This window comes from Siphateles boraxobius, unplaced genomic scaffold (assembly GCF_051911475.1).
Source record: "Siphateles boraxobius isolate OS27281-9 unplaced genomic scaffold, OSU_SipBor_1 12, whole genome shotgun sequence".
In the NCBI taxonomy this organism is placed as follows: domain Eukaryota; kingdom Metazoa; phylum Chordata; class Actinopteri; order Cypriniformes; family Leuciscidae; genus Siphateles; species Siphateles boraxobius.
This window is the reverse complement of record NW_027508722.1, coordinates 26,320,739-26,423,904: the sequence shown is the minus strand read 5'-3', so window position 1 is coordinate 26,423,904 and position 103,166 is coordinate 26,320,739. Positions and strand designations below refer to the sequence as shown.

The 103,166-nt window shown below is 38.4% G+C and overlaps 7 protein-coding genes across 19 annotated transcripts; 5 read left to right on the top strand and 2 right to left on the bottom strand.

Moving 5' to 3' along the window:
* The first annotated feature begins 18,133 nt into the window (after positions 1–18,133).
* On the top strand, positions 18,134–38,974 carry mms22l (MMS22-like, DNA repair protein). 3 transcript variants are annotated; one of them, XM_077216747.1, is made up of 25 exons: positions 18,173–18,299; positions 18,639–18,836; positions 18,921–19,046; positions 19,139–19,191; positions 19,272–19,359; positions 20,123–20,300; positions 21,422–21,515; positions 21,621–21,751; positions 21,826–21,939; positions 22,014–22,190; positions 22,268–22,330; positions 22,500–22,619; positions 25,288–25,523; positions 27,367–27,876; positions 32,434–32,621; positions 32,902–33,052; positions 33,146–33,276; positions 34,190–34,329; positions 34,407–34,563; positions 34,718–34,887; positions 35,048–35,259; positions 35,419–35,585; positions 36,700–36,796; positions 36,878–37,045; positions 37,168–38,974. In XM_077216747.1, the coding sequence occupies exons 2-25, from the start codon at positions 18,661–18,663 to the stop codon at positions 37,241–37,243; spliced, it is 3,723 nt and encodes a 1,240-aa protein (XP_077072862.1). In that variant the 5' UTR covers positions 18,173–18,299; positions 18,639–18,660; the 3' UTR covers positions 37,244–38,974. The 3 variants fall into 3 exon arrangements, with proteins under 3 accessions (XP_077072879.1, XP_077072862.1, XP_077072871.1); XM_077216756.1 differs by lacking the exon at positions 27,367–27,876; XM_077216764.1 differs by lacking the exons at positions 18,639–18,836; positions 18,921–19,046; positions 19,139–19,191; ... (1 more) ...; positions 20,123–20,300; positions 21,422–21,515 and having other exon boundaries at positions 18,134–18,274; positions 21,698–21,751.
* A 7,828-nt stretch (positions 38,975–46,802) lies between these two features.
* klhl32 (kelch-like family member 32) lies at positions 46,803–66,296 on the bottom strand. 10 transcript variants are annotated; one of them, XM_077216668.1, is made up of 12 exons: positions 66,080–66,296; positions 65,210–65,427; positions 63,445–63,550; positions 61,963–62,143; positions 58,036–58,143; positions 56,487–56,585; positions 55,395–55,610; positions 51,756–52,482; positions 51,562–51,620; positions 50,095–50,287; positions 47,860–47,954; positions 46,803–47,776 (listed from the first exon to the last, which is right to left on the bottom strand). In XM_077216668.1, exons 3-12 carry the CDS (start codon positions 63,465–63,467, stop codon positions 47,615–47,617), a joined length of 1,863 nt encoding a protein of 620 aa, XP_077072783.1. In that variant the 5' UTR covers positions 63,468–63,550; positions 65,210–65,427; positions 66,080–66,296; the 3' UTR covers positions 46,803–47,614. The 10 variants fall into 10 exon arrangements, 7 of the variants coding, with proteins under 7 accessions (XP_077072783.1, XP_077072810.1, XP_077072793.1 ...); XM_077216695.1 differs by having other exon boundaries at positions 63,445–63,506; positions 66,089–66,283; XM_077216678.1 differs by having other exon boundaries at positions 66,089–66,269.
* A 729-nt stretch (positions 66,297–67,025) lies between these two features.
* calhm6 (calcium homeostasis modulator family member 6) lies at positions 67,026–69,121 on the top strand. Its single transcript, XM_077216657.1, has 2 exons — positions 67,026–67,630; positions 68,310–69,121. The coding sequence occupies exons 1-2, from the start codon at positions 67,091–67,093 to the stop codon at positions 68,736–68,738; spliced, it is 969 nt and encodes a 322-aa protein (XP_077072772.1). The 5' UTR covers positions 67,026–67,090; the 3' UTR covers positions 68,739–69,121.
* Positions 69,122–70,432: 1,311 nt separating this feature from the next.
* Positions 70,433–74,491, top strand: LOC143723836 (calcium homeostasis modulator protein 5-like). Its single transcript, XM_077216644.1, has 2 exons — positions 70,433–71,102; positions 72,117–74,491. Exons 1-2 carry the CDS (start codon positions 70,545–70,547, stop codon positions 72,504–72,506), a joined length of 948 nt encoding a protein of 315 aa, XP_077072759.1. The 5' UTR covers positions 70,433–70,544; the 3' UTR covers positions 72,507–74,491.
* A 1,243-nt stretch (positions 74,492–75,734) lies between these two features.
* Positions 75,735–78,814, top strand: rwdd1 (RWD domain containing 1). The gene is made up of 7 exons (XM_077216633.1): positions 75,735–75,897; positions 76,232–76,297; positions 76,431–76,561; positions 76,686–76,838; positions 78,123–78,255; positions 78,336–78,398; positions 78,506–78,814. Exons 1-7 carry the CDS (start codon positions 75,825–75,827, stop codon positions 78,616–78,618), a joined length of 732 nt encoding a protein of 243 aa, XP_077072748.1. The 5' UTR covers positions 75,735–75,824; the 3' UTR covers positions 78,619–78,814.
* Positions 78,815–81,583: 2,769 nt separating this feature from the next.
* Positions 81,584–86,929, bottom strand: zufsp (zinc finger containing ubiquitin peptidase 1). Of its 2 annotated transcripts, none has more exons than XM_077216602.1 (12): positions 86,832–86,929; positions 85,350–85,896; positions 85,171–85,272; positions 84,990–85,049; positions 84,797–84,904; positions 84,509–84,618; positions 84,205–84,373; positions 83,285–83,470; positions 83,049–83,211; positions 82,352–82,515; positions 81,997–82,217; positions 81,584–81,807 (listed from the first exon to the last, which is right to left on the bottom strand). In XM_077216602.1, exons 2-12 carry the CDS (start codon positions 85,885–85,887, stop codon positions 81,760–81,762), a joined length of 1,869 nt encoding a protein of 622 aa, XP_077072717.1. In that variant the 5' UTR covers positions 85,888–85,896; positions 86,832–86,929; the 3' UTR covers positions 81,584–81,759. The 2 variants fall into 2 exon arrangements, with proteins under 2 accessions (XP_077072717.1, XP_077072725.1); XM_077216610.1 differs by having other exon boundaries at positions 85,183–85,272; positions 86,832–86,919.
* On the top strand, positions 86,922–99,972 carry kpna5 (karyopherin alpha 5 (importin alpha 6)). The gene is made up of 14 exons (XM_077216621.1): positions 86,922–87,052; positions 89,336–89,469; positions 89,652–89,753; positions 90,503–90,602; positions 90,683–90,777; positions 90,868–90,999; positions 91,109–91,197; positions 94,364–94,463; positions 94,622–94,785; positions 94,882–94,960; positions 95,055–95,180; positions 95,268–95,395; positions 97,444–97,622; positions 98,103–99,972. The coding sequence occupies exons 1-14, from the start codon at positions 87,049–87,051 to the stop codon at positions 98,288–98,290; spliced, it is 1,620 nt and encodes a 539-aa protein (XP_077072736.1). The 5' UTR covers positions 86,922–87,048; the 3' UTR covers positions 98,291–99,972.
* Positions 99,973–103,166: the final 3,194 nt, after the last annotated feature.

Here is a 103,166-nt window from a genome sequence, read left to right as displayed (position 1 = left end):
AGTTCAGGCAAGAATTTAAAAAACTATGTAAATTCTATCTTAGTACTCGATACAAGCGTGTAGAAATTAAAGCGATATTACTAAATAGATATCACTTAACCTATTACTGGCCAAGTTAAAATTTCTTATTTTCTTTGTTAATTTTCCTCAACTTGGTTAAGTAAAGTTACCTTAATTCCACATGTGAAACATACTTAAACAATATGCGTGCAAAAACTAAAATAAAAGTAAAATAAAATTTTACTTAGTTTTTTTTTCAAGTGTACAGATTCACGTTTAATTTCTGACATTCTGACATACATACCACGCGTCTCCTGGTAACAAATGGAAGAGTAAAAGAACGTTCTCTTTGACACAGTTTGTTTAAAAAGCTAGTTTGTGTCTGTGTAGAGATCTCAGAAGGATCCCAGAATCAGGAAAAAATTGATGGTTTATTTTTAATGGCTTCCCAAATCATTTCAACGTATTATATGTTTGTTCTGAGCATTTGACTACAGATTGTTTTGTAACTGAGGCACAGTGTAATGGAGAGTTTGCAAAGAAACTTTTGTTGACTGACAAAGCAGTCAACTGTATTGAATCTGACAGCAGCTGCATCCCAAACTGTAAGAAAAACAATTTCATAATGCTCTATCTGTAAATTACAGTTTTATAGGATAATGTTTTCAAAAACCTTACTCATATGCAATAGCGAGAGACCATTAATACCGTTTTCTATGCAATGGCGTCAGTCAATCATAACAGTGGCCGAATACTGACATGCCTAAAAGGAGCCACTCCTTTTAGGCAAAAAATATAATTTTAGACAGAGGGTCTATTTTTCTGCGTATATTTGTTTTTTTGGGAATTTTTATGAAAAAAAATGATTAACATTATAACTGAACCTCATTGAACATTTTAAAATTATTATTAGGCTATTATGTCATGACCCCTTTAATATAAAGTGTATCGAAATTTTTAGCTAAACACTACTGTTATAACTGTAATAACAATGGTTTTAATTCAATTATATAAATTAGGCATCAGGGAGTTTATTAAAAAATATGTGAATTTATATTATTAAGTTGAACTGTTTTAACCTAAATGAGAACCCTACTTTTTTTAGGTGGATAAATAGGGAGAGATGATGATGGTAATGATGATGACGATGATGAACTGTTAGCCTGATGTACAGCTCTGTTGAAGGCAAAAGGTCTTTGCCTCCTACCCTCAACCTCTTTCTCTCTGTAGCTGTTTGTCTCCTCTCAATCTTTCATTGAATATTCATATGATTCTTTAGCAGGAGGTGAACTGAAAGGAGAACTTTGCAATAGGGCTTTAACCCTGACCAATTAAATTCCTGCCCACCACAAGGAAACCTCATCAGCCAACAACTTCCACAACAGCATCACAAACCATATAGTAAACATGAAATCAAAAATTACTCCATTTACTATTGAGCCATGTCTTATTGTGTATGATTTATCAAAACTATTTTTATGTCACACATGCCATGCAGGTTACTGGTTAATGTTCTACTGGTAAACTTTATTCATTTGCTCACCTTTACTTCCAACCTCTATCATTTTCTCTTCATCCATGCTTTGTGTGAGACCAAAAAGAGAAAACTTAGTTATTTTGAATCAACAATTCCAATCCAAACCTTAAAGCTGCAGTCCGTAGTTTTTCCTCATTGCCGCCATCTCTGTTCGAAATCTGCAATTTTAGTTATTCGCAGAATTATCAACTTTACGTGGGTTGTGCCTCGGCACGGCACAGCGCGGATGAATCCAATGTTTTGAGGAGAATGGCAAAAGCTTAATTTTCAGCAGCAATTACTCCAGTCTTCAGTGTCACATCATCATTCTAATATCTAAATAATATGACAATTTCATGTTTATGAAACATTTCTTATTATTATCAATGTGAAAACAGTTGTGCTGCTTAATAATATTGTGGAAACCTTGAAAATATTTTTCAGTATTCTTTGATGAATAGAAAGTTCAAAAGAACAGTATTTATTTTAAATATTTTGTAACATTAAAAATATTGTAACTGTCATGTTAAAAAATGCTGTCATGTTTGATCAATTTAATGCATCCTCACTGAATAAAAGTATTGATTTCTAAAAAAAAAAAACTTTTTAAAAAACTACCCCAACACTTTTGAACAGTAGTGTAAATTTGCTATAGGTCTCTAACCCAGACCAATACCACATGGGCAGGAATTTTTTTTTAAATTAACTCACTGTCCCAACACTTTTGAACAGTAGTGTAGTAGTATTGGAGTGGAGCATCATCAATCCAGAATATGTGGAAGTGAAAATGTAAGCACCATTTTCAAATACTGTATAATTCAGCCTTTTTATAGTTAGTACAGTAATTTAAAGATGCTTAACATGAATATAATAAAGTTTACGACAATAATAGCAAATAACATTAGATTTCTTTTAAAAATAAGCATTACCTTTAGGATATATTAAGATGCTCTCAAGTGAACTTCAGCCTCCTCCACAACCGACTGCAAATTCACATTCTGGTATAAAGAACCCACTTTTCAATATCCAATAAATTCCTGATAGTTAAAATCCAAAACTTTTTTTCATTGAACATCCTGTTTTTCTAATAAATATGCCACAATACAGAAGTCAATTGAGTTGCAGGTGCTGTTTCAAGTCGACTTGTACCACATTTTATTCTCAAATCTTTATAAACCAGTATTCTTTCCACCACTACTATATCATTCAAGTTTTTTCTTCTGGTGCTCAGGTGCATTGAATTAAATGCTAAACAAATGACTGTAAATGTATGTAGATTAACATACATTACCCGAGTCCAGATGTGTTTATCTGGACTACACACTGTGTCTGTCTGTGTGTGTGTGTGTGTGTGTGTGTGTGTGTGTGTGTGTGTGTGTGTGTGTGTGTGTGTGTGTGTGTGTGTGTGTGTGTGTGTGTGTGTGTGTGTGTGTGTGTGTGTGTGTGTGTGTGTGTGTGTGTGTGTGTGTGTGTGTGTGTGTGTGGAGTTTTATTAAAGACAGGACTTGGGGGTGGCAAGGCGCTCTCGGTAATTTTCCTACAAAGTGCTTTAATCCATCACACGGCCAACATGTGGCCTTTCCAGTCATACATCATCTCACCCTGCAGAGAGCATACAGCATCGGCTCTCTCCCTTCTCTCTCTCTCTCTCTCTCTCTCTCATTCACTCACATATTCTTTCATTCTCTCTCTGTCTATAAATCTATCCCTATCTCTCCTGCCTACAGAGATGTAGACATGTTTCTGTCTCTCCGTAGCCTCAGTCGAAGAGTTGCCCTCAGCAGTTTTTCACCTCAACCCCACAGAAGAACGCGATGGGAAGAAACAGCAAGTATATCGAGGGGAGAATTAAAACGTGTGGAAACACCAAAAATAACAGACGGTGCTAAAGAGAGAGAGGCTAAACACCACGCTGTGTGTGTGTGTGTGTGTGCGTGCGTGCGTGCGTGTGTGTGTGTGTGTGGGGGGGGGGGGGGGGGGGTGTAATGGAGTTCCCTCCCTCGTTTCTGCCCTGGCCAAAAACTTTTCTCCATCTCCACAGCACAGTAAATAGCACAGCCGTATCTCACAGATCTCTGTAATAGAACACAAGCTCCCTCACTACCATTAGAGCAATGCCGTGTGTCCACATGATTACACACACATATACGAACACTCCCCATCTTTCACTCCATATGTACTGTATACTTACAGCATCTGACATCCACCAGAGCATTCACAACATTTGCCCTGTATTTGATGGGATATTATGTGAATCTAAAAAGGCTGATGGTGGGACTTTCACATGTTGGACACAACTGATTGAAATGTTCCTGGGGAAAATAAATAAATAAAGAGGGTACAGGATTCAAATGCACATCAGCACTTAATATCAGAAAAAGAGGACAGGCGCATCCCAGATAAATGAGGAAATTGGAGAATGGAAATCACCAAAACAGATGTGAGAATCGAAATACAGATTGGCAGATCATATCTCAACTGCAGACTGAAGAAAAACTACCTCTATAAACTATGAAAACACAGAGGACGCAAATTACACTCGGACAAACAGCACATAGGGTCTGTGGACGTAATGGCACTTTCATGTCAGTACTGATGTTCTTTTAATTCAATGTCAATTTTTCTTACAAACAAAAGAGGAAACAAAAAAACTAAGAAGAGGGCTGTCATTAAAGACCCTGTGTAATGGTTTAACAAGTGCAATTCTCATCCCTATATTGATGAATTTCAAAGAACAGGAAGTTGTTCATTTAACAAGCCCTCTATAAACAAAGAAATATGTCACAGTCTGGCACAGCTCCTTCACAATCAATTGATGATTTATAAAGTACATTTTATTTAATGTAATTAATTAAAGTTAGATGGAAGCAGAGAGGGTTTGAAAATTTAGGATAACTTTTTATTGAACCAAAATTTTGTCAATACATATGTATAAATATATGTATGTGTGTGGATGGATGGATGGATGGATGGATGGATGGATGGATGGATGGATGGATGGATGGATGGATGGATGGATGGATGGATGGATGGATGGATGGATGGATGGATGGATGGATGGATGGATGGATGGATGGATGGATGGATGGATGGATGGATGGATGGATGGATGGATGGATGGATGGATGGATGGATGGATGGATGGATGGATGGATGGATGGATGGTCATTTATATAAATTATACAATATAGAATTTAAACTTTTATATAAAATATCCTCTAAGAGCTAAATTTGTCATCTTTTAGATACATAGTGAGTAAAAAAACAATACAGATATCATGGGCTCTTTAAGAACAAAAGAGAAGTAAAAGACAGGTGTGTGGAGAGGTGAACCTCTTTATTAGGTATACCTTGTCCATACACACTAACCCAAACTGTGCTGATGAAATGCCATGGTAATGATAATTGATTAATTTGTCACATTGATATATTTATTTGAGCTGTAAACCAGTCTATAATCACCCTTTTAGTGGTGGGACTATTTTTATAGAGGAGTTTTTCAGATTTAGTAACTTGTGTATTACCGAATTACAGCACAATCTATAAGTGTGATTTCCTGTTTTCATATATAAATAGTAAACGGAGGCAATGTGGGCAAATAATTATTTCACACTAGTTTTGTGTTAACATGTACTATTTAAGTCTTGTATACTTTCGCAATGGTGATAAAATACACTTATTCTGCTGCCTCATAGACTTCCATTTTAAGTGGACTTTTTTAAGTGGACACTCAAAAAACAATTGCAAAGATGCACACTAAAGAAAAACAAAAACACTGACCTCTTATAGTACCTTAAAAGCACATTGTGAGGGTTTGCGTCTCATGAATTCGAGCATTTGCGGAGGTCTCAGGAACCACTGGCTCTCACCAGAGGTCGCAGTGTGCACGAGAGAGCATGTGTACGTCTGCGCTGCAAAGGTGTCAGATATTTTCCTGGCACTTCAAATGAAACCTCAAACCCATAATAGCCACCATTATCTGCCTGACGTGCATCTGCGTGCTCAAGCCCACAATTCTCACATAACACACAGATCCCATTTCAAGCCAACAATGCACAAACAACCTCTGGAACACTTCCTGACATGTGCCTGGACACTCATTACCACACCGTAGGACGATTACTGACTCATAACACGCACAAACAACTACACACAGATTTCATTACATTACGATACAAGTCTCAGACTACATAGAAAACCTTAATATTAACAAACTCTCCTCTGTCTACACCTGTTTATTTAAGCTTTGCGTCAGCAGGTTTCAATGGGGTTTTCATTTAGCCTGCCAGCATGTAAGCGGTTACGTTCTGAGATTTTAATATCGCCCTTGCAGACGAAGAGATTCATCAGTGACCTTTTATGATGGGACTGAAGAGGCTGGAAATGGTGACATAATGTCACAGAGAACATAATAAATCACATAAAATAAAAGCAGGCACACTATGAAAGCAGCTTCAGCCCATAACTGAGAAACACAAACATGTTGTAATGACCTTCAAATGCACATGACGTCGTTGAAAGGTGTGAGGCAGACATTAAGTGTAAAGTGCTATGGTCGAATACATGGTGAGAGGATGTTAGCAAGATGGGGTGAAGATTTGCTTCGCAGAGGGGTGGCAGCTTTAAGGCAGTACAGCCTATATATGCTATGGACGCTTTCTGCCAAATCCCTCTATTACGGCAAGAAATGATCTTTCTTCCAGTGGCACAGCTGGTCAATCCCATATGAATGTGAGAAGATATTCATGGCATATGTAATGCAGCAGCATATGTCAAAGAAAGCCGCAATTTTTCCTTTTTACATGGATCTCAAGTAAGACCCTAAGGCTGACTCTAAACTATCCCACTTTTTGCACAGCTACTCTTTAAATATATAAATAAATAAGTAGACATGAAATATTCATTTGAGTTTAAGTATTTTATAATATTATCCATATATTAGGTCTATCTTCAAGCTTCTCTATTACAATGTACAAAACAATTGGTTTACCAACAAGACGAACACTGCAAAAAATATTTGAGTAATATTAATATTGAAGTCCTCTGAAGTCATTTTCATCGCAATCGATAACTTTGATGCATACAAATACAACTGCCACCATCTTGCATCTGTGACAGCCCACTTTTCCAGCAGCCTTGGTTCCGGAAGTATTTTTTTCCATAAGGTTATTTTTTTTCAAAGTCTGCATTAAAGATGTATAAGCCACGAACCAAACTAAACAGCTATGAGGTGAATTACAACATTACAAACTTTAATATGAAGCAAAAAAGTATTTTAAAATTGGACAAAAACACAAAGGTACAAGACTGTGTACTAAAGGTACACTTTGTAACTTTTTTTGGTTCAAAATAAAAACATTTAAATAATAAGACAATGCATCATCAATTCCTCTTTCAAAACGTGCTTTAGTCTTACCCTGATTCACTATGGTAAGCCTATTATAAGTGTTTTATTTATACCTAGACGGATGGTTTCCGTGGGAAATTGCATACATACGTCACTCACCCATGCGTCGTCATATCTGTAAATATAGAAAAGTTGCTCCGGCTCCTTTGACGCTTGACATGGAGCACGCCAAGTCTCAAACCTTCAGGAACTCACTAGAACAGCTTGTATTTTTCGGAGATAGCGAGAGATTTTCAAGGAAGTACCATGTCTATTAAGGAGTATAGCTACAGTAACGTCTTCAGCTGGTCAGCTTGAGATCCTTTCCATCTAAACTGGTAATATCTCTTAAAGCTCCAGTAGGTAACTTTTGTAAACAAATATTTGTTAAAACTGTCATTATGTCCTGACAGTAGAATATGAGACAGATAATCTGTGAAAATATCAAGCTCCTCTGGCTCCTCCCTGTGGTCCTATTGCCATTTGCAGAAATACACCGTTCCCGGTCAGAAACAACCAATCAGAGCCAGGACGAATGTCTTAACAGTGTCAATGATGCTCGTGTACGCGCTGATCACCCCCCTCTTGCACAGCGTTCAACGAACGAAATGACTCGAAAACAGATTTGTTCTTTTTGATAAACGAGTTCGAACAGGATCACGAACGTGCATCACAGAACAGAGCAAGGCGAGGATTTGTGCTTATAAAACTTTACGTTTTTTATTTATTTTTGAAATGACCGATAGTTTCGCTAGATAAGACCCTTATTCATCGTCTGGTATCGTTTAAAGCCCTTTGAAGCTGCACTGAAACTGTCATTTGGTCCTTGAAACATTTGGTCCTATTGAAGTCCATTATATGGAGAAAAAGCCTGGAATCTTTCTTCAGTCGAAAAGAAATTAAGGTTTTTGATTAAAACAAAGACATGGACATCTTGGATGACATGGGGGTGAGTAAATTATCAGCAAATTTTTTTTTTTAAAGTGAACTAATCCTTTAACGTTATCTTACTAGCTATTTCTAACTTATAGAAAGAGTGCAACGTTATAAAGTTACATGTATTGCAAAATACATAATGATTTGAGGACCAAGTTTGTAGTCAAAGTATGGGCAGGCCATAGTCAATGTAAAGCATATTGTTGATGTTTCGTCCCTATTAGTGAATGTTCCATAACTGTTTATAATCCGCCGTCATCGGTGGTCCTGCTTACTAGCCTGCGCGTTCACGGCAGGCTCCGCTGTGAGGGAGGAGCTGTGAAGGGAGGGCTGTAGTGTAGCAGAGAGCAAGGGGGTTGGACCTGTAAGTTGTGCTTGTTCAAATTTTCAGGCTAAGTCAACATTTTCTCAAAACTCCCTACTGCAGCTTTAAGCCTAGTAGCAAATGTTTTAGGAGCAGTTGGATAACCAACGCTATCTCACGACCAATTCGTACGAATTTGTACGAGTGATTAAAAAGTGGCTAATTCGTATGAATTCGTACGACCTCAGTTGTACGAATTTGTACGATTTGTCTAAACCCACGTGATGGGTAGGTTTAGGGGCGGGGTCAGGGGTAGGTCATTCGTACAAATTCATATGAATTGGGCAACTCGTAAAATATGTACGATTTAGCAAAAATCTTACGAGTGAGGTCGTATGAATTCGTACGAATTAGCCACCTCGTAAAATTTGTACGAATTGCCGTGAAATCGGGCTGGGATAACCAAATTTATTCACACAGTCACGCAGAGCGAAGCACAACCAAAGCAATGGTCTTCTGCAAAATGTATGCAGTTTTGTTTTTTCAACTGCTAGAGGTTAAAAAAGTTGAAAGTACTGAAAAGTTACATAGTGCCTTTAACAGCTTCAATGAAGGAAACAACTACAATCTAATGAAGCATTGCGAATGACAGTCGAATTAAAAAATGATAGAGATATATAACTATTGATTTTTAGATGTGGATTATATATAAACAACCTTTTACATTTATTGCAAAATATGCATACGTAAATAGCCAACATATACAAATATTGAAGTAGTTTGACTCTTTTACTTCATTCACAGTGCTTTATGGTCTTTTGGCACAATTTGCTTGTCATGATTCTCAAATTGCCGGAGGTAGTTTTTCCACCAGAAAAACGACTGTTAAACATGATTATTTATATAACTAAGTTAATGTGGGCTGATATCATATTCCATTGATTAACAGCTTTGTAGCTCACAGTAAGTTAGTTTTTAAAGGCTTACAAGTTATCGTTAAAGATAAACTCTTAATTCAAAAAAGAAAATTTTTGCTTCCAGAACTTGACTGTTGCACTCTATAGCGGGCAAGTCTGTGGTGTGACATGAGAGACGTGAAAATAACGTATGTTATCTAATGAACAATGGCATGGGTGACAGTGAATACTAGGAAATATCTGAGCCAATGAATTACCAAATAAGTATTCAAGGGAACTGTTGCAACATTTACAATCTATTCAAACTCAAAATCTTCTACATCTTTAAATCTTTGACTCTAACTTCTTCTTTTTTTTTGTTAAATACATGGATGGGAAATTATGGACAATATATGGAAAAAGTAAGCATTTCTTTGAGAAGGAAACAAATTATCCTTGATTGTGCCCTTGGGGATCCTTGTGGGATAAAACCATTCAGATGCAAATGTTTTCAAACAAATTATCAATATATAGAGATTATGAACGTATCCAAATGATAACCACTCAATCCCATGGTTTTAGCCATGAAGGACATGTTAATATTGCAAAACAGGATGAGCAGACATAAACCATTTGAGAACATAAGCTAAGGGAAATGAAATGAGCAGAACTTGACATATTTGGCCAGTTGAGGACTAAAATCACCAGTGACACAATTAAATCAGATTTAACAAAGGGAATTTAATGTCAATGACATTTAACACCAGCCTAAGGCGACAGGTAAAACAGTCCAGTCAGCCATTTCTTTGCGAAAGAGCTCATGGGACTGAAGGGGCGCTGGGATTGAGGATTAATTGAAAATTAATGTAGTTCTACAAACGTACAAACAATTCAGAGCAATCACTCACTGTCATTCTGCACACTGGATGCACGTTTACATACAATGTTTCACCATGTAGACATACAGCAGGTGGAAGATACCACGATACCGAGTGAGCTTACGGTGGTTCATAGGTTATGTTTAATATAGGTGGACGTAACAAACCTGACCTTCAAAACAAGTCAAAACACAAGACCGAGACACGGAAAGGAACTTTGATGGTCAAGACATCTTGTGTCCTCACACCTCATTTGGCGACAGCGAGAAAAGGCGAGGATATCGAAGGGGACATGACTGAGAGGGGAAACAGAACTCAAGCTGGGCCAGGCAGCAGGCAGGCCAGCAGGACGCCTTCACCCTCCAATAAACTTCAGCTAAAGGTCAAACAGATGAATTATTCATAATTCAAGGTACAGCCAAGGCCAATATTGGCCTTCGTCCTAGGCTGGCCATTTTAACGTGTTTTAGATGTGGGGTTAAAAGGGAAACGGCAGCATTGTGCGGTTCGATAGAAACAAGGGAGCATGAATTGGTTTGCATGCAAGCCCCCTAACTTATAGCACAATAGGCTTTCATTAAAGGCTTTAGACACCTTTGAAATAATACAAGTTAAATAGGTGCAAAGGTTTCTTAATAAATATCTGAATTAAAGTGGGCATTGTGGGTCAATGTGTGCATAATGATTGGAGTTTTAAAAATTGATCATGCCCCATGTGGGCCCATGTGTGTGTGCCGCTTGTAAAGGGCTTTTGATCACATATGAAATATACAAAAACCCAACTGTAATTTGATGAAGTCAGATATTCTCAAAATGGGAATAGCAGTCAGCACTTTTCACATTTCTGCTTATAAAAGACCCTCAGTAAACGGATTTAGAAACGGGAGGGGGGGGGGGGCTGGGGTCTGGGTTAGGGTAATAAAGGCTGTTTAAAATATGCGCTGACCCGTGAGATGAACTGTAGTCCGTGTTGCACGGCCAACAGTGATCTCGCGACCGCACATCCCTCCCTCCACTGGCAATTGGTTTCGGTCCCGCGCTGCCCTCCGGCGGCCCAACCGCGCCACTGCAACAGTGTGTGGGCAACAGCACAGCGGGCCTCTCCAAACCATGCCCTGCCATTCACAATGGTATCAATTAAGAACTGCTTGTTCTCTTTCTTAAATACATACATTTACTGAAGCCTTTCAGCAGTTCAAAAGGACTGATGACTGGTTGAAATGCATTGATTGGTTGAAGGGGGGTATCACCGCTGGGTCTGAACAAAAAGTAGCCTTACAAGTTGCCCAATTGAAATTGAGACATATTATTTCAAGAAAATATCCTGCTTAAGCTCAATGTTAATATGACACTTTAACAGGTTTAGGCTAAATGGCTGAAAAATAAATTTGTCACTAATGTGGGCCAACTGGACAGGCTCAATAAAAATTTTTGAAATAGGCTACATTTTTACACCAGGGTTTCTCAAACTGTGGACCGTCTTGAACCCGAACCTGTCCATGGAAAATTTCTGAATAGATAACAAAAATCTAACAGGAAAACTGGCAAGCATGATACGCATTCATGTTTTGCCCAATAGGTTGAAGCATATGTCCCATTAGTTTTCTCAATATTTTTAAAACCTTCTTTGAGGACTTTTAAACATTGTAGGGAATGAATTGAAAAACAACCGTTTGAATAATAAAAAAAATGATACAAAAAAGTATTCAAATATAAAATAATAAAATACTGATTTGATTGTCACTGTAAAACCTAATGCCGAGTTCAGACTGCACGATTTTAGCCCCGATTTTGTCTCGCCGACAGGTTTTGAGAAATCGCCGACAAATGCCCGAAATCACAGGCAAATTGGTGCTCGTTCACGTGAGTGACAATCACGCAGTGTGAATGAACAAAGACGCGATCTGAGAGAATCGCCGACGATTCACCGACGCCCGTGAGATATTTGGCATGCTAAATATCTGGACCTGTCGGTGGTGATTCACAATCTTGCTGTGTGTGTGAATGTGTTCTGACTGAAAACTACATCGGCGATGACCGACAGCCAATGAGAGAGCAAGATACAGGACAGCAGGCTGTTCGGGGAGGAGTTTTAGACCAGAATATTAGTATTTTAATAGATAGGCCTATATTTACAATTATATAAAACAGAAACAAAGCACAAACATTTGCATGGCCAGCAGCAACAGCAGGACATTTGCAAAATTATTTATTCATCCCCAACTCTTTTTGCAAAACACAGTCCTTGCTCCCCTCGTCTTCCCGACCATTTCCTGCATAAACTGTTTATTTTTTATCATTTTTGCTACAAATCAGTGCACAGACAATTTGGATCGCAATCTTCTTGTAGGCTATCATTTTTAATAACAAATTCAGTGTCGCGCGAGAACTCCGGTCTCACGCACGCGCGCGTGATCTTCCGTTATTTCCTTATCACTTCTCGCTTTTGTTTGGTTGTGAAACGTAGTTTGCGGACCAGGCAGAAGTTGTCGGCGATTTTGTAAAGTCATGCAGTGTGAAACCACCTGTCGCCGATCCATGGTGCAGTGTGAACACAGCAGTAACTGAATGTTACCCCAAATAGTCATGCAGTGTGAAAACAACAGTGACCAGATTATTTTGATTGTCGAACTGATTATTATCGTGCGGTCTGAACTCGGCATAACACTCAAAATAATTAATTGGTTGTAGGAGAAACAAATTGAATTTACTTTTATAAGTATTTAGAACCTTCTTTTTTAATTTAGACTAACTTAAATTTAACTGAAACTGGGCTGGGATTTCCCAGCATGCTTTGTTACTCAAAAGAGAGATTAAATGCTAAAATTAAGTGTTAGGCCTACATAATGTTCTGCTTACATAAACTTTAGTTTTGCCAAGTGTGGTGTCCTCAATTAAAAAAAAAACCTCCTTTACACTTTCAAACAAATGTACTAAAAGTTAAGAAAGGAAATGAGACAAGCTAGGGCCATATCTAAATAAATATTGCATTAAATAAACATATTGAAGATAGGAGCATTTCCGAGGGAAAACAGTAATCAAACAGGTTTGACTGACAAGCGATATAATACAAAGCGATTTAGACCCAGTGGCATGTGATAAGCTGAAACAATTCAGTCACTGAATTGTTTTAGTCTACAGGTTTCAATAATCTGCTCTTGAAAAGACTCTCAGTTAACAGGCAACAAAACCAAAACCATGGTTTGAAAAGTGAGAGTCTGTCTGTCCACGTGAATACCTGCACTGGGCAAATTTACTTATGAAAATACTTATGAACTGGAGAGTCCATTTGTGTTTCATGCATATTTCATGTAAAGCCCCTGTATAATAAACAGAGGAACAAAGGAGCAAGAGTAACATTCTGAATTGAAAGAGGATGTTTCAGCAAAGTAAAGAGATGAAAGAGCAAAATTTGTTAGTAACATGCAGGTATGAATGCAGAGGCTTATCAATGGTGGGGAACTTGATGGTGTGTTGGCAGAATTAAATAAATATTTGTAGCAATATTACTAAAAATAATAATACGGAGAAAGTAAATTACAGCAAAATATTTGAACTGATATTTAATAATAACCTAATTGATTAAGGGCAGGCTTTAAATTTACTTTCAGAATAAAGAAAGTTTACTTTTTAGAATTTTAAAATCGCAGTCTGTTTACCTAAAAAAAAATTACTTTATGTTAGCATATTAGATACAATACAATAAAACAATGAATCAGTGTTCATTGTCAAGTTCAGTGAAAACAAAAATCAAATTGTTAAATAAATTTAAAATGTTTAATTTCACTGCTATAAAATGAAAATATCAAATTTTCAAATAAAGTAAATCACCAAAAAACTATTTAGGGTTTGACCACAGTAAAAAAAAAAAATTCATGATTTATCACAACCTTTAATCTTTTGTCAAATCAACTTAGAAAATTAATGTGGTTAAGATAACACAATATTTTGAGTTTCTATTTATTAAACCAATCTTCTTCATTGTCAACTCAAATTTTTTATTTAAATTAACTCAAAATTTAGGCAACCAGGTAACTAAGTTAAACCAACAATAATTTTTTACAGTGTACAAATGTAATATTGGCTATATCCAAAAATATTTAGCTGTTACACTGATATCAACAACAACAGCACATTTTACAAATACATTCCACTTTGCAAACTGATCTGAAAGTTTTTCCTAGATGCAAAGATATGTTAAGTTTCTTCCATACAAACAATACCTGTCCGTCACAGCAGAAAAAAAATGAAGTCCATCACCTTAGGTCACTGTTCTCTGACAGAAACGAATAACAACCACCCACACTACCTTTTCCTACACACTCAATCTACAGGTTTCGATGCAAATGTCTTCAGCAATAAGACACAGTGCTAACGCTAGTTGCTCTTGGCATGCAAACGATGCATTTATCTAACTTTACCTTCACTCGCCATCTGTAGGGCTCAACTATATTCTTTGCACAGAGTTCAGGAAGCAAAGACATAACATTTTAAATGAAGCTAGAGGAATATTTAGCTCTACAATTTTCCTGTCAAATATTATGGGTGAATAGTGGTAAAGTGGGACAATGGGTAAAGTGGGATAGTTAAGCTTCTTGATTTCTATCTTTACATGTGATTCCATTTCTAAAAATCAACACTGAGCTCATCGTAAGCAAGTATGTAATAAAACAAATATAGGTTATGTCGCTATGACATCACTTTCAGGGGTGTGGCACAACATATTTAACATCCCTGCAGTGAACTGTGATGGTAAAGTAAAATGACATAGTATTCTGAGGTGAATAATGAAGAAGATTATAAAAATAAAAATAAATCATGGATCATTAGGAATTTTATATATTTTGTTATAGGATGTAATGAAATCACATTCATATGAATCTTTTTGTTTTGTTTTTATGTGATTTTGACACTGTCCCAGTTTTCCTATAGCATATTGTTAAAGTGGGACAGAGTATTACTGGCTAACTGGGACAGCCATTTAAGTCATTCTAATGGGGGAATTGAGTTCCCTTTTTATATGCCCCTCATAAATTTAGTTAGCTAACTAGATATTTCAATAAAGATTGTTAACTGCTTAAAAAAACAATACCAATGCCAAAAAACAAAACAAAAAAAACAAACAAAAAAACAAGAAAGATGAAGGCTACAAGCTTGGAAGGCCGGGACATTTGCAATATTTACAAAGCCAGAAAAGGTGATGAAAATTAGGATTTGATTATATGCATTGTTTGTGAGGACTATTTCAATGAGTTGTGTGGCGAGGAGAATGGCCTCATTGAATACGGGGATGCATTCACTTACACTGGCTGTATGACATGTAGACTAACCTACTGTACAAAAAGAAATTAAATTAAGCCTGTGTGGAATAAATTAGCCTATAAGTAGAAATGTTTATGAAGATTCCTCTTTTTTAAATTAAAATTTATATGAAATAAATTAAACCCAATACAAAATATTGTGGACAGGCAAGGAAGGGATTGAGGGAGGAAGGGAGGGAGGGGTGGAAAGAGGGTGAATCTGCTGTACCTGCACCCCTCCTAAAAGTTATTTTTGTTGTTGTTGTTGTTTATATTGTTAGTGTGCATTAAATTAATTGGGCCTACATTTAAATAACAATTTAATGTGTTTGAAGTGCCCCAGTTTGCCAATAAAGGTGTCCCAATTTGACAGTAGCGCCTGGAAAAATGTGGTTTGGGGTCAATGTGTGTTTGAGGAAAAGTCATCCATCCTGTGTTTAATGTTTCTTTCTTTTTTATTCTGTATAGTAGAGTAGAGCATATGAGGGGCTAAGACATTTGGATCATAATAAAAAATTATGCAGAAGATAAATTAGCAGAAAGTGTCCCACTTTACCAGCATCACCCTTAACAAAGAAATTAATGTTAATATGAATCATTGATTTTTTGATTACTCAAATTGTTTGGTTGACAACGGATAATCCTGTACTGTATTTCTTTTCTTATGCACTTCAGTATGGATGGACTTTCCCAGCTCCTCAAAATCACCCAGTCAATCTTTCAGTAAAGCCAGGACGTATTCACACTAAGCTGTTCGGCCTGAGGAAGTGGGAAAGGAGGGGGCAAGGGGTCTGCCATACAGATGATCCATTCCACAGAGCAAACATCCAGCACAAGGGCTCCAAGGCCTACAGGGACTCTGATAAAGCACCTCCACATTTTTATAGACAAACTACTTATTTTTCCCCTCATATCGCTTAGAACAACTGATAACTTTATATTTCTCTTAAGCGCTGTGCTGAAAAGGCTGAGGGAAAGGGCCTTTCAGCAGTTTAATTGATCAAGACGAAACCATGGGGGGCACCTTGAGATAAAAGAGACGGGAACATTTTGAAGTACAATGGTGGAATCTTTTTTTTGGAAGGAACCCAATAAGGAGTAAAATATTACTCATTACTAAAACTCATTGTGGAGCTTTAACTGTATGTTACGTTTAAGGTGCGCGCTTATTGTAGACCTATTAGAGTCAGGGATTTATTCTGTTGAGTACTTGTTTTATACTTAACCTTTAATGTTTGTCTTTTTTATGTTGGGGTGTACAAGGGATACACGAGGCAATGAGTAAGGGGGTCAAATTTCTAAGAGAAAAGGGGGTCCCTGTAACTACTCAGGTCAAGTGCTTTGTTATGACAAATCTTGTATTAACTCACTATATTTATCTAAAAGTATGGCAGCACAGCGAAAATTTTGCTGACCTTGAGGTAAATGTGTGGGGGGGGGGGGGGGGGAATAAAAGGGAACTTTTAAATAAATTGTGCTATTTTAGTCTCATTACATAAAAAAATAGCAATAAATAGATGTATTTTTTGTCCCTTGCCTTTTATTGGTTCACTAAAAAAATAATAGTTTTTGCACTTTAAGGAGGGTCAAGTGACTAGTTTAACATACATTTATTGTTTTAAATAGTCATAAGATGCCCTTCAAGCTGGCATGATTTTTTACCCTATTTTCATTAATATTTTCTACTTGCCCTTAAACTATTCTATTTTTGACAAAGGTCGTACCTGTTGATAATAAGAATAAATATAGGCTACATCTGCCTACCTATATGTTCCAACATATAAAGAGTAGCTCATCTCATCTCATCTTTACAAATGCAGTGAGTTCATGCAAGCTAATCAGCATATTGCCTGACACATCCTCGTGCTCTGATTACACAGGAACATCATTTCATTCACAAATTAAGGACGTAAATTATTCAGAGTTAATAGATTGAGACAGACGGCGGCAGCCAGTAGGATAACCTAATCACTTTACTAAAAGAAATATGAAGGTAAATTGCTACCAAATGGAAGTATCTTGAACATTTTGACTGTCTGAAAATCTGCAAGTAGGGGGCTAGCTAGGTTTTAAGACACAACTTCTCCTATATATATTTTTTTTCGTCTATTCATGCATGGTAGAGCGTTTAAAATATGAAAATAATGCAAATGACATCCATTTCAGTATCCTGTTTTTAGACACATGACAAAATCACATCCAGAGAGGGTGGAGTGCGTTATAGTGAGAGATCTACTCGATCGGTCTGCGAAAACAATGGTTAGAGTCAACATGACTTTGTTTTCTTACCTTCTGTCCGTACGCGCGCTGAGCTGCACAAATCCACGTGCGTACGGCAAGACGCAACAATTAGGATAAAACGGAGTGTTAACCGGTTAAATGTATTTTTGTCGTATTATTGTAAGTCTAATGGATAAAATGGTCTTTTACCAAACCATCTAGACATAGGCTACCGTTACATCCGTATGTAGGCTAAAACTAGCCGATAGGACCTGAGCGTCGAATAAAAATTATCAAGTCGAGATATCTGCATTCAGATGCGGGGACTGGAAGGATGCTTTTAAATGGTGGTGATGGCCAAAGCTGCAGCCGGCAGAGATAGATCTACATATGGAAATCAGGATAAACCCTGGGTCCAGTTTTACTTAACAGTGATAAACTGTTTTTAATTAGACTGGAGTAATGTGGGGCAGACCAATGCACTTAGAATACATATAGATCACGCTCAAGACGATTCAAAATTGCCTCTCCTATTTATTTACTGCCAGCGCGGAGCTGTGATTTTAACGACAATAACACATTTCCTGCATGTAATGTCAATATGTTGTCGTTGTATTTGTTGGGCGTTCCTTAATACGCTCCTCTTCCTAACAATGACAAGCGCGCGCACAAAATCCTTTCAAGATTTTCAATGCTGTAATATTATTACAGTTTCTAAACACGCCCCTGAGAACTTCTGACCAATCAAAGAGAGGCTTGGATCACTGACACGTCCGTGCACATGCGCAGTGTTGGTGTGACTGTAGCGCGGGAGAGCATTGATACACTGGGAAAGAAGGTCGTGCATAGACGTAGTTGTTGAAGTAAGTGTTATTACAGACGTTTTTATATTTCAAATGACTGATATAGTTGTGTATGTTAAAAAGGATTGGTTTCTCTTTCTATTGACATAATCTTCAGGTCGATCGCTGGAAATTTAGCGGTTCGAAAGATAAGTGTTCACTGCTGAAAATAACAACTTAAAGTAGTTATTTGCTGGTATTTTCTGGTTCAAGGATGTCTTATAGCCTGCTTTTTTGTTTTATAAGTTTTATTTAATGGTTGTTTGGTTACATTACTCGGTCTAATTTGTTGTTAAAGGTGGCTTTATTGCATGGAGTAGTTTAATTATTTTCATTGTCTCTATTCAACACTCTTCCCAGTGGTCTTTTCCACCCTGTTGACATGGAGAGTGAATTCTCACAGTCCCTCACCCCACCCGTGTCCCCTTCTGCTCTGGATCATTATGGTGAATCTGCTCCCAGTCAGCCTCCCTGCTTCACCTGTGCTTATGAACCAGGTAGAGAAGAGACAGGACGACTGTCATCAAATGGCTACATCAGCAGAGGGGCCCTAAAGAGGTAAATACTTAGTCAAGATGTTATAATGATGATACAATCTGTCAATCTGTATATTACACTCATATCCTATTTTTCCATGATTAGGTTGTTGTTAAAGCTCGATCCAGCTCCTGCGGATTTTGAAGGGGACACGGTTGATATTTTTGACTTCCCATGGGTGACGGAAACAGCGCTGGTGGAATCTACCAAACTTCTGTTTGGCTTGTTCAGGTAGGAGTGCAGGTGTGTTGGCTCTGGAGGATTGCCATGTTGTCTGCTGAAACAGGAAGTCTGCTAATTTGACAATCTGTCTTTCCTTTCAGACAAAAGGTGTTAAAACTGGAGACGCTGGTGCAGTCCAGCTCGCATGATTTCGGTAAGCATCTGGAGACAGAAAATTTGTTGCATTCTGACAATACTTTTGCCTTTGAAATAGTATATTTTGACACTTTTTAGGTCAGGCAAGCAGTCTGCATTATGAGGCAGAGGAACTCCGACAGGAATGTGTGCTGTTCCTCAGCTATATCAAGGTCTTCATTTACAGGTACACATTTTAGACCTTGTCCTCACTAATACGTAATAGTTTGAAAATGTATCTTTTTCTCTCCGTTTTGGCCTTTCGTCCACACTGAGATAAAGCTTTTTTAAAATGTTCTCCACAGTGGATTAATTTGAAAACGCAGTTTTCGCGTTGTAGTGCGGACTGTCAAAACAGAGGTATTTAAAAACGATGATGTAAGTTTATTCATGTGACGTACATTGAACCCATAGATATTCATGTTTATTCCGGTATTGTGCCTGTTATGTGCTATTCACTTTCACACAGTTGCTAAAATATGTTACTTTGCACACTCTTCACATCACAGTCCTGCAAATATGACAGAAAATGTACTCGCATTTGCTGTCCTACGGCAATACATGAGAGCAGTTGTGTTTTAGACCAAACATATGGTGACTGAGTGCGACATGGACGCATCAGTAAATGGTGAGATATTTTGCTAAAGTAAATTATCCTGTCAAAAGAATTGCGCGATAACTTTATTAATTTTTCTGTCTGTATCATCTCAATGAGCTTTTGTGAGGGTTTACGCATGCGCAGTATGGTGAAGTTTTCTTTTTGGAAACTTTTGGAAAACGTTTGGTTTTTAAGCAAAAAAAACGTCGTTTTCAAATGTATCTGGATTAATGTAGACATAGCCTGAGAGAGCTCAATGATTTTGCTCTGTCAGTGTCAAAATGTACTGTGGCTTGGTAGTACAAGCGTAATAATATCAGAAATGGGTTTCACGTTGTGTTTTGATCTCCAGGTTTTTGGAGCCCTCACAATCCCTAGATGAAGGTCCCGTTCACCCCTTTAAAGACATGGAGGCTCTACTGCCCTCAGTTTTGGTGGAGGAGCTCTTCAGTATCACGCTGCTTATTGGACGAATCAAAAATCTGCCAGCCAATGTCCAGAGTGCTTTTACAATTCAGCATCAGGGGAAGGTACTGCAGAACATGTGTGTCATGAAATAACAAGTAGAGCTGTGCAATATAGTTAATGTAAAATGATACCTTTCAGCCTTTTGATGGTATTTTTCAGAGGAAAAATGGTATTTTAAAATGGTAAATGGTATTTTTGGTATTATAAAAATGGAGGAAAAATGGTGATGGTATTTTTTCAGAGGTTTGATTGAACAGCCATTGTTGTCAAGTTGATTTAAAATGCAGTAAAATGCAAAAGCAGTTAAATGCATTTAAAGAAAAAAATAAATAAAATAATCAAAATACTGTTTGTCACTAAATAAATGTTTAATCACTACAGGAAGAGTGACATTTGATAATTTTTGCTTATATGAACAAATATAACAGTACATCATACCAGTATTAATAAGCAATATTTACCTATACATAAACCAGCATTCAAATATTTGAGGTCGGTAATATTTTTTTCATGTTTTAAAAGAAAAAGGCTCTTATGCTCAAGAAGACTACATTTATTTGATCAAAAATACAATAAAACAGCAATATTGGGAAATGTTATTACAGTTTAACTTTTCTATTTTAATATATTTTAAAATGCAATTTATTTCCTGTGATGGCAATGATTGTTTTGTTAAAAGAGAAAATTTTAAAGAATTTCATAGAAATGTTATCAGAAATTAACCAGAACTTCATCAGCATTTTTGCAATTACAATATCTCTGTCTTAATGCTTAATACTCAAGGCTGATTTATACTTCTGCGTCGGACCTACGCCGGAGCCTCTACGCCGTAGACTACGCATTGGTTTTAATTTATACTTCTGCGTCGTTGTCCGCGTTGTCGCGTTGTTACATTTTTGGAGAGGTGCACGTCAGGGTACGCCGAAGGGTACGCGCGCTACACACAGCCTACGACGTAGCTACGGCGTGAGTTCGACGCAGAAGTATAAATTGGGTTTTAATACTCTTAATACTTTGGTGGACTTTTGGAAGGTCACTGGCCAGATACAAAGTGCTTTAAAATGAATACGATACATACTATGTTGGTTTGGCTTAGATCTGCAACAACTATATTTTATCATATTACTCACCATAGTAGTAAAAGAAAGTGGCGTAAGCATAAACTGTGTCACCCCCTTTACAGCTCTTTCCTCCATCTTGGCAATTATTGCATCTGCACCTGGACATCATCTGGTCTGTTCTGGAGATCTTGCACCTGTTGGAGCAAAGGATGATGGGTATGTTGCAATAGCTGAAAATGGGGTGAGATTTTAAATCACACTTGTGACCCCGAATCTGGGACTGTCATACTAATGAGTGTTGGGTCCTGATGATTTTGAAAGGTCAGGCAGTTTACGCGCACCAGTTCGTGAATTTGACAGGCGAGACGCTCACGAACATCAGTCTGTTTGAGGACCAGGTCAACAACCTTCTCTGTGATCTCATTGGTCTGGCCATGAACAAATATAATAAGGTTTGTTTTTTTAACAATAAAAAATATTGTGGTGTAAAGTTTAGAAGGTAGAATCTTTTAGTCTCTCTCTCTAGGTGAGACCAACAGAGACTCTGAACACTCATCACTATCACTGCCTCTGCACAAAAGAATTATGGATTCTACTCATGCATTTACTGGAGCACAGGAGCAAAAGCATGCACACTCAGGTTAGCACTTTCACAATCTCTGCATAGATGGTAGTTTCGTATGATTCTTAATTTATTTTTACTTATCAATCCAGTCTTTTTGGAGTTATGTAAATGCCCTGCTGCAGACGGTTCTGAAGGGGACGCCGCCAGGAGACCGTGACCCAGGGCTCCCCATGCACTGTAAAGACCCTGAGGGCTTTTCCTGGTGGCTGCTCACACACCTGGCCCAGATTGGGATGCACAACCGGAATGGCACTGTTCAACAGGAGGTAGATCAACATTAACTAGTATCACATGGTGAGATGTTATTAATTTTAGATGAACATTGGTAAGTTTGTTGTTTCAGAAACAACTTGAGGATAATTGGAGTTTTGTGATCGGTCTGCTGAAGTCTACCTGTGATTCAAAGGTGATTACAATAATGTTGCATATTCCTGTGTATTATGTGTTTATTTGGTTAATATGCTCGTTTATCTTGTCTGATGTTTATGAGTAACATTACAGTAATACAGTAGATATTGGTTGTACTCTGCACACATGTCTTCTGAAAAGTAAATGTCAATGTGGTTACTTTTCAGAAAGCTGCACAGGAAGAGCAGATACGAATGGTGGCCCATTGCTGCCTCAGCCTCAGCTTAATGTGGGGCCCAAACGTCAGTGCTGTCACAACGCTCTGGGAATATTACAGCAAAAATCTAGTGAGTCATTGCTGCAAAATCACATTCACATTTAAGTATTATTTCATTTATTAGAAGCATGATGTAATAGTGACATCCACATTTTTTCTCTATTTAAATCTGAAAATAATAATAAGTTAAGTTAATAGTTTAGAAATCAAATATAAATGGAAATGGTAATAAAGTTTTCATAATTTCATGATTTATTATTTTATATTATATAATATTATTATGTTACTCATTACTGCAAGATCACATTCACATTTAATATTATTTCAGTAACGTGACATTCATTGAGATCCAGAAGTCAGAAGTATTATTTTTTTTTGTGTGAAAATAATAACACTAATAATGTAATTATAATAACATAAGAAATAATAACAAATATATAATTATATTAAATTAATTTATGATATTATATTGAAGAACTTTTGATATAGACTTGACTTTAATGCTTCGATTAGATCAGCATATTAGAGACCTTTCTGTACTACTTATAAAGGCCCCAATATACTTCAAGTGTAATTGAAAAACAAACTGATGTGATGTAATTTCGAACAAAATCAGGCCAATCTGGTTCATTTCAGGGGTGTGAAACAGCTTGCCAAAGCAAACTTTCCAGACAAGTTTGCTCTGGCTAGTAAACCCTTTTGAACTACTATTAGTCTATGGCGATGAAGTTATACGTAGGTGTGGCTCTGTGGCCCCGCCTCCTTTGACTTGGAAATCATTTCCGGTTCATTCCTTCGAGATAAGATGTTTGCAGGTAAAAAAAATACACTGGAGAGCTGCTTTATACTTGAAATTGAATTGTCATTGTAATTAAAAGCGACAGTGACACTGTTTTTTCATCTTTAATACTGTAAAGCTTCTTGATTTTAAGCAATCTATTGTATCCACCTTATTCTGCTCTAAACAAGGAGCGCCGCCATGACGACGTCTCCGGTTGCCTACTTCCGGTTCGTACTGTAGCAGTGAGAGAATGAGTTCAGGCTCTACATGTGCTGTTGTTGGTTGTTTTAACAATTCAAAGAAGATAAAAAACTTTTTAGAAACTGGGTGCTTTGAGCATAAGATAAAAAGGAGAGAATGCCTATGTCCGGTTCGTATCAACTACATTCAATACCAGAGAGTAGACGTTTTTGGTTAGCTGCGCTAAAACTGAAGCATCCAACGAAAAAGGTGTAATACGTTACCAGTAGGGATGGGCATTTCAAGCAAACATAATATTCGAAGATCGCTGGGTATTATGCAATTAATATTCGAGAATCGCACCTCTCCATCACATCACGCACACATGCATGTATAGGCTACACACCAGAGCATGTGAGCAAAGCGGAGCAGTGTGACGCTTAAATATAGGCTAAGTTAAACAAAAAACAAATAAACATACATTTTATATTTAAGTTTCAAAATATAATGTTTTTTTTTAAATTTATTTCATCTATGTTGATTATATGAAAAGGGAACCGCATAAGATGAGTCAGATATGAAGATGCCCAATAGCCTATATCGGAAAACATTTGGAATGGCTCAGACATGATTTTGACCACTTATCAAGTTTTGTTTTGTAGAAAGCCTTAAAGTGAATTTCGTTTAGTATAAATTGTATCTTCATTTTTATCAATGTTTTATCAACAAATTGCCTGGAATAATAAATAAGCACAAATAGTAGATATACAGGACACGGAGGCACGGGCGCGTGAACTGGAGCGCGTCTTATTAATCAACGAAACTCAGCGTATAAGTTACTTGCCTCACATACATAAGTATATCTATAGAAAGCTTGAAATGTGTACTTTTAAACAAAATAATTAAAAACAAGAAATGGGCTGCTCTCTGCTTATGTAGCTATAGGTTAATTCGTATGAAGTGTGCATTTCTCTCTATAGGCGCGTTCACTACTGCGAAGATGGCGAGTCAGTATCATCAAAGTATCTTTGCAGTCGACACTTACAGAAAACACTAGTTATTAATAAACAATTCAAATGTTTAATGCATAATCATTACTTTTGCCGGGGTTTTTTTTGTGGCAAGCTTATGCGTACGTTGAGATGCAGAATAGGCGATATATTACGAAAACGCTCATTATGGTTTAGCATTCTCTCCCATATAGTATACATAACTTTCAACCCAACTTCAGTCGTGCACGGGCAGGGGCAGCCCTACTTATTTCACATATTTTCTAACCAGCACATCACTGCGACGTTCTGAGCAAGCGGCGTTTAATCTTCATAAAGCTTCGAACCGGAAAAGGACAACCGGCTTCCGGTTCAAACCCGCAATGAATCATGGGTAAATTCGCTAACCAGGAAAAAGGTGGATAAAGTGGTATATGAAAAACATGGCGTAACTTGACTGGAGCTCCGAACTGTAGAGCATGTGCAAACATGTCCACATTGCTATGTTCAGATCCTTTCTTAACTGCTGTTTTCTCACTGCTGTCATTTTTGTTATGTTTATTTTTAACGTGTCTTTATTATTGAGGGGAAAGCACTCAACAGAAATGTACATATTCATCTAAACGCCGCTCTCAGCAGTGTGGGCTGCTTTGCGATGTTCGCTAATAGTATATTGCTGGGCACATATTTCGAACTCATTTTTATCTCTGTTAATGAAAATTAACTTCACCATGAGTATATTGGGGTCTTAATTCAGATCTCTCTCTTCTCTTTTCATGTGCACGCAGAACAGCTCTTTCACTGTGTCTTGGTTAGGTGTGTCGGGGCTGGGCACTATCAGCAGGACTCCCCTCTGTCTGTTGCAGCAGGCTAAGAGCTGCTGTAGCCCTGCTTCTGTAGGCTCCAGCTCCCACACGCAGCTCTACCGCTCAACCAACTCCTTCCATATCTTTCTGCGTATTCTGGCCCTTCACCTGAGCCAAGAACATGCTGGCGGGGCCCCCTGGAGACAGATCAAGGGCAGGTGAGAATGTGTCTTGGGACTATTTTCAAAGTTTAGATCTCGCCACCTTTGCGTGCTGATCTCAGATCTGTTGTCAGTCCATTTTGCCTGGTATGATTCTGGTGAGACACTGAAAATAACAAAATGTGGATAATGAATTTACTGTCCGGACCGTGCTCAGCCGTGCTGCAACCGCGAAGGCTAATTAGCTAACGAGCATAGCAGTTAATTCACCTTAACGCAGGCGTTCGGCTTCCAGCAATGGCATGGCGGGGGCTGACTTGGCTGGTTCAGGACCACCCCCTCCTCCCCACACACACACAAACACACGGGGAGGTGTGGGCTGTGTGCTGATGGCACTCGGGCTTGGAGTGCGCTCGGTGGGAGGCACGGCGCATGGTGCATTAATGAGATCGGCAGGGAGCGCGTTCAAGCTCGTGCTCTGGGAATGAGCAGCATCTGCTCGTGGCAGGCGCAAAAAAAAGCTGTCCGTGATAAACAAACAAACAACCAGACAGACAGGCGAAAAACGCAAACAATATCTCGACAGCCTTCCGTTCCGTTTGGCTCATTCTCTATCTCGGGTCAGTCTCTAAAACCTTGCGCCACACTTTTTTGCTCCGCGTCTATGTGTAGTCGTGATGTGGCCTGACTCCCCGCAGCCATGCGTGATGTGTTTTTGTCCAAACATTAAACGGATGCTCAAAAGCCTGCTTGTAGTGCAGTGTGTTTGTTATGGAACCTGCAGGGTTCTGTTTGGGCCAAACAGTCAACAGTAGAAAGAAGGGGGGAGTGGAGGGGTTCAATATTGATTTCTCCTCCTGTGCTGCAGCAAATTGAGCCACACACGACAGTGCAGCTACCACTGTGTGCCTGAGTGTTTCTGACATTTAACATGGTCTTTTAAAGGCATTTCACCGTGGTGCCCGGAGGATCAAACAACACTCTCTCTCTCTCTCTCTCTCTCTCTCTCTCTCTCTCTCACTCACTCACTCACTCACTCACTCACACACACACACACACACACACACACACACACACACACACACACACACACACACACACACACACACACACAAAGAAGCAAACTTGCACACGCTGCTCACAGGCACACAGCTCTCCAGGATAACTGAACGTCTGGAGGAGGTTAGCGATGAGTTGAGTGCTTAGGTTAGAGTGAAAGTGTCGTTATAATGTTTGATCCTGATAGACCCCAACACCTGTTTCATAGCTTTTTATATGTATGGCAGCATTTGTGTACTGGAAATATCATTGGAATGGATTAAATATTGATCAGTCTTGAGTCCATAAGGACAAATTTGTATTGTTGACATTGATTTACATTAGCCAACTACATGTCGCAATACATATTTCACAAAAGTGAAGTCCTGAAAGTCTAGGGCGACTTTGCAAATAGAGTATTCAAAATCAGGAAATTCTGGAAAATCTGGAATTCCCCCGGGAAATAATTTTGTTATTTTTATAATATAATTTAGGGAAAAACTATAAAGATTGCCCACGGTGTGACATACTATTTTACATTCATTGTTATTTTACACACATTTTTATGCATTGCAAACGTAAAAGTCTTATTGTAAACGATTCATCGATTCATTGACCTCATAATGCTTAATCAAATTTTCATAACTCAATCTTCTGGTGAAACAACAGACTTCTCTGGTGACATATGCCAGACTTCTCAAATCATTTTGTCTGCTTAAAACCCACCTCTTTCTTACAATCAACTGCAATCTAACATTCAGATCTGCCTCCAATGAACAATTTTTTTTATAAGATAATTATAAATATCGTATTAGCAGTTTTTATTCCACAACATGACCATGTCTGTCTCGCGTGTCCACAGACTCTACTCAAAGTTCCACCAGAGGCGGATGATGGAGCTCTCTGACACTGGCCTGCTGCACTTCCTGCTGCTCTTCCTGGTCTTGGCACAATGTGCAGAGTTGGAGGACGTGGCCAGCCGAGCGTGCGACTTACTCGCTATGCTGCCCGCCGACTCCACTCCCCCGGCCCTGCGTGCGCTGCATTGGAGAGGCCAGCTGGCTCTCGTGCTGCTGTATTTGGAGAAGGGACTGGATGCTGGCGCGTTGGCGGAGCAGTTGGCTGCCTACTTTAGCCAAGCAGCCCGCGAGTTCTACCTGAAGACCACCGAGCCTTCACGCAAGCTAGCTCTCTGGACGCCACTTAGCTCGTACCTAGAGGGGGTGAGCGAGGTGTTCGAGACGAGTTCTAATCTTACGCTGTCAGAGGAGAGGCTTCTGAACGAGGGCTTTGGACTGCTGCTGCCTGCCTGCCGCCAGTCAGAGCTCAGCTCTGCTTTGGGCTTCCTGCAGACGGTGCTGGCGCAATTACGGTGAGAGTACACACATGTAAAGATATGGCAGTTCCTCGAACACACAAACATACAGTGATCCCAGAAGCTAATACATATGGTACCCTGGCCCCAGCGCAGCTCAAATCTCTCCCCTGCATCCCTTATATGTTGACAATGGCTTGATTGTGAAGTAGTTACAAAGCAGTGTGGAGATAAGCTTATCCATTGTGCACAGAGCCCCTGTAAGCATCTCTAGGGGCCTGCGGCACCCGGGTCAGCCCGTATAGGTGCTGGAAGAGAGCTGTGTTGAGTTTCAGCCCATGGGTCCGGTCCTGGATGAAGACGGCCGAGTGTGGGCAGAGCTGAAGGGAGGGACGAGTTCGTGGCAGGGACATCGGTGTGCCTTACACGGCTAACACGGTCAGAGGTGGCTAGGGTGCGATCAAGTAAGGTGTCCGTGTTTGAGAGCATGCACACACAGTCCTCCAAGGTAAAGAATCTAACTCTGAATCACTTTAACACCGCTAATTCCCACAATTCTGAGGCAGGGTCTCAGAGTGGGGGGCAACTCATTTGCACATTAATGGGCGATAAAACTTTTTTTCCCGAACAGGCCCACGTTGGCAGTGACACTAAAATCCCACTGACCAAGTTTAAAGGGACGGACCGCTCTTCAACGTGTCCTTACAAATTACTCTTAATTTCACTGTGGTTCTGTTGTATCGCTTTTATTAATGCGTTTTCACTGACACAATTAATGTGTTATTATGTGGTCTGGTAAATTAAACCTTGTCTTCATTACGGCTGTTAAGTTGGAGGTGGCATGTGCAAGCCTTACATGAATTAGCCAGCATGCGGCTACAGGGCGATGTAAGGCAGACTGTAACTGACGGATGATTCACGCAGATAACACAGGCCAGGCTCTAGTCACGCTCTAATTCTCCTCATTGCATTCCCTGCCACGATTCTCTGTGTGTGTGGGCAGTGAGCTCACAATGGTGACCCCTGCAGCACGGTGGCGCCTTTGCCAAGTGACTAATCGAGTTCTAGCCAATCGATTAATCTGGTTCCTTCCCACTGCGCTTTCAACCGTGCGCCCCATCTCCCCTAAGGAAAACAGAGAGCGTGGTGACACTGAGGCCAAGAAGGGAGGTGGTGAGCATTATCTGTTTTTCTCTGTTTCTGTTCAACGCAGCAGGGGCTGTTTGTCAAACTCATTTAAGAACCCAAACCAGATTTTAGTTGCCTTAAAATAGAGTTAAGTTACATCACAGCCATGAACTATTATTTGCTACTTGCTAGTCAGTTGCAGTTGGTATTAGTGGGCCAGACTTTTGTGTGGATAAATATTTTTGTAGTGCAACATGACTCATCTGCATTTTTTATATTTGTTTTCTAGGAAAAGAATGACATTTTAAATTATTTTTGTCAATTTTTAGGAGTACAGATTTGCACAAGGGTTTTCGGAGGAAAAAAATGCATAAAAATATTAAGCAGCAGAACTGTTTTCAACTGATAATAATAAAATGTTTCTTGTGCACCAAATCAGCACATTAGGATGATTTAAAAAAACCTGAACTAGCATATAGATGGCATCAAAGCCAGCAGACAACTTGAATTTTGATTTCAAGAGATTTTTGAATGCTACGTTGGAAATTTAGCTATGATTAATTTTGCTGTTAATTAATATTTTACATGCTTAAATTACATTAATTGTACAGAAATGTACTCTAGACTCTAGAGCCTGACTGGTGGGAATTCCGGTTGCACTTTATTTTAAAGTATGTGTACTTACAGTTTAGTTGCCTAAGAAAGTACTGTTTGAAGTCCCCCTGTTGTGAAAATCAAGTTTTTAATGACCATGTGGTGTTTTTAAAAATGTCAAACCATGTGCAAATTAGTAAGTCACACCATTATTGAGTATTTTCTCTTTAAAACTGCAGTGATCTAAAGACAGTTACTCTAAAGATGCCAGGTTATCCTGGTATATTTTCTGTTGATTTGTAAAATTGGGTAGATTTAGCAATATAGTGTGTATGATGTATATTACGATGTTATTTTACATATATTATATATGTATATTACAACTCCACTGACATTCTGAGTTGTTCAAAGCATTTCTAAGAATACTGATAGTTAGAAGGCAGCTGTCTGACTCTGAGATGGTGAACGAACAGGAATATGGTTGATGTAACATTAGCAACACATTATTAGCTGGTTGATAAGGTATTCAAGCAAAAGGCTAATCATATTAATTACAGTTATGTCCGATGCTGTAAAGAGCGATACCATTGTGCAGCGTAAGTTGAGCGAGTGGATCACTGAGCTGGAGTGAGTGGAGGCGGGGCTAATTTGAATATTCATGAGTCCGCTTATATTAAATGATGCAAGAGTGTAAATTATATTTAAACAAGTTTTTCCCACAGGATTTTTTTTAAATGTCATTTTGGTGATCAAAGATGAGTTTAAGGGAGAAAATTATTGACTACAGGGGGAGCTTGTGTTGGCGTATTTACTATTGAAATGGAAAGCTAAATGTTTTCATCTGCATTAGGTAGCACACTATCATATAGATTAACCCTTAAAGCTTAAAGACATAGATTAAAAGACACACAACTTTGATTCTAATTTCATGGGGTCCATCCCCACCCCACTCTATTATACCTACTTACTATTTTGAAAGGCATATTAGCCGATACTATAACATATGCATGGTCAGAAATAAGTACTATTGCTTAATGTCACAGTGGAGGACGTGGTCCTCCATCAACATGGGGTGTGTGTTGAGCGATACCGAGATATCAGAGATTACACGCTGTGTCAGATGGCGTGCTCATGATGCTTATCTGAGTGTGTGATTCCGTGTGTCAGTTTACACGAGGGTGCCCGGCATGATCGTGTAAGTCTGTGTTTATGTTCCAGAGGTGTGTGTTCAAAATCTATGCTGCAGTCCAGGGAGAGATTAAACGAGTGTTCAGATGGTATGGGGTGTGTGCGTGTAAGACGCCTTGGTGAGGGGATTAAGTGGGGTCTCTGACGATGTCTTGTACAATGAGGGTTGATGGGTATGAAAGGCCCATTCCGCTGCGGTAACGAAGCTAATGAATTCACTCTCTAATCGATTGTCTCAGCTCTCCGTGGATTAGATGCAACCTTGCTGGAAGGCGCAAAGGTGTGTGCATGTGCGCGCACACGTGACGCTCATCCCGGCCCTTTCCTGGCGCTCTCACTTTCATCGCTGAGAATGACAGGACAGGAGGATCATCTCCAGTCTAAATGAGATTACAGCCCCTTCAGCTGCTTATCTGAGCTAATGCCAGCCACTGCAGAGCCAGACTCGTCCTCTCAGCCTCCCATTCAGACCCAACCTCACAGCTACCGCCAGGCCACGGAGGAACCACTTGCCCCACACCAGCGCACACCGTCTAATCCCTCTGTCCAGAGAGATGAGGAGAATTTGCAGAGAAAGAAAGGGCAGAGGGGGATGGAGATAATACAGACAGTGAGAAAGGCAGCAGTAAAATGTAAGAAGGCTGTAATAAGGATGAATCTGGAAAGATAAGATGTGGGGAATAAAACAGAAGAACTTTTGTGAGGTTGACTGAATTTAAGAAGAGAGGGGCAAATATTTTCAAGCTCTTAATGCTTCTTTTTAGTCTGCAAAAAAAGTTCATGACACTACTATAAATTTCAAACTTGATTCAAATCTGTCTGACAATTCATCAAGTGCGTGTCCTGATTATGGGGGGGAAATGGGAATGGCAATGAGACAAAACATCAAACTGCTACTCGCATCTACTCAACCATTATCTCATTTCTTTTTATTTTTAAGCACCTCTTCTTCTTTGTAACTTAAAGCTGTTGCAGACCCTTCTTCCATGTTGTTTGTTGACATGTCGTCAAGAATTTTTGAAGTTTTTGTAAGAAGAAGTTTGGTGTTTGAAACCAATGAGGTCAAGAACAGGGCAGTGTCCAGACTTACTGTTTTGGAAAGCATATTAGCTATTCAAAAGTAGCAAAGTATTCTGACTAATATATTTTTTTTCAAAAATATATATTTTTACATAATATATTTGTATAATGTGTAATAGTATTTTAAATAATTATATTATAAATAAAAAAGTGAAAGTCACATGTGAAGGCCAAGTATGACAAACCATACTTGGAATTTGTCCTCTGCATTTAACCCTTCAAAGTTAGTGCACACACATTAGGAGTTGTGAGTAATTTCAAATTCAGCTTTTCCATAAGAGGAATACATTACATTATGAAATATAAAACCGTTAATTTAAATTCAGTTAATATTTCACAATATATTTTTATCAAATAAATGCAGCCTTGGTGAGCATAAGGACCTTCTTGCAGAAACATAAAAACAGACATTTAAATGGTAGAGTATTTGGAATGTTTATAATATATATTGTCGCTTTCAATTCATTATTAATCATTATTCAATGTTTTCAATACCTCATTTTTTTTCTTCCCCATTTTGTTGTTTCCGGAGGAATTAGTTGCAAAAAGGGCTCACCAACACTACAGCCATGAAACTGCATGTCTTGAAGTGTGCGCTTGGCATTAATCTGTTTCTCTTTTTAGGAGAGTTCACCAGCACTGTGGCCAGCCGCCTCACTCCGTAGACTCTCCCGGTTGGGCTCTTCTCCCCAGCGTGGCTAAAGAGCGCCACCAAGCGGTGGCAGCTGCACTCTGGTCCCACTTCTTCCCCTTCCTGTGCAGCATGAGGCTTTCCCTAACCCCGCCGCCACAACTTGCGGACGCCGCAGCAGGTCAGGGAAACGGAGAAAATGAACTCTTGTTCTCACAGGGGCTCTCTTTGCTTGGCTGCCTTTTCTCTGTGGGCTATGCTCTAAAAGAGCTGAATAGAAGGGAATTGTGTGCATGTGCAGCTGTTCTGATGCACACATCCACAACAACTCATCAGTGTGATGTTTTTTTTTTTTGGTGGTGGGGGGGGGGGGGTCTTTCTTGTTTGAGAAGTACAGCTATTTTTAAGGGTAGAAATGTGGGAATGAATGTGTAAAAGCTAATAGTATTTTATGTTATTAGGCTTCACACTTTTGGGATTAGACATGCCTGGCGCTGCCCCTCAAAACCTACAACCCCACCCCATCCAGTCTATTATGCAGAGCTTCGGCTGGGATGAGATGCTTCACCCCCTGCTGGTAACCCACTATCTAAATCATCTGCTGCAAAATGGGTGAGTGTCTTTTCTACATTTACTCTTTCTTCCTGTATGTAGTTAGACTGGCTCTACTGTTAGAGTGAGCTCAACTGTTCTTCTCTCACACAGAGAGATGGTCAGTTGGGTCAGCTCTGGGCCAGGCTCAGGTTCGGCCCAGGCTTTATGCGTGCGTTCCTGGATCCGCTGTGTTCTACAACAGTACCTCCATAAAAGCCAAGATGCCCCAGATACAAGAACAGGTACAAAGATCTCATCAAGTCATTCCAGGCATGGTATGGCATGTGGTTAAAGAGATAACTCATGTAAAAATGAAAATTGTCATATTTACTCAACGTCATGTCATTATAAACCTTTATGATTTTCTGGTTTTGGTTTTGTTAAAAACAACCTGATGTATAATAAATTTTAACAGTTAAATTGTGGCTATCCTGCACTTAACACTTCAGTCAAAGTCCCCTTCAAAGAAAGTCAGCTGACATATTTGCAATACCTAGAGGCAGATATTTTGAGCATGCAAGACCAATTCCTATCTACCTGAAGTTTTAATTCAGCAACAAAACCTGACATGAGGTTTCCCATAAATGTTTTTTTTACACCCACATAGTGAATAAACAGCATATATTTCAGATCCAGCCAATCCGCAGTTCTGTGCATCTCGGGACACTGTTTCTATGGTAACCAGAGCATCTAACAGCAGCTGCAATGATGCGCGATTACCAATTTTTCCAATTCATAGTAATAAGAGTGAACCATCGTGGTGTGTATATAAAGTATTTTCTTCAGTCCGGTAGCGGTACTCCGGATGTAAAAGATGGATTTCTTACTGGACTGTATGGCACACGAGCAATGGTATCCGACCTTAAATACCAGGATGTTTTGCACCAACACCATCTGGAACACTTGTAAAACGATCAGTGAGTCGTAGATACTTTTTGTTGACAATCTTGGGCCTAAAGTTAGTCACAATATACTGCAATCAAATTGACCCAACACAAAAAAAACGCCAAAATTATGGTGCGAGTAATAAATATGACGTTAATAAAAATGTGTGATTTAACCCTTCAACTATAAGTCATTCACAAATGGTAGCGAACTGGTATTCTTAATAAGTTTTGGGTGTCAGAGTGAGCAGCTCTGGTATCGTGTGTACAGGCAGAAGTCTGGATGAACAGCTGGCCGAGTTAACTAGACAGATCCTGCGACTTCCAGAAGTGGAGTCTGTGCTGCAGAGAGCAGGCCTACATCCTGGTGCTATCAAAGATCCCAAACCTGCAATGGCTGTGTTCATCAAGGTACACACACTCAAACCAGATGCTCTAATATATAAGCCATACTGTATTGCCAACACTGTGCATTTGTGCTTAACTAGGCTGTAGGTCGATCATACTGTGAGCTCCAGATCCTCTCTGAGCGTTCTTCAATGGTGTCTCGAGCACTGGAGTATGTGGGAGACATCCTCAAATACATCAAGCCTTACCTGCTGAACAAGAGCCGAGAGGGTCTACAGCTGGCATACTGGACCATAGGTCTGTGCCCTTTTACACAGTGTACTCAATCTCTTCTTGTTAAATGTAATTTTTTTCGCTTTTAAATTAATCTTATTACTGAAGTAAAATGGGTTGCGAACAGCACTTCATGTTTGTTTACTGTAAGTTTATGGTGGTTTTGTGCATTTTTCAGGCTGCTTGGTTAAGCAGTGGAGTCAGCTGTTGGCCACCTCCAAAGCCCAGCAATTGCTCTTTCGCATTGTAGATGTGCTCTTACTGCCCCATGCTCTCCTCCAGCAGGACAGTGGCGCGCACACTCAAATGCTGTCGGCCCTCAAAGACAGTCTGCCTCTGTTCCTGCAGGTTAACGCACCTCCTTCACATAATGTGCAAATCCAATTTGTACTCTGTTTAGACTGCTGAAACTTTCTCTATATCCAAAGGTCATTGTTGATTTCAGGATTGTAGAAAATGTGTGAATTCCCTGACTTTGTTATAACTAATTTTTTATCTGCATCTTTAGGGTTTGTCCATGGCAGTGAGTGTGTCCCATTCTCAGGGGGCGTACCTAAAGCAGCAGCTGCACAGTGTCATTTCCCAGTACCTGAGCCGCTTCCTCCCAGCCACGCCCTCTACTGGAGCGGTGGTCAATCATCCTGTCCTGCTGGCAGCCTGCGAATCAACAGCCACCCAGCAAGGGGAAAGACTCAGAAGGAGCATTCTGCACGTGCTGAAGTAGAAGTCTTTCCTCTGTTGCTTCCATATTTATACCTAATGAAACAACATTAAATAAATCCTATGTAGCTTCTCACATAGTCTTGAGTATAAAAGGAGAAGTCCAACCTTTCAGGAATAACTGTTGCAATTAATATAATTTTCTGTCCGTCTCTGCAGAGAAAACTTCCTCCAGTTTAAAGGTGTCGCTCCTCCCCCTCGACTCGCTGCCGTTCTCTCTTTCCTGTTGGAGCTCCTGAAAAGGAACAGTGACCGAGATCCTTCCTTACTCACGATACCCCTTCCTTTGGTGCTACGCTCACTGATGCTGGTCAATGAGCCACAAGGTTGGCAGGAAAAACAATATAAAGGCCCATTGACACCAAGAACCATAGTTCATTCACATGTGCTGGAGTCCTGTTCTGTCAACATAACTGCACAATTTTGTTTTTAGTCATTGTCTGTTAATGTTTTTTTGTTCAGCTTAAAAACATTGCTCTGAAAGTTATTGAAAAATTATATAGATAAACTGTTATCGTTATCTTATACAGTTTTGGTACATGAGTGGAGCGTTCGCATGGGCCGTGAACAACTGAGACTAGTGAACGTGCATTGAGAGAAATATATTGAGCAGAGCGTCACAACACAAAGTGCTAATGGCTAGAGCGAGAGTAAAACTTAAGCGCTGAACACTGAGGGGTGGGGCAGCATATATTTTCGTCTGTTTTTCTATTTCAGTGGCCGAAATTTCGGTGCATCCCTACTCCGTGTCACATGATCCTTCAGAAATCATTCTAATATACTGATTTAGTGCTAAAAAGATCGTAAAACTAATCCGTATGAATTGAGCGGTTTAGACCAAATTTTCTGAAAAGACTCGCTTTATATGATGAACAGATTGAATTTAGGCTTTTGTTCACATAAACATTCATCAACTCACACATCAGTTATGGTGAAAAGAAGCTCAAGCATGTTAGCTTGACACGTGACAATTAGGTTCATTCTTGTGCGTTACGCAGCACGCTTGAACTTCCACAAGAACCAATGAGGTTTGTCGAGCAAGTTCGTTGAGCTTCTGTTTATGTTCTCTGATCAAATTTATATATGTGAATAAAAGCCTAAATTCAATCTGTCCATGGTATAAAGTGATCGTGTCTCTTCAGAAAATTTATATATTTGTGGAAAAGACCTTAGATCTGTGTAATGCAAAATGTCCGATATGAACTCTGGTCGCTCACACATAAGCACCAACATTTTTGGGGGGGAAAGAGCACAAAAAATGCCCGAACCTTATTTTACCACAACTTTTAATAAAACAAGCAAGCAGTGAGACATCGCTTACACATTGTAACTCATCAATTAGAGAGATCATCTTTGAAAAAGACATCCTAACTGCTGCTAAAAATGAAAATGGAATATATTTCATTGTTTTCATTCAATCAAATCTGTTGTTTCTCTCAGTAAAGCGGTTGAGCACAGAGATCACGCAGCTTATTGTTGAGAGGTGCACCGCTGCAGTAGGAGAGCAACCATGTGAACACATCACTACTATTCTACGGTAAGGTAGCCACACTACTCAATGCTGCTTTAGAGACTGTTCTCTCACTCTGACTTACCTTTTCTTTTTTTTCTTTCCCAGGGCTTTCATGGTAGAGAATGAAGGCATATACGACCAGCAAGTGTATAATGTTTTAGAAGTTTTAGCCGTCCTTCACCCCTCCACAGTGACGGCTCTTATTCCCTTTCTGACACTGAGCCTTAGAAAGACAGAGTGCAAGAGAGGTCTGGGAAAGAATACCTCACTCAGGTACGGCAAAAGTAACCTACATGTCAGCTGAGAACTAAGAAGAAACCTAATGCTAAAACCAGTGCTATCCATTCCCATTTGCTTTTTTCCTACTTAAAAAAAAGTCTCTCCTACTGTTTTAGGAATGGCTATAGGAGGTTGTTGGCCCTGCTTGGAGACAATGGGCAGGCTGAGATGATTAGCTTAGAAGAAGACTGACTTCAGTGCATGCATCTACTCTAAATCCTCTGATGTAAACTGTGTACATGATGTAGACTTGATAAAGTTTATTCACAATATCCACACATGAATCCACTGTTTGAATACCCTTGTGTTCTGTGCTTTGCTATCAGACATCTGTCTTAGTAATACAGTGCTTTGGTTTGGGTGCGGCTCCGTGAATAGCTGGTCAAATATCAATGGTCCTTTACTCGTTTGGTGCAAAATGCTGCCAAAATTTAAGATAATGGTGCAAAAAATGCCCCAGTAGGAGTTCTTGTTTTCATTTAAAAACGTAGTCGAGCAGTATCACACAAGCCTGTTTTTCCTGAATATCAGCACGATTGCAAATGTGATTGTTGAAATTTTTATGAATCAACATTGAGATAGCTTACTCAAATAAAGCATGCGATTAATCTGAAAATGTTTACCCAGCCCTGTTTCTGCCAGTCACATTTTAGGGATTACAGTGAGATGTCATATGGTCTACTATTATTAAACAGCACTTCTGGACAGTCCACTTTTCTGACAACTGAACAGACTAGTAATCAAAATCAGTCATGAAACCACAAATATGACACCTATGGCTCCCTCGATCACCTCGACACAAAACCTGTCCTTTAACTATTCATACTGTTGGCAATCTCCATGCAATTCTGGGCACAAATTGCCTAGAGCCTCTCATCACTCTCTACCCTTATTTTTCCTCCCCTCTCCTCCATCCCAATCATTCCTTCCATTTCCATCTCAGCTCCCGGTCCTCTCTTGCAGCCGGCGGGCTCGCACCTTGCAACGCAGTGTGGCAAAGGCATCACACTTCATTAGAGCAGAGCCATCAAATGAGCAGTGTTTTCTCTCTCACCTCAGTCGCTGTGCATCTCCATCACATCGCTCTTTCATTCCCTGAGCTAATCAGAGTTACTATATTATGTTTTAACAGTTATGAGATAAGATAAGCGGGTGGATTGGAATCCACTGCTGCTTCAATGTATATGTAATGAGTGATTATATTCAAGGTATTAATCAATGTTTCCTTCTAAATATCAAATGAGTTGAATGACTTCTATGGAGATTTTACTTTTTTATAGAAGTTACCAGTATGTTCTTACTGAAATGTTCTTTTCATGTATTCTTTAATGTCTGTATTTGATATCTGAATGCAGTAACAGTGCTTGCTTATTTATCCCGGCTTCTAGAAATGAAATGGGGACTTGAAAAGTGAAAAGCTCTCCTTGAGAGAAAGAACGCATTATCTTGATGTTTTGAGAATACTCTCCTGTTTATAGTTAGAGCCTGGCCAAATCCAACCTTGGAAAAGCTGTGTCAGTGTGTGTATTAGTCTTCTTGATTACAGGTTAAGGAACCACTGGCATTATTGGAGATTGACTGAGTTGTTGTTCTGGACATGCTGGCGCCCAGCAACCCAAATCTGCGACCTAGAAGGTCACGACGTGCCTAACTTCAGGGTCCGAGTGTCAGCTGCATAATCGATGGAGATATGCTTCCATCTATCTGTATATGTGTGTAAAATCACTATGTTTATCTATTTCTTAGCCAATCAGAAACTGCAACCTGAAGCAAGGACGTAGCTTAGACTTTGGTGAAGGGTATAACTGCTGTGATCTTTGTAACTGTAAGCAGGGCCTACGAACTCCTGTGTGAGTCTTGAAGCTGACCTCTGCCTGATGAAACTGCAAACTATCTTCAGTAAATCTTTTCTTTAATTTATAATTCTGACTCCGGGTCTTCATTCATCATATCTGGTTATGGGTCTTTGACTGTAAAAGACATTACAGTCCACCTTACAGTTCCACCACCTAAGATAACCAAATAGAATAATTGTTATTGTATGGTGACAAATTAGCACTGTTCCAAAATTTAGGGAGCTGCCTTGCTACGACCTATAAAATCAGCTCATTATTCATTACTTTTTGATATTGAACAAAATAAGTAGGGCCTACATTTTTTTCTCCCCGGGGTGAAGTATATCAGGCCTGTAAAGTTATGGAAAAAGAAAAGAAAAAAAAACATGTACACTCACATAAAGGATTATTAGGAACACCATACTAATACTGTGTTTGACCCCCTTTCGCCTTCAGAACTGCCTTAATTCTACGTGGCATTGATTCAACAAGGTGCTGAAAGCATTCTTTAGAAATGTTGGCCCATATTGATAGGATAGCATTTTGCAGTTGATGGAGATTTGTGGGATGCACATCCAGGGGACGAAGCTCTCGTTCCACCACATCCCAAAGATGCTCTATTGGGTTGAGAGATCTGGTGACTGTGGGGGCCATTTTAGTAGAGTGAACTCATTGTCATGTTCAAGAAACCAATTTTAAATGATTCGAGCTTTGTGACATGGTGCATTATCCTGCTGGAAGTAGCCATCAGAGGATGGGTACATGGTGGCCATAAAGGGATGGACATGGTCAGAAACAATGCTCAGGTAGGCCGTGTTATTTAAATGATGCCCAATAAGGGGTCTAAAGTGTGCTAAGAAAACATCCCCCATACCATTACACCACCAACACCAAACTGCACAGTGGTAACAAGGCATGATGGATCCATGTTCTCATTCTGTTTACGCCAAATTCTGAATCTGAATGTCTCAACAGAAATCGAGACTCATCAGACCAGGCAACATTTTTCCAGTCTTCAACTGTCCAATTTTGGTGAGCTCTTGCAAATTGTAGCCTCTTTTTCCTATTTGTAGTGGAGATGAGTGGTACCTGGTGGGGTCTTCTGTTGTAGCCCATCCACCACAAGTTTGTGCGTGTTGTGGCTTCACAAATGCTTTGCTGCATACCTCGGTTGTAACGAGTGGTTATTTCAGTCAAAGTTGCTCTTCTATCAGCTTGAATCAGTCGGCCCATTCTCCTCTGACCTCTAGTATCAACAAGGCATTTTCGCCCACAGGACTGCCGCATACTGGATGTTTTTCCCTTTTCACACCATTCTTTGTAAACCCTAGAAATGGTTGTGCGTGAAAATCCCAGTAACTGAGCAGATTGTGAAATACTCAGACCGGCCCGTCTGGGACCAACCATGCCACGCTCAAAATTGCTTAAATCACCTTTCGTTCCCATTCTGACATTCAGTTTGGAGTTCAGGAGATTGTCGTGACCAGGACCACACCCCTAAATGCATTGAAGCAACTGCCATGTGATTGGTTGATTAGATAATTGCATTAATGAGAAATTGATCAGGTGTTCCTAATAATCCTTTAGGTGAGTATATATATATATATATATATATATATATATATATATATACATATATATATACAGTATATATCAAACATCCTTACCCAGTAATCAATGTTGGGGTAACACAAATCAGATTTCTTTTTCAACTATAAAAGTAACACAATAGGCCTACTTTAAAATTTACATGGAAATATCTGAGTTACTTTTTCAAACAAGTAACACAAGTTACTGTGTTTCCCTTTATTGCCTGAAAGCTTTTCTGTCCCCATGTTGAGAGAAATTGGAAATAAGTGCAGTTGTGTGAGTCATGATGGTTGTTGTAGTTCTAGACTAAATGTGAATTTTATGCAAATCTACAATAATTAAATGTTAAATTACACAAAAATACTTTATGTATTTAATCTCACTTTATTAACCAATTCAACTATTTCCCATGAAGATCCAATTCATTCATTCTAAAAAGCTAAAATGACTTTAATAAAACTGTTGAACTTTCTTCTACTGTGTCCTTTTTTTTGTGGTCCAGAATGGCAGCACGGCTAAAAGGTTTGTTTGTGTAAGAGCCATTTCAATGTTTATGTCCAGGTTTGGCCAGTAGGTGGTACTAGGGTCATGGCATAGCTAACGGGGGATCATTTACTAAGGATATGTTTACACGAAACAATCTGAAGAGAAAACGCAAAAGTGGCGTTGCGTTATCACTTTTTATTCTGCGTTTAGACGAGCGTTATGAGCGTTACGGAGAGGGGAATCTGCGTGCATATGGTGACACAAAAGTGTGTGAAATTCGATGTAGTATGCACTCCAGGCGGCTAGGGGGCAATGTGAAGCACTGCCACACAACAACACCAAGTCCACGCGCCTGCGTACAACTTTCCTTCAACTTCTCTCCCTAGTAGCGCAAAATCAAAAGCAAACAAAGCGAACAGGAAAAAGACTCTTGTACATTTATCAGAGGTGCTAGGGCAACTTGAAGGTCCGACGTATGGAAATAATCCGACATGTTGGTTGTTATTTTCCTGTAATGGTGCATGCCTGTGACGTAAACGCGTACGCAACGAGAGCCACTGTGAGCAGATTTGCGTTTTTACCCTTTTAGACGGGAACGCGACGGTGGAGCGTTTTAAAGATTTCCACTCTGGAGGGTGGTTTCACTTTTTTGCGTTTTTAAGCCCCAAAAACGCCGTCGCCGTGTAAACGAAAGGCACATCTGATAAAATATTTTTACGTTTTCACCCGCGAGCGTTCTCATGTAAACAGGGCCTTAGGAGTGTAGGTGTAATCAGACACAGGTGTTGCCAGAGGGGCCTATGAGCAGGCCGCCACTGAGGCTGTGGTTGTATGTTTGATATTGTGACAGTGTCGATGAACATGGAATATTGTTCCGTTATGGATAATGAAGACCTTGTGTAACAATAAATCATATCTCTCACGACAGAACTCCTGTTACATTATTTCTGAACCGGACAAAGCGGCCACGGTAAGCACGTCAACTACCCTACTTCAACCCTCTGCGTAACTCTTAGGCTTAGCGGTTACACAAAGTCAAAAACTAGGCTTTATGAAGCTGGAAGATTGTTGCGTGTGGAGTTAGATGTTCACCGTTAAAGCCATGCGGAGTGGCCGCTGGAAACCGGTCATCTGAAAGCTGTTCATTGCGTATCTGCCCAGCTGTGTCACACACCGGAACCCGGCGAGAGGACAGGCTGATACAGACCGGAACCCGACGAGAGGACAGGCTGAATCGGAGTCAGCGGAGACCACCCGCTTAGCCCAGCATCGGTGAGAGGACGCGGCGGTGCTGACCCAGCTGGCCCGGAGCCAAGCCTCCAATGCCAAGTTGGAAGTGCTGGCCTCTGCCTCTGACATTGTTAACACCACATCTAATGGAATGAGTTCTTACATGAGTAAAAGCAAAAGAATGGCAACTGTTAACGAGCTCAATCCTATGGCAAAGGAATACAGGCCTGTAAACCACCACAAAGCACAGCAGGGTAAGGATTGGTCACCTCCAATAGGCAATCCACAACCTACAGCTATGCTAACTCAGCAGGCTAGTCAACAAAGCCAGGCTGGTCTAAACCAGAGGATTGGTTCTCAAATGGACGATCACCATATTGTACCATCACAACCTTTGGGACCCCACCTGTTCAATGCTCAGCCAGTAGAGGAACAGCAACGGGGGAACATCTATTCCATAATGGAAAGGCAAAACGAAATAACTACTGCATTGGTCCAACAGCAACGTTTCATGTTATTGCCTGCAAGAGAGATTCCCTTATTTGATGGGGATCCTCTTCAATATATTTCTTTTAAGCGAGCATTTGAGCAGGCAGTGGAGGATAAGGTCAGTCAAGGTGATTGTTTATATTACCTGGAACAATTCACAAGAGGACAGCCACGGGAACTGCTACGAAGCTGCCAGCATATGACAGTTGATCTAGGTTATGTTAAAGCAAAGCAGCTGCTTAAACAACACTTCGGCAACGAGTATAAAGTTGCCTCTGCATATATGGAAAAAGTTTTGGCATGGCCGCCTATAAGAGCAGAAGATGTCCATGTACTGCAGGCCTACTCACTTTTTCTGCGCTCATGCTGTAATGTCATGGGGAACATACAATATATACAGGAGTTGGACATGACGAGCAGCAGTCATGTCTAAGCTCCCATTCAAGCTGAGGGAGCAATACATCTGAACGGAGCTCTGTTCAAAGATTTGGTGGCATTCATTGAGAAACATGTCCATTATCTGTCAGACCCTTTGTTTGGCGATATTCGGGACCCAGCACCAGGAACAGTTGGTGCTAAGGTCGACAGGCTGAAGTCGCAGCCAGCCAAAAGATTTAAAGGAAACCACTTTGCCACCACCATTGCCCCGGACTCAGCTAGGAACTTTGGAGAGAGAAAGGCTGTCTTGAAAGGCTGCCTCCTGCAGATGATCAGGAGGTCAAGAAGGAAGACACAGTGAATGTTGTGTCTGTTGATGGCTCACATGTTGCCACAAACCGGTTACTGACCTACTTTGGAGTAGCTGGAGTAAGCTCAAGGTGGCAGTAGCCTGGTTACTTAAATGGAAAACCATTCTGTTGGAAAAAAGCTACAGGAGGAGGGAGGAGAAAGCTGCTGTTGCTGGTAAGCAGAGCACAGACAATAATGTGCCACGGAGGAGGCAAGGGTTCAAGGACAAACCTGGACGGCAAATTTTGTTCATAGATTACCTTTTGGGAGCTGGGCTGGATATCATTCGATATTGTCAGCAACAGAGATTTGGAGAGGAAATGGGCATGTTGTCAGCTGGGAAATCTACTATGAGCAGGCGTAGTACAATCCACAGGTTGGAACTGCGCTTGGATGATGGGCTTCTCAGAGTTGGAGGGCGCCTGACTAGAAGTTCCTTGCCAGAGTCGATGAAGCATCCGCTAATCCTCTCCAAGGATCAAAATGTGGCCACTCTCATCCTCAGGCACATTCATCAGCAGCAGGGCCATAGTGGTCGGAATCACACGCTATCAACACTGCGGAAGAAGTATTGGGTCACTAGGGCCACCTCCGCTGTAAGAAAAGTCATTACAGAATGTTTCTGTTGCAAGAAATATAATGGAAAGATGCAGGAACAAAAGATGGCAGATTTGCCAGAGGAAAGGATTCTTCCTGACAAGCCACCATTTACCAACGTTGGCATTGATTATTTCGGCCCAATTACAGTGAGGAAAGGATGTGGTACAGCCAAACGCTATGGCATGATACTAACCTGCCTGGCAAGCAGAGCAATCCATCTTGAAGTGGCTGACTCTTTGAACACTGATGCATGTACAGTATCAATGCTCTGCAACGTTTCATCTGTAGAAGAGGTCAATTTGCTTGTATTTTATCTGACAATAGAACCAACTTTATAGGAGCGGAGAGAGAACTAAGAGAGGCTCTCGCAGCTTTGGATCATGGAAGAATTCAGGGAGCTCTGCGGCAAAGGGGAGTTAAGTGGAGCTTTAATCCTCCAGCAGGTTCACATCATGGTGGGGTTTGGGAGCGGGTTATCCGCATGATTAGAAGGATTCTAAGTTCAGTTCTTCAACAGTAGACCCTGAACGATGATGGGCTTCATACAGTTATGTGTGAAGCTGAAGCCATCCTAAATGATCGGCCTATTACCAAACTCTCCGACGATCCAAATGATTTGGAGCCACGTACTGCCAACCACATTCTTCTGATAAAAGGAAATCCATCATTGCCGCCAGGATTGTTTGAGCCACATGACTTGTATTTAAAACGCAAATGGAAGCAAGTTCAGTATATTGCTGAGCTTTTTTGGAAACGTTGGGTATCGGAATTTTTACCCTTACCATTCCAATTAAGGCCGGTTGTGTAAGAGCCATTTCAATGTTTATGTCCAGGTTTGGCCAGTAGGTGGTACTAGAGTCATAGCGTAGCTAATTGGGGGCTCATTTACTTAGGAGTGTAGGTGTAATCAGACACAGGTGTTGCCAGAGGGGGAAATGCCAACAAGTTTTTGACCGCCACCAAGGCTGTGGCTGTATGCTTGATATTGTGACAGTGTCGATGAAGATGGAATATTGTTCTGTTATGGATAATGAAGACCTTGTGTAACAATAAATCATATCTCTCACGACAGAGAAGAAATCAGAACTTGAACTCCTGTTACATTATTTCTGAACCGAACAAAGCGGCCACGATAAGCGCGTCAACTAGCCTACTTCAACCCTCAGCTGCTTACAGTTTGCATTTCCTTCAGCCTAAGGCTCATTCATTTCACTTAAAGGGCCTTTCCATTTGCCAAAAATAGAACTTTTTGTCATTGTTGTTGTTGTTGTTATTATTAAAAACAAACAAACAAGCAAGCCCAGTCCAGATGAGCAAAATTCACGTTATGCATTACTTTCCATAAAAAAGTAACTAAGTATTGCAATTAGTTCATTAGTTTATTGTAATGCACTATGTTTAAAAGTAACTTTCCCCAACAATGCCAGTGATCACAAATGACTGGAAAACTTCACTGTTCAAAAAGTTGAGTGGGAACCCTGTAAATAGGTTTTGGAATAAAGCTATTGCTCGTCTCTTGTTTGTATCCAGTGTAGGACTAGGAACTGAGAGTGAATCAGAGAGCAATGACTCGTTCAAACTAACCAAGAAGCAGAATTCCACAGACAGTCCGAGTCAACACTCCTGTCATTTTGGTGTCAGCCAATCTAGAAACTCCATAGCTAAGCAGGATTAAGACAATGCACGCTTGTAAGAGATGGTCCCAAACTAAAGGAAGAGCATTGTCCACTTTAGTCAGTTTAACCAAGACAAATGGGTTCAGATAGGGTACATCTTGAATCTCACAATGAAACTCATGAGTTAACGCCAAAGGGGGGTTGATTCCCAAGACAGAGGCCTAAATCAGACATCCTTGTGAGACCTCTTTTTGAGTCTGCAGGACTGAAATCCTCTTTAAAATCCACAGAGACTGCCTTTACATATCAAAATGCATCAGATCAATCCAAAACAATGCTAGACAGACTTATAATAAAACATTGATCAACTGCATAATTCTATATCATGTCTACAACCTATATACAGTACATATGTGACTATTATGCTTAGATCACATATAATTCATGCAATTGTTACTATTGAATGGTTTATTGGAGGTATGTCTTGTTTTCTATGTGTGTGAATGATTTCTTGAATTATGGTATGGATCAAATCCATGTAAAATGTATATTACTCTCATAAAATCATACCCGGCTAGAGCTGGAAAGTTAAGAGACCATGTGACTAATCCGATAGCATGTAATTTATGTGAGAGGAGGAGAAATAGTCACACCCTGAACCAAAGACGATACCTAATTGGTCAGAATCTCTGGGGGTTGGATAAACATCTGAGTTTAAAAAATATGGACATGATCACAGCATTAGATGAGATAGGTTAAAATGGGTAAAGACTGGTTATAATGGGATGAGGTAGGGTCAGAGACTAAAGCAGCATCATACAAGTTTATGTGTATCACAATTTTTCAATAAAGAGGAGTGTCTTGTGTTATGTCCAGAGTTTTTACAGACGCAAATCCTGATAGTTTTTTAACGCCAAAAGAGGGTTTGCGCTGGAGCAAGCTGTTAGTAAATCTGCCCCTTAATGTCTTAAACTGCTGATCTTGTTACCGTGCTAATAAATAGTGTTTTCACTATAGTTTGGATATTACTATCCGCTGCAGAGTTATCTACGTATTTGTTCGGCCGTAAAATAGGTGATTCTGTCAAAATACTCTATAAAACCCTATAATTCCCTTTGAGCTAAACTGAACTGTTTCCCTTTACACCCGTGACTCAAGGGTTAAACAAATCACCAGTTTAATCATTATTGCACAACTGGATAAATTTATTAGATACATTATGTAAAAAAAGTGTGCCCTTACATGTTTTCTTATGGAATGGGCAGTTTTTGGTTGTAGGATGGAGAACAGTCAAGATGCCACTGTTGACGCAGATTGTGAAGATGCTGTGTGTGTATTTGTCGTCAGCTGTGGTCATACACATTCAGTAAACAATACGGTCTTCTTCATCCTGAGTTTTGATAGAAAGTACAGTTTGTCACAGGCTGAGAAATGACATGGAATGGTAACTGAAGTTTGGCTGATTTCAACATTATAGAGTCCCAGAACATTAAGGTCAGAGTGGAGAGTGGATTGAATTCCAAAATCTATGAAAACAGGTCCCTGACACTTCGGCCCTGCCCCAAATGCCGCCCTTGCATTTTTCCCTTGTTGTAATTCTGCATGGATTGTTGAGTAAACAAGTGTTAAAACAACAAATTGGACAACCTACAGTCTACAAGTGTACCATTTTGGACTGGGCAATAAAGTGTCTCTAAATCATTCAGCCAGATTTACACACTGCTTGTTAAACGGGATTAGCAAGGTGCAGCACCACAGCATATCCAGTTCAGAAATGCATGAACGTCAGTCAAGCTTGACAATAAAAAAAACTCTTGAACTTCTTTTTGAATGTTTCCACATCCATCAGAACACTTCATACTGGCTCAACATGATCAATGTATGATCAACGATGACTTCACTCCATCCACCCGTCACAATTTGTGGGAGTAGAATAGGCTCTTACATGATTCCACTGGTTCATAGTGTGTTTGTGGGAATGTCCTAGGTTAGAGAGCCCCTATCCTGTGATGTGGCACTTGTAGGGTCTGCAGGTTAGGGCAGGTAAAGTACGGTGCAGGCAAGAAACATGTCGCCACTCCATTCGAAGCGAATGGGAGCGTTGGCCCATAAAAAACCTCCTCTTTACCCTTGGTGCTCACATCTAGCACCTGCCAAATAGACAAATGATAGGATTTCAACATTAATTATTCAACATGTCATTCAAACATAAGCACCATTTAAGTCAACTCACCTGAATGCAAGCAAGGGGTTCATTTGTCCAGATGGAATATCCACCAACCACATAGATTCTGTCATCATGGACAGACACTCCTGCCTCATTTTGGCCTATAGGAGAATGTAGAGATTACGCTTACAAAAAAATCATTACCATGGTCTAATAACCCTTTCAGGCACAGTGGACACTGTAAAAAAGTATACAATCTTTACTAGTTTGTGAAAATGTTTTGATTGCATTTAGAGCCCGACCGATATGGATTTTTGGGGGCCGATGCCGATACCGATATTAGGGAGTAAAAAAAGCCTGATACCGATATATCGGCCGATATTATTTATGTGTATATTATAATACAGTAGCAATATTATTTATGTGTATTATAGTACAGTATACCAGTCAAAAGTTTGGACACTTTCCTATTGGTGTGTACAAACTTTTGATGGGTACTTTACACAGTAGCTATAAACAGAATAAATATATTTTATAAACACGTTTTGCAATGATCACTCAAATGTGGTAATCAAACACTTGTGTGACACAGATATGTAATGGAGGCAGGGGGAATGATAGAATTATACAGCTGAGCTGTAACCGAACTAGTTTGCATTGCATGTTATATTATATTATATTATATTCTAAATACTGTTGCATAATCTTCACTAACGACGACTTTGTCTTTTAATTTAGTCATAACTTGTATCACTAAATATATAAAAAGTGTCACTGACAAAACCTTATTATCTTCTATTTTTACTCTTAATTCCTCTAATCTCTACCAGTGGAGGAAGAACTCAGATCTTTTTACTAAAGTAAAATGAATAATATCATAATGAAAACGTTTTTAAATACATATGTACAGTACTTTTATACTATTTTAAATAATTAGTAAGCAAAATGTACTAAACGTGAAACTAGGCTACTCTTAATGCAAAATGGCCCTATATAAAGTGTTATAATTATATACATTTTTGGAATATTGCTTGATGTTGTAACGTAGCGTTATCAGGCAGAATGAGCTTTAACACTGTGTCTACACCGGACGCGGCCGTTACTGCTCGCGTCGCAACAGCTGTTTACCCTAGACAAAGCAGAATCAGTTTACTGTCGGAGATCGCTCGCGCCACGCATTTTAATCAATGTTTCATCAACCAATTGCCTTAATAAATAAGAAGAAGGCCTAAATATAGCAGACAATATAATCAGGACTTCTCAGCTGCGCGCTTGCAATAGTCACAAGCTCACACAATACGTGACAGAGGCTTGTAGCAGAGAAATCAATTCTGTGAATTACACTGCGCAAATCACAAGTAGGCTACTACCCACCGGATGAAGAAGGGTTGGCTCTCAGTCTCCACAGGCTACATAAAATATTCATTTTATTTTATTTTTCGTGTTTGCATTTATGAGGAAAAAACAATGTTACAGACGCGACAGTTGAGCACTACGGACGTGAGCGCTCTGAAAGCGGCACTAATGCTTTGAAACTTTCACATAGACATCAAACAGAAAGCACAAAACCTTTCGTTTCAAAGTGAATTTCGTTTTGTATTAATTGTATCTTAATTTTAATCAATGTTTCATCAGCCATTTGCCTGGATTTAATTTATAAGAAGTAAATTTAGCAGACGATAGATAATCTCGACACGGAGGCGCCTGCGGGTGAACTGGAGCTCGTCTCATGAACCGAAACTCAGCGTATAGACCTGAGAATTGAAATATATCTATATTGAAATGTCTACTTTTAAACAGAACAATTCAAAACGAAAGACAGACAGACTCATGTAATCGTATGAAATGTGCATTTCTCTCTGGCGCGCGCTCACTGAAGATCGCGAGTCAGCATCGTCAACTTCATCTTTGGCTGACACTGACTGAAAACACTTGTTTATTAATAAACAATTAAAATGTCTCCTTGCTATATTTGTTGTATTCATAATCATTATTTTTGCCAGTTCTTGTGACAGCTTTTAGGTGCTTTATTGGCAGCGCCACCCTTACATGAATCACCGTACCGCATTTTTTAAAATATTCATTTATCGGCCATTATAAATGCCGATACCGATAGTTAGGAAAATGCCTAAAATCGGCCGATAATATCGGCCCGCCGATATATCGGTCGGGCTCTAATTGCATTACTTCTAAAAAAAATACAGTATATACAGTAAAGCTAAGTTTTAAAGAGAAAAGGAAATGTGTAGGTAAATAGGTGAATAATCATATCTAATACATAGTTATAGTGCTTGTGGTGACCTGTGAGGAGACTGAAGGTGCAGCGTGTCCACTGGTCCATGTCCATGTCGTAAGAGTCGATGTGTCTAACCAGGATGCGGTCATTGTTGTAGTCTAGATCGTTCCCCCCAAGCACATATAGCTGCCTTTTGACTGCCGCCATCACATGGTACACTCTCCTCTGCAACATGGGACTGCGTGCTAGCCATTGATTCTATTACGGAGAGGAAATTACAAAAGAAAGAACAGCATAAAAAATGAATTATTCTCATTTTCAATTGTTCTTAAAACACATCAATTCTAACTATACAGTTGACCAGGAAAAGAGCTTAACAAATATATTGTAAAATAATTTTTGCTGGTTAATTGTAGTTTGACATTGCACATGCACTGGAATATGCACAAAAAAATATGTAAAATGTTTGCTTTGTCAAAGTATTTAATTTTTTATTTATATAGTGTATATATACATACATATATACATATATATATATATATATATATATATATATATATATATATATATACACACACACACACACACACATATATATATATATATATATATATATATACACATACATATTCCGGTGCGTGTGCATTTATTTCCGAGAGGTGTGTGTTCATGCAGAGATTGCACGAGCAGTGGTGAGTGAGAGTGTGAATATACACGTGTGTTTGGCGACCATCTGTTGAGGGTATTGTGGGTGGGGGGTTGCTGTTCCTGGCAGGTGAATGCAAAGCCACTTTGAATACCAATGAGCCTCTGCCTCCTGTTCCTTCCTCCTCTCTTCTTTCTTTATATCTCTCTCTTCGAAAAACACACAGTTCCACTGACCACAGAAGTTATACGATTCTTATTTTTAAGTCTTTTTGAATGTAACATTAATAAATTACAATGGTGTGTAGAGGAGTTATATTGGACATAAAATCCCTTGTGTGGGTTTGGGTTTTTTGTTTTGTATTGTTTTTGTTTGTTCGTTGCATTTATTTTATCAAAAATACCATAAAAACAGTAATTTTGTCAAATATTATTCCAATTTAAAATAACTGTTTTCTATTTTAATATATTTTTAAATATAATTGATTCCTGTGATAGCAAAGGATCAGTGTCACATGACCCTTTAGAAATAATTATAATATTATGATTGGGTGTTCAAGAAATATTTTCTTATTATCATCAGTTGAAAACAGCTATGCTGCTTAATAATTTTATGGAAACCGTGATACATTTTTTTGGATTCTAGATTAATAGAAAGTTCAAATAAGCAGCATTCAAGGAAAATAATAATTTTGTAACATTAAAAATGTCTTTATCATGTTGATCAATTTAATGCATCCTTACTGTGCTGAATAAAAGTATTAATTTCTAATTAATAATATTATAATTTATATAATAATTATATAATATTTTATTATTTTAAGATGAGAAAGATGCACTAACCAGCCACATTATTCTCACATAACCACATGAATGCAATATGTTACCTGTCCAGGGTCATACACCATCAGTCGATTCTGGTACTGAGCTGTGTTAGTGACACCACCTGCAGCAAAAGAAGCCATCATTTTATGTTAAACTGATGCTAGTAATGCTTTTAAGTCTTTGGGCCTAGAAATCCATTGGGAGATTCCTGATATATGCAGAGTAGTGGAGTAAATATGAAGGAATGTATTATTACCTGAGACCCAGAGCAGCCCGTCAGCCACGCATCCTGCATGACAGGACAGCGAATGGTCAAAAGGTTGCACGTAGGTCCACTTGTTCCTCTTGGGGCAGTAGCGCTCCACACTGGGCAGAACCTGCCTCAGTTCATTCCTCCCCCCGACAGCATAGAGATACTGTCCCAGAGCTCCCAGAACAAAGTGCTCCCGGCACGCCTTCATCGGTGCAATATCAGTCCAGCGGTTCTCCCTCGGATCGTACCGGCACGCCGTCCTCACCGCGCACGTCCTTCCAGTGGCGTGTTCCACCTCCCCGCCAGACACGAACAGGAAGTTGCCCATGACAGCCACACAGTGGTGACTCCGTCCAGCAGGCATGGGGGCTAATTCACTCCAGTTCGAACCCCCGGCAACACGCGTCTGCTCCTGCGCCGCGGGGTTGAAGAACCGCAGCTCCCGCACACGGCTGACCTCCCGTTTGCGCCCGCCGATGATATATAATGTTAGTGACTGAAAGCGTGGCGTGGTGCGGGACGTCTGACGTAAAGGCTGTGCAAATACAGAGCGGTGGTAGTCCAATGCCTCCTCCACCAGGGCGGCGACGGTGCTGCTGGAGTTGAGGAAGGGGTGGCTACTGGCCACACGGTGCAGGGCGGAGACCTCCATCAGGCCGTAGCGCACATTTTGCAGCAGTTCCTCCATGTACTGGTATCTGCAGTCATGCTCCAGCCAGCGCACCAATAACTACAGCAGGGCACAGTGGCTCATCAGTATTCAGCACCGATTCGGGTTCAGGAGATCACACTGCTCATATTACAGGCTGCAGCTCACACCATCCACACAATACTGTCTGTCTACGCAGGACCAACGCTTTGTATCATTGCATGCTAATGCTTAAGATATTGTGTCTCTATACAGTGATGAGAAGACAGCTGCAGATGAGATGGGGGGGGGGGGGGGGGGGGGTATGTGAACATGCACACACATACACGTAGTCATGAGGTGTGCGTGTGAAGCATACACACATACGCATTCCGGCACAGCCAAGGGAGTTAGACAAAGGGGAGTTAATTGAACTTGAGAGCAATCTAGACTGTTTAGCTGCAGAGGCATGCGAGTACGGCGGAGATGGCTGGAGATAAGCGATGCCACTCTTGTGGAAACAAAGTGGCTTTTAACACAATCAGCCCTGAGACAGAGAACTTATTATAGCATCCCGAGATCATGGGCCACCACCTCTAGACGTTCTGCAGCTGTCTCCTACACACAAATGGCAAATTTAAATGCTTGCAATATATTTTTTCATGGGAGTATTTCATCTGTGAAATGGTTAGATTTCATTGTACTTACACAGAATGATTCCCAGAGCACTAATTTTATGAAGGTACTCTGTGATATTTCTGTGCTATTAGCAGCACCGAATTGCAGAAATAATGATTGCTGTCAAACAGGTTTCCCTAACATTTCCATAACATTTCCCCCATCTTCCATTGGTGGTTCTAATAGGTAATCCAGCCCCAAAACTCATGCCATTGGTTAATTTTGCTCTGCTAGATGCTCAAATAGAGCAAAGTTCCTTTTAGAGACCATTAAACTACTTATGGTGTACTTATGCATTTAAAGGATTAAGTACTTATGCATTTAAAGGATTAAGTAGTTTTTCAAATTAAATAAAAAATGCTTACATTTTTTACTAATATTAAAATGATGTCCATTACCAATAAACCTATAATTATTTTTATGTTATTGCTGATAAAAGATAAATGGTCGGTATATAAAATTGTAAACTATATTGTCTAAAAAATATGAATAAATAAAACACAGTAGATATAAAATAAAATTGTTTAAATGCTCAAGGTGAGTATAGTAATATGGCTGATGAGCAATAAATTACTGATATATAAAATGTCATATTATATTATCTAAAAAAACACTAGAAAATAATCAGTTTAAATGCTACAAGTTAATTTAGGGATCACAAAATTATAATGTGTAGTATGAAAAATGGATATTCATGTATTATTATGGATTACTCAATTCTAAATGTTTTAAACATTGATTAACTTCAAGTGAGCATTACATGACAATTGAGCATGGACAATCTATCAGCCAATATATATCCGAAATGGATCGATTCCGATATATGAAAAGGTCTGTAATATTGAGCAATAACCTTTATGCTACCTATATAATGTGCATTCCAACATAATTTCACATTTAAGCTTTAAGTGTACATAGATTTCAGCAAAACCCTCCATTCCAGGCATCAATAATCATGTAGCGCTCTATTGAGGTTCTGTTTTGCCTTCTTCCTTTCTCTGAATTTTAGTTGTTGTTTTTTTCAACTCTCCACCTTTTCACAGCCAGCAGAAGAGAGGAAGGAGAATAAGTGAGAGAAGAAAATAGGAGAGGGAAGGAGAGAGACAGAGAGAGAGAGAGAGAGAGAGAGAGAGAGAGAGAGAGAGAGTGAGGTGTGAGCAAGGCAGCGTCTGTTGACTGTGAAGGTCACACTGGATCAGAGAACTTCCTCGGGGCAGAAAATAAATGAACTCCCCCACCCACTCCCGCACGGAGAAAGACAGACAGAGAGTGAGTACGAGAGAACAAAAAAAGAACAAAAAAAAAAAACAGAGGAAGAAAATGTGATTTCCAGAGCGTGAGACTCAGAGAACTCTGCATGACGATGATTGACAGCCAAACTATATCGAGGGTAGTATTGGCGGGCGCACGTTCGGACTGGCGGACGGCAGCACCAGCCCCTGTGCCCATCACGCTTCCGTCTGATGCCCAAATTAACCTTCTCTGCAAAGTGAAGGAGGCCCAAAGCAGCCTAATCAGGGCCTGATTATGGCAGCAGCGACTAGTTAAAGGGTCAGGGTAATTGTGCCATCAGAGGCCTGATTGTTTTCAATCAGTAGGGCGGCCGGAGTGACAGCTGGGGGATTGAGGCGCTGATGGAGCCGCGGTGGGCCTAATCAGAGAGAGCCTGGTTGGGGGAGGGGTGGTGGGGGGGCGCCTGATTGGTGCAAATGAATAGTCACACCACAGCCCCCCGACTACAGCCTCCGCCCAAGTGTACATACATACACACACACGCTCACATTGTCCGTACACCTTTTTTTCTCACTCTTACACCGTAAATTAAACAGGCAGTGTTTGTGCTAATATGACCTTAGCATTCAGATTTACTTAATGATGCTTTGTGTTTGGCAGCTGTTATAGAGATTGTCATGGGTTCCAAAAGTCTGAGATGTTCTTTATTAAAAATAAATTACATTACCAAATTAAATTAAATGCATAATTATTTGACTGTAAAGTTGAACTAAAAAAGTTACATTAATTACAAAGTGGTGGTGTGTCCTTCTTTTGCTTTTTTGACAGCAGCACTTGAGCTTCAAGTTTGTGTAAAACCTGATGATCACATACAACATAATTTGATATGTTCCAAAGAGCATCTTGAGCTTGACAAACATCTGAGCAAAGAGTTGCACATTAGTGAACTAGAAATGATATAGAAACGTCATAGCTGTTCTTTGTTGTAAAGTTTTCAGAATTTTAAACCCCATGCTGATATTTTGCATTAAAGCATGTAAGCTACCTAAGCAGTTCAGAGATGTTTTGAAGAGTTTAAGTCTGTGAATTTGCGGCCCACACACCTGCCATATCTCCTCCTCACTGAGGGAGGTGAGGCGGTCGCTTTTTAGCACTTCCCTGAGGAGCCGATAAGGTAGGAGCAGCACTTCCTCTTCCCTGTTCTTCTGCAGCTCAGAGAGGTGATCCACCAGAAAGCCCACCACTGCTTCCTCCAGGGCCGGCAAGTGGAAGAGGTCTGCCAGCCTGTACAGGTCCAGGTAGTTAAAACTGTTCAGCTCCTACAGGCACAGATATAAATACAGACAGATTCACGGTCAGAGGGGGTGTTTTATTCATGCATGAAAACTAGTTGAGCCTTACAGTCTAAAATGAAATCGTACATGCCTTGAAACATACAAGCACACAAACGCATACAATAATATATACCCCCATCAATACACACTATTGTAATTAATATTGTAATACAGTAAATAATAAAAAATAAAGTTATGATAAAAAATTTAGTTATGATAAATGATTAATGGGAGCTCAAAAGAGCTAAATCTCATGAAAGTCCACAATATCCAAAAACCGACTGGAAAACCTTAAGTAAAAGAAGGAACAACGAAGACATATCTAGTCAGGATGCTCCACATGCAGGATGGAGAAGGACACTTCACACAGAGACTGACTGCCATCTACTGGTTAAAATGAACAACAAGCAAATTGATGAGCACTGAACAGGTTCAGGTGGAATCTGCAGATCTTTTTCACATTTTCTGGGCTGAATTATGGGGGAAATCTATGGAATTCTGCAGAAAGAGGGAAATTTGTTATGGAATGAAAAATTGGTTTCTTTCACAAAGGCTTCAAGAAAACTTGGAATATAACAGAGTCATATAGAGACTACTATTATGATAATTGTATTGTGTCTTTTGAAGCTTAAAAGCTCCAGTAGTATGCGTTTATTGGAATCAAATTGAAAAGAGCATGTAAAACTGTAGAAGGGTGAAAAATTATAAAAATGAGTATTTAAAACGCATGAAATGAGTATAACTTTTACAAAATTACTACCGATTGCACAGTAACGTTATATTTAGTACTTGATGAAAACACAAAATAAGCTTTATCAAAACGTTGCAAGTTTTCAAGGCAGAAATAACCTGTAAACACACCTGAATGAGATAGTGGGAACAGAGGCTGAGCAGTTCCAGCAGCTGAAGGTGGCTTCCAGCAGACAGGACGTCTTGTATCACTCCTGGCTCCAGCATGATCTACAGACAAAGAACCTGAGTAAGACTATTATAAGAAACCGCAACCTTGCTTTCCTAATTCCATGTTAAAAGCAGGGGCCTTCAACCTTTTTCAGGTCAAGGACCCCTTAATGAAGAAAGAGAAAGAGCAGGGACCCTGTGTTTAAACTTGTATAAACATGTGTTGCATAAAGCCCAATTTATACTTCTGCGTCGAACTCACGCCGTAGCTACGTCGTAGGCTGTGTGTAGCGCTTGTACCCTTCGGCGTACCCTGACGTGCACCTCTCCATTCTACGCGGACGCAAGCGATGTGATTGGTCTGTCTGCTAGAACCCCTCCCTCGCGTTTCACATGCTCCCTCTGCATGTGCAATTGCGCGTCAACACGAAGAACGACGCAGAAGTATAAATGAAAACCAAGCCGTAGTGTATAGCATAGAGGCTCCTGCGTAGGTCTGACGCAGAAGTATAAATGGGGCGTAAGCCTGCTCTATAAAAGACGTTTATAGCAGCTACTATATTAAAGGTATTTACATATGTATAATGCTTAGATTGCAAAGCTAATATTATTACAATTTAAAATAACAATTTATTTCTGTCTTCATTGTCTCATGAGCCTTCAGAAATCATTCTAATTCGATGATTTGGTGCTCAAGAAGCATTTATTATTATCAATGTTGAAAAAAGTTCTTCTTATTATTTTTGAGGAATTCTTTGTTGAATAGAAAGTTCAAAAAAACAGCATTGATTTGAAATAGAAATATTTTGTAACATTATAAATGTCTTTACTGTCACTTTTGATTAATTTAATGAATCCTTGCTGAATAAAATAATTAATTTCTCTAATTAAATCTTACTGAACCCAAACTTTACAACAGTAATGTATATAATATTGGACCGTCTCTATCCCTTAGGATATCTCTGTTAGCAGTGCTTGAATGTAAAAGTTGTTTAGCTACAGACAACCAATCAAACTAAACTCCTGACATGACAAAAAGGTGATGGCAAATGCATTAACTGGAGTAAATCAGACGTTGCTTTATTTGTTTTTGCCTTTGTATGTTTCAGGTTACTTAAAACAGCCAGAGTTGACCTACATGGTGACATTTTCACAACTGGAAATCAAATGCTTGGTCCAATTTGTATTTGTTCAGTCAGTGTTAGTGACTTCATGAATATGCAACTAAGAACATAAACTCAGGGTTTACCAGTAGTATAGTGTGAAATCTTCAAACTAACATGAAATAAGATAACCTAGTATTATATTTAACCAGATTTAGAATTTCAATAAGCCCATTTGTGAAGCTCCAGAATAAATTATTCACAAGTATTTCACTTATCTGCTACGTATGATTCATAATGGGGTCTTTCCAGAATCTAGAGACCTGTCTTTGCTCGAGGCACTTCAAATTGTGTTTGTTTTGCATGTTCTGGGCCATATGCTACTGTGTGGGCTATGCTGAATTTACCTGGCCTGTGTAGGCGAAGTCCAGTGCGTGCTTCAGTCCGACGCTAGTCACACCCTGGAGAGTTACCTCATCTGCCTCACTCTCCACCATACACAGACTGAACATGGCCTGAAGATACACACACACAAATTCATAAGCAGGATGCACCACAGAACTACAGTAATATAGCATCCTGTAAATAGCTGTTAAAGCAAAATATCAAAAAACTGTTCATTCAAGTCTAAAGAGTTTCACACTGAGAATGAAAGTGAGTCCATGGCCATCAATCAGTGCATACTGTACTTTCTCACACACACGCGCGCAGAATAAAGAGACCAAGAGGCCAGTGCTGTCCCGCTGTGCTCTCTGGCAGGAGTACACTAATCAAAAGTATTGATTGCTGTCACAGAGCGAGTGTAGGATGGTCATTGATCAAAGCCCATGGTGAAGAGGAAGTCAAAGGACATTGGATCACCATTACACCAACTCCACAGATCAAACCTAACTGCTCCTAATGATGCACTTCCAGCGTGAAAAAAAAAAACTGTAATCTATCTATCTATCTATCTATTTTTATATATATATATCCACACATGCCTCCCAAAATCAGAGTAATAACTCTCAGGCACAGTTAAGACTGGTTCTGGATTGAAATTAGTGTCAACAATCTTTTGAAAGAATCAATAGACATTTAATGCAGGTCTTAGCTCCATCTGAAGCTGCCGTGTGCTGAAAATAGATGCAAAGTGTATATCATCTTTTATCGTTGTCACCTCACCCTCAGAAACTGTTCCCTTAGTAGTATGTCACGTTTAAAGTGCCTGGTAAAGTATATCGTGTTTTTCTATTTTCTATTTAAAGCAGTACGTTTTTAATGACTGACCTCGGCTCACATTCTGATATTTTAAAGGACTCATTAGAGCTGATGGTTGTTGGTTTGTTGACAGCTACTCAGAGAGCTCCTTACTGGGACACCACTGCCCATTAGCAAGACATAGGGGTTTTTTTGGAAGGGGATTGTGGGTAATAATCATGACCAGTCGTGTGTCACATGTCTGGCTGAATGACTTCTGACCTTGGAAAAGCAATGCAGGCTGGCCAGACAGCAGCTTTGTGAGCTAATTAGTTTACAATGCATGCTTTTTGAGCCATATGAAAATACAGAATAATTCAATGCCTCACATCAGTGTTACCGGCATTGCTGCATCATGAATCTAAGCAGCAGCTGCTGAATCTTCAGCAACATGCAAAATAAAATCATATTTCACATGAGCTGTGACTGCGATTGAAATGCAATAGAATAAAAAAGACTTCTTAAAAAAGAAGAAAATTAAAGCCAGGAAACGTCTTAACTATTGAATTACCTTCATGGACTGCAGACAAAAACAATATAGTTACAACACTGCCAGTGTAGTCTAATTCACAAACAAATGACATAAGAGTCAGCTCTTTTTAATCAATAAAAATCATACGATGCAAACAGTGTAGTCTAATTCCCGAACACATTACTTTTATGAGCTTTTATGCGCTGTTGATTTTTTAATGGCTAAAAATATGCATTAACATTTTTAATCAGTCTGTCTAATCATTATATTCAGTAAATGAAGCAAGGTTGTGTAAGTATCATTACTCCTGATTGTTGCTGATGTTATTACTCGTTAAAGATACACATTTACTACACACTTATATTTACAGTATATAAGTATATAATTTGTATTTACTAATTTGTATTTAGAAATTTGCTGTATGAACTTCTCTGGTCAAATGTGTAATGTCATTGTGGCCAGCAGGGCGGGGCCGAGAGCCGTGAGAGAGCGGCACGAGGCCGGTGGCGTGACTGATAATGAGTGTCACCTGCACGCCGCACCGGTCTCGTATCTCTCACGGAGGACCTTCGGAAGCATAAAAGGAGGAGCGATGACAGTGAAAGACGAGAGAGGACCAGCCCTGGACATGTTATGTTATGTTTTGTTTATGTGTGTGTGGCAGTCATCCGTGAGGGGCAGCCGCTGTTCCTTTCGATTTGTTGTTGGTTTATTTTATGGACTTAAAAGTGTTTGAACGTTCGCCGGTTCCTGCCTCCTTCTTCCCTGATCCTCTAAAATTGCTAAAATCATTATTAGTGTTTTGTCTTTAATGCCAGTGCCACAGGCGCAGATTACACCTGACCTTTCACATTTATTCATTAGTGCCAGTGAGGTGTTAAAGCTCAAAAGGGTGCAATATCCTTTCATTTCTCAGGGACATCCAGCCTAAAAATAGAACAAGACAGGTGACACTAAATAAACTGGTGAGATTTTTACATTTTCTAAAGAAAATGTGACTGGCGTTTGACCATACAAACCTCACTGCCACAATTATAAACTTTAAGAGTGTTTCTAAGTGGTTGCTATGGGTTCTGAGAGGTTTTCCTGAAATTCTCTTTCTGGATGTTCTGGATGGTTGTATGGTCGTTGCTGGACCAAGTCAAAATAGCCCACCTTTCTATGATACTGTATTTATGTGCATAGATATGACTTGCGTCCCTTCTTCCCTCTATCCATCTAAGGGATTTTCACCCACTTATTGTGTTTCAGATGATGCATACTACGCCTCTCTCCAACAAGCCCTAAAATTGGAGGTATAATTAATTCACAAACAAGGCAGGACCATTAATATGTCAGTTAAATACTGGCAATTGGGATTCATTTCCAAAACACAACTCATTTTGGTATACACGATAGAGCATAAAACACATGCTCATCCACAAGTATACACACCAGTCTATTTAAACCTATTCAACCGTTCCACCTAATAGAAATCAGGAATAATAAAAACCTTGCAGGCATACTATGTCAAAGGGTAGCTGTCAAACAGAGCCAACAGCTTGATTGACTTAAGCTTTGGATCAGTCCATGTTTTACATAAGCTATGACTCGCCTTAACAACAGCAAAAGGTTCCCTCATCAGAAAAACCAAGGGCTAAAATCAAAAACAAGGGATTATATCTTATCATTCCAGCCCAACAGAGGTGCAGAGCTTCCCAGGAGACATATTGAGATAAATATACCTGCCCTATTTAATTCTGTTCTTTGGACTGTGCACATAATCTTTCCCTCTGTTGCAGGGCTGGATGTATTTCTTCTTCGTAATCTTCTAAACAAACCAAAATCAAATCTCACTGATACGGTTTCCAGGCCGCTGCTGACTTTTCATTTCCTGTCTGTTGCTCTCTTGTCTCCTGTGTGAACTGTACATATTTGCATCAGGATTGCGCATCTAAAAAAAGGAAAATCCTGTTGTCGTTTACTCACTATCACATTGTTGCAAACACGTATGACTTCTGTGGAACACAAAAGGAGATGTTCAATAGTGTGTTTACGCTGCTCTTTTCCATATAAAGAAAAACAACGATGCTGCACAGCTCCCTTCATTTCACACTGATTTCAAACCTACTATAAAACATTTTGGTACACCACATTTGAATGTATTATTTTTAGAGCTTGGCAGCACTCATCCCCATTTACTTTTATTTTATGGAGAAGAGCAGCATGAACTTTGTACCTAACATCTCCCCTTCAGTTCCAAGAAAGAATGGATATGTATGGATGGAAGCTCTGTTCCACCACAAAAGGAAAAAAAATCATGCTTTGGTAAATCATTGTTATAAAATAAAAAGTAGCAGTAAAAGTCGTAAATATGAAATAAGGTCCATATTTTTTCACAATTATGTTTTTATTTAATTAAGTCTTAGTATGCCATAATTTTTACTATTTATCTCAGGATTATGACTTTTTATGTCATAATTATGATTTAACAAAGCATGATTTCTTTCCTTTGTGGCGGAAATGTGCTTCCATTGATATGGAATCCTTTAATAGATGGCAGCATAAGCTTGTGTGGCAAACACTCTTACTGATCATGTTTCTGGGGTTAGCGAGATGGAACCTGCACAGTGTACAATCTCACCCGGAAGTAATCGCTGCAGGCTGCCAGGACCGCCTTGTGAGCATGGAACTTCTGTTCCCCGGCGACCAGGGTGACATCGCAGAGCAGTCCGTCCTTGCGCTGCTGATTAAGGGCAGAGAGGACAGAGTCCTGGTGGGATTTGGATTGACACAGCCTCTGTCCTGTCAGCATGTCCTGAGAGCTGAGACACAAGAGAAACACTGCAAAACAAGCCCGTGCTTGGACTTTGTGAACATCTCATCATGGAAGCCTGTGCCCAGAAACAAAGAAGTGTGTATGTATGTATTTGAGTCTTTCTCCCTGCTGTTCACTAGATCTATCGATATGCCTATTCAGATTGTGAGATGTCATTGATTCTCACTGCTCCCATTGCCCTGAATAGCTCTTTTCAGCACAACACATTCAGATTTAGCTCTAATTCTCTTTCTGTACACTGAATTTTTTTTTTTTTACATAAAAAGACTGCAGAAATGGTATAGTAAAATCTGTTAATTGATTAACTTTAAGTTACCTTACCACATTAAAAATATCATTAATAAAACACCACATGTAATTTTACTGTCAATATTTAAAGATGTATTTATTAAAGATTTGATATTATAAATTCATTGAACATATTTGTTATTGTCAATTTATTAAAAATACATTTATTTTTCAAATATTTCAATAAAATATATTTCATGTATTATATTATATATACTTTATTTAAATAATCATTTTATTGTAAACTAAATTTTAATTTCTATATTTACAACATTTTTAACAAGGCAATATACACTTTTACAACAAAATTACATTTGCAATGAGTAAAAAGTATGAACCTCCTTTGAATTTATATGAATATGGGTATTACCAAAAGTTCCTGCATGAACCATCAGATATGTTGATATTTTATTTATATTTTTGTTCATAACTTAGTTATTCACATTGGCATGCTAATTACTACATTTTACATTATTTAATTCATGTTAGTTGCACTATTGTAGTGTGATGTATTACCCTGGTGGTCTTTATGTGGGTGACACTCTGCTCTGTCAGTGGGGGGTTTTGATGAAGTCATCATGTGACTCTCCATTATAACTGTGCTATTTTCACTATATTTTGCAGTAACAAACAGATTTGAATACTGGTTGATATTATTCTTATATGATTTGAATCTTATACGCACAGCCAGAATTGGGCAAAATAGTCACCAAAATGCCTCCCACAATGTCAGTGACATCATCATTGTATTTATTTTTTTATTTTTTGCAGTAAATTTAACAAAAATGTTTTACAGTATTAGTTTACACAGAGTAGTACAGCCTTCTGGGAGAAGAAAGCTTTGGATGACCTCAGATATCCTCCAGAGCTCTTTAAATAGCGATGACCGTGTCACAACATCTCCCATCAAATCCAACAGCGTCTACATCAAATTAAAACTCACCAAAGACGTGAGGACATGGTCATCTCTTAAGGTAACCTGAGGTGTGTAGAATGTACCTGGGAGGAGGCTCAGAGGGCATGCTCCGTGAGGAGAAAGGAGGAGGCGGAAGGAGTGTTTCCTGTTGATACAACAAAACAGGCCCGACTGAGCATGTGCAGCACTCTACAGTGAGAGAACAGAAACAGCAAAGACTGAGAGTGAATAAGGACACAGCCTACATATCTAAGAAGCCTATGATAGCCTGAATATCTGAACATCTCGATGGAGCTTCTGAGATGAAGAGCTTTTAAAGATTGAAATGATTGCCTTTACAAAACAGAGTGATATCCTTGAAACATATCCGATGTATGAAGGCAACCCATACTCAGAATTTGTCCTCTGCATTCAACCCATCCAAGTCAGTGCGCACACATTAGGAGCACTGAGTAATGAACACACACACTGCAAACTGTGGACGCACACACTCAGAGCAGTGGGCAAGCATTCACTGAGGTGCCCGGGGAGAGATTGCGGGGTATGTGCCTGCCGGTATTGACAATCGAACCCACAACCTACGGTTTACAAGTCTGACTCTCTAACCATTAGGCCACAAGTGTCCCAACTGCCCCATTATGATATACGCTATATGCTACATGTAATAAGCTTTATAGGCTGAAAGTGAAGTCTGACATTAATTTCATGAAAGGATTAATTCACCGAAAAAGAAAAATTCTGTCATTAATTAACGTTACTCACCCTTATGTCGTTCCAAACCTGTAAGACTTTCATTCATCTTCAGAACACAAATGAATATATTTTAATGAAATCTCAGAGATTTCTGTCCCTCCAATGACCATCTACACAACTACCACTTTGACACTTCAAAAAGTTCATAAAGAGAAACTAATCCATATGAATTGAGCGGTTTAGTCCAAATTTTCTGAAGAGACACAATCACTTTATATGATGAACAGATTGAATTTAGGCTTTTAGCCTATTCACATAAACATTCATCAACTCACACATCAGTTAAATGGAAGCTCACGAATGCTTGCTTGATGTGCGAGAACTAATGAGGTTATTTATCGTTTTTTACGCAGCACGTTTGAGCTTCCGCAAGAACCAATGAAGCTTGCATCAAGCAGGTTTCGGTTGAGCTTCAATTTATGTTCTCTGGTCAATATTTATGTGAATAAAAGGCCTAAATTCAATCTGTTCATCATATAGGCTAAAGCGACCGTGTCTCTTCAGAGAATTAGGAACCGCTCGATTTATATGGATTAGTTTTACAATCTCTTTGTGAACTTTTTGAAGCATGAAAGTATTAAGGTGATGATACACAGGGCAACTTTTTGAGCAATGTTGCTGTGCAATGTTGCTGGGCAATCTTGCCGAGCGATTGTTGCTTGGGCACTTTCACATTGAAAATGGGCAATATATTTCTATCTGGATAATTTAGATCGGTAGTGGGCCCTGTGTTTCATCTGGTTGCCCGTTGACGGCAACATTGCTCAAAAAGTTGCCCTGTGTATCATCACCTTTAGTTGCAGAGCTGTCAATGGAGGGACAGAAATCTCTCTGATTTCATCAAAAATATCTTCATTTGTTTTCCAAAGATGAATGAAAGTCTTACAGGTCTTACAGTAACGTTAATTAATGACAGAATTTTTCTTTTTCGATGAACATCCTTTAATGGATCTAATAACATGCATTATTTAATGTATGAAAAGGAGAATAAAAATATAAAATATAAATAAGAAATATGTTTTTCAAGAGATTCATCATGCAGTAATATTCATCCAAAGAAAACAAAATAGAAGAAATATTAAAAACACCACTCACCCTATTGATGCACAATGTGTTTGGATACAAAACAGCTATCGGCAAAGTTCATTCTGATCCAAAATCAGTGTGTACATCTCCTTTCATGAGCCTCATGTGATGGTCAAATGGTATCAAAACTGAGAGTAGCCTAGGCGACCTGATGCAGGACTTATTGGAGCCTAATGGCCATTGTGTCTGAGCCATCCCAGCACATATTGATCTGATTACAAAATGACCTTCAGTCAGCAGATTGTAGTCCACGGTCAATGGAGGAGAAAAGAGGAGGGGAAAAAAGAGAAATAAAACTAATGATACAGTAGTACAGATATTTTCTTAGCATTGGTCTGACACTCAAATGGTCCCGTCCATCATTCCAGCCTGTCACTGACCTACTTAACCAGAGTCCACCCGTAATCCATCAAACTAAAGGTGACTGAATGACAGTTTAAAGTAGCCTACCGTCGCGTTCAAATCAACGTGTAGGATATATTATTTAAAAATAATAATAACAATAATAATAATAACAACATGTAGGCGGATGATACATAGTCTATTAATTATATTATTTTGACAAGTTAATTGCGTTACGGATCCAAAGAAGAACTGTCACTAAATGCAGATTATGGTGCTTTAGTCCTTGGCTTCCACAATCACTTTAAAACCTCAACTGTCAAATGTCTCCTAGCAACAGGGCAGAACCAAGAATATTTGGGCAACAATAAATGTAATCCTCACTGAAGACCCGCCCAACTGCAACCTCATGACATTCAGCTGTGAACTGTTTCGGTACATCCCTTCAGCATCCATCTGTAAACACTGTCTAAACGTTTCTGTATGTTAGACATGTCGTAAATATACGAACATTCACCGGATAAAAAGCCCACGTACACAGTTTACCTCCGCGTCAAGTGTCTTCTTCTCTCGGTCAAACTGATTTTATCCGACGTCGGTCACTTATCAACTTTGACTGACCCAAACAAAATATCTGCATCGATCCCCAGGAGAAAACTGTCCATAGACTGGGGGTGTAACTCGCTGTCTATGCCCGATGCGTCTGTGCTACTGTAACCGCTAGACTCTTAATCAGTCCCCGCCTCTTGCGGTCACATGCCGGGATCATGCGTGTCCACGAGGCGCCGAATATGAAGTGAAAACCATAGCCAAAAACATTCTGTCATTTTCTTATTGAATCAGGCATGATGCATATTTTGATATTTGATATATTGTTTTATAACTTAATTATTGAATAAATATACCTGTACAATTATTTTAAAGGGAATTATTATATTTTAATTAAATAGTAGTATGTAGCCTAATAATCCCCCTTTATAATGATTAAGGAAAAATGTTTAATTGCGTAAAAATTGAGAGTAGAATATTTTTGAGAATAGAGGTACTACTTACTAGAATATATATATTTAGGCCAAGGCTAGGCCTATATTATGTAGCCTATAAAAATGCCCATGGTGTCGTTTAAAGATTTTATTAATTTCCATGACTTTTATAGGTCCAAAAATCAAACTTTTAAAAATAATTAAAATTGGAAGTTTGCTGAAGCCCCCTGGAGGAGAGCCACTGGTTTAGATTTAGCGCTGGTTGTGCTTGAATACAGGTCATAAAGGGCAGGTCACTGTTTTGCCGTTTACAATGCCTTTAATTGGTGTGTAGAAATAACACTATAGGCTACATTATTTTGTTGTTGTTGCTGTTGTTGTTTTTTTACTTTTTATTTAATTTAATTGACTTTATCAAAAAGTCAAAAGGTATTTTTTTCCATTTCTCATAAAGTCATTCTCCCACTACAGCTGAAAAGCAGACATTACACGTTTAAAAAGGCAGTCTCATAACGGAACTGAGAGTGTCATTTCATGAAAGAGCTAACGGCCGTCAGCTGCAGGCATGGATAAGTTAAAACCTTTGCTTAGCTTCACTCAGAAACAGCAGACCAATTTAGGATTCGGATTAATTGCTCTTATAACTGTGGGTGGCGAGCACGTCTTCTCTGTCTTTGCTTTTAAGTGTCCTTGCAATGATTGGAATTTCATTTATGGAAACGTCTGCCTCCTCGTACCCGCTGTTGCACTGCTCATCCTAAGTTACATGTTGAGCAATAAAACGTGGAAACTGTTCACAGGTCTGTGCCTTAGGAAATCGAAACTATGTCGGTTTAATTACGCATTTGGCTTTTTTTGTGTTTTTCTTCAAATCACCATGACTGCAATGGTCGCACCTCTCAGCTGGATCGCAGTTGCTCTGCTCAAAGGGGTGTATTTCGAGTGCTCAATGACTGGCGCCAACGTTACACTCTTTAGACGTCACCTTTGCAACGAAAAGTATCCCCACTGTAGGACAGAGTTAGAGAAGTTCCCGTGTGATGGAACCGCAATTCCACAAAGTGAGAGAGCGGCTGTTCTGTCCATTATACGCGCGGAGTCGCAGGTGAGCAGACGGTAGAAATATTCTTTGTCCAAACTCCGTTTAAATGATATCATCAAATAGCCTAGATCTAAAATAAGACTCAGAAAATTTAATTTTGCCTTGACTCTTGCTTGATTGCGAATTTTGACTTTCAGAGGTTTTGACTTTTGAAAGCAATTTTTTATGAGTGGTGCCTAAATTTTGTCCATTTTTGTGTTAACTACATGGGTACGGGTTAGGTATAGGTTCAGGGTTAGTAGGCTAGTGTCTACACTTAAAAATAAAAAGTTGGCTTAAAAGTTTAGGTACAATCAACTTGGATGTTTAAGTCATTTTAACTTAAATTACATTAATATGACTAAAAAATGAGTTGAATCTTGTATAACTTGGAAAATTACTTAACTTATTTTGATGAGCTAAAGCAATGTAAAAACATATGTTATCATAACTTACTAATAATATATTGTTTTTACAATGTATATAACCCAGTTATTGTAATGTAAAATAAAGTGCTATACCCATTTTTCTTGGTAGCCTAAAGGGTTATTTTAGCAATTCACTGTCATATCTTGTTATTTGCGTTCATAAGGTCCTCTACGATAATCTTAAAATGATTTTTAGTGATATCTGTGCTTTAACACTCTGATGTTACCTCTCTTTCGGTGGGCTAATAATAATTTTATTAATTCTGGAATTCTAGGTTCTTGGATGGATCCTGATAGCTTCTGTCATGATGTTCACCTTTCTGCTTACATGCATGGCCAGATGCTATTCTCCGATCAGTTACATGCAGCTGAGGTTTTGGAGGATGTACACTCAGAAGGAGAGTGAGTTTTTGGACAGCTATACAACTCAGCATGCCGAAAAGCTGGCTAGGAGAAACATAACAAGTTTCTTTGAGTTAACCAAACCCATTCCTATGAAAAGTCCTCCCAGACAGGCCTGGCAGAAGATCTCCTCCTTCTACAAGTTCCGGAGCATGGACGAATACTACAGCATCCTGCACAAGTATGTGTGCACTTGTGAGGACCTTGAGAATCCAGCAGTGAGGGCTTCAGTGAGGTCTGACAATGAATTTGCAAACCCAGCAGCACTTGCATTTGTGGACGAGGGCAAACTGGTCCTGTAGACGTGCATTGTTGTCTATTGGCAGCTGTCCATGTTATTTTGGGTAAATACAGCTATAAAGATTACTTGCCTCGCTTCATTTTCTGTGCCTTTTACAGTGTCAATTAATTGTTCCTTTAAGTCATTTGTTTCTTTTGAATACTGCTATTGTATGATTTTAACATTGCGGGTTTTTGTTATTGTTTAATTTTTTTGTCTTTCAATATCATTTTTCATATGAATATTACAAAACTGTTTATGCACTGTAAAAAATGATATAATCTTAAGAATGACTGAAACATCCAAGTTAATTGTACTTAAAAATGTAATGCAAGAATTTTTTACATTGTGGCAAATAAAAAGTATTTTTATAATTTTATAAATAAAGTTTTCAGATTTTTCAAATCTTTTTCAACAAAGATGTTTTTGTCATAAAATGAACAACATCCATATTTATTTGAACAGCTGTGCCCTGACCTTTTTTAATGGACTTGTTGTGAACTTTTTCTTCTAAAGTGTTTGAAAACTCAGAAGCGAAGACCAGGAGACTCGGGCTGTATCTTAAGAAGGTTTCTTTATTGAGAACACGAGCTGTGCGTTGCTGTAGTCTTCCAAGCTCGTCTCGAGTCTGACTAAGGGAAAAGTTCCCTTGCAATTTATACGCATTGGGGCAGGGCTTAACATTGTGATGAACAAAGCATGTAAATGATGTATACAGGTTTAGGAACCTGCCCTATACATGGAGTGTTACCAATTCCAATCCAATCAGCATAACTATTCAAACAGTAAGACTACCAAAGTTTTAGTAATCTGCTTACAATGGAGAGAAAGAGGAATAGCAGGTTCGATAGAGAGCAGTAATCTGACAGATGCAGAAAACAGGATTTGCTGGACTCTTTTGCTGGAAAACTGTTTCACAGCAAATATCATCACCATCATAACCTTAAATGCTAAATTCAGTATTCGAAACTGTCTCAGTTTATATACTATTGTATTGGAACCTCAATAAAAAAATATATAAATTTGTAACACTACAGACTACAAACAAATAGTTGCATTATGATGTTAGACTTCTGGTGTCATTTCAACTTATTTCATGCACATGATGATTAGTGATCTCATATTTCAAAAGGCAGCACTTTGAGGCTTTTTTCGTGAAGTAATCATGTACAATTTGACAATCACACTGCTAAAAGCATACTTTAAAAAAATCAATATTCATTAAGCTCTATTTGCGGTTAGCATTAAAGCGGAGACTTTATGTGAAAAGTGCAGTGCATAACAGTGGGGCACAACAAGAGCAGAACAGAAACTGTCTCCTCATACATAACCAGAACAAAATGCTTCCCTTTTTTACTAATGTAAAGCATTATGTTGCAATACACCTCTTTGTTTGATCTAACACGTACTAATCTGCTGTCTTAAAGATGTCGGGTAATTTCCAGCCTCTAGATATCCAATGATAATAAGCTCATTGTCAGTTCCACAGATCAGTTTTATCTCTCTAATACAAAATGCACGGTTGGGGTTTTGTTTGCTTGACTGATGTTGCATGATGGGTAAATGTGCCTGTGCACATCTGTAGCCGGTTTTGACTTCCTGCAGAACCTGATGAGCTTGTCACGGTCCTGTACTTGGGAGGGTGGGGGGAGGGGGGATTGGGATGGGCAGGGGAGGGATTTGATGAGCTGTGGTGAATGCCAGAGACAGAAAAGGAGAAGATAAAGGGAGGGTGTGGAAAACAAATTCAAAGAGAGCCAGAAAAGGGAGCGCCATAGCAGAATCCATCTCTCTCAGTTTACCAACTCATTTGGAGTGTTTACCAGCTATGACTGTACCAGCTATGGATTCTTTTAAGACTGTCCTAAGGTTCCTCACGATTCAGAAGAGCACTATTGGCTACAGCTTCATGGCTATTTTGACAATAGGTAGTGAAAGAATCTTCTCGGTGGTGTCTTTCCAGTGTCCGTGCAACCGAGTACAGAATTTTTCCTATGGATTAACTTTCCTGCTGGGCCCTGCAGTTGTCTTGCTGGCGATTGGTCTCTTTGTTAGTACACGTCTTTGGCGGTTATATACTGGGTGTTGTCTTAACCCTATGAAACTATGCCCCAGGGGTAACTTTGTGGGATGCTTGTCAGTGTTTGTGAAAGTGCTAACTGGAGCCTGCATTCCCCCTATTATGTGGCTTACTGTAGCACTGTTAAATGGAACTTTTTATGAGTGTGCTGTTAGTGGCCTGGATGAAAATATGGTCGTGAATATTTTCTGCCAAAACAAGACATCTATGTGCCGGGAAGAGCTGCCCCGAGTGCCCTGCAGCAAGTCCCAGTTGCCTCCAAATGAAAATATGGAACTGCTGTTGATGCTGCGAGCCCAGTCGCAGGTAAGCACAGACTATGTTACACTCTTAAAAATAAAGGTTCTTTATTAGCATTTATGGTTACATGAAGAACCTTTAAAATCCATGGAACCGTTCCATTCCACTGTATATTGCAGTGTTCGTCTTATAGCTAAGCTGATTGTTTTCTTCAGTGTAAGTGGACTATTTTTTCTTAAAGTCCCCCTATAGTCAATCATTTTATCCCTTAAAACTCATCTTTGATCACCAAAATTACATATTTTAATCTTTTTTCCTTTCCTTTTAAAATTCTTCCTGCCTTAAAATAGCTTGAATGTTACTCCACACCCTTGCCTCATTCAGTATACGCGGCTTTATGTGTATGCAAATTAGCCCCGCCTCCACTCACTCGCCCCAGTTCAGAGATCCACTCGTTGATGATCACATGTTGACGTAATTGGTTACAAGGTAGTTTGTGACGTCAGAAACATCAGCGATTTCAAACTGCGATTTTGACACTCTATTTGGTTCACTGCAGTTTTAAGGAGAAAATACTCAACAATGGTGCTGACTTGTGAATTTACACATTGTTTTCTCTAAAAGCATATTAAAAACACCACATAGATATAGACAACATTAAAAGCTTGGTTTTCATCACAGGGGGGCTTTAAGGAAAGCTTTAGAGAAATGGTCACAATCACTGTCCTTCTGCAAATTTTCGCTGGCGAAATGCTGTCATTTCTAATCCACGAATTGAGAATTTCAGGTGGGACTGATTTAGTAACAGGTTCAAGTTGGTCACGATTCACCACAGTTTGTAAGTGATCTGTATGTGACTTCTGTGTGCACCGTGCTTTATGCTTTGCTACAACATTGACAAATACAATTGACATTTTTTGCCTAAAAATTTTGGGTAGCATAATGTGGCCGCACCTTAACATTTTAGAATTATCACAATTTAGTAATATTTCATATCAAGTTTACCAGAGAGCTGTGTAATAATTTACGACATTGACTTGTATATTTTATAACATTCAGCTGATTGATTTATGTTTGCAGGTACTCGGCTGGTCCATCATTATCATATCAGCAATAGTAGCGCTGATCGGGACTTGCTTTAAGAACTGTCGCTCTCAAGTAAGCTACCTTCAGTTAACTTTCCATAGAATCTACATGGCGAAGGAAAGGGAAAAGTTTGAGACTTTTGCAGAAGACTATGCCACCAAACTAGCAGAGAGAAACCTCAAGAGTTTCTTTGACAACAAATGCCCTGAACAATTCAACTTTCCAAATCACCAGGCCTGGGAGAAGATCTCTGCTGTATACACCTTTAAAAAAAGCGAACAGTACTACAGCACACTGCAAAGATACGTGGAGCGCACAGATCCAGACTTCAGCCCTGAGAAGCGCCCTGTTCTAGAGGGGGAAGATGGCATAGAGATGGCTTAGAAGCACAAAGCTGCGTGGACTGGTAACTGAATAGCCAAGAATATGACCTTGAAGACGAAAAACAACTGTGAATCTAAGCATAATTAGATTTTTGTTTGGTAGCCACAACCTGTATTGAAAATAAAGTAAGTGGAAGTTTTGTTTTATCCACTTAGGAGATGGTCCTGGCACAATTAAGACTGCACATTTTTTGTAGCATTTTATACTTAATGAACAAACACAGGTCTCAGACACTAAAGAATCAGACAGATTTGAGTTTCTGTGGTGTTTTCAATAACAACATCCAATTTGCATATTGTTTGAATGTTGCATTTCAGGTTTTACAAAGTCATGGAAATAAAAAACACTTATTTTCAGGTTAATTGTCATTTAGGCCCTCTGTGAATCAAGAGCTTTCTTATGCTCTTATAAAGCAGTGTGTTCGATGCACTTTAATGCATGACAACCTCTTATATGTAGTACTGATATGTAATTATCCTGTTGAACAATACTGATTAAATTGTAAAATATGATCACATTGTACTTATGCAATCCAACAAAATATAAAACATCTAAACATGTAAACCACTTATTTCCTCTGCAGGTTTTAAGTTTCGACAAACAGGAAAACCACATTTAGAGTCCCCGACACACATTTCTTCACACATTTTGACCCACATATCAGCTCTGAATAGGGACCCTTTGATCAAAACAAGTTTCTGTTAGCATAGCTTTTCAAGAAGCATAAACAGAACCTATAGAATATCAAAATTATTACACATGGTAAATTGCTGGTTTCCTGCATGTTTGTGGTGTTTATTTCCTGTTGTGAAAGCGAAGCACATACTCAGGTTGTATATGGAAAAATTATATGTCAAAACATAACAATAATAATAACAACAATATAAGTTATTCATTGTAAGTTTAATTCAACTTTTAGTGTGCGAAAAGTCAAAAATACTGCTTAGAAATAACAAAACATAGTCTTGTCCTGTCTCTCTTTACTTTCATATATGGCAAAAAAGGAATTTGAAATGAACAATAAGATGTTGTTCTAACAAAACCTGATAAAGATCAATTACAGTTGTGAGTTTGGCCCAAAACATAAAAATCAATGAATCATTCAGTAAACCGAACATTAAATGACATGCAGCTCATATTCATGTGAACTACAGTGACAAACCCACAGTCTACCAGACAGAAGAAAAAAGTTGTTCTTGTGTTTAGAAGTGAATGTTACGGAATTATGTATTCTCTGTTATTGTTATTTCTGTGTTTCTTGTTGTTTGTTATTTCTGTTTGCACTAAGAAGGATCTTCCGATCAGCTGAGGGATGGCTCCACCCCTTTAATTGGCGTGGGTTTAAGACTCCAGCTTCCGCCCTTTGAAGTTGAGCTGTTGCGATTCCGGGCCGGTCGCACTTCTCCTGTCTCCTCTCCAGCCGTCAGACCATTATTGTATCGGAATTAGATTGTTTTGTTTGTTTTTTCTCAGTGATGGTGTCTTGTAGGGTTGACCTACCCTTTTCTTTGACATCACGCTCGTTCTGTTTTGTAAGTGTACTTTGGGTAATTTGCAGGACTTAGATTTGGATACTTTGAGGGAAGTTAGTTTGATATTTTGTTTATTACCTGTTTTGTTTGTTATTTTGGTCCTTGGGTCTTCCTGAAGATTACAAACCTACTGGTTTATGTTACTCAGGAAATACTCACATTCTGTTTATTTTCTTTATCTTAATAAAAACGTGTATCGTTTTTCTTGAATTTTGGGCTCATTGTTTCTTTCGGTCTGACGACTGGGCGTGGGAGTCATGTTTTTTTTGTTTGTTTTGTTACGATTTAACCTAGACGGATCGTAATAGTGAATGATGCATGTACATTCTGTTGAACTGTTGTATTGTGTTTATAATGTTTTTTGTACGTTTTTTGTTGTTGTTGCAATTTTTGTACTGATTGCATATACTTTTTGTATTTGTTTCTTGCATTAAAATTTTTTTTAAAATTGCACCATCATTTTCTCCATTCCGATGAGACACATCTTAATTAAATGGCCAATTGTATTATTTGTTAAGAAGCGTTGGAATATAGCTTAAATGGCCTATTAAAACTTAATGGTTAACAGTAGGTGTGTAATGATGGCAGTGGTCAAGCTGATCTTCCTGCACCAATATCGGACTGTGCCAGTATTACAAAAGCTGAAGAAAGACCATCTTAGAATTTAGGATGGTCTGAAATGGTCTCTGCTGTTTCAGCAGATTTGACAGTGTATAACTGATGAAAACCTATCTAGAATAGGGAAGGGCTTCCTTTTTGTACTTACTTGCCCGTACAATCAATATGAGTGTCAATAAATAAAAAAAGAATATATATATATATATATATATATATATATATATATTATATATAGTGCTGTGAATAGATTAATCGCGTTTAATCGCATCCAAAATAAAAGTTTGTGTTTACATAATTAATATATGTGTGTGCACTGTGTATAATTATTTTGTATATATATATAAATACACACATGAATCTATATATTTAAGAAATATTTGGATGTATATACTGTATAGGTTATATATATTTATAATTTATATTATATAATATAAATATTTTATAAATAACAATTTTTTCTTAAATGTATGCATGTATGTGTGGGTATTTATTTATACAAAATAATTATACACAGTCCACACACATATATTATGTAAACAAACTTTTATTTTGGATGCGATTAATCACGATTAATCTTTTCACAGCCCTATATATATATAGATATTGCCTCTTACCTACACTTCCATCAGTGTCTCTTTAATTCATAAATCCCAGTAAAAGGGATTTAAAAGGGTTTGTGAAATGGGCAGCATGCTCAGCTAAAATTAAACTTTAAATAAAGAAGTAAAATAAAACGATTATAAATTAATTCCTGATTATTATGATTTTAAAAACGGATTAAATCTAAAATAATTACAGATATAAGTTGACATTTATTATATAAATATTAATTTGCCTTGATAGTGGAGTAGAGAGGCAGTTTTAGGTAAGCGGCTGGACCGTCAGGCAATAATAATCTATCCCAGATTCGAGCCTTTTTATATTTGTTTTTCTTTTATCCATTGTTTATTGTATATACAATCTATTGCAACAGATTCAATAGTGTCCATACACGAATTACTATAATTGTACTAATGTTTAGCAGTAAGAGTAAAAGTGGGGTGTTTCTCACGCCATCCATACACAAGCTCAGACATCATTGATGATCCCAGATGACATCGATGCTGGACGGGCCTTAGCACACGTTTCTTCCATGCAAGCTCTAATCTATGGACATTTGTGACATAAAATGACAGACTACGGCGAGGAGCAGAGAAATGAACTAGAAGCAATAGAGTCAATTTACCCAGACTCATTTACAGGTAAGATAGAACGCAAAGTATACGGTTTTTATGTCCATAACTTCGTTATGCTTTCCATTAGCAGCCTAGCTTTTCATGAAACAAAGTTAGTTAATCATACGCGCGACTCAGTCATCTCTTTGATATCTTTCTTTCCAGCCGCAGATTGAGCTGTCAAAGGTTAAGAAACAATGCAAACGATAACCGATGTCCAACAATATGTCAGGCAGAAGTTGACTGGCTAACTGTTATGTTAAACATCAGATTTATGTTTACGTGCTGAACATGGAAGCGGTGATCTCTGAAGGTTTAATTCGATTGTTTGTTTTTCTTTGCAATATCTATATTCATACAGTGCTTTCCGAGAAGCCCACAAGCTTCACCATCACAGTTACTTCTGATGCGGGAGAAGATGATGAAAGTAAGTACATGTGCCTTATTATCTCATCAAAAGTGGAACAATGTAAGTGTACGTAATGTTACAGTATCTTTTTTCTTACCATCATTAGAGTTTGGCTCAAAACACCATCAGAACTCATTTCTGTCTGTTTCAGTGGTGGAGGCGACCCTGAAGTTTACATATTTGGAGAAATATCCAGACGAGCCTCCTCTCTGGGAGATCTTTTCACAGGAGAACCTGGAAGATTCAGACGCTGAAGGCATTCTAACGCTTTTGAAGCAACAGGTCTGCACACCTGACATCATACCCAGCAAAACCCATTAATAATTGATAAAGCGCACATACTGATGATGGCTTACGCTTCTTTTGCTGTCCTGTAGCCCTTTCTAATAACCTCTTTCTTTTGCAGGCTGAAGAAAACCTGGGAATGGTCATGATATTCACATTAGTTACAGCTGTGCAGGAGAAACTTAATGAAATAGTAGACCAGATTAAGAGCAGAAGAGAAGAGGAGAAAGAAAGAAACGAAAAAAAAGAAAGGGAGGCCGAAGAAGCTGAGAAGGTTTGTTGTGAGCATGTACCTACTGAGTTTATTGTCACATTGATCATGAAATCCAAAAGCATCTTTTATAGTTACCCTCAGGATATGGACTGTTTTGAGCTGTTACACGAAATTCAACAGACAGGGCAAAGTCAATTTCATACTTTTTCAGAGCCATTCGAAAACTGTCCATGGAAAGACAGTTTTATAAGACTGTTATTATATAATGAAAGATTTGTGATTTACATGTTACTTTCAATAACGTTTATTTAGCCAGAATACACAAGCACTGTGCTGTCAATGAAGCAAAATTGTGCCAGATGTAATTACAGCATCTGCCAGTAGAGGCCCATAATAACCAACAAAAGTACGACCAGTTGGGTTGAAATAATCCATCACAGTTGGCATGGACTATTTCAACCCAACTGGTCGAACTATTGTTGGTTATTTTGTTGGTTATTGTATTATACGTTTGTATAATTTAAAGAATGTTATTGTCTTGAATGGTAGATTTGTTAGTAGTTACACTGGGGGGTTAAAAGTTAAGGTGGAATAATTACGGTAAAAACTGTAATATTGTGAATTATTACAATTTAAAACAACTTTCTTTTATAATATATTTTCAAAGGTAATTAATTCCTGTGATGACAGAGCTGAATTTTCAGCATCATTACTCATCTTTAGTGTCACATGATCCTTCAGAAATCATTCTGATATGCTGTTTTGCTGCTCATGAAACATTTCTCACTATTATCAATGTTGAAAACAGTTGTGCTGCTTAATATTTTTGTGGTAACCATGATCTACTGACATTTAAAAGTTTGGGGTAAGTAATCATTTCTATTTCAAATAAATTCTCTATTAATCCAAGAATACTGAAAAAATGTATCTCAGTTTCCACAAAAATGTTAAGCACCATAAATGTTTTCAACATTGATAAAAATAAGAACCTAACATTATTACATTATTGAGCTTCAATAAAAATTGATAATAACTGATCACTAAATCAGCATGTTAGAATGACTTCTGAAAGATGTGACACTGAAGACCGTAGCAACAGCTGCTGAACATTCATCTGTGCCATCACATTAATTATTAAATTTTAAAATAATTAGTTATTTTAAAATGTACTAATATTTCACAATATTACTGTTTTTACTGCATTTATGATCAAATGAATGCAGCCTTGGTGAGAGACTAATTTCAAAAACATCAAATATCTTATTTGACGTCCAGTGTACATAGCTACACTTTATATTGAAATGGTTTTTTGAATGATCTTTGTTTCTGTTTTGTTTTTCACAGTTTGCATTCCAAGGCACTGTGGTCACAATTGAGAACTTCTTATCATGGAAAGCAAAATTTGAGCAAGAAATGACAGAACTAAAGAGTAAAAGGCAGAAAGAAGAGGAGCAGGCAGGAAAGGCAAAACTCACAGGTGAATTACTAACCTGGTATTTACTCATCTGATTTACCACCTGTTGTCACATTCTGCTCATTTACTTTTTTCTATTGCAGGAAAACAGCTCTTTGAGACAGACCATAATCTTGACACATCAGATATCCAGTTCCTGGAGGACGGTAAGACATTGTCAATTGTTATTATTCTAAATACAAGTTTTATAGGATCCCATTTGCTTTTTTGTGATTATAGTTCAAAATGGCTCTTCTCTGCTTTTTCCGTGTAGTTGGGAGCAGTGTGGAAGTGGATGAGTCGCTCTTCCAAGACATGGATGATTTGGACTTGGATGAGGACGACCCTGATTTCAACCCGCTGGACTTGGGCAGTGATGAAGACTGAATTGTGTTAACTCTCAACCTTATATGAATGGTATAGATGCCAATATTCTCCTGTGGAGCAGGACTTCAGCTCATCCGCACTAAACACAAACTTTTCAGTCACTACCATCCATGGTGCAGAATATTTTATGAAAACTTTCAATGGCTTTGTCATTTGTAAAATTATTGCCATTAAAAACCAATGATTTGTTCTCTTATTCATATGAATGGCTTCATCTACACAAGAGTTATGTTAAGTTGAGGCTTCCCAGAAATGTGGCCTGGCAGGTAGTGCAACCTGAGTCTCTCAGTAAAATAATTTACCTCTTTTTCCTCCGTCTCTTCCTACTGTATATAAGACTATTAAGCATATTATAAAACACTTTTAGGAAAAACTGAGTAAAATGAAATCTTTGTGAAATGCCTCTAATTCAGAGGTTCTTTACCATTCAATATTGTTTTGAAATGCACTTTATTTTGCATTTGGGTTAAACCGCTGTTTTGATGATCTTTCTTAAATATATTATATACATCTATGGCTTAAATAATAGAATTTACCTTTTTTACATTTCTGGGTTTCTCATAAGTTGAAGTCGACATAATTGGGTAAACTTCTATAGCGGTGAATGAGAGACTACATTAAATATATATTTATTTTTTGTGTTCCCATAGCAAAAGAAAAACTCCACAGTAGTGTTTTCACAACTTTCAAAAAGAGGAAAAAAGTAGAGCGGTTGATAACGGCAGTCAGAAGAGATAAATATATCAATTTTACTTTCACTCCCACAGCCGTTGTATTAGAAACACCCTCACAGCAGTTTCTTTTAATTTTATGCAAAAGTATTGTAATACAAGTATGGTGTTATAAATGTAGGCTACGTACATTTATTTATTTTTTATGAAGAAAAAAAAACTACAGGTTGTACTATATCGATGACCGTTAAAATGCGTCATCACAATCGGTGAAAAGGGTTGATTGCGTCTGTGACATCATTGTGGGATTATGTAAACAAACGGAAACGGCTTTAAAGTCTTTCATTTTCTGTTAGAACCACTTTGTCAAATCTCTCCTTCTGTGCAACAGTGAAATAGCCTTAGTCACCAACAGTTCCTGTTCAGTTAAACTGTGAGATTATGTAATCTATAATTAAATTCAACATTTCAGTAATTTCAGATTAATTAAAAGTGGGTGACTTGTTCCAGAAACATTGTAATGCTAAATGAAAGTCTCTTCACACCCTGACTGCAAATCACTAAGTTAAGTGGTCTAAATGTATATGTAGGCTATACGGTCTGTGGAAGGCAGCCTCTTCAAAAATTACCTACCTTACATTTATTAATGTAAGAGATTAGTGGTTGTCTTAAAACAATATACATGATTAGAACAGATTTAAATCTTATCTGTATACAATGATTTACTCGAATATAACTTAAATGCACTGTAGGAATGATAAGATAGGTGGAAACATTCAAGAGGTAGTGGTTCATAAGAGTCTTAAAAGAGATAAAGTCAACCCAAAAATTAACACACAGATAATGTGTCATATAAAGTTCACTATTAGTAAAATCTTCTCATGATTATGAAATTAAGATTCTGTCATCATTTATTCCCCCTCATGTTTTTCCACACCTGTATAACTTTCTTAATCAGGATCAAAATCTGCAGAATAAGCCTCAGCCCCCATTTACTATCTTTGGGAAAAAGGCTGTCACTAACATCTCCTTTTGTCGTACAGCTTAAGAACAACATGAAATGACAGAATCTTTATTGTGAGAATTTTTACTGATGGTGAACTTGATAATCATACTTTCACTGTTAGCACACACAATTACAGTTAGGTGAATTGAGGTTTCAGACTGTGAGAAAGTTTGTTTCTTCCCTCTCCCCTAGGATCAGTGTGTCATCTGCCATACAATAAAATAATTAAAACAACTAAGCCTTTCCAATGTACAATAGGCGGTTTTCACAATAATGCCATAGAAGAACCATTTTGGGTTCCTCAAGTACCTTTCAGTCATTATTTCTCTAAAGAAGCATGTTTTTCAGTGTGAAGAACATTACAATTATCTAAAGAACCTTTTTCCACTATAGAGACCCTTTTGTCCCATTGAAAGGTTTAAGAGTGTGCAGTGTTGCATTTGCAATCTCATTAAAATGCTTCAGACTATTGCAAATGTTTAAATGTCTCTTTACTTTTCCTAATGACCCATAGGTCATCAATATGCCCAGAAATCCAAAGGATGTTTGGTGTCCTGCTTTTCACAAATATACCGGAGACCCCAAAAAATTTGATAAATTTTTCTGAGAAATTCATGGAAGGAAATGGTAAATTAAATAATACAGCATTTTATCTAATCTACTGTAGATTCTTATTTCAATCAAAACCACTGTTTCAGCATTAACCATGCATTAAGCCATGCTAAGAATTTTCTGTATAACAGTTATAAGTGTGAAAAAGTTTAATGGAACAAATATTGTTTTTCCTTATTAAGTATAGGATAAGAATTCTGGTTCCCCCTTAGTAATCTTTTGTACAAAAACCACATTGGGTGTGTTAGAATGTCTTAAACCCTGGTTTGTTGCCTACCTGTTGAGGCTTTGCTGTGTGGTTCACTTACCTGACATCTCTCTCTCTTTCTCTCCTCTTGAGTGACTGTGAGATTTCTCTCTGTCCTGTGACTTGCAGGTCATCTGCCCTGATAAATTAGAAAGCGTATTTTGGCCTGTTACACATTTTGGTCATAAAAAAGAGAAAGGAGGTAAGGTTCTGTAAATAATTAGAATTTCGCCTGCGGGGTTGGAAAACCAGAGTCGTACGCTGATAGTTCAGATCGACTCACGGTGCATAAGGCAAAAGGCTGACAAACATCCCTTGACCACTGATAGGGTCAACAATGGATACCACGTGCATAAAACTGTAGTTAAAAAACAAAATGAACTAATCATTCAATGAATCAAAACCTGAAGAACTGAAGATTCACGCACATGATGACACAATAATAATTTATTATTGACTTATTGTGCAGCTAGTAAGATAAAACTCTTTATTTATTATTGTTTGACATTTATACAAAAATACAGTGTTTCATAGTCTGTTTCAAGAGACTAGTAGATAAAAGTAGCTGGGAATACATAAAACTGCAGCAGATGTGCACAACTGCATCAAGGAATTTTCTCAGCACATAATGTTCTTGAATTGAGAATGCGGCTCTGAAAAACAAACACGCCATTCAGTAGTTGAACAGTATGACATAGACTGCACATACAAAAATACCTAGATGAAATACATTACTGAAATTAAGAGTAAATTATTCAAATAAATAAATAATAGTTCATTTTAGCAGTTATAATGCACAAATAAATAACTAAAGCATTGAATTCCTAATAGGTCTAAATTACCTGTTTCTCTTCGGGAGTTAGCACCCCTTCTACGGCGACCACTTGATACTGTCTGTGTTTTAGGCCACCGGGCAATTTGCGCATACGCCGTGCCATAGTAGCTACTGTATTCTGCGACAACACTCTCCTTATTTCCCCAGGTGCAAACTCCGGATCAAAGAGGAGCAGAAACAGGTTGCCATTTACTTTCTGTTCCACTCCTACAATCGAGCGGCTGTGGCCTGATCATAAAGACAGAACATGTATTGTACGTCATCTTACAAAGGCGATTCTTTTCCTGGGAGGTCAATGCTATCTAGACTTTCATGAGGGACAAGTGCTGTAGTTTACAAGTGAGACCCGAGTCTTGAAATACCTTGGTGCTGGAGGTATAAAGGTGGTAATGTTGTTTGCACTACTTTGGGCGGCAGTCTTGCACTCCTACTGGCAGAATGCGAGAAATATTGTTTTACCCACTCAAACATTCTGAGGTGTGTGTCTCCTGGGCCAGTGGGCTTGTGAAAATCCACAATCCGGGCTCTAAAATTTAAGGAAATTTAAGATATGAAATGAATATTATTTAAGCTATGTTAATGTACTGCCGTGTTAAGAAGTTTAGAGTCAGTAAGATTTTACAATGTTTTTGAAATAGGTCTTCTGTGCTCACTAATGCTGCGTTCATGAAATATTTCTACAATTGAAAGTAACTTTTTTATTTTAATATATTTTAAAATGTCATTTATTGCTGTAATGTCAAATCTGATTTTTCAGCATCATTACTCCAGTCTTCAGTGTCACATGTTCCTAAAGAAATCATTCTAATATGCTGATTTGGTGCTCAACACATATTTGTTTTGAGGAAAAAGCAATATATAAATATTTTCAGGATTCTTTGATGAATACAAAGTTCAAAAGAACAATTTATTTGAAATAGATTTTTTTTTAGCAATGTATACGTTATTACTGACATTTTTAATCAATTTAAATGCACCCTTGTTGAATAAATTTTAGTGACGCCAAACTTTTAAATGGTAGTGTATGTGTGAATGTAAACTTGGGATTTCAATATATACTTCACACTAAGGGAGGTGAGAACTGCATAGATTTCTGTAGCTCCTATCCAAGCCCGTGTCCCCTGCAGCCGATGTTTGAAGTGTGAAGCACCCTGAGGATCTGCGCCTTGAGCCCATGCCTCCTCGATCATGGCCTGCACTCTCGGGATGCTGGGAACTGAAACTGAAGGAACATTTTATGATAGGTACAACTCAACAAGGACGTAAGATTATACATGATGTTGCTGATGTTGTACCAGGTAAAAGGTTATACTGCTCCATCCTGTGCAAAGATGAAAGAAGCATCTGGAAGTTTCTGTAGCCGCATCCCCAACCTTTGTCCCCCTCCGAAGAGGAGTAGTGATCAGTCTCAGCACAGAGCCACACATGCGAACAGTCGGAGGCGTCCCTCTGGAAGTACCTATACAGAGCTTCCATAAGTCCTGAAACAGAAAGTTAACCAGCGAAAATCTAAACCTTCATGCAGTTTCATTTACTACAGGTTTCTGTATAATTTAAATATAACAATTATACAATTAAAAATAATAATAATAATTAATAATAAATGATTGTTATTTATGATTTTTTTTAAACAAATAAATTCATAAAAAAATAATCATGTATAATTAATACAAAAATATATACACACGCTACCGTTCAAAAGTTTGGGTCAGTAAGACTTTTTTAAATAAATACATTTTATCCAACAAGAAGACGTTAAAATGATCAAAAGTGACAGTAATAATTTTGCCAAAAAGAATCGATTTCAGATTATCTATTTTTTTTAAATGCATCATGGCTTCCATAAAAATATTAAGCAGCACAACTGTTTTCAACATTGATAATAATAAGACATTTTTCTTGAGCACTAAATCAGCATATTAGAATAACTGGAGTAATAACCATTACATTTTAGAAAATAAAGCAGTTATTTAAAATATTTTATTTGTTTAATATTAAATTTGAAATATGTCACAATATTATGGTTTTTACTGTAGTTTTGATTAAATAAATGCAGTCTTGATGAGCATAAGAGACTTCAAACTTTTGAACAGTACTGTAAATCTAAGTCAGTTATAAAGATACAGAACTGGACAGATTTTCAGTCCAATAATTTATCAACTGGCCCAAATATGTGTAGATTACTGGTATAGCTATGATGCAGTCCCTATCAGACCTGATGTTTTGCTTCTGCCATCATCCACCCCCGAGGCCAGAGATTCAAGCATCTCCACTCTTTTCCTGTGGAACTCTGCAGGAACCATCTGACCTCGAGACACAGCCCTCTCCATATTCCTCTCCATTTGCTTGCGATAACCACCACTGTTATCAAGCCCAAACTGCTTCTAAAAACCACAGGAAGATAAAATAAAGTTTGTTTTTTGTGGTGGATTCGACACAAATGTGAGTAAATGACAGAATTGTAATATTTTGGGTGCACATTTCCTTGAATTCTAACAGTGAAGATGTCTGTAGCTTACCTGGAGCTTCTTAAAGTCCTCAGCTTCCCGTCTGCTCTCTAGCTCCCTCCACTTTTGCTCCTCTTCTTCCTGAAGCTTCCTAGCCAGATTCAGGTCTCCAGATGAATGTCCTTAAAACACCCAAACCAAATGAACATCAAGATCAACAAAAAAAGTTTTGCTGTGCCAATAGTGTCTTTCTTGATGCATTGTACTTGAAGACAACCTACAGAACTTAGGTTGCAACTCTTACAAACAATTCCATGAAATGTTTCATATGCATTTGCTTACTAAATAATATCAACATACCTGTTGCAGATGCTGAGCCGTATTCCAGGTGTAGCTCAACATGCTCCTGCAGGGAGGTGCTGCTGGAACAGCTCAAAGAACACATTGGACACTCATAACGTATCACACCTGGAGATTCCAATTATACAGTTACAGTTTAGTTTGGTCATTCACTTTTTGAATGAGCAGAGCTGCCATATCCTTGCTAACTCACCTGATATACCATTGCTTGTAGAAGATGCTTCTGTTGAAGTGCCAACATCAGGATCGGCCCCTTAAGAGGGGAAACCATATCAGACATCAATCATAGAACATTAGCGATAAAAAGAGGGTAAAATAAACAATTTGTTACTTTGTAAACATGCAAATATTCTTGATGTTTTGAGCTAACACACCTTCATTCACACCTTGGTCCTGTAAATGAAGCTCAACATGCTCCTGCAGAATAAAGCAGTCATTGCAGACCAAACTGCACATTGGACATGAAAATCGCCCTTCTGCAACACACAAAGGGAAAAGTATTAGCCTAATGGCTTACTGTAAAATAAGTTTTATGTTGTAAAGTCAAGAGCACCTTTATTAGGTGAGGACAAGCGCTTCTGCTTTGATTTTCGATGCCCATCTTCTCTCTCTCTTCTGGGGCTAGTGCTGTGTGTTTGTGTAGTCCTGACCAGTTTCATTGCACCATTCGCTGTGGCTGCAGGATGAGGTGAACTCTTCAAGCTAGTCAAGGTTTCCTGAGAGAGAGTGGTCCCTGTAATCGGAATGGCCATCTCGTTTACCTGAAAGGGTGAAGGGTGGCCAGATGACGGGGGTGAGACTCGAGACACTTTGTGCGCATTTTTCACAATGGAAGTCCTTGAAGTATTGAGACTTTGAGCACACCAGTCATTTGAGTTTTTCTGTCCACTGTCAACCACTGTTGCATTCATGTCCTTGCAGTCTTTTTCTATGTGTGCGGTGTTGATGTGGAAGCTCAGCTCATCGTACAAAACCCCGGACAAAGAGCAGAACGGGCAGACCATCACATTCTCCATGTGACTCAGGAGGAGATGGGTTCTCATCTCTGCTTCAGATGGGAGCTCTTCACAGCAGATGTCACACACAGGCATCACACAAGACTGGATGAAACAAACGGAAGAATAGTTTCAGCCAAAATTTCATAGTTACAACAGATTCTGTAAGCACAATAAAACTGGGGCAAATAAACAAACACTACCATCAAGGTGAAAAAAAACTATCAAAATGAGTGATTCGGAAAGCTTCTTACACTGTCTGAAGGATATCTAATATTCATTTATTCAGATTTTACAATAGTACAGAACTGTCACAATGACTTTAATGTATCGTGCTTTGAAATTGAATGCTTGTGGGTTTAATTATCCTACCTTAATATTACAATAGAAATTGAAGGAATGACCGAAATACATCGAAATGTATTACATGACACTATATTCATATTTAATAACTATAAACATAATTAATAATTACTATAAAATATGAAATATTCGGGAGGGGGTTTAGTTCTAAAAACCATTAGCGTGAATGGCAAGTGGAATAAGACTAAAGTGGTGGTGGTGGGGAAAGATAAATATGGTAAACATCTGTTCATATTTTAATATAAATACTATTAATATTAAACAATTATTTGTATATAATACGTACAATTCATGTAATTATACTCCTGTACAACGTTTGTTTATAAAGCCATGAAGTTATAATCGCATTTATGTGACAAATAATCGACAGTCAAAAGCTCATAACTGAAACAGATATGTTTAGCTTGGTAAATTTTTGTAAGGGACGCACTTAAAATGTCATTAGCAGCTAATAGCAAAACTCCGAGAGGCGCCTATTTGACCTACTTAAGCTGAAATCTGGATTTTAATAAGACGCTCCTGACGCGACATTATTATGCATCGATTCTGTCAACAAAACTGGACAATAAGGCTGCAACACAAACAATAACATAAGTAAATGTCTTCTTCTACTGACAACAAAAAAAATCGACTCTGAAAATATCTCGAAATAGCTATTTGAAACCAACGTAAGTTACCTTTTTTGAGGTAGAAATGTCGACTTGAACAATAACCCGTTTCGCTTTCCATTTATTTTTATTGAATGGGGCCGCTCATGAAGACCGGAAACAGCATCGGAAGTGACGTTCACGCTTACAGTCGACGCCATATTGCCCTCAGCTGGAGGAACGCGGGAGGGTCTTGAGAGAAATATTAAAACCCACGACCAGCGTTTCCCTCTCCGAACCACGACTAATGGGTGAGAATCATACACTATCTAAGATGTAAATGTATTTTCTTTTCATGAAGCGAATGAGGTAACATGGCCCTTAGACAGAGTAATTAAACATTTTGACGTTTATGCCAAGCTAGCATAACACGGTTAGCATATTAGCATCGAGCACAGTTTAGGATGAAAGTGGAAAAGCTTGCTGGAATTAAGGGTTTATAAACCTCTAACGTATTAAAAGTGTGTTTGTGGCTTTATATGACTGATTTGATTTGTGACTTGTATGGTCTTGGTTCCAACTGTCCAGCTATTGCACACTATGTTCTAATGCGCATCAGAAATATATGGATACTAGGAACATGTAGTTGTTTGATGAGCCATATAAACTGTGCTATCAATGTTGAAGCCTGAGTATGTTGCTTTTTAAGCCTCAGAAGCCAATGTTTAAGCCTGAGTAAGTTAGTAGTTTAAGCTTATGTAGTGTGTGGACAAATGTGTGTGTATTAGTCCAGCCCTCCCTTATCCCATCCTGTATGATTTTCTTTTTTCCACTGTGAAACACAAAAGATGTAAGAAACTTCATCTTCGGAACACAAATGAAGATCTTTTTGATTAAATCTGAGATTTTTCTGTCCATCCATTGACAGCTACGCAACTACCACTTTAACGCTTCAAAAAGTTCATTAAGAGATCGTAAAACTAATCCATAAGAATTGAGCGGTTTAGACCAAAAGTTCTGAAGAGACATGATCGCTTTATATGATGAACAGATTGAATTGAGGCTTTTATTCACATAAAACATTAATCAACTCACACATCAGTTGTGGTAAACGGAAGCGCAACTATCTTTGCTTGATGTGCAAGAACTGAGGTACATTCTCGTGTGGTCCACAGTAAGTTTGAGCTTCCGTAAGAACCAATGAGGTTCATTATCTTCTGTTACTCGCATAGACTGTATAAAACAATGGACATAATGTCACCCGTAGGTTTCTGAAGAGCATTTTTAAAGCCCAAAGCGGGCGGACCCGCCGTCACTATCTTGGCACTCCCTCACATCCGAAAATGGGAGAATAGGCGGGATGTGGGTGGAGCTGAGGTCTCTGGTTTTACAGTCTATGGTAATTACAGGCCTGTTTGCTACACACATTTTTGAGGACATTTCAACAATTAAAACACATGCTTCCAATATAGTCTGTGTTAGTAAATGTTACGCTATTTATGAAATGCATGCGTAACATTATATGACAACGTTTCAAACTGTTTTATACAGTCTGTGGTTTCAGCCTACAGCTAATCACAGTCTGTCGAATTCTGAACTGTAGTAAAGTTTTAAGTAAAATTATCAATAATAAATAAATAAATAAATAAATAAAATCATCTTAGAATTTCACTCACTGGAAAAAATGGAACCCGGACTTCTTGGATGGTCTGTTAGTACAATTAACTGCATAGCAAGCCATATTATTTGATAATTGTATGAAATAATCCAGAAAAAATGCACAAACACAGCAGAGACCATAACAGACTAGAATTAGCTGAGGTGATGTGACCGCTAACAGACAGCAGGTTGCCGCTTTGTTACGCAGTGCGTTTGAGCTTCTGCAAGAACCAATGAAGTTTGTTCTGATCAATGTTTATGTAAATAAAACCCTAAATTCAATCTGCTCATCATATAAAATGATCGTGTCTCTTCATAGAATTTGGAATAAAACATTAAATTCATAGGGATTTGTTTTACGAGCTCTTTAAAAACATTTTGAAGCGTCAAAATAGTAGTTGCGTAGCTGTCAATGGAGGGGCAGAAATCGCTCAGATTTCATCAAAAAGATCTTCATTTGTGTTCCGAAGACGAAAGTGTCTTACGGGTTTGGAACGACAAGAGGGTGAGTAATAAATGACATAATTTTCATTTATGGGTGAACTATTCCTTTAAATTGCAGTAATCAGTAATTAATTACAGTTAGTAACGCATTACACCCAACACTGTTCTGAACTGTTTACTTAAAGAAGCTGAACAACAAGAACATTATCAGATAATGAAGGAAGTTTAGCATGCAAAGTGTCAGTTAGTACTGGTGTTACACAGGAAATGCTTGTATTGACAATGTGACAAACATAATTTGCTTTCAGATAAACCATTCCTTTGGTCTTCACATGCTATTTGGCTCAAATTATAAGGAGAACTGCATACTGGCTCAACCAGTTATGTATCTTGAATGCATTGCTATAGGCTCGAAGTTGATGTGCAGAATAGACAACAGAAATTGAGTATCAGAATGTGCATCTGACCACATTCCTTTCTCTAATCTGAAGACGCAATGGCAAGCCCGGGCAAAGAAAACGATCGAATGAAGAGCTACAAGAATAAAGCCCTGAACACCCAGGAAATGCGTAGACGGAGAGAGGAGGAGGGGATACAGCTCCGTAAACAGAAGAGGGAGGAGCAGGTTTGCCATCATTATTTCTTCCTTATTATACAAACACATTAAACGACATTTGTGTTTATGAAGGTTTGATTGTACATTATGGAATAAAACTGTGTATATTGAAGGGTTATATGACTGGATTTGTTTATTTAACATATCAGTTCTGTGTACATATTAAATTTAATTGTTCTACATCTCTGTAGCTGTTCAAGAGGAGGAATGTGTGTATACCACCTGGTGATGAGTCCATGCTTGAATGCCCCATTCAAGACCCTGATATCAGCTCCACTGTACCTGTATCAGGTGTAAGTAATCCAGTCAAACACTATCTAAACAATATTTCCCTTACACCAATGCTCAGACAGTCAAATTCACAGAGAACAGACATAAGTGTCAGTATTTTTGCCATGCTTGTTTATTATATTAATATTTAATATTTTTAAATATTTATATTAGTATCATAAATTTAAGAATACTGAATTGACTATACAGTACTTCAAATATACCAAAGCTGTTTATGTTGTGTAATAAGGAAGCAGGTTATAGAATTATTTAATATAATTGATATCATTATATTAATCATATATATATATATATATATATATATATATATATATATATATATATATATATATATATATATTATACTGCAAAGGCTGCACTTTTTTGTTGCAAAAATACATGTTAAAAACATGTTAAAACACAAGTTATTTCTATTTAAAATGAGTTTGGTTTCCCTTTTTATACATTTTAAAATGTTGATATATTTTATTTTTTTATTTTCAATTTTTTTACTGTGATGGGAAAACTGTATTTTCAGCAGCCATTTCTCTTCTATGTCACATGATCTGTCAGAAATCATTTTTATATGCTGATTTGGTGTGCAAGAAAATGTTCTTATACCAATTGTAAAAAAGGTTGTGCTGCTTAATATTTATGTGGAAACACATTTACATCTTGCATTACATGACCAATATTGGCACGTTTTGTCAATTTTCCTGGTACATTTTAAACCTTTTTAACTAAAAAAGCAACATTGTGTCAATCTGTGCAGGAAGGAGTTATTACCCAAGACATGATTCAAATGATGTTCTCTGAAGATCCAGACCAGCAGCTCATAGCCACTCAGAAGTTCAGAAAGTTACTCTCTAAAGGTTGGTGTCTTCATTCCTAAGTCTCATAGATTCAAGGATGACAATCATTTAAAGATTAAGATGTTATCGATTTCCCTCAGAGCCCAATCCTCCCATTGATGAGGTCATCCTCACACCTGGTGTCGTCAACCGATTTGTTGAATTCCTAAAAAGGAGTGATAACTGCACTCTGCAGGTAAGAACATGTCCGATTACAAGCCCTATTACAAGCTAAATTGCCATTACAGCCAAGCTTTAAGATGGTATTGATGCTTGTTTTTACCAGTTTGAAGCAGCCTGGGCCCTGACCAACATTGCCTCAGGGACCTTCCATCACACCAAGGTGGTCGTTGAGACAGGGGCTGTGCCTATCTTCATAGAGCTGCTCAACTCAGAGTATGAGGATGTACAAGAGCAGGTGATATTTGCAGATTGAGACCTAAATCATGCCTTTCAGCCAATAGCTGCTTCATCAGATCTCCACAGCAGCATGAAAATGATCTGTTGTGTGTAACTGTTTTTTGCAGGCAGTGTGGGCATTAGGAAATATTGCCGGGGATAATGCAGAGTGCAGAGACTATGTCCTCAACTGTGGCATCTTGCCCTCTCTTCAGCAGTGAGTGCCTTCTACTCATCCCAAAACTGCAATTGCATGTGTTTATATTTGTTGCTTTTAAAGAAATGTATAATACTTGCTGGAAGCTATCCCTAATGTCAGGAAAATGGCATAAACGCACATTTCCAAACCCTGAACAAGCAAATATTTTGAGCTGTGATGTTAAATACAGACATGGAAAATATAAGTTGGTTTCATGATTTTAAAAGAGGTCTTCAAACAAATTGGACGCTGTTAACTAGGGCTGCCACCGGCTAAAAAGTTTTCTAGTCTGACGTTTATGAACTAATTTAATTACTTGAATATATGGAGTGTCATCGGAAACCGGCTTCAGTTTCGGGGCTGAGAAAGAATATTGTTACATTGTTCTATATTAGAGAGAAATACTCACTAAAATATAATAATGAGCATTTAAAATAGAAATAAAGCACTCAAATTGCTGCAGCACAACGGCAACAGTAATGATTATGAATGTGTCGGAAAAAACAGCACGTTTTAAAAAACGTTTTAACAATTTATTATTAAACTAGTGATTTCTTACTCGTCATCTCCATGGTATAGGAAATGCACATTAAGTTAAGCATGCAGTAAACGCGGTACTAATTTAGCTTCCACACTACGCACAAACACACATGCACCTAATAAAGCGCACATTTATCTACCGGTAGGTTAACATTAATGTTAGAGTGATCGCCCATGTTAACATTAGGCTGCTATTTGCATGTTTCCAATGATAAGTCATGCCTGAGGCTGATGAATGTCAGGCGAATGTTTGGATTTCCTGCCACATGGAATAGCCATGTTAACGAACTGTCCATTACGGACTCCTTGACTTCGACCAATTCTTATGGATTTTTTTTCTTTGTGACTAAAGGACCTATTTAAATTGAGTCGACTAAGGCTCTTCTCGTCAAATATTATGGGGCAGCCCTGCTACTGTTCACATATCTACAATACTAAAATGCAATTTAAGTGATATACACATTACACAACCATTCAACAGTTTGGGGTCAACATTTTTTTAAATTGTTTTAAAAGAAGTCTCATCAAGGCTGCATTTACTTAATCAAAAGTACAGTAAAAACAGTAATATTGTGAAATATTATTACAATTTAAAATAACTTTTCTGTTTTTATATATTTCAAAATTTCCTGTGATCGCGAAGCTGAATTTTCAGCAGACATTACTCCAATTTTTAGTACTCCAAGATGTGTGTGTGTTTCTTTGAAATAAATACTTTTATTTATGTTTGTATGTGTTAGATCTGAACGATTCTGGATAAATTGAGAATTACGTGTTTTTAAAAAAAAAAAATCACGATTCTCCTACAATTCTGAACTGAAACCTGAAAAAATAACATGTAATTTACTAGAAGTTCTTGACAAAATGGTAATTGCTTCAGTCTTTTTAAAAAAAGTTAATTGTAACTTAATTGTTTCATTTACTGGATGAATCAGCATTTAACAAATCTCTAAAATGAATGATTCAATGACAAATTTTTTTTTTTTACAGTCACTTTTTTTATAGTCACCACCTAGATACAATCTTTATATTTGATGCGTCAATTTACTTTCAAAAGGTGATTTTCTTCATATTGATCTCTACGTAGACATCAGTGTTTATATCTGAACTATAAACTTTTATCCTAGTACTTATCTGATAATTTAACATTTGTAACAAAAATAATGATACAGTGTCTGTGTGGTTAAAAAGAGTTTGTGAAGCTGTTTAAGTCTTAAGTTAAGATCTGAAATGTAATTTAGAATTTTTCACAAATTCTTACTACAGAAGCACATTTTAAGTTGATTTAGGATTGTTATCCTATCTTAAAAAATCTCATCTTATTTGTAGTTAGGAAATCTTAAAACCCTCCATCGAGTTCGGTAATCAACTCTCTGGTCCGTTACCAAGCAACCTACAACGCGCAAACAGCTGCTGTGAAGTAAAATGGAAAAACTCTAGTCTAGAGATTAAAATGAAGAAGCAAAATAAGTGGTTGTAATGAAGGTATGTTGTTGTGGGAAGGAGGTGGGAACTGGCAAACAATTAACAACGTTAATAATCATAAAATAATTAAACACAAAACGAAAGTTAAGGCGGCAGCCCCTCACAGCTTACTGCCACACACATTAACTAAACTAAACACAAAGCAAAATAAGCCAGGTCTTGTCCTCTCTCGTCCTTCACTGTCGTCGCTCTTCCTTCGTCGCTCGTGCTGTTTTTTACACGGCCCTCTGCCTGGTCCTGCTTGCCACAGTGGTGTTTTTCATTAAATTAAGTTTTGATAAGCTTGGTAGAAAAGGAAAAGCCTAATCCTTTTATTTCATAAGAGTCTGTAATTATTTGTCAGAGTTTTGTCCCCAAAGTGCAGCACATCATTTACGTGTTCACAAAGTCTCTCCACCATCAAACATCGCTGTTCTTCATCTTGTATCATTAATAAATGTGACGTCATTCTCAGACAGGGCTATTATTATTATGTGATTTTTACAGTTGGTTTTCAAATAATTTTGAAGTTAGGACACCATTGGGGTTGTCCTAAAGTTAAGACAGTTTTTAGGAATTTTTTGTGGAGTTAGGATGCTTCTGTAATACCATTTTCCTATCTGTAGTTAAGATAAGATTATTCACTTAAGAAATGTCATTTTGTAATAGCTTTTGTCCTAAATGAGGTCCTAAATGAAATTACCATGGTTACCAAACAGATAAGATAGGATTCTAAAGTTAGGATCTTTCTGTAATGCACCCCCAGATGTCTAACTGGACCAAGCAAACAGTCCAAACCTTAACCCTTTAGTTGCTAGGTTCCAAAAAAAACTATGTTCCTGTTCTTACATTATTTTTTTCTTCTCATTGTATGGATTTTAAAGGGGTTAAAAAATCATGGAATGTCTCCATGTTCAAAGAATTTAAATCTTGTTGGTTCATTTAAGTCTTTTGATTAGGAATAACAGCCGGCACTGAATAAACATCACTTCCTCATGTCATTCTGATGTTTCCCTCTCTCAAATTGCGGGTGTGTGCTTTGTGACTTGAGAGGATGTGCTTATGTTTCACTGTGCTATGAAATTTTTTCAGTGGTAGCATGTCTGTTACATAAGATTTTCCCAATGACTGCCATTTAGTGGTCTGGTTTTATTTTTCCCCAATCCCCTCGTCTCTGCAGGTTGCTTGCCAAATCAAATCGGCTCACTACCACCCGGAACGCCGTGTGGGCACTGTCCAACCTGTGCAGAGGGAAAAATCCACCTCCGGACTTTGCAAAGGTGAGTTGAGTTCGCAAACCAGTTCTAGATAAACAACATTCTAAATGGATAGTTATCACATTTCAGTCATGCACACAAACACTCTTTGTTTTAACAAGCGTTTTTCCTCTGTAAACATGATACATATACTTGACCAAGCAAATGTTCCCTCTACACAGGTGTCGCCCTGTCTAAGCGTGCTCTCCAGATTGCTCTTCAGCAGTGATCCTGATGTTCTTGCAGATGCCTGCTGGGCACTTTCATATCTGTCAGATGGACCCAACGACAAAATCCAGACAGTTATTGATTCAGGCGTGTGCCGCAGGCTGGTGGAGTTGCTCATGTGAGGAACAGGCATGCTAACACAAGCAATAAACCTTGTGGTATCTGTTTTACCACTGACTTAGGCATAAAATCCATGTGTTTTGGCCATTCACAGGCACAGTGATTACAAAGTGGTGTCTCCTGCACTGAGAGCGGTGGGGAACATTGTAACAGGAGATGATATTCAGACCCAGGTAGTGTAGCTCCTTTGTGACATGCTAAGTTGTCCACATAGAGTAAAAAATAGGAGCAATTTTTGATCTGTTGTGCTGCTCTGTCCTATGTCAGGTGATTCTGAACTGCTCCGCTCTGCCCTGCCTGCTCCATCTACTCAGCAGTCCGAAGGAATCCATCAAAAAAGAGGCCTGCTGGACAGTCTCCAATATCACTGCTGGGAACAGAGTGCAAATCCAGGTGCTTCAGCCAGACTGTGACACCAGAAGATTATTACACAACACATTGTGTCTGAACACCTGTGGGTTGATGCTCTTTCTGTTGCAGGCGGTGATTGATGCCAACATATTCCCAGTGCTAATCGAGATTCTGCAAAAAGCCGAGTTCCGCACCAGGAAGGAGGCCGCGTGGGCAATAACCAACGCTACCTCAGGTGGCACGCCAGAGCAGATGAGGTGCACTGTGGGCTCTTTTGCTTAGCTTTTTACCTCATTCTAGGAATTTGACAGGATTAATTCTGATTGGGGAGGACTCATTGCTGCTCATTATTTTTTTTAAGTTCTGAGAATGTTGATCTTAGTTTTCTTATGTAACGCATGCTAAACCACCCACATGCTGCCTCAGGTTATCATTTACCCATAATCTGTTTCAAGACAGGACTCGAAGAGCTTAGTAATTATGAGGGGATTTGGGTTAGACTAAAAACATTCATTAAACCACTGAGTAGGATCAAAGTGCATGATACATTTCTGCCCTGTAGATGGCAGTAATAGTCAGATCAGCAGACCATCATTTGGGTCAGTGGTTCTAAACTCCAGTCCTCGGGGACCCACTGCTCCATTTTTTATGTCTCCTTATTTAACACACCTCATTCAGATCACCAGGGGCCTCATTTATAAAACTGTGCGTAGGATCCTTACTAAAAGTGTACGTGCGCCAGAAAGCTAAAAATGGCGTACTCAAAAAAATATTCAGACTTATAAAACCGTGCGTACGCCAGAACCTGGGCAGAATTCACTTTATAAATCCCAGTTAGCGGAAGATTGTGCGCACATGCGTCTCCTCCCCGAAACAACCATATATGGAGCTTACAGCGCCTAGTTTTACTATGCGTATCCTCATCTGCATATCATTTGCATATGATTATTCATCCACTTGATAACCTGTTTAGGTACAAGACATTAGGAAAATATGAAATGCGGCTGTGCTGTCACATTAGTTACATTAATAAAAACTAGTAGCCTATACTTGCCTTGTTTTTGAATAAATAAATCAAATAGTATAGAATACATTTCGGAGAAAGTTTTTCTTAATCTTTTCCACTGGCCAAAGAGTATTTTTAATTGATTTATGTTTTTAATGGAAACAGATAGACCTTGTTGTGCATTATTTGCACGAAACTATTTTCTCAGACAATCTGCTATTATCATGATAAGCAATTATCTCTGTAGTTAAAACATTAAAACGAGAGGAAAAGTGTTCGAAAGCATTGCATCCACAACAAATATTTCTATTTATTGAATATAAAAAATGTAACTTCTCAGTAATGATTTCATGTCATTTAAGTGTTTAACTACATTAATCAGAATGGCATATTTAATCTAAATCTTTACAACAGAAGTAAAACAAAGTTTAAATCATTGTTTTATTTAAACTGTTATTGTGAACATGAACTGTATTTATGATTAGAACTTATAATGAAGAGTCAGTTTCACTAAACAGCCAAACGCCCTCGCTGGCGCGGACATTTAAGAAGGGATGGATGTTTGCTTCATGTGATAGGCTTGGTTTGTGAAGTTATATTTGTATTATCTTTCTGTATATGTATAATTTTCTTTAGATTTTCTGTCTAAAAGTGACCAAAAAGACATGTAACTCCAGCTCACCATCGGTGTCGCCAAACTGCTCCATCTACCAAAACGTTTGTACGCATGGGTCAGAGTTTGCGTGAAGGTGCGCAAATTTTCCCGTCAAGTTTGTTTTTATGAATCACAACTTGTGCATCGTAAGTGGCGTACGCCTCTTTCAGGGCCTGTTTTGTGCGTACGCAATGGTTATAAATGAGGCCCCTGCTCTTTAGGAGAGACTCCTTGATCTGAACTGAGTGTGTCAGATAAGAGATGCATACAAGATGTGCAGAGCAGTGGGTCCCGACGACTGGAGTTGAGAACCACTGATTTAGGTGATTTAAAAAATGTATACAATATTTTTGAGGTTTTGTAAATACTAGGGATGCCAATTTAACACAATAATTTACTTTACTTAATAATAAAAACATGAAGACTATTAATCATATGTTAAAATGCAGTTAAAAAAAATCCAATTTATGTGATTTTCTTTTTTCCTGATGTTCCAAGAAGTCCTAAATTATGTAGTACCCCCCCCCCCCCCATTTAGATATGTTATATTTAACCCAACATATACATTATAGGAGAGAAAGCTATGTGTTCTGGGGTTTAAAGGATACTTTTTAAATGCTTGTAATGTTTTGTTTTACACACAGGTACTTGGTTTCTCTCAACACCATAAAGCCCATGTGTGACCTACTCACGGTGATGGACTCCAAGATTGTGCAGGTGGCTCTGAACGGTCTGGAAAACATTCTTAGACTGGGAGAACAAGAGTCCAAACAGAACGGATCGGGCCTCAACCCTTATTGTGCCCTCATTGAAGAGGCTTACGGTAGGCATGCGTCACCTCATACTTTGTCAGCTTATGCGTTTTTTATTTTATTTTGATTTCCAGGTTTAGAAATTGTATTTATAAATAATAATCAACATTATAAATATTTGTAATTAAGTTCTAAAATATTTACTGAATCTTTAGAAAATTATTTACAAATCATTATCCAATAATCTCAAACAACTGGAAAACTAGTGGGAATGTATTATTAAAAGAGGTGTGGGAACAACATATGATTATCAGGTTGATGGTGGTGGATATTATTAAATTTTATACTTGAAAACATTATTATTGTTAATTATAATTATATTATTATTAAATAATAGTATTTTTGTGTTTGATTAGCTGCTGTTTTTTGCAGGCCTATTTTTTTATGTAAACATTTTGAATTGTCATGCTTCATGCAAACACTTTTTTTTCATTTTTTTTTTTCATGCTGATTGTTTATTTGTTTCTATTTTGACTGATGTTCCCCCTCAGGCTTAGACAAGATTGAGTTCCTGCAGAGCCATGAGAACCAGGAGATTTACCAGAAGGCCTTTGACCTGATCGAGCACTACTTCGGGGTGGAGGAGGAAGACGCTAGCATCGTTCCGCAGGTGGATCAGAATCAGGGCCAGTACATTTTCCAGCAGCCTGAGGGACCGATGGAGGGCTTCCAGCTCTAACCCTTACACCTGTGCTACTGGCCAATCTCCAGGCCTTGCTTCCTCCACCCTGCTTGGAGTCTCCTCTCCCTCCCTCTCATCAGCGCAGGACCTCCGCTCCAGCCTCACTCCAAGACAAGGAGGCCCGGACCTGCTACTCACAGCAGAGATGACCCCTGCGCCCCCCCAAACCCAACCCACTAAATCTCCTATTTCCATCCTGCCCATCTTCCAAGCTCTTTTATCGAGAGAGAAGATCTGTGAGGTGAACCAAGGAGGGCAAAGCTCAGAGTCTGTAGTCTAAGTCCAGTTGAGACTTACAGAAGGCATTTTGCTTTTATTATTATTGTTGTTGATGTTATTATTATTAGACATTGGCACTGGTGTCCTGTAAATTAAACTTTACTCCATGTCCCTTGAGAAATGTGAAACTACCTCTTCAATCAGAAAACAAAATGTTTGACAAACACCCAGCCTTTAGCTCTGACAGTTCTCTTCTCTTGCTAAGCAAATGCCTCTATGCAAACAAATATATAATTTTGAGGTGGCAGAAATCATAAGGTCTATTGTAGTGTTTGGCCAGGCAGAGTAATTAATGTATTTGCATTGATACATTTGCATTGGATGTATTCCTTGACTTTGTGTTCCATCACAGACACTGTGTTTGTTCACAATGCATCCATCCTGAGGGCATGTCAAGCCTAGTTACACTATTTATTTTGGCGTTTTGTTAACTAACAGCAAACTGCTGACCTTGGAGATTCATAGCCGTATTTATTGTTCTTTGGAAGGAACCGGTCTGTGGGCTCCGGCTGTTGGGAGACCAGCACATAGCCCACTTCCTCTCAGCACCCACTTTGCTAATGCTGTTAATGCGTTAAAAGCGTCGCATGAAATTATTTAAGTGTGGTCATGTGATCACCAAGATGCAGTTGTTTGTATGTATGCATATCATTGGGTTTCTCATCTCACCTGAAGGTGTTTCTTTTTGTGCTGACTGGCTTTAATTGATTTATTTAATGTCACATGTTAGAAAGTGTTGAGATGTAGTGAAATGTGTATATTATATATACATTGAGGATAGGAGGAAGATGTTTTTCAGTGAAATGGTCTTGGTGTGCAGTGAAATACTAATATAAGGAAAGCGTCTTTTTAATAGCATTCTTCATTCGAATGTCCCCCACTAGTGCTCAAAATTCTCAAAAAAAGAAAAGAATTTATACAAGTTCCTTAATCGCGTCAACTGAATTTTACATGCAGAAGATTGCCTTTGTCATGAAACCTGTCTGGCACAAAGTTCCTCTGTTCTTTGTTTTTTGTGTGATTATTTACTTCCTCCTCATGTTCTGGCCGTAAATCACAGCACCCATTTACCTTTGAAACAAGTTTGATCCAAATAAGAGTTATAATAATGGAAAGTTAGTATATTTACAAAAAAAATCATTGAGATTGTAAAATGAAACTTTATCAAGCACATTGAATTGTGTATAGTTTTGTAAAATTTCTCATGTTTTTACAATGTTTTCTAAGTTTGGGTTGTTGTTTTTTTGCATATGAGAAAAAACCCATCTGTGTTTTAAGTTATCATTGGTACAACCCTTCAGTATAGAGGAAGAGAGGAGATCATTGCTTTCCTCGAGGACAAATGTTGATATTGTGTGAAATAATGTAGGCAAATAAAATGTTTCTGTTACACATTTAAATAAGTGTACTGTGGTTTAATTGAGCGATAAGATGCAGAAGTTCTTGCTGAATATAGTCTGCTTTCTAGCGAAGCACAGCCTCGAGCCATGACCAAAAACGGTTTTAAACAGTGGAACTTGTGAGTGATTCTATAATTGGAGATACATTTTGCATTTCAAAAAGTTAAGGAAAAAACTGTTCACTAACAGAAATTCTTTCCAGTATCTTATTGTCAACATATTCAATTTTAATAATTCTGTGCTTGCCGAACACGTTAATCTTACGTTATCTTTTACCTTTTTTTTACTTTTTACGAAAAAGCTGATTTCTTTATACAGTAGTCAACATTTGAAGTGGATCAAAAAGGTTACCGGTAATCAAAGTTGTCCTAAGACAAGAATGGTATTGTAATTCATGTATAACTTTGATGAAAGGTTTTGATCCACTTTAAAATGTTGACTACTGTAGTACTGTTTGTCGACTCTGTTACTGTCAACTGTGTTACATACTGCCAACATTGTTACTCTAGCTTGGTTTGCCGATTACAGAATTGACAATTTTAAACTTTTTAGCCCAAAACTCCTAGTATAATTGCTAAGAGCACATGGCACTAATGAAATCATGATTAAAAGACTTTTAAACAACCCACTGTGTGATCCGTGATAAATTCTGTTTTCCTTTTGATATTGTGGTAACAATTTGGACATTTCACAAAACTCTTAGTGTAAGAACTTTTTAGATTAAAACATTTTCTCAGAGAGAGGAGCACACACCTTTCAGTGCTTCAGATCTTATTTGTGAGGAAAAAATGATTTCTTGTATCTTCCATAGTTATGGGTGATAATTCCACCAATTTAAAGCAAAGTATTGTAAGATTGATGGACACAGTTTCATAAGATAAAAGTTATTTTGAAACAATGTTGTAGAATTTGGGAAATTACTATTTAGGGGTTTTATAAATTAAATATTACCAAAATTAAATATTTTACATGATGAGAAAAAATACACTGACTAATTTGGATAGGAAATCATGATTTTCAGCTATATAAGACACTTTTTGCACAAAATGTTATGGCCTTTAACATCATGTTATCCATTACAATGATTAACATTTTATTGAAATTAAAAATATTAACCATTTGAAAAAAGACACCAAATGTACCTTCAATTATAGAATCACCCTTGTGCTTATGGACAACCTCGTGCGTGACATTCAAAGGTGTCCATATATTTGCACAGAAGATCAATTAAAAAGCAGGGCAGTGAAACGCAGAAACCTTATGAACTGCGAATCAATGGCTTTGAATACAAAAGGACATGGTCAGTTTTACCAAGATACCAAGACAGCTGACGGCAACATTGCTCAAAAAGTTGCCCTTTGTATCACATTAACACTATATATTGCTTTCATAAGTGTTAGTGTTCACGCATTATTTCCGTGAGACATAAACTCCAAAAACAATATCCTACCTGCGGAAAGACGTAAGATCTGTTTGATTCATACCATTTGAATCACTCTGTGGTTTACATGGGGTGTGTGACTGGCAAGATACAGACAAAAACATAGACTAAACATGAATCATTTATGTGTTGCATCTTAAATTCCACAGAAACAAAAGTAGATGTGGGACTGTTGTGCGCTAATAAAAGCAAGTCAAGGAAGTTAACAAGCATGCGGTCTTGGAACACTACAGCAAAACGATTTAAACTTTAGTCGGGGAGCCAAAGTCTCAAAAGCTCAATAAAATGGGTTGGACCTGACATGGTCTGTCATACTTTTTATTTGTGTTTTTTCTGTTAACTCTGACCCTAAGAACCAATAATTGGAGGGTCTGCGCTGCTAGAAATATCGCAAAACAAAATTTGTGGCCATTTTAGTGTATGCACCCTTTATTTTTTTATCAGAAAATGTGAAAAAAATAAAATAAAATAAAAATAGGCGTTTTCTCACTTTTTTCCAATATTTTCATCTTTACTTCATTAGCAATCAACTATTACCCTAAGTTATGACGTCAGTCAATATGCCGCTCTTTTCACCAAACAAAACTCATTTCACAGAAAAAATGATAAAAATCCAACCAAAATCAATGGATCTGTGATGATTTCACTACTAGTTGGCGATCAACAGGCTCAGAACTCAAAATTCTTAAAAACATGCTGGATATTTAGCATCATGGCACACTTACACACACACCCATGATCTTAGTAATTTGAATGAGTTAGGAACAACAAACCAACGGTTACCAACGGACTTTGAAGCTGCTCATCATTATCCATGGTAAGTGACAGTTACTTTAGTGAATACCGGTAGGGTCTGCCCCAGCGTTTTGCGAAAATAATGGTAATATGGATATTGTAATGGTAATTAACTGAAAGGACCACGCCAGTCTTCAAAAAAGTATATTTCTGATGATTCCTCATCCCAAACGTATCCCTGTAGCAGCAGCATTCATTCTCTACTAGTTTACTTAGCTAGCTTTAGCTGTTTTAGCTAATTTCGGTGGTTTCTTTAAAGGGGCCATTACTCCTCACAGGAATGGGGTAGAGACTTACTTTTTTTAAAAGTGCTACGAATCCTATGCTCTACGAGAGGTATCTGTCCTATATGTCTATTTTGCTTCGACCGGAAGTTGAGAAATTGTGAAAATTTCAACTGGACTTGCTAGGTAAAGAAATAGACATGAGAATAAATGCTGCTACAGGGATACGTTTGGAGCGAGGAATCATTAGAAATATACTTGTATGCTTGTACTCGTACTTGTAAGCTGGATAAATTTGGGGACATCATTTACGCATATGGAAGTGAGAGGTTTGGTGCGGAAAAAAGGAAGGAAAAAGTACAAAGTACTCCTGCTGTATCTAGACGGCAGCAGAAAATTGAAGGGTTAGTTAGAGAAAGGAGTCAGCTGAGGAAGCTATGGAAAAAAGCATAACAAAGTCAGAAGGAGGGACTCAATCTCTTACAAAGGGCCATAAAAGATAAGCTTGCAACATTACGCAGAGCTGAGCGCCTACGGAAACGCTACAAAAAGAAGGAGCGTGCGAGGGCTAATTTCTATAAAGACCCATTCAAATTCGTAAAGAAGTTATTCACCAGTGAGAAGAATGGCACTTTAAAGGCATCTAGGGTTGAGCTAGAGAGATATTTGGAGGAAACGCATACAGATGCAAAAAGGCATGAGCCTATGTCAATTCCGTCAGATATCCCACCTAT

Bases quoted from the DNA above. Each gene is read 5' to 3' on its own strand.
- calhm6 (XM_077216657.1), top strand. From the start codon at position 67,091: ATGGATAAGTTAAAACCTTTGCTTAGCTTCACTCAGAAACAGCAGACC. The intron at 67,631-68,309 runs GTGAGCAGACGG...CTGGAATTCTAG, and splicing joins TTATACGCGCGGAGTCGCAG to GTTCTTGGATGGATCCTGAT.
- mms22l (XM_077216747.1), top strand. From the start codon at position 18,661: ATGGAGAGTGAATTCTCACAGTCCCTCACCCCACCCGTGTCCCCTTCT. The intron at 19,360-20,122 runs GTACACATTTTA...TTTGATCTCCAG, and splicing joins ATCAAGGTCTTCATTTACAG to GTTTTTGGAGCCCTCACAAT. The intron at 36,797-36,877 runs GTAAGGTAGCCA...TTTCTTTCCCAG, and splicing joins CACATCACTACTATTCTACG to GGCTTTCATGGTAGAGAATG.
- kpna5 (XM_077216621.1), top strand. The intron at 90,603-90,682 runs GTTGGTGTCTTC...GATTTCCCTCAG, and splicing joins CAGAAAGTTACTCTCTAAAG to AGCCCAATCCTCCCATTGAT. The intron at 91,198-94,363 runs GTGAGTGCCTTC...TCGTCTCTGCAG, and splicing joins ATCTTGCCCTCTCTTCAGCA to GTTGCTTGCCAAATCAAATC.
- rwdd1 (XM_077216633.1), top strand. From the start codon at position 75,825: ATGACAGACTACGGCGAGGAGCAGAGAAATGAACTAGAAGCAATAGAG. The intron at 76,562-76,685 runs GTCTGCACACCT...TTTCTTTTGCAG, and splicing joins TAACGCTTTTGAAGCAACAG to GCTGAAGAAAACCTGGGAAT. The intron at 76,839-78,122 runs GTTTGTTGTGAG...TGTTTTTCACAG, and splicing joins AGGCCGAAGAAGCTGAGAAG to TTTGCATTCCAAGGCACTGT.
- LOC143723836 (XM_077216644.1), top strand. From the start codon at position 70,545: ATGACTGTACCAGCTATGGATTCTTTTAAGACTGTCCTAAGGTTCCTC. The intron at 71,103-72,116 runs GTAAGCACAGAC...TTATGTTTGCAG, and splicing joins TGCTGCGAGCCCAGTCGCAG to GTACTCGGCTGGTCCATCAT.
- zufsp (XM_077216602.1), bottom strand. From the start codon at position 85,887: ATGCCTGTGTGTGACATCTGCTGTGAAGAGCTCCCATCTGAAGCAGAG. The intron at 85,050-85,170 runs GTGTGTTAGCTC...TCCCCTCTTAAG, and splicing joins GGACCAAGGTGTGAATGAAG to GGGCCGATCCTGATGTTGGC. The intron at 83,212-83,284 runs GTACAACATCAG...ATGTTCCTTCAG, and splicing joins GCAGTATAACCTTTTACCTG to TTTCAGTTCCCAGCATCCCG.
- klhl32 (XM_077216668.1), bottom strand. From the start codon at position 63,467: ATGCCCTCTGAGCCTCCTCCCAG. The intron at 58,144-61,962 runs GTGAGATTGTAC...GTGTATCTTCAG, and splicing joins CCTGCAGCGATTACTTCCGG to GCCATGTTCAGTCTGTGTAT. The intron at 55,611-56,486 runs GTGTGTTTACAG...CTGTGCCTGTAG, and splicing joins GTTCCCACTATCTCATTCAG to GAGCTGAACAGTTTTAACTA.